Source organism: Monodelphis domestica, chromosome 1, assembly GCF_027887165.1.
Source record: "Monodelphis domestica isolate mMonDom1 chromosome 1, mMonDom1.pri, whole genome shotgun sequence".
NCBI lineage: Eukaryota > Metazoa > Chordata > Mammalia > Didelphimorphia > Didelphidae > Monodelphis > Monodelphis domestica.
In genome coordinates, this window is record NC_077227.1 from 329,492,957 (window position 1) to 329,637,135 (window position 144,179).

Genomic DNA, 144,179 nt, shown 5'->3' on the forward strand with positions numbered 1-144,179 from the left:
TGTGTACAGCTATTACAATCCCCAGTGCTTCCACAAGGACTTCTGGGCACACAATTGCTTCTGGTATTATTGCTTTGAAGGTCTTGTGGCATCTCCACATGCTTCCCATAGTGTTATCAGGGCACATAGCCTGAGCTGAGTTATTATTACAGAGGCTGCTGAGAATGTAGTCTCTGCTTTATGTTAGCCCCTGATGCTGGTTTTGGACTCAGCTCTTCAAGGCCAGTTGCAGACCATTTCAGCTATTGTCTATAAAGTATTTTGACTAGAACATTTCTCTAAAAAGGGTAGGTTTATAGATCTTTCATCATTCCTAAGAGGACCACTAGGTAGCAGAGTGGATAGAGCATTCAAATCTGAAGTGAAGAGGATCTGGGCTCAAATATGGCCTTAGACACTTCCTAGCTTTTTGACTCTGGACATGCCACTTAAACCTGATTGCCTAGTCCTTGGCCTTCTGTTTTAGAATTGTTACTAAGATTCAAAGTAAGGGTTTGAAAAAATCCTAAGACACCCAACTAATAAAAGCCAGGAACAGTTTTCCATTCCCTCCAAGATTGATTATTTTTCCTCCTTGTTCTATCTCTGGATAGGGATCAAAGCTCTCTGTTATATATAATTTATTATTAGATATTTTCAAGAGACATCTCAAGCTTAGCATGCAAAACAATTTGAACCAGAACAAAAGACAATAATTATTATTGTCCTCCTAGATAGTCTACAGTCTTGCCTCTATTAGATGTATCCATCCATAGGAAGCTGGATTGCTTTGGCTATTGAAACACCTTGGTTTCCTGTCATTTAAAATAAAGGGGTCAGATTAGGTAATGGCAAAGTCTCTTCTATGTATACTGATCATCTCAAGGTTGTTATAAAGAAAATACTTTATAGCTCCTAGGGTACTGCAGATAAAATGTTAGTTATAATTATCATATAAAAGTAATAAACAGGAATGTATTCAGTCTAATCAAACATACATTGAGCATCTACTATGTACAAAGTCCTGGGGATACAAGGACAAAGGAAATAAAAATAAATAAATATGTGTTAATTAAGAGGTCTAACACATTCAAGCACTAGTACCATTGAGGGAATCAGGACAGGCATCTCAAGTCAACTAGTATGTTTTAAATTTTGTTTTAAATTTATTTTTTTTAATTTTAATAACTAATTTCCTTGTGAGTTTTTTAAGTCCAAATAGCATTTTTTAAACACTCACTATGTGCCAGCATTGAAGATTCAAAAAAGGCAAAACTAGCTGCTGTTCTCAAGAATCTTAGAGTCTAATGGGGGAGATAATATAGTTGTATATACAGACAAGATACAAGATAAATTAGAAATCATCAAAAAGACATTAAGATTAAGGAAACTTGGGGAAAGCTTCTTATAGAAGGCTATATATAAACTGGAAGTGGAAAGCCAAGTAATACAAGAGGTGATGAGAAGGAAGAGAGTTCTTGGAACTGGAGACTTCCAATGAAAATGGCCACCATTAGGAAATGGAGTGCCAAGTTCAAGGAAGAGCAGACTCCAAGGGTCACTTTATTGCAAAGTATGAAGCTAGGTCTGAAAATGTAGGAAGAGGCCAGGTCAGGAAGGACTTTAAGATTAAACCTAAAATTTTATATTTGATCCTGGGTACAATATAGAGCCACTGCAGTTGAATGAATTGGAGTAGGTTGGTGAAATATCCAGATATGTGGATTAGGAGGATTATTTTGATGACCACATGGAAGATGGATCAGAGTGGGAAGAGATTAGAATTATAGTGATCAATAATTAGGCTTTTTTAATTGCCCATACATAGGTGATTTGGTCCTATAAATATGGGTTGTGTCAGTATCAGATGAAGTAAGGGGCATGTATGAGAAAAATTGTGAAAGGAGAATTGAAAGAACTTGATAATTGATTAGATATGGAGAGTGAGACATTGAAAATGACATCAAAGTTGAAAAGATGGTGATATTCTCTATAGTAAAAGATAAGTTAGGAAGGAATGGGGGATATGAGGAGTAATGTAATAAATTCAGTTTGAGACATGTTGAGTTTAGGATGGCTATAGGACATACAATTTGAGATAGATGTTCATAGACAGTTGGAAATGTGAGAGCAGAGAGGTCAGGAATTGACAAATGAATCTGCAAATCATCTGCAAAGAGATAATAGTTGAATCCAAAAGAGTTGAGTTTATTAAGTAAAATGGCACATAGGGAAAAAAAGAAAAGGGCTCAGGACAGAGCCCTGGGGGACATCCCAGGTTAGCATATATGACCTGTATAATAGGAAAGGAACAAATAACTCAAAGATAGAAGATTCTGTAGTTTCATTCTTCAATTATAAGATTAGAATAGCAAAGGGAAGAAAGGCCAAAACAGGAGAGATAGACCACGGAAGTAAGGAAGGATGAAAGTGCTGAAGATCATGGGGTAAATAGAAAAAATATTAAAAATATTGAAGCATTCAGATGGAAAGATATAATCAGTAAGAAGAATTTCAAAATTTAGAATTATGGAGGTATTCTACTTAAGAATGAAGATGAGGTGTACAAGGTGACTATCCCATCAGCTGTAACTGGTAAATATTGAAGATGCAGATATTATGGGAGCTAAGAAAAGTAATGGGCTGGGAAATCAAGTTCAAGAATACATTAATATGCCAAGAAAAGATCAACATGGATACATGATCCAAAAATAAAAAATGAAACCATAAACAAATTATGGGAATGTAGAATAGAATAAATGTCAGATCTATGGATAAAGGAAGAACTTAGGAGAAAACAAGAGATAGATAACATTATAAAATGTGAAATGGATACTTTGATTATTTATACAACCAAAACAAGTGCAAACAAGATTAGAAGAAAAACAAAAAGGTGAAGAAAAATTGTGCAAGTATCTCTGATTAAGGACTAACTTCTCAAATACATGGAGAACTAAGTCAAATATATAAAATAAAAATCATTCCCCAATTGATAAATGGTCAGAGGATAGAAACAGGCAGTTTTTAAATGAATCAAAGCCATTCATAGTCATATAAAATGCTCCAAATCACTCTTGATTACAGAAATGTAAGTTAAAACAACTCTGAGGTACCACCTCACACCTATCAGATTGGCTAATATGGCAGAAAAGCAAAATGGCAAATGTTGGTGGGAATGTGGGAACATTGGGACACATACACATATGTGGAATTGAAAGTGAATCCTGCCATTCTGGAAAGCAAGTTGGAACTATACCCAAAGGACTCTAAAACTGCACATGCCCTTCCATCCATCAATATTATTACTAGATCTGAATCCCAAAGAGATTATTTTTAAAAGGAAAAGGATCCATTTGTATAAAAATATTCATGGTAACTTTTTTTTTAGCAAAGAATTGGAAATTAATGGGTGTTCATCAATTGGGGAATGGCTGAACAAGTCATGGACAAGCAGAATGATTTCAGAAAAATCCGGAAAGACATATCAACTCATACAAAGTGAGGTAAGCAGAAGCAGAAGCAGAAGGACGTCATACATGGCAAAAACACTATTTCTTTATGAACAACTGAGATTAGCCTACTTATTTTCAGCAGGGTTGTGATTCTAGATATCCACGATGAAAAATGTTATCTGCCTTGTGAGAAAGAACTGAGGGGGCCTAAATGCAGACTTGAAAATTCTTTTTTTTCTTCTTTCTTTTATTTGTGATCTCTTCTGCAAAATTCTTAATGAGGGAAAATGTTTTACATGATTACACATGTAAAATCTATATCATATTATTTACAGTCTCAGTGAGAGAGGACGACATGGAAGGAGTAAGGGATGGAGGGTCAGAAGGGAGACAATTTGGAATGCAAAACTTAAAAAAGAAAGTTAAAATTGTTTTTAACATGTAATAGGAGGAAATTAAAATGTTATTTTAAAAGAGTACATGTATGGCCATTTAGAAGCCCTTGAATATTAGGGCATAAATTGAAATAGAGAGGAAGATTGTAAGTCACATATTGAGCTCCTTAAGAATGGAAAGGCAATGAAGAGATTGTGACAAGAATCCAGATATGATATCCTCAGGTAATGGTATGGGAGTGTCTTTGAGGAGCAAGAAGTATATTTATTAATTCACCTGGTTTAGTGTAATAGCAAGGCATGAGAGAAAGACTGCCCAATATTGGCTAGGATGGTTAGAGTTATAGTGTCTTCTGGATAGAGACAGGTTTCAGTGAGTTAAAAAGTTTAAAAGTGTTTGATAAAGAGATATAGCATGAGAGAAAGTTTTGTTTGTTTTGTTTTTTTGTTTGTTTGCTTGTTTTTACCAATAGTGCATGAATTCTAGAGAGCACAATAAAACTAATAGGAAGAGAGAAGGATATGAACTCTACAGGTAGGGCTGAGGTGGATTGAGATAAGGGTATGAGAAGTTGCAGGGCAAATAGATGTTTGCCTTAGAATTAAGAACATTATAAAGAAATCAATACCTCGAGTAACTAAATAAATAACAAAGTATCAGAGAAAATTGGACCTGGAAGACATATTGAAGTTCAACTAGTTTAATATCTTTATTTATATAAGCATAGGTCCAGAGATAGGAAACACCTTACCAATGGTCATCTAGGCAATAACTACCAAAGAAAACTCATGACTTTGGTCTCCAAATCCAACTATATTCTCACTATGTTTGATTCAAAAGTCTGGGGTTAGCTTTTCAGGCAAAGGATCCCAGGGTACATTGGTGCCAATCCTGATTTACAAGGCTACAACTTGGGACTCACCACACAAACTGGTCTTTGTGAACAGAGCCTTGAGGCCATATTACTCCTCAGAAGGAAAATGTTTCATAAATGCATGGCACTGATGGCACTATTATTGCCCCTGCCAACACCCAGTGCTTGTCTTCCAACAATGTAGAGCTTTGACAGCATATCCTCAGGTAACCCTCAGTCTGATAGATGGGTGAGAAAGCCTGTTGAAATCAGAGAGCAGGTCACATTTTATATGAGAACATGGGGACCTCTATTTCCAGGGCTACATAGCAATGAAAGCTAAGGCCAGATAAGAAATGACAGTAATTCTGTAAAGGAATGAGTATATTTGGGGAAAAAAAAGGAAGTGAAACATTTGTAATCATAGAATGTCAGAATGGGTATAGACTTTACAGTATTTTATGTAATAAGAGATTAAGATAGTCAGGAAAAGTTAACTTTCTCAAGTTACTATAGTTAATTGGTGGCAAAGCCAGGATTAAACCTAAGATTACAGTAGAAAAGCTAAGATTAGAATAAAAATTTTGGTATTCCCAATCCATTGAGCCTCATAATTCACAGACAAACAGATGCAGACCCACAAATAGGCACATACACTCTATTTACACATATACATACATATTCATATAGATACACATAAGCACATAACATATCAGAATATAAATGTGAATATCCATATGCACACATATAATACATACATATATATGTGATTTATTTAAAATTAAATGGAAAGGTAGGAGTCTAATATAGTAATGGCCTATTTTGTAAAGAAATTTGTCTTCATATCAAGTAAATTTTAAATTCATATCCTCTTCCAGGCCACTGCCACATGCCTGGTGGGTAAGTGGGTAAATGTTGCTAGGGGCTTAGAAAAGTTTGGTCTTTTGTTGCTGAGATTCCTAATGAAGTTGAGATTGCTACAGGGTTATATACTGAAGAACCCTAGTCTTTCTTTTGTCTCTAACACTGAGCTTAAACTTACTATCACTATTCTCATTATCAGGTCCCAAGGAAAGTCACCAGAGAACAGAAATTTGCAGCATGGAGAAATGGGAAATATCAAAATCCTTGTTGCAAAAAATTTCAGTCAAAGACCTATGTTTGAATTTCCTTTCTTACATATTCCATCAAGATAACTCTTCTAAACTCCCTTGATCAATCTGAGTTATAGTTTTCTTGTCTTTAAATAAGGGTTAATTAAATTTTGTCTTTAAAGACCTCTCCAGCTAAGCTGTGATCCAATGATTCATCTTTAAAGTGGAACCGACCCCCAAAATATCCTTGGGTCTTATTGTAATAAAATCATTTTTGCTGTGTGTAACTGAACACAACTACAGGTATAAAATTACCATGTCAAGTTAATGAGGTTCTGTAGACTCTCTGAACTAAAATGGAGATAGTTCATTCTTCTCTCTTCTATATGTGTCTTCTCCTTTCTCATCTGTTCTATTATCTCCCTCAAAAATACAAAGACTATCATCTAGACATTTCTATTCACTTCAGTATGTGTCCTAAAATCACAAAGGATAAAGAGCCATGACATATTTTAGGAACCAATTCCAAAACTCCCATCATTACATCAACATGGCAAATTAGACAGCACCTTTTGGGCTTGGACCAAAAATAAATTGGCCCAGAGACTGAAACATATCTGTAAAGGCTGATGATATCTGATTAAAGAGAAGAGTAGAAGGCAAGGTGGAGGAAGAGGGAGATAGGGTGTAACTCTCCACTAAGCTTTTTGCATAAGGATTCTCCCAAACTCCTGGCCATGGAGACAAGGCTTGAAGACTGATCACTCAATTGGAAAATTAATTTAACACCCTATCTTCTTCAGACATAGAACCACATAGACAGGTCTGAGAAAATCCTTAGAATCAAAGAATATAGGATGTCAGGAATGAGCTTTATAATCATAGAACCACAAAAAGAAAGCTGAGCTTGAAAAGAAAGTAAGAGCTTATTTAGTTCAATTCTCTCATTTTGCAGATGAGAAAACTAAAATTCAGAGAAGCCCAGGATCAACTACTTACTGGAAGACAGAGGCAAGTAAAGGATGTTTGCATAGTACTTTAAGATTTGCAAAATACTTTATATATATTATCTCCCTTGTTCTTTGTGAAATGAATATTAATAATTGTATTAATCTCTTTTTTTGATAAATGAAGAGTCTTAGAGAAATTCATTGACTTGCTCATATTCACACAGCATAGAAGGCCCATAAGACCATGGGAAATTGCTTCCTGACCTAATAATGAAATTGGGAACAACTTGTGTCAAGTGGAGCCCCATGGCTAAATAACAGAGGCAAGAGTTACACTGCTCTGATGGTGTTGGGACAAGCCACAACAAACCTGGTGGGTAGGCCCAGCCTGCCAGGACCATGAGATCATAAGTCTTAATAAAGGCAGGTGTACCTGAAAACACTTTTCATCTATAGACTCATGGTATTTTTGGATTTAGAAGGAGCCTCACAGGTCATCCAGGTTAGCTTCTCTTAAACTCACTCAAAGTTTTTAATTTCACCTCTGTTTGTGAGAATATCAAATGAGATTATCATTTGTAAAGCACTTAGCTTTACAAGGACTGGAACATATTAGATGCTTTATCAATGCTTCCTCCCTTTCTACCTCTCTCTTACCTTTTTTCCCTTTCCTTCCTTCCTTCCTTCCTTCCTTCCTTCCTTCCTTCCTTCCTTCCTTCCTTCCTTCCTTCCTTCCTTCCTTCCTTCCTTCCTTCCTTCCTTCCTTCCTTCCTTCCCTTCTTTACTACCCAGAGTTAACTGATGCCCAATTCACTGCTACCATCTTTACACAGGAGGAAATGGGAGTCCAGAGAAGGGAAATGAGTTGTTCCTAAGTAAGACTGTATGTTGGGATTTGAACCCCCATCTCTTCACTCCAAATCCAGTTCTCTATCCACCAAAGCATACTTCCTGACCCTGACAGATGGTCATTCAGCCTTTGTTCAAACAATTATAGCACCAGCAGATGCTTTAGCAATAGCTGTAGCTACCAAGCACTGCAATTATACTTTAACTATGTGACACTTGGGATATGCTGCATTTTGCAAAGCAATTGTGTTTCTTGACCTCCTGGGGCAGGGGAGTGGGAGGGAGGTGTCCAACCCTAAATGGATCTACCTTTTCATTTTCCCAAGATCTTATGACTACCATGCCACATCTTCACTAATAACCTTCTTAGCTCACTGGTCTCCCACTAGGTAACCCCAAACACATCCTGCCCAGAGATATCATTCCCCTCTTATCTCCATTCTTTCTGTCTTTCTTGTGTTCACTGCTTTTGTTAATTGTTATCACAACTTAATTTAGGATCCTTGACACATGACAGTGTGGTTTCAAAAGTTTTCTCTCTTTCTACAATTGTTACCCAATAGTTGAGTCATTGTTGAACATAAAGACAAGCCAGGAATGGTTTTAGCTGGTAAGTAGATGTTGTCTCATTGGTCACATTACTGTTGATTGCCCACTAGTGATATCTGTGGGAAAGGGATTGGCCTTTTCTTACATAGCTAAGGATAAACAGACAAATCTTCTTTCCACTTGTCCAGAAAAAGGTTTTAGGCTTCTCCTGGGGCTACAAAATAAGTGTAGTTTCTGAAAATGAGCAAGAGAACAAAAACCATTTCCCCCCTTTTCTGTTTCCTTCACCATGTAGTAAGCAGCCCAAAGTCCCTGAGGACTTTCCTAGGTATGTGTGTGTGGGGTGGGGGTTGCATGGCAGGGGAGGGATACTCCATAGCTAGAACCTTAGTTAATGTTTTTGTGATTCAAACAATATAGTTAAATTTTACCAGGAATGTTTTAGGGGAGAATATATTAACTCAATAGAGAATACTACAATGCAAAAGTGCTTCACAGCAGTTAGGAGCTTTGGATTCAAATCCCAACGCTACAAAATATGAGCTCTGTGACCATGGGTAAGTCATAGCCATTCAGTGTCTTAGATAATTTTCAAAACCTATAAATTATAGAAGATTTTTCAAGTGATATTCATGAAAGAAGTTGCCACAGTAGGAATTCTCCAGTGAACTCCTATCCTTGGCATGAGCAATATGAGGCCAGTCTAGATAAAGAAGGCACACTTATCAATTGTTATCTTTGATAAGACAGGCATCATTCCAATAAAGCATAATGGCTGCTTATATAACACATTTCTCTAGCACTGTAAGTTTTACAAAGTGCTTTTTTTCAAAACTACCATGTATATTCTGGGATTTCATTTTCCCTGATACTGAGAATTCACTAATAAAATCACTAGTATGAAATATATGTATATATAGATACACATACATACACACATGTGTAGATACATATACACACAAAGACACATATGCACACACAAACACATGTAGATATATTATACATGCACATATATGCATATATGTTTACATACATAGATATAGGATTGCTATACTTTCTATACATAGGTAAGAATAGTAGAAAGGAGCATGTTGGTAAATATTTTTCAACTCTGGGGTGTTTGGGATATTAACATGTAGCATTATTATATACATATATACATACATAATTAATAGGTTCTCCATCATTCTCTTACATCTAGGCAATCAACAAACTAATAAATCAAATCCTGATTTCTTAGGTGGAAATGATTACCCTGGAAATTTGCCAACAGGTTCTCAAAAACTGGTATGAACTGAATCCAGCATTCATTTGGACATACATTTGAAAGGAGCTTCAGAGATGATCTAGTCCAATCACTTTGTTTTTGAGATGAGGAAACTGAGTCCTAAGAAGGTTAAGTGATTTGTCCAGGGAATCATCAGAGATAGGATATATCCTTCTTTCTCTACACAGTACCATGCTTCCCCATTGATCTTAGCCAAACTGTTATGCAAAAAAATGCTTCAACCTGTGACCAATCTATGATCAATCTGGAGGTTAGTGTTTCCAACATTATCTGGAATTCTTTTGATACTTTAATATTTTAGACTATTGTGGCCAAAATTTTGTGATTTTAGGACTAGCATACAATCCATTTAAACATCCCAGATTTATTTTCAGGTAAAGAAAGAACATTAAGATAGTAATTGGTAAAGGACTATAAGAAAATTGATTAGGTTACCTCTAAAGTCCCTCCTAGTTTTAAATTCTATCATGCTGCTTTTTTAAAGTTGTGGGGAAACAACAGAAAACAAAAAAAAAACCTCTCACAAAATTCAAATTTCTAACATAAAGGTGAGTATCAGTCATATAATCTGCTATTATAAATTGTTGAAATCTTGAACTTCTTGTCTGCATTACAGCAGATATCAGCTGGGCAGTTTGCTTTCCTCATACTCCCCAGACCACAGGGTTTAGGTTTCACAAGTCAAAAAGGGACATACTTGTGGGATATCATAGTTGTGGGAAAACAGTCAATTGCCTCTTCTCCTAACAGATCTATGCCCTGGGAACCAGGTGGGAAAGCTGTGGTGGGAACACCTGTCCACTAGCATCTGGTCCACCTTCCAAACAGGCCACTTAACTGCCTAAAACTGTCCTTTAGGTGAAAGCTTACATCTTCAATTAATAGTCCCTGGACACAACCCAAACACTGTAGTTTACTTTGAAAGCCATGGGAAATCTCAAATCTTTTGATTAGTCCACAGAGAACATGTCTCGTCTCATATTCATAATTCACATTATGTAGGACAGAATAGGAAGCAGTGACCTCCCTCCTACAAAGATACCTGTTCTCTTCTTATAGACTAAAGTCACTTCTCTTTAAGAATTATTTTTGAGGGCAAGTGTCATCCTTTTTTATAAACCCTCATGGTCTGTCTTAGAATCAATACTAAGTATCGATTCAAAGGCAGAAGAGTGGTAAGGACTAAGCAATTGAGATTAAGTGACTTGACCAGAGTGGCAAAACTAGGAAGCGTCCACTCAGTTGCTCCATAACCTCCTGTTTTGAGAAGTGGTTTTCTACCCACTGATCCATCTACCTGCCCTAGCAGGTGCCATTCTAATTGTCATAAAGAGCTAGCTAGTCTCCTGGTCTAGTCATGTAAACAGTAAAGGAGTTGGAAATTCTGTCTTTTAATCTAAATTCTATTTGCAACCAAAGAGCTGAGTAACTTTGGGCAAATTCCTAAATGTCGGTGGGACTCAGTTTTCTTCTCTGTAAAATAAAAAAATTTGAATTAAGTTACCTCTAAGCTATAATTCTAATGTGACCTTGTTAAGCAATGCAGTAGTAATTTCTGTAGAGCAAATGGAAATGAGGGTTTCTACAAGAGCAATGGTAGTACAAATGGAAAGGCAAATTGGCTAAAATGCTGACCCTCTGTGGGCCTCAATTTCCACATCTGTAAAACAAGAGATTTGGATTATCTCAGGAATAAGAATAGGGGAAAGTGACGAGTTGTCCCATTACAGGTGAAAATTCGCTAAGTGGCAGCATTATATTTATTTTATTATTTTTATTATTTTTTTATTTAGAATATTTCTCCATGGTTACAAGATTCATGATTTCCCCCTGCCCCTTCCCTCTCCCCTCCCAGAGCTGACAAGCAATTCCACTGGGTTATACATATGTCATTGTACAAAACCTATTTCCATGTTTTTCAAATTTGCAATAGAGTGATCTTTTAAGATCAAACCCTAATCATATTCCCATCGACCTATGTGATAGATCATATGGTTTTCTTCTGTGTCTCCTCCCGCAGTTCTTTCTCTAGATGTGCATAGCATTCTTTCTCATAAATTCTTTTGGATTGTCCTGAATCATTCTATTCCTGTCTATTACATTTGATTGAGCCATAATGTATCAGTCTGTGTGTACAATGTTCTCCTGGTTCTGCTCCTTTCACTCCTCATCAATTCCTGGAGGTCTTTCAAAGTTCACATGGAATTCCTCCAGTTCATTATTCCTTTCTGCACAATAATGTTCCATCACCAACAGATACCACACTTTGTTCAGCCATTTCCCAATCAATGGACACCCCTTCATTTTCTAATTTTTTGCCACCACAAAGAGCATGACTATAAATATTTTTGTACAAGTATTGTTTCCTTATTATTGCTTTGCAATACAAACCCAGTGGTGGTATGGCTCGGGCAAAGGGTAGGTATTCTTTTAAAACCTTTTGGGAATAGTTCCAAATTGCCCTCCAGAATGGTTGGACCAATTCATAACTCCACCAGTTGTGTATTAGTGTCCCAATTTTGCCACATCCCCTCCAACATTTATCACTTTCCTTTGCTGCCATATTGGCCTGTCTTCCAGGTATAAGGTGGTACCTCAGTGTTGTTTTAATTTGAATTCCTCTAATCCAGAGGGGCATAGAACACATTTTGATGTGCTTATTGATAGTTTTGATTTTATCATGTGAAAACTTCCCATTCATGTCCCTTGACAATTTGTCAATTGGGGAATGTCTTGATTTTTTGGTAAATTTGACTTAGTTCCTTACATATTTGGGAAATTAAACTTTTGTCAGAAAGTTTTGTTATAAAATGTCTTCCTAGTTTAGTGCTTTCCTTCAAACTTTGGTTGCATTAGTTTTGTTTGTACAATACCTATTTAATTTGATATAATTAAAGTCATGCATTTTACTATTTTATTATTTATATATATTTTGAGGCTTTATAAACCCTTCCCATTCTCCTATAAACATTATAAACCCTTCCCATTCTCCTATAAACATTTTCCACACTCTTATTAACCTTTTCCACACTCTTATAAACATTTTATATGCTCTTAAACACCTTCTGAATGTTTGGGCACAGTGTGGGAGAGCAAACAGACAGATATTACAGTCACTGAGCCAATCAGCACCCAGGATACAGAACACAGCACTGTGGCAGCCAATAGTGTGCCATGTACAATCTCACTCTGACACACTTGTGCAAGAAGTAGTGGCATATTGTATTTCCATTGTGTACAGTAAGGTATTCATCCATAAAATCACGTAATGTAGCAAAAACTCTATGATACAGACTTATATATATATATGTATATATTTTTTTTAAACCCACAATACAGTGAAGCCACAATAAGCAAATCATCAAATAGTGAGTGACAACTGAATATGTAGCTTCTGGGGACTTTTTTTCCTCTGAGAGGCAGTGGGGTACAGTGGGAGGACCTATGTTCAAGTCCTAGTTCTGCCACTTATTCTCTATGTGATTTTAGGTAACATTTAATTTCTCTGTCCTCAGTTTCCTTATGTATGAAAAGAGGGAGTAAAACTAATGGTGTATAAGATTCATTCCATTTCTGAAAGCTATCATATTATTCTATGAAACTGATTCCAAAAATGAATTTTAAATATCATTTCTTTTGAGAAAAATATACTTATTGATATATGTTTGCTGAAATATATGTCTTCTTTCTGTAACTAAACTGTATTTTGATTAAATTCAGTCCCAAGGTATTGGTATGAAAATAAGGCAGCTGGTCATCCAAATTGGAAAGAATTTTTAATCTCAACTATTTGTATCTAATTTGGGGTTGGGGGAGCCAATGTGTCAGGATTAGCAACCTGTTACCCCTTTGAGGTCAGCACCTAATGGAGCTGCCAGGAATGGATGAATTATAATTTGTACTGCTAGAGGCACTTTGATGGGACCACCGATTTAGCAATATATTAAAATAATGCTGCCAGATAAGCAATTTTTCCCCTACTGAATCAGTTGGGGTTTTTTTGTTGTTGTTATATCTGATTTTGCTACCCCATTTGGTAATTTTATTGGCAAAGATACTGGAGTAGTTTACCATTTTTTTCTCCGGTTCATTTTATAGATGAGGAAACAGAGTCAAACAGTGTTAAGTGATTTGCCTGGGGAGTCAGATTTGAACTCAGGAAGATGAGTCTTCCCAATTCTATGCCCACATTCTATCCACTGTGCCACCTAACTGTCTTTTGATTTCTTATCTATCTCTTAAAAGACCAACTCAAACTTCCCTTTGTCTGCCTTGTCTCTGATCCCCTTAGTTGGTATTAACCTCTCCCTCATCAAACTTCACATAGCACTTTCCAACATATGGCACATAATATATCTTTGATTATTTTTACTGCCTCCCATTAGATTGTGAGTTACATGAGGATAGGGATCATGTCTGTCTTAAATGTTATATCTCCACCAGTACTTAGCACAGTATATCATTCATTGTAACTATTTAATAAAGGTTTGCTGAATTTAATGGAAACGTAGCATAGTTGTAGAAAGAAGACATGTTTCAGCAAACATATTGCATTGAGTCAAGTACTAAATAAAACATATTTAGACAATAACTATTATTTCATTGATTAGAATAAGTAAGAGCAGTTAAGTGGTTCAATGGATAGAGAACCTGGTCTAGAAATGAGATGTTCTGGGTTCAGATATGACCCTCAGACACTAGCTATGTGACCCTAAGCAAGGCATGTAGCCCTAGTTGCCTAGTCCTTACCACTCTTCTGTCTTGGAACCTATATTGGAATTAATATTGATTCTAAGAAGAAAGATAAGGGTTAGTAAAAGAGAATAAATTTAAGTGACTTTCTAATTATTTCTGTGGTAATGCCTGAAGTTTGGAGAGTGGATAGATTATTTAGGTATACCTTTTATGAACTGAAATTGATTTATTCAACATTTATACTAGTTAGAATTTAGCGGGCTCCATTTGTTTTAATGATAAAGAAAATGAGATCCAGAAAAGCCATATAAACTGCCTGAGGTTACATATTAGGCAAATGTCAAAAGCATAGAATAGAAGCCCAGTCTCCTATCTTCCTTGATTTCTGGACCCTAGAATTAAGGAAGGTCACACTAAGGTCGCAAGATTTGAAAAGTATAAGGGAAAAGTTCCTTTCTGTCTAACTTCCAGGATAATGAGAATGAACTTCTGTTTAATGTTGAAATGGCAAATGGGACTGTGGGTTGTTGTTTTGTTTTGTTCTTTGCTTAAATAAATTTTTAAACTATAAATTACACAAAAATAATTTTTAACAGTCATTATTTATAATTTTTTTTGCTCTTGCAGATTTTTAGCAAAAATAACACTGAGAAAAGAAAAATAGCAAATGGTAAAACCTTACAAACGATTCCCAGCAATATCAAGCCCCTTCTTTTCTCCCCTAACCTCCATAGGAGATGTTCCCTCCACTCCCAGCAAACTATAAAATTGTGAGATTAATGGCAATAAAAAATTCAGTCTTTTTCTTTTTTTCCCTGGGACTTGACCCAAACAGAGGAATTATCTCTAGAGGGACTTATTGGGCTTTGGGGAAGAATTCCTTTTGGGACTGAGGAGGGGGAATCTGTATGTGTTTTTCTTGCCTGCAGTTTAATTGTCTAGTAGGTCCCTAGGGTCCCATCTAGGGACCCTTTTGGTACATAGAGAAAGTAAGTAAATACTTATGTAAAAAACTAGTAAATAAATACATAAGTAGTCATTATCTCCCCTCCCCCTAATATAAATGTATATTTATTCATAATGTTATATCTTTCCAACACCTGTCTTGAACATCTTCCTCTCATTGCATGTGCTTATATGGTAACCAACATGCCCAGCTGTCATATACAGTCCCAGGGCATTAGTATGAAAATAAGGCAGCCAGTCATCCAAATTGGAGAGAATTTTTGATCTCAACTATTTGTGTCTAATTTGGGGTGGGGGAAGCTAACCTGTCAGGCTTAGCAACCTGCTACCCCTTTGAGGTCAGCACCTAATGGTGCTGCCAGGACACTGACATTTCTCCATTTATTACCCCCACTACCACTACTACTGATATTATTATTGTTTGAAAGCAGAAGAAATAAAAATGCCAGGACTGCTATTTTAGTCACATTTGAGAATCCTTTTTTTAGTACATGAATTTAATTATACATATTTTCATCATTTCTTATATTCTGACATATTAATTAAGGATGCGCTAATTCAGTCTCACTGGCACTATTGGCCTACCCTGTAAAAACATTTTTCTGTTTTTGTACAAATAAAAAAAATGTAGAGGTAAAGGCAGCACCTCTGTTGGCTGCCTACATACTCTCTCTCCTTGTCAGAGAATTTTCATGCTAATTATTTTATAAATAAAGTGATAAATCCCTCACCTCTCCCCACCCCCAAACATTTACAAATGCATCTCACTTTAGATGAGGAATGCATAAAGAAATTTGTTATGGAACAATAGCTGTCTTGTTAAGGAAGCTTTCTGTCCATCCAGTTGGGAGAGAGAAGGATAAGAAGGCAGCTCTCAGGCTGAAAGTACCATAGTACCATAGTGAAAGACAACAGCATATCTAGTGACTAATGGTCAAAGTCCCAATTCTTTATCCTGGCATTTGAGACATTGTGTTATGGTAGAAGAAATACTGAACTTCAGCCAGTCAACCTGCATTCAAATTTTTATTGTTTCACTTAAAATCTTAAGAGGTAGCTAGATGTCAGGGTGAACAGATGGCTGGAGTAAGAATCAGGAAAACCTAAATTTAAATCTGGCTTCATACTTATTGATGTGTGACTGTGTGCAAATTACTTAACTGCTGTCTGCCTTAGTTTACTCAACTGTAAAATGTAATGTGGGTAATAACAGTACCTATTCTCCCACGCTTTTTATGAGAATCAAATCAGACATTTTTAAAGATCTTTGCAAACCTTAAAGCACTATGTAAATGTCAATTCTCATCATCATCATCATGACTAACTCAAAGATGATAGACTAGTCAGTTTAACCTCTCTGAGCATCAGTTACCTCAGTTGTATAATAGGAATGTTACTAAGTACAAAGCCTATCTTATAAGAATGCTGTGAGGAAAGTGATTTGTGGACATTAAAATGCTATAGAATCCTGTGTTGCTTTCATTAAGATTCATCATCCTTCCCATCTGAAGAACCCAACTTATTTCCCAATATTGTCTAATAAAATTTTTGGCTCTAGAACTTACTACCTGTATAACCTAGGTCAAGTCATATTGGAATTCTCTCTCCTCCTCTGTAAAACAAGTACAGCCTAGGTTATTTTTGCAATTCCTTTCAGCTCTAAGTCCTTTAAGTCTTTCACTCTTGACAGACTAGTCTTTTTATTGCCTTTGATCATGCTGTTCCCCTAAACCTTAATGTCCTCCCTCTTATTCCCTTCTTAGTTCAACTCTTCTACCCAATCTTGAATGACTTGTTCGGTTCCTATCTGTTCTTTTCTCCCCTGCCCCCTCATTGAAACAAACCTTCAGTAATCATCCTAGCCCATTGTCATCTTCTCCCTCTTCTGGCCTTCCTATCTGTGTTACTCACGTGGCACTTACTACACACAGCCTTTGAGATGGATAGACTGTAACACAGCACAGGAATTCATAGAATATGTGAAGTCATGACTTTTCCTTGGATGGAAATGTTGCCCCTTGGATTTTTATCTGCTCAAATTGAACACTGCCCAAACCAACTAATCCCTCTGTATAATCTTTCAAGTTCCCTCCAGGTAGAAGTGATCTCCTGCATTTCTGAATTTCATATTTAATTCTGTACAAGTTATCGCCTTTACTAACCTACAAGTTTCTTAAAGACAAATTCTGTTTTTATAATTTTTTCTATTTCTGCTTTTAAAAAACACCTTTACTTTCTATCTTAGAATCAACACTATGTATCAGTTCTAAAGCAGAAGAATAGTAAGGGTGAAGCAATTGGGGTTAAATGTCCTGTCCAGGGTCATACAACTAGGAAGTGTCTGAGGTCAAATTTGAACCCAGGACCTTCCATCTCTAAGTCTGACATTCTAACCATTGAACCATCTCTCTGCCCTTCAACTTCTGCTTTGAATAGAGATATTGATTCCCAATTAGGGGATGCTGTTAGGAGTCAAATACTCATGCCAACTTTTTCCACAGGTTTCTTGATCCAAGACATCACTAAAGATATTGATATAAACATGATACATAATCTGATTTTTAGTAAAAAATAGAATAGTCTTCATATTCCCTCATTCATTCCTCTCTGGGCTCTGCTTCTGATTCTCTGGACTTCTTTCTCCACAATGAATCAGCAGCCTTCTTATCCCAGAACATCTTTGTACCTTTCTAGTCATTTCTTCTGACTGACCAGTTCTTCTATGAGCCTCGTTGTAAAGAAAAGTGCCCAGACCAGTCATGTTCATTCCCTTCCTCTCTATGATTCTGATTCTCTGGACTTCTTTCTCCAACATACCTCTGTGCAGGTATATTCTTTCTTTCTTCCGCTCTGTCCCCTACTCATTTTCCTTTATACATGTTGTCTTGCACCATTAGGATATAACAGAGAATATAAGGTACTTGAGGGGAGAGGCTATTTTTCTTATATATATATATATTCCTATTGTTTAGCACAGTGATGGTGCCTACAACACAGTAAATGCTCCTTCTCAGTTTTCTTTGCCTGATCCTCATCCAGTTCAAGTCCTGTAACCAGAAGTGTCCCACAGGACTCTGTCTTTGTTCCTCTTCCCTTCTCCCTCTCTATTTTTCTTGGTAACCTCCTCAGCTCCCATGGATTTAATTATCTCCATGCTGATGATTTTCAAATCTGCCTATCTTTTCCTAACCTGCTGCTCTTCAGGCTTCAAACTGAGTATCCAATAGCTTTCTTAAACTCAACATATCCAAAATGAAAGTATTCTCTCCCACACCCCTCTGTTCTCTAAACTTCCCTATTATTGTCAAGGGCATGACTATACTTCCACTTTTCTGTGCTTATAATTTAGGTGTTATTCCACTGTTTCCTCACCCTGCCACATACCATGTAACCAAAGCAACATCTCTAAAATACAAACCCTTTTCTCCTTTGCTATTGGCAGTGCTCTATTTACTTGCCTCAAATCTCTCCCCAATTCAATCCAATTTCCCATTCAGTCACCAAACTGATATTTCTAAGGCACAGATATACCTATTTCACTGTTTTACCCAATAAACTTTGGGGGTCCCCTATTATCTCTAGGAACCGAATTAATTGGGGGGGGGAGGATTCAGAACCCTTAATAATCTAGCCCACTTCCACTTTTCTCATATATTTGCATTTTGTTTTTGACTAGCACTATTTGATCCAGTCACTGGCACTTTTATGTTCTTTAAACAAAACATTGCATCTCTTAACCTTGGATATTTTGGGGAGGCTATCCCACACACCTATAATACTCTCCCTCCTTATAACCATATCCACTGCTTTCTGGTTTCTTTCAAGTCCTAACTAAAATCCCATCTTCTATAGGAAGCCATTCTTAATCCCTCTTAATTCTTGTACCTTCCCTCAACTATTTCCCATTTACTCAGTTGATAACTTTTTTTTGCTCATATTTGATTGTTTGTTGTTTCTACTACTGGATTGTGAGTTCCTTGATGGAAAAGAATATCTTTTTTTGTATATTTAGTATTTAGCACAGGTACATGGTTTGTGCTTTATAAATAAATACTTCTTGACTAATTAACCAATAAATCCTCTTATAATAGTATCCTTGATTTAAAAAAAATATTGAGAGATGTAGATTAGATTAGGTACATACATCTGGAACTGATTGAATGATTGTATTAAAAAACCATTACAATGGCCTGCTACTGAGTTTACTTGCCTCAAATCTCTCCCCAATCCAACCGACTTTCCATTCTACTTTTGAGGGTAATTTCTAGTTGAATGCCCCAGAAATCATTCCTTATTCTGTGCTGATCAATAATATTTTATTCATTAACCTAAATATTTTGGTATTAGACTTATCAAATATGCATATGTCATGAACCATATGATAATATAGTCCAAAAATACCTCATCCTATTAAATGAATGGACTAAATATAAAAAAGTAGAAACCTAATAAGGATAAATGCCCTTGTTCTAAACAACTGCTACTTAATCATTTATGTTAAATACATTGGTTTCAGTGAAGTAGAACAATATGAAGTAAAACTATAATGTGGCCATCATAAAAGGCAATAAAAACTTTTACTGCCCTTTCAGAAGTGTGTATCCTAAAGGTAAGAAAAGCATGCCATTTGGTTAGAACTTCTCTATAGTATTCTGCTGAGTTCTCGGTTCCATATTTTAGGAGAGAAATAGAAAAGCTGGAATGTATCCAAAAGAGACTAACCAAGGTGATGAAGGTAGTAGACACTGTGCTTTATAAAAATTAAATGAAGGAATTAGGGACATCTAGTCTGTGGGAAAGAAACTTCAGTCTCCTTCAAAATCTTTGATATGGTTGATTTTTTTTTCTTCAGTCAAGGGGTTAAAAAGCAGGGAAAATGAATAGAAAACATAAAGGAAGATATAAGTTTTTTTTTTTTTTATTAAGGAAAGAATCATTAACAAGAACAAATACCTTAAAGTTTAAGGGATAGCTTTGGAAAATGATAGGCAGAATTTCATTATAAGTCTTTGAATAACATTTACATATAGAGTTATTTGTTTCAGATATTGTAAAAGGGATTGTTTCTTTTTTAGGTAGAATTTGGAAGTCCCTGCCAATATTGAGATGCTGAGATTTTAAGTGGGTGCAGAAGAGTAAAAGAGAAGGAAGTTTGTCAATTTCAAGATTCATTTGTTAAGTGGAGAATTTAGATTGAAGAATTATAGAATTGCATGTTTTAGAGTTCTGAGGAATGTTAGAGATGATCACACTCTACTCATTTTTCATAGAACAAAGCTGATGTTGGGTCCCTGTGACTTGCACAGATGGATAAAAATGGGTTGGGCTATCTAGGAAGATATCATACATGGGAAATAGGATTGTATATAGATAGGATTTTGGAATATGGCAACAAAAAGAAGAAATTTAGACATTTAGGAAGCAGTTTTAGGGCAGTCCAAAACTAAACAGCTGGAAGGATTGGCTTAACAGACAAGACACAACTTCAAAAAGAAATAATAATCATTCATTCTTCCATTATTTTATGGTTTATAAGGCATTTCCTCCTTATAAACCAGTAAACATCACAGATATTTTGCCACACTTTTGTTATAAGGGTTTCCTAACCCTTATAGATTATTGGTATTGTATGTTATTTCTAATAATTGTGTCCTGTGTGGACAAGCTGTTGGTTTGATGGCTTCTCGGAGCAGTCTAAAGGTCTCAGGTTAGTGTATAAAAATACATTTTTATTGTGGGTAAAAAAAAAAACGAAAGCAAGGGACAGTAAAAGGAAACAGATAGAAAGGAAATCCTTATAATATATAGGTCCCTAAACTAATAAATCTTACTAACCACCCAACCAAATATAATCCGCAAGGATCAGCTTCTCCCTCAACCAGAGTTGAGGTTATTTTCTCTTCCTAATTTATCTAAATCTTAAAATGCTTATCTAAATATCCTATCCTAAATTATAAACTTATAAATGAGAGGAATAAGTTAGGTTTCTCTTCCTTGCTGTCTAGATGAAAAACACAGCTTAGAATCTCCACAGCCCTTCTCTACTCGCACAGCAATCCTGCTGGGGCTTGCACTGTTATTGTACCCAATAATCTCCTTCACTTGTTTGGCCTGATAGATGAATTTTAGATGTGAAAAACTGAGAATCTTCGAATCTTGCCCAGCAGCTCTTAGTTCCTTTCAGAACAGGGTTAGCCCAAAGAGTGAAGTCCATTGTTAACTGACTCTCAAGCACCTTGGGAAAATTATCTTTTACCTATAATCCATCTCTGAGATTCCATTCAGATTTAAAGAAACCCAATTTATAAATCTCTCTCTTATATCTACCAATACTACTTAACTCCATTTCTTAATGAATCCTTACTTAATTAACAAATAATTCTCCACACTTTCCAAATAGCACAACTGTTTATTAGATATATTAAAAAGAGCTTTTTATCTAGTATTCTTTTAATAAGTATTAGAGATGGTATATAAACCCCTGTTTTCTTTTTTTTTTATTGTATTTAATTAGATGTTTTAGAATATTTTTCCATGGTTATAAGACTTATGTTCTTTCCCTCCCTTCCCTCTACCCCTTCCGTTATCTGATCCATAATTCCACTGGGATAAACCCAGTTTTCTGATATAATTCTGGTGTTCTCTCAACTGTTTATCATATCTCTTATTTTTGATTCTTTAGAAGCAGAAATAAAAGTTTTGCCCCATGAAAGGAAATAAGTGTAAGATCAAAAGTAGAAGAGGGGGAATTGCATATGTATGGTATCAGAACTGTAGTTAACTATTATGAATTCAAATGTCATCTTTGCTACTAACTGGCTGTGTGACATTGGCTATATCATGTAACCTCTCTGAACAATAGGGAAAATGAGGCATTATATTAGCCAGACATTTGAAGTGTTTTTCACTCTAAGTGTAACATTTTTGCCTTATTTTTGTTCATGGTCCATTCCTCCCTTACCTCATCAATGGTTATATAATAATAAAACAATCAGATACTAAGTCAATTTAGAGTCTAAAAGAAAAGAAAACGACTGCAAAAATGGATTTAACTTGGTAATCCAAAAAAAAAATCATATTAACAATCCTCTGAAATCATTAATTTCCTAATGGCCAACTCTAGGTTCATGAGTGTTGTGAGAGAAATATTTCTCTAAATCATTCCAAGTTTTAGAAACATAATCAAGTTACATGCTACCCTCTCAACATCCCATTGTTCTATGTGATTCAGTGAAATTCAACAAGCATCTATATAGTTTTTTTCTATGCAAATCCCCATGCCAGACAATAAGAAAATAAAGATAACACAATCGCTTCCTTCACAGAATTTCATAGTCTAAAATGAAAGGGAAGGCATATATGTATAAATAACACATGCAATTTGGAATGTAACATGGACAAAGGAAAGATCTGGACAAAGCACATTAGAAACAATTGAAGAAGAGATCACTTTCAAAACAGGCAGGAGGTTTCTGCTAAAATTATTAGCCATAACTAATAGCAATGCCCTTTACTCTTTGATTTCCATCACAGACCTATCACACATATCCATATTGAATTTTTGACTGAGACTAAGAACCTGAGAAGAAAAAAAGTCAGATTAGGAAAGTGATTAGCAAGTTAAGGTGATGATATCTGAAAATGATTTTAGATTTCTGGATTGTGCCACAAATAAAGAAATGAGAGATTATTGGCTATGGATTGAAGATTCCTTTTAAGTACAGATACTATGTATTTGTTTACAATTTGTTAATTTAATTAGATGAGATATAAAGTAAAAAAAGAAAGTAGACAAATGGAGAGGGAAATAAATGTCTACTTATATAAACAAATCTAGATAACAGAAAGGAGCTAAAGCACAGTAAAAAAGAATAGTAGAAGAAATGCTTAGCAATTCACAGGAGCCAAAATACAAGAAATGAAGCTGACATAATATCCATGGACTGATATGTACATACACAAATGCATCAAGTATAAGTCATGAGCAAGATGAATCAGTGATCTTAACAGAGAAGCCAAATTGATCTTACAGATATCACTGAAACAGTGGAATGGTACTTATGGCTGAATATAACTCTAGAAGAATATCACTTGTTCCAAAGGAATATGATTAGCAAGAGGAAGGGGTTTAAAACAAGTAATTCTATGTTTAAGGAGAGGACACAATCTCTTAACGTAATGATAATTTTATCCTTTACGAAAGTTAAAGCAGTAACAAGGAGAAATGCTGTTTTTGACTTGCTTCTGATCAAAAATGAAGCATAAGTAGAAATAATGGAAATGATGGGAATTTGTGGATAAATTAGGTAATACTTCATCTTAGAATTTGTAATAAAGAAGGAAAGGAAAGGAAAGGAAAGGAAAGAATAATTTGAAATTCACATAAGTTGTTGGTAGCACAGATTTTAAAAAGTTTAGTTAGTATTTCTTGGTCTAAATTTCTATAGAACACATCTTTACAGAACAGATGGAATATCCTCACTATAAAATGTTTGAAGACATAAAGAAAACAAATTCTTTAAAAATTATTGTTTAAATTGGCTAATAAGGATATTTGGAATTCTTATAGGTTCCAGAGGATGGATTTTATGTGTCATTTTTTCATCTATAAAGCTAAAAAGCCTTAGAGCTAAAGGAACAGAAAGGATATGACATAACCCTTTAGTATCAGAAATGCCAAATGTAGTTCTTGTGGTTTGAGACAGCTAGAGGAAAGAGGTACTAAGTAGACAAGATAGAAGACCCTTTGAAGAAAGTTTTTGCTTGGTCAACCCTTGCCTACTTCTACTCAAACAAACAAACAAAAGCAATTAATTAACTGCAGCAAGAAGTAGTCAAAATTCCCTAGATATTTTAACACATTTGAAAACAGGAAAAACACTAGCCCTCAGTTCCAATTTGTAGTTTCTGAACTCGTATCTTGATCTGGGATAGTTCCCAGGTCCAGAGTTTCAAAAACTTCACCTAATGATTAACTCTGCTAAATGTTTTATATCCATTTATATCCATCTTTGTACAGTCGTTATTTCTTTGCTCATTCACTGGCCTAATGACCACGGATATTAGGTGAAGAGATGCTTACAAACTGTCTAAGGATTTCTTTGATATTAGCAAAGATTTGGTGATTCAGACTAACATTGTGAATAAATGAATTAAAAAGTGGTTATTCAACACATCATTTGCCAGACATTGTGCTAAGTGCTGAGAATGCAATGATGATAAAACAAGCCAGTCCCTACTCTCAGGGAGTTTACATTAAAATAGAAGAAGGCTACCCATATATGAAAGGAGTAGTCAGGAAGTGGTGCTTTGGTGTGGAGTATCACAGAGGTAGTATTTGGAGTGATAGGTCAACAGATAGACATGTCCTTTCTGGAAATTGTAATGTTAATTTAACAATTGAATTCAGAGTTAGGAGTAGAAATTGAGAAATTAGGTGGTAGAGAAAAAAATCCACTCAATGGTATAGAATGAAGAGATCCATAAATCAGTATTCTAGGGTCCAAAGGTAGATAATGGGAACTCTCATTGATAAGAAGCCCAAGAACCTAGGATAGAAACTGGATTGTTGAAACTGGTTCAGGATTGGAATAACAGGTAGAATGTGGCAAGATGGTATGGCATGATGTGTTCAGAGTTCAGGTTACTGTGGATAATAAGTTCAAGGGGAGGAATTGTTATGTCAGGATCCCTAGTTTCCGGGTGAGAATAAAGTACTGGTTCTAGGTCCAGATTTAAGGGCAGAACAGAGGTTGGAAAAATGTGATTTGTTTTATCATTTATTATTTTTATGTGTTATGTGATTTTTATTGCTTTCATACCAAGAGCAAAGCATTGTAATGTGTGGTGTACTCAGGCATATCTGTTAGTAATTGTGGGACCATGATTCCATTATGTCATGGTTGCATGACTAGGAATCACTAAAAATATTAGTTGAGAGGAGACTTAAATTTTGTTCAAGGTAGAAACTTTAAAACTTCTTTTATTTTTGTTATTTTTTTTAGCAAATTCACATGTATTCATGTCTTCTAAATTACATTAGTGCTTCCCCACAGAAAGGAGAAATTTCTGGAATAAGATATTGTATACTCTCTAAGAAGCATGAAAAGTTTTAGATGTTCTTCAGCACTTTTTCCCAACAGAGTAGATTTTTCCACTAACATCTATGAAACTAGTGACAGAAGAGGGGTATTATTCTGAGCACCAGAGCCCTCTAGCTGAACAAAAATTGTATTAGGATAGTGGCAAGTGAAACCTGTTGAAGGATAAATGAGGAAAAATGAATTTCAGAGAGAGATGAAACTGGAAGAGAATGCTAACTGGATGATAGTTTTGACACTTCTCCCTCCCATCTTTATGTATTTATTTGCTTTAGCATTGCTATTGCTAGCATTTATAGAACTATATCAAATAAAAACAGAGTAAGAAGGACATCCTTGTTTTATTCCTGAATTTATTGGTAAGACTTTTAGTGTTTCCATATTTCAGATAATGCTTGGTTTAGGCTTTAGATAGATATTTTTATCATGTAAAAAAGAACTTTATTCCTATAGTTCCCAGTATTTTTTGTGGGATGTGTCCTATTTTGTCAAGGACTTTTTCCTATATATAATGATATGATTGTGTGTTTGTTTTGAATATGATCAATTATGTTAATTTTTCTGCATTATCCTTAAGGCCCAGGATATTAAATTTATTCAAAAGGAATTTTATTGAATAAAAAAATACAATTTTGCCTAGATTTTGTTTGAAATTGCTGAATTGAATTTATTAATTATTCTCTTTGGGTTATCCTTCCCCATTTTTTTTTTATTTGAGCATTTCCAAACATTATTCACTGGAGACAAAGATCATTTTCTTTTCCTCCCCTCCTACCACCTCTCCCATAGCTGACGCGTGATTCCACTAGGTATCACATGTGCTCTTGATTTGAATCCATTTCCATGTTGTTGGTATTTGCATTGGAATGTTCATTTAGAGACTCTCCTCAGACATGTCCCCTCAACCCCTGTAGTCAAGCAGTTGCTTTTCCTTGGTGTTTTTATTCCCACAGTTTGTCCTCTACTTGTGGATAGTGTCTTTCTCCTAGATCCCTGCAGATTGTTCAGGATCACTGCATTGCCACTAATGGAGAAGTCCATTACGTTCAATTATACCACAGTGTATCAGTCTCTGTGTACAATGTTTTCCTGCTTCTGCTCCTCTCGCTCTGCATCACTTCCTGGAGGTTGTTCCAGTCTCCATGGAATTCCTCCTCTTTATTATTCCTTTTACTACAATAGTATTCCATCACCAACATATACCACAGTTTGTTCAGCCATTCCCCAATTGATGGGCATCCCCTCATTTTCCAATTTTTGGCCACCACAAAGAGCACAGCTATGAATATTCTTGTACAAGTCTTTTTCCTTATTATCTCTTTGGGGTACAAACCCAGCAGTGCTATGGCTGGATCAAAGGGCAGACAGTCTTTTATCGCCCTTTGGGCATAGTTCCAAATTGCCCTCCAGAATCCTTCCCCATTTTTTAATTAGGACTATATTTGTCTCTCAAATTTATTGAACTATAAGAAATAAAGTAAGTTTGATCATTCTATTTATTTTTTCTTGATTTCATCTACTCCATTTAAAATATTTTGTTGAATTGATTCTCCTTTTAAATCAATTTGGAAAAGGTTTATTAATTTTGTTGACCTTTTAAAAAAAGTTTCATTTTCCTTGAGTTGTTTTATCATTGTTTTTGGCTTCCCATGTTCTTTGTTAAAGCATATTTTGGGAGATTATTTTTCCCTCTGAATATTGTTTTGGCCATATTCCATAAAATTTTCTATATTTTGTCTATATTTTTTTCATGGTTACTGATTAATGTTAGTTAATAGAGAAATAATTAACAAGGGAAAATATTTTTATTAAATTTCTCTACTTATGGTCCTATAAATAAAACAACAATTGTGTAGCATTTTTATGTATTTGTCATTGTGCTATGTCCCTTATGATTATTATTTAATTTGGTTCTCACACTTCTTAAAGATAGACAGACAGATAGAGAGAATTGATACAAATATATAAGAAAAAGTCCATTCCTCTCTAGGTAAATTAGCTAAGAATATGAACAGGAAGTTATCAAAAGAAGAAACAAATTTTTATTAAAAAGATGACTTAACTTCTTCCCAAAATAATATTGTAGCCATAGAGAAAGGAACTTTGTGAAATTCAGCTGCATTCCTTTGAAGAAAGGCTTAAAAAGTGTCCTGTTAAAGCCAGTTTGTTAGATGCTAGTTCGTTAGAGTCGGTTCCTTCCTTTCCCAGCTTATTCTCTGGCAATTCAAACTGTGTCTCGTTGTCCTTTCTCAACAATTATCTCACACTTTGGACTTGAGTCCATTTTCTAGAATTATGATTCTATTCTTTTTTTTTTTTTGTGGAGCTAATATCCTAGAGATGGTCCTACAGAATTCAGGGAGTCCATGGTGTATGTGGAACAGAAATCTTATTTGAAGTCAGAAGACTCCTTTTCCCATTCCCACTAAATGCAGATATTTTCTGACTGCTTCCTGTCAGCTAGGATGGCTAAGGGCTTCCTTCTGCGAGGTGACAAACAACAAAACAAAAACAAGCAAACAAAAAACTCAATTGGTCGCCAAGCTAGAATTCCTTGGATATGCTAAAAGGTAGAGTCTACCTTTAATGAATCTCCTTGAAATGTACAGATTATTTTCTATGATCTCTGGAGGGGCAAAACCCAACGGACATTTTCCTCTTTCGAGGCATTAAATAGAAAGGTAAATCCTTTCAAAGTAATTGTGCAGGAAATGATGAGAGAAAGAGACAGAGAGAGACAGAGAGAGGAAACTGAGGCAAGAGAGACATCCAGAAACAGAAGCACTAAGAGAACTTTTAGAATTGAATGGGCTCTGAAATGCAAAATGTTTGATTAAAAGACCTCATAAAAATTAATTTTGTAGCTAGTATTTTAACCCTTGGCTCCTGACTTCCAGTTCACAGATCTCTCTACTATATACCACAATGTACTCTGTACCCACTGGCAAAAGTCTATACTAGTCATAAATTCTTCCCAGAAGAAAATTTTACTATTTTAGAATTTCTTAAAATACTTTGATTTAAAGCCTAAATGAGGTTTAAGCTACTGATAGCATGTTTTGAGCCAGTTTTGAAAATAAATGCGATGTACTGATGCCCAAATGTTGGTAAAAGGGATTAAGAAGTCTCGGCTGTGTTCCACCTCAGTGGCTTTGCCTTACTATTAAGAGGGATGGATTAATATCAGATTTCTGGTATCTGGTTCCTTGCTGATACTGCTTAATTATCCAGATAAGTGATCAGAGCCTTAGTATGAGTGACAGGATAACTATAAAGAGCCTCACCTTTTAAAAATGAAAGAAAGAAAAATAAGTATTTATTCTTTTGAGAATCACTGAGATACATTTTTCAAGTGTTCATTAAAGTTTACACTCAAAGTCAGTTTCGGTCACCTCTGAAGCGAAATGTTTTGGTTTATTCATTCAGACAGGAGACTTGGGCAACAGGTTTCTAGTGTCTGTGGTAATGCATGAAGGTCCTAAGCTTCGGGTATTATTTTCCCATCTCTCATCTAACATCCCCTTCTGTCCTCAGACCCTGCTCCCTCCCTTCCAATTATTTTAGAGGAGTCCTTTTCATTATGTTTAAATGTCTATCTCCGACAGTTGCTCTCAACTGCAGAGGGTGGGCCTCTGACTTTCCCAAGACTTACATCAGAGACTAAAAGCCTCACATCTAATTCAAGAGGAAACGAAAAGTGGGGGTCGGGGGGACCCAAAGATTCTTGGACTTTGGACCCAAATTCTTTGCCTGGATGCTTTCTATGTGTGCTGGTAATTTTATCTAGCAAGTACTATCTGCTATCCCCTCTCCTCCCTTCTCATCTCCCTCCCCCCAACTTTCTTTTAATTATATTTATGTCACTTAATTTTATGGGCGTGGGGATGAATTCAATGCGATGATCCATCTGAGGCTATGATTAAAGATACAAAATCAAAGGCTAACGCTAATGGGGGTTGGGGTTTCTTCCTCTCAGTCCCCTGTATTTTCCCACTTGTGTCCTCCAAATAGGTTTACTTGGTCCATGACACCATCTGCTGATGAAATGTGCATGAACATAAGGTTTGGAAACCAACTAAAAGCAGAGTCCAACTGCTTTTCTTTTGGCAAAAGCAGAATGTAACATCCGTAAAGATCTACCTTTGTATTCCTAGGACCTGCACAGTGTCTGGAGTATTAGAAGTTCTTAAGAAATCTTTTTTTTTTTCATTCACTTTAATGGCTAGATAAACTAAACTGGCTAAGAGAAAATGTTTGTTTTTCCCTCATCAGTACGGAGTTATGGAGATAAGAGGCTCCTCCATACATAGCATACTTGGAATGCTAGATCTCAAAATGGGGAGATCAATAGTATTTATTAAATAAAACATTAATATCCTTCCCTGGCATTCAAGACTTTCTACTTTGTCCAAAAAGAACCACTCTAGCTATACTTTTTAATATTTTTATTTTTCTTCCTATATTCCAGGTAAGTCAGAATACCTTTAGTCCAATGTACATGCCAAGTATTTTCCTTTCTGTGCCTTTTGTTCATATCATTCCTTTTCCCTATAAAGCTTTTCCCTTAATTTCAACTTCTTCAGAAGTGTGCCATACTTCAAAGTCCAATTCAAAAAACACAGTCTTCACAAAGTTTTATCCAGATGTCCCCCAAGCCAGAAGAAACTTTCCCTTCCTCTCCAATAGCAGTTCTTGGCTATGTCAAATATCCTTAGTAATATACAGGCATAACGTAAATAATGAACTATTTGGTTTACAAGCATCAACCCTTTGAAGTAGCTAGTAGATACAGTATTATTCCCCTTGGCTCAGCAAAGTTGAGGAACTTATATTATTATATTATATTTGGCAGGGAAAAAGGTTTCTAACCTTTATTAACACTTTTGACTCAGTCAAATATTCTTTAGAGTATTCTATGCAGCTAGTGAGTCTTGGCTAAGTCATTTAATACATACATGACAAAACCAACAATAAGTTCAAGGCAATGTGCCCTTGGCATATCATTTCCCCTCTCTGACCCTCAGTTTCCTCATCTGTAAAATGAAGAGGGGATAGGATAAACAACATTACTCATGAATTATTTTCCATATAACTTCGCTAATCTAATAATGTCAAAAATGCACCAAATTTATAATAACTAAAGCTGAATTCAAAAGATAAGAAAACAACAATTATCAGCATAAGATAAAAAGCCTCATAAAGTAACATTAGAGAACTTTAATGTATAAAGATTTTACTGACCCTTCACACCCAGAGCCTAGCCTTTGTCTGATGTAGCTAACATAAACAAACTCAAGGCTTATATTTCAGGGACCAGTTTAGATGCACCCACATGCCACTTCCATGGTAGAGATTCATTGTGAAATCCTATACAGACAAAAAAGGAGGGAAATACTAATTTTTATAACCACATTAAGAAATAAGAATACTACATGAGTAAATCAGACATGTTTTATAACAAAGCCACCAATATGAAAAATTAATTTTATAGTAAAAGGGCAGGAAGCTTGATGGGTTACTTTTCCCCCTTCAGAGTTTCTGGCCACTAAGCCAGCTAAACCTATAACTTTATAACAAGAAAGGAGGAGGCAGAGAGTTCCAAGGCTTTAAGATGTGGATGCCTGAAGAGTTGAAGAGAGAGAAGTTACTATAAATACCAGAAAAAGACAGAAACACCAAACAATAACAAAAATTAAAGAAAGAAAATCTAGCTCTTATGTATATAAATTGATAGTGGGATTCAAAAAGACAAAAAAAAAGAATAAGTAAAAGTAAAATGTCATTTTGAGTGTAAAAAAGAAACTTGTAAAGAAAAAAAAAACCTGAAGATTCTCCAGAAATTATAAAAAAAAGTAAGAAATTCCATTCCACTTCAAAAAAGGAATTAAATTAATTTTTTTAAATAGGATAGAAATTAGATTGGACATAAGAAGTCTCAGAAAAAAAATACTGGAGTAAAAGAAACACGATATATAGATATGATCTTACAAAATTTTTTCAAATTCTAAAAACAGATTGATAGATTTGAAAAGTAAAAATATAGAAAATGAATAAAATTTGGTAGAAGAGAAATAAAAATTAGAAAGTTTGAAATGAACTATTCATGCTTACTTGTCCTATAAGACACAATTTAAGAGATGAATGTATACATCATGGGATTTTCATTAAAATGCAATAAATTAAATAAAAGCACCAAAAATGCCATATTGAAATTGAATTCATACATGTATTAAATGTGCATAATTCATTATTTATAATACTAGATTCTGGGAATAAAAAGAAAGTTAACAAAAGTCCATATTAAAAAAAAACACATTATAATTGAGGGAGACAGCATGCTAGCATTCAGCTATAAATAAGATATACTAAAAGAAATGGAACAAGAAAACTTCCCAGAAATTTTTGAAAAATAATGATGTCTGAATTAATAGATTTAAAAAAATGTTTGAAATTCCAATTTTAGAATTAACAGTCAGGAAAAGTAGATTTAATTTAAAAAAAATCAATCAATCCCAGGAGTCTAGGATTACTCTAAAATCAAGAGAAAATAAAGGAAATAATGTAATAGGAGTTTCTTTAAAAAGAGAGAGGCCAAGATTGATTCCCAAATATCGTATATTGGAAAAAATAAATCTGATCATCAATAAAAAGGTACATTTGAGAAAATAGAGTAATATGTAGCATCATATTTTTAAAAGCATAAATGAATAGGTAAACAATAAGCATTTATGAAGGCGCTAGTACTTACCTGGTGCTATGTTAAGCACAAAAACCTGGTAGCTTGCAAATATTCAAAAAAAAAAAAAGAAAAGAAACAGAAGAAAGGCAAAAAGTATCATGATCTTCAAAATATATGACAAATAAATCATTTTATGTTTTTAACTATTTTAAAAATTGCATCTACGCATAAATGAGTATGAATTTTTGAAGGCAGATCTTACTTTGATCCTTTATACCTATGTCTTAGGGCAAGTTATTAAACTTATCTAAGTGTAATTTTCTCCATCTATAAAAGGAGGTCAGTCCAAAGAAGAAGTCAATACAATCCTCCTAACAAACTCAAAAATAAAAGTTGTCAGTATTAGTGGATTTAGAATACAGAAACTATATTATACTTAAATATAGCATTGATAATGAAATAATATCTTAATCAAACACATATTCAAAATAACATAGCTTCAAATATCATAATGGAAAAAGTTAACTGAATTTCAGGAAAGGCACAGAAAGTAATATAATATGAATAATAGGAAACCTTACTATACTCCATGTTAGATAAGGCTAACAGAAAAAGAAAAAAGAAAAAAATCGATGTACTTTTAGAAAAGTTATATTGGAAAGAATCATTATAGCTTTAGAATGACAATACTAATGAATATACAAATTTATAAGAATCATACTTTAAGATACTTATAAAGGACATATTTGTTGTCTGCATTTTCAACACATTCTTTACATAGCATTATACAATAAAAAATTATACAACAAAGAGAATATAAGCAAAAGCAACAAACATAAAGGAATACTTAATAATGGCATCCTAAATAATGAGTGGTAAAAAGAACAAATCATGGAAACAATTATAGCCATGTAAAGGAGAATAGTGACATTGGTATGGCATACACAAATTTTGGAGAAGTAGTTTCTCTTGAAAAATATCTATCTGAAAATTTGAATTAATAAACAAGAAAAAAGAGAAAGGATTAATTTCCTGAACATAACATTTAAAGAAAAACAGAATAAAAAAATAAACTCATATACAGCCCAAATAAGAAATCTTGACAACTAGTAGAAATATATGAGAGCAAAGAAAATAGAGTACTGGTCCAAGAGGCAGGAATATTTAGCATTGATTCCTATCTTCATATGTACCAGCTGTATGATCATGAAAAAATACTTAACCTCTCTAAGCTTCTGAAGAAGATTTTACAAGATGGTCTCTAAGGTTCCATTGAGTTCTAATTCCTTGTTCTTACAAATACAGATGAAATGAACATCAGAATTTAATAGACGTGTTAAAGGTTTTAGGATCCTCTAAAATCCTGCTTTTATTTATAAAGAATAATTTTGACATTGCTTCCTACAAATAGCCACCTTCTTAAATCAAATGTTTTCTTTGCTGACTTATCAAAAGAAGCATTCCGAAAAGCTGCTGCTCCTTTCCACAGATGGATTCAATAATCTTAAAGTCATATTGATTTCTTTTTTTTTTTACTTGCTAGTCTTAGAGTCACCAGAAAATAAAATGCATGCCATATTAGGGTAAGCAGTCTGCGAGCTGGGTCCTTGTTGGACTCCCCATACAGGAACATATCCCCTCATCCACCTGCCCCGCCCCCAATATAGCCACATGCTTAGTCCTGAGAGATTGAATTGCCCTGTGCTACACATGTGGAGTTTCTATTTCCCTTTCCCTCCAGAAAAGAATTGAAATTGCATAATTAAGTTGGAAAATATCCAATTTTGCCAGCTTTTGTCTAAGAACCAATTTGAAATTTTCTTTTCCCTTTTGAGCAACTTCCTTTCAAGGAATGATAGGTCATTTCACAGCTGTGCAGTGATTTTACCTGCACATTAATTGGGAGCATTATGAAATACATATCTGTCAATTTATGGAATCATTTTGGGCAGAAGAAAAAAAGGAATTGGAATTTTGAAAGAAAATTTCTGTGAAACCCTCCTTCTTTTCTTTAGGATATGGGCAGCAACCAGATCATTGTGTCAGTTGATGGACTGTGACACATGGTGATCATGGTATTTTAGAGCTGGAAAGGAATTAATAAGTAAGTTAATATTCCTTTGGATTTCAAGTTGGAAGGGATTTTAGATGTCATAGAGAAGAATCCCATAGAAATTAGTGTCATATAGCTAAGTGATAGAGATAAAGATTAAATATTATAAAAGACTCTCCCATTCCATTAAATTATTATTCCAATTGAAGTTTCCTTTTGCTATGAGTTATTGTCAAGTAACAAATTATGGGATCACTGAATATGCACATGAACATGTATGCATATGTATGTATATGAATTTCACAATGATATAATTTTGCAGGTTATATATTTTGCAATCATATTCCTATTTTCTAATACAAGTAACAACCAAAGCAACAATTCAATAGTAACATTGATGATTTTTACAATCATTGACTCAATTCTGTACTCATGACTATTCTATATAAAACAATTTTATACACATGTAACTTTGCTCAAGATTTTTATATCACAGAGAATTCAGATAAACAAAACAGATGGAATACAAACAAAAAATACCAATTATTACATGGAACAACAAAACACAAAGATATAAATAGAAATCTAACAATGAAAACCTAAATAATCAATGAATTGAAAAATGTAGAAATTATTAATACATATTTAAAGATGATAACTATGCAATGTGCCAAAACTTCTGAATATATTTAATGATGACAGTTAAACCAGTCCTCTGAGGAAGAAAAGATTTAAGAATACTACTGAACTGATGTGCATTTCAAAAAAGAAAAATCAAGCAATCATGTAAATAAAACCAATATAGGTACAGAAGAGAAAAATCTTCAAAATGATAGGGAAATAGTAAATTAGTAATAAAATAATAAATTGTAGTAAATAAAAAGACAGAAAATGAATAATTTAAAAGTTATAGAACTAAAAACAAAACTAAAGTCTGGTTCTTTAAAAAGACTAAAATAACTGAAAAATCTTTAGGCAATCAGATTGATGAAATAAAGTTTAAAAAAATGAACACAAATCCACTATAAGCCATAAGAAATCATCAAAACCTATTATACACATTCATATGCCAACATAGCTGAGGAAACAATAGAACACTATCTTCAGACATAAAATATAAACATTTACTGAATATCAATAGAGATTTTAAAGCATTCAGTTTCAGAAAATTAAATTGATCTATGAAGGAACCAACAAAGTTGGTGGGAGAAGAGGAAATAATTCTTCATATAGTGAATTTATAGGAAAATGCTATTAAATTTTTCAAAACAAAGAATAGCTATGTTATACAAATTATTCTCAAAAATCAAGAAAATAAATACTATGAAAAAAGTTATTTTATTAGTTAAATAAAATCCTCACATATAAACTATGAAACAAGGGAAGTGAACTATATACTAATATAATTAATAAACATGTATTCCCAAATTCTAAATTTAAAAAAGCTGGCAAAAGAGGTTGTAGCAGTTCATTCACTAAAAATAACTCACACTAAACAAATTTGGCTTTATATGAGGTATTTGTGAATCAATAAATATTAAGAAAACAATTAACATAAACACATATTTACAAACCATGTGATAATCTCAATAGATGTCTTTACAAAAGTATGGTGCTCATCTTACTTCCATAGGATATATTATAAAGCTCTTATTTTTTTAAATAAAATTGCTACAATGTACACATAGAAGAATTTGTCAAATATATGAAAATATTATCTAAATCTAAAAGCAGGCATTATATGTAATGGGAAATCTCTACCAATATTTCTGCTAATATAGGGATGAGACTGTTTCCCCTCTATTATTTGATATAATTTTAGCTATAACAATTACTGTCAACACCAATGAAACATTGAATGCATTGGTTACAAGTAGAGTTAAAGAATATTCTTGTTTGCTAATAAAGATGCTTTGCTTAAAAAACAATTAATACAATAAATAGTTTCTATAAGTTTGTAGGTTACAAAATCAACTCACAAAACTATTAGCATTTCAATATATCTTAAAAATTAGTATATAATAATAAAAAAGAAATCCCATTCAAAATAAACTAAAATGCATAAAACATTTGATAATTAATTTTTCATAGCACAATAATCTATCTCTCCATGTTTGTTACTTCTCTCATCTCTCATTAAATAAATTCCCATGTATTTAGTAATTTAAATATTCAAATAATTTTCACTGTGTGACTCCTGGCCAGTTCTCAAACTCTCTAGAACTCAGTATTTTAAATACAACTTCAAATAGAAACTCACTGCTGCTAGGCAATGCTATTACTGTATACACTTCTCTTATCAACTCAGTATCCCACTATCCACAGTATTTCTTACAAACCTTTCTATCACTTTTCAAACATCTCATGTTTTTCCCTCTCTCATCCCTTCAGGTGAAAACCTTTCCTCATATGTTATGGAAAAAATTGAAGTTATTTGCCATTAGCTCTCTTCTCTTCTCTTCCTCATCTATCATTCACATGCTTTTTGCTTCCATTGCCTCCTTCACCCTGTCTCATATGATGAAGCATATTTTCACCCTACCAAGACCAAACCCTCTAGTCATTCAAGCAATTCAATTCTGTACTGTCTGCTTCAAGAGACTGTACTGTCTGTCAATTCTTATTGCCATTAATTGTCAATATTTCCTTGTCTATTGGTCACTACTGTCTGTGAACATGTCCATATCTCCCCCATATTGGAAAAAAAAAGCCCTCACTCTATCCCTTCTAATTATTATTCCATATCTCTCCTGCCTTATGTAGCTAATGTCTTTGGACACCGCTGTCTACCAAGGTGCCTTCATTTTCTCTTATCTCATTCACTTCTGAACTCCTTGTTCTCTTCAAAGTCACTAATGATCTCTTAGTTGTCAAATCTATTGATCTTTTCCCTGTCATCATTCTTCTTGATCTCACTACAACCTTTGACAATGTTGACCATTCTTTTTTCCTTGATATTCTCTCCTCTCTAGTTTTCTAAGACATAACTGTTTCCTGCTTCTCATCTTTTCTGACCACTTCTTTCTCTTTTGCTGGACCCTCTTTCATATCACACTTTCTAAATGTAGGTGTTTCACAGGGATCTGTCCTGATTTTCCTTCTCCTTCTGTACTACTAGGTGATGTCATTAGCTCCCAATTATTTAATTACCATCTATGCTGCTGATTCTCATATCTCCATTTCCTGACTAAAACTCTGTGCTGATCTCCAATAGTGTATCTCCAATTATATTTTATTATCTTAAACTCAACACAAATGTCCTAAACAGATTTCATTATTTTCCCCTAAACCACCCCCCTCCAAACTTCTCTATTACTGTCAAGGATATAATCAACCTTTATGCCCTCCATGCTCATTATCTCAGTCATTCTGGACCCCTTACTTTTTCATATAAATATACCTATATCCAATTTGTTGCAAAGCTTATCAATTTCACCTTTGCAATATCTCTCAAATACCTGGCCCTCCTCCTCTCTTCTGACATGGCCACCAATTTACTGTAGGCTTTTAGTCACCTCAGCCCAGACTATCATAATAGCTGGTGACTGATTTTTGCTTTTCTCAAGTCCTTCATCACTCAAATATATCCTATATTATACCACAGAGATTTTTCCTAAAACCCAAGTCTGATCATGTCATACCCTCTCACCCTGAGTCAATAAACTCCAGTGGTTCCCTATTGTCCCCAAATACTCCATTTGGCTTTTCAAAGTCTTTCATAACACAGGTGGCCTACCTTTCCAATCTTCTTACATCTCATATTCTGACATGTACTCTTCCATCTAGTGATACTTACCTCCTGCCTGTTCCCCAAAGCAAGGCACTCCAACTCTCAGCTCTGAGCATTTTCTCTGACTGTACCTCATGTTAGGAATGTTCTCTTTCCAGTGGACTGACTACTGACTTCCCCGGATTCCTTTAACTCCCCCATAAAATCCCACATTTTATTATAAGCCTTCCCTAATCCCTCTTAATTCTATGATTTTCCCTCTATTATTTTATATTCATCTTCTAAAGAACTTACTTTGTAAATATCTATTTGTATGTAACCTTTCCCATTAGATTGCACAATCTTTGAAGGCCTTTTTTTTAAATATTTCTCACATTTCTCACAGAACTTGGACCCTAGTAGGTACTTAATTAATGTTTGTTGATTAATTGGTTCAAAATATCAATATTCTAATACTAAATATAAACCTTTTATAACTTTTAGGTAAATAATTTTAAGTCCACTGGATATGACTTTGAAGTCAAAGAGAAATTCATTCAAAAAATAATATTAGTGACAATGTACCTTGAGACTCGATGACATCAAGTTGGAAAGATCCACTTAAAAGCATATTAAATAGCTATTTATATCATAGAAACTTTTTGAATGATAGAAAAAATGTCATTTGGAATTGCTAAGAGTAAAAATGTAAATATGAGTCAAGGGGTAATAGAAACTAAAGAAGCTGAGCTTAAGTATAGAGCTCAAAATAAACCAGTGGATAAAATCAATACCTACAAATGTGTTGTTTGATCTTATGTAAGACTAATTGAAGACATGGTTATCAAAGACAAAGCTGAGGCTGAAAACACAACTGGCATTCGTCAAATCTTAACTGAATGAACACATGTAAAATAATTCAAATTTATATAATACTAGAATTTATGAATCATTATGGTAAAATGGATAAAATGATCTAGAAAATATATGAAGAGAAACTTATACAAAATTAATAAAAAATTAATTAACATTTCTTTACCAAAAATTAAAATATTAGGAACTGTGCAATCTATCAGCCTGAACAAATTTAGCACTTAATGAATACCTGGTAAGGCAGGATCTTTCATGAACTGATGGAAGACAAATGCATGGAGGTAATTCAATAAAAGGCTTAAAATTTCCTGGAGAACTCAATTAATAAACTACTGGAATAAGACCACCATCTAAACCTAAAATTTGTCGATGCTTTTCCAGATAAAAAGCATTGATAAAATTTACATAATTTAAATAGATTTCATTATATCAAATACAATCTTCAAATTACATGAAACTAAAATCTTTCAAAATAAAGAAAGATGCCAGAATAAATAAAAATCATATGGGAACTGGGATTCCCTTCCCCTACATCATCCTGTTTGTTCCTTATTTTGTACTGATAATTCAATAATGGGGCTACAGAAAACAGTCACACTCTTATACTTCAATTCAATGACAAAAAAATTGGCTAAAGAATTGACCTGTGCAACAGTCTACGATGGGAAGGATGATAGAAATGCACTCTATATAACAAGATGAGAATTTTTCTATGATAATAGATCTGAGAATCTGTCCAAGGAATGGTTCTATATTTCTGATTCTAATAATTGTTGACATATTTTGGAAATAATTTCAGATTTCAAATAGTTGCACTACTTATCTAATTTTTAACCATCATAATAAATCTCTGAGATTTGTATTACATGCATTATATTCTTTTATCATTTTTCAAAATAGGAAAATGAAACAGTGGTGAAATGACTTTCTCACAGTAGCAAAGTTATTAAATGACTCAAACAGGTCTGAAATTCTAGGATTTTTCTCTATGTTTGATATTTTTTAGTGTGAATTTGTTTCATATTCATAGAAAATAGAATAAAACTATTAATTTTTTTGATAACAGAAGACTAGTTCAAGACTTCGTTCAAAGGAATGAGAAGGTTGAAAGAAATATTTCATTGAAAAGACAACTGACCTGGAAAACAGATGCAGGAGAGGCAATTTGAGAATTATTGGACTACCTGAAAGCCTAGAACAGGATCAAGACTGCATATTGGTTTTAAGGCAGAAGAGTGATGAGGGCTAGGCAATGGGGGTTAATTGACTTGTCCAAGGTCACACAGATTGGAAATGTCTGAGGCCAGATTTAAACACAGGACCTTGCATCTTTGGTCCTGGCTCTCAATCCACTGAGCCACATAGATACCCCCTATTTTTGACTTATTATGAGAACTTTTTCTTTCTCCCACTAAAGCCCAAATATGAGTAATGATCTTGCCATTCAAGTAAACCTGAGTTCTTAAAAGCTATACTACTGAAGCAAAATTTCCAAGTCCTATTAAACTATAAAAAAACTTTAAGCAAGGAGAGAATGAAAAATGTGGAAGAGGCATGCATGCAAAGGACAGAAACTGGAGATTGATCATCTGTCAATCAAAGGAAAATTCCATTTGTAATATGACCAGGAAAAGCAGTTTGGAGCCAATCCAACAGTGACTGGTTTTGAGGTTTTTTGGTTGATGGTGGTGACTGAAGGAAGAAGCTGGGTTTATCACTGGGACTTGGGATCATCAAGTTGGAGGTGACCTGGCTGAATTGAAGGCAGAAAAAGAAGGACACTAGTCCATATATCTCTCTCTTACTGGCTCTCTTTCATTCTAGTGACTGAATTGCCATTTCTCTCAATATGCTCCAACCTAACATTCATTGTAGACAATAGGGAAACCCCACCCATCTTATCTTATCTGCCATCTTTCCTGTTTTCCCCAATAAAGCCTTACATTGTGGATTTTAAAACTATTCCACCTTACTCAGACGGTACTTTAGAAGATCTGATTTAGCTATTTCCTGATTAGTAACAATGGAGATACTTGGCCTAACAGAATCAAGTCTTGGGAACTCTACATTTCTCCACCCTATTTAGTTTAACAAGGTCAGGAATGTCTGCACCATACTCAAGGATTAAGTATCTGAGAAAATGGCCTTCAACAGACATTTGCAGAAACAGTGGACAGACCCTTGGGCTGTCCTAAGTCATAAGCTGTCATTGGTACAGATGAGATTCAGGAAAGTGATGTAAAACCATTTATATAAGGCCCATGACTTTCTCTCTTCTCCCTCTTTTCCCAGAGAGGCGTCTCTGGCTGGCAGCGTGCTAAATGTTCTGACATCTTGGTGTGGTGGCAGCTATTTGTCTGGGTTTTGGCAATGAGTTTTCCCTTGAGCTAATTCAGGTTCAGGCATCTTGGCTGAGCCCTCTTGGAATTAGGCTGATTTCTTCCACTTTTACTCTCCATAACCTTACCTTCTAGAGCTTCTAATATTTCCACCTGGCACAAGTCAGGTGGGAGAAATCCTACACCCTTTTCCTTCTCCCTTCTTCTTAAATTTCTTTCCACTATTTTAATTAAATCACCATAAATTTCCAGAATGACTTGGGTAAATTTTTTTTGGTTATTTGGGATATCCATGGCGACCAATAATTAATATAGTTTAGGTCACAACGCTAAAATTTTCCTTTACATAAGGAATATAATATGCATTGATCACAGATTTTTAAAAATACCAAGTTTTAAAAAAAGAGAGAGATACAGAGAGAAAGCAGTGACTGGAACTGAAGAAGGTTCCATAGAGGAGGTGGTACCTGAGCTTCATTCTGAAGGAAGCTGAGATTTGGGACATAAGGAGGGAGTATATTTCAGTCCTGAAGGTTGCACATAATGAGTATGAGTGCAATGGTATGGAGGCAAGAGATGGAACCACTATTTTATGAAAAAGTGTCCAGTGAAGCTGGTATATGGAATATGTAAAGCAAGACTGGGAAGGTAAATTGGAACCTTTAATCTTGGCTGACTAGTTTGTCTTTTTTTTTATTTCTTATAGACAAAGGGAGTTAGTGAAGGTTTTTGAGTGAAGTACTAACATTGCCCAGCCTGCTCTTTGGAATCATGAAAATGGCAACTATTTATAAGGTGTATTAATTTGGAAGTTATAATAGGAATATAGAACCTTAATAATAACTGCCCACAGCTTCCCTTTATAGGTACTGAAACTGAAATGCAGAGAAGAGTGATTTTTCCTGGGTCAGACAAGCACAATTGATTAAGGACTCAGGTCTTATGTGTTGTAGCCAATATCTTCTCTTCTACATGTTTCTGGAACCTAGTAGATAAAGAAATTCTTTGAAAATTTAAGGTTTTTCTCCCTTAATCCAAAAGTATAAAGATATTGTCAGCATATGCATGTGTGTATTTGTTAAATAAAAGAAACATTTAACTAAACCACTATCAATTTTCCAAAATCCTTACAAATTGTTCACAGTACTTTGACAAAATGGAAACAATACTTTCTATTAAATTTGCTCCTAATTGAGTAAGGAAAGAAAGACTAAAGGATAGAGACTTCTGAATAGAATGAACTAGTATTATACAAGTTATTAATTAAGTTAACATTAATAAAAATTATAGCTACTACTATTTTTAAATAGTTATGATTTAAAATATAGCCTAACTTTAATCAAAGGTGTTTTTCATTCCTGAAATGTGTGGGAAATTGTAGTAAGTAACCTCTAAGGTCCTTTACACCCCTGAAAAAAATTCTTTAATATTCTAAATCTAAATTTTTGTTATTCTGGATTCCAGGATTCTATATTTTAAGGGTTATGTATTAAAAAAGAAATTCTTTGGGGCAGCTCGGTGGCTCAGTAGAGTGAAATTCAGGCCTAGAGATGGGAGGTCCTAGATTCAAATATGAGCTCAGACACTTCCTAGTTGTATGACTCTGGGCAAGTCACTTAGCTCCTTTACTGCTCTTCTGACTTAGATCCAATAAGAGTTAAAATAAAAAAGAAAAGGAAATTCTTGCATTAAGTTCATAGTAGACAGTTCAAATTCTATTCTATTCTATTCGTTTTGAATGGCACTGGAGAGGAAGAAAGAAAATGAATATTTGATTTGCCAATGAAACATTCCAAGAGCTGTAAAAATAAAAGAAAAAATATTTTGCATACAAATAAATGTCATCAATACTCTTATTCTCTTGGGAACCTTCCAGTGTTAACTGTAGACATTACTTTTCATAAGACTGTTAATTCCCTTTCTATCATTTGAGGCTCAGCTTAAATGCCTCTTTCACCCCACAAAAAAAGATCTCACAATATATTGCAAGTACTTTTCTTATACGTTCATTATATTATAATTGTCCTTCCAGCTCTCTATTCCCTTCCTTTCCCATTCTCACCCTTCCAACTTTTTTGTTATTGTTGTTGTTCAATTGGGTCTGATTCTTTGTGACTTTATTTAGGGATTTCTTGGAAAAGACTGTGGAATTGTTTGCCATTTCCTTCTACATCTCATTTTACAGATGAGAAAACTGAGGCAAACAAGGATAAATGAGTCAGTAATAGCTAGTCAGTATTTGAGACTGGATTTGCACTCATCTTCTTGACTCTAGGCCTGATTATCTAATTAATATACCACTTAGCTATAGTAGGGACTATCAAAGAAGGGACTATCTTATTTATCTTATGTATATTTCTCAGCATCAGCACTGGACTCTATCACAAATCTGGCCCTTAAAAACTTTTTTTTAATCTAATAAATGTATGAAATTTGGTTTGTTAGCCAATTTCATCCAATATTTCGATGCATTGTAGTCATCAACTATTTAAAATTTTCCATTTGTATCAGGGTCAGTGAATTATAGTTTTACAGAAGAAATCAACTCAGGGCCATCTATTTCAACCTCTTCATTTTATAGATGAGGGACCTAAAGCTTAAAGAGGTTAAGTAATGGCCAAGGTCATACAGGTAGTAATAGGTGGAATCTAAACTTTAAATCCTCTTATTCCAGACATAATGTTTTTTTTGTTTGTTTTATTGTTTTATCCTATCTTGCATCTCCTGAGTGCAAAAGGGAGAGAGATTTGATTTTAGAAAAAACTTTTATTAAATGTTTGGAATACAAATACATGTAAAAATTAAAGTCCCTGCTCCCAATGAATTTATATATATATTTATAAATATGCATATATTTATAAATATATATACATATACATATATATATATAATTTTAACAACTTACCTTCCATCTTTGAATCAATACTGTGTACTGGTTCCAAGGCAGAAGAGTGGTAAGGGCTAGGCAATGGGGATTAAGTGACTTGCCCAGGGTCACAACAGATGGGAAGTATCTGAGGCCAGATTTGAACCTAAGACCTCCTGTCTCTAGGCCTGCCTCTCACTCCACTGAGCCACCCATCTGCACCCAATGAATTTATATTCTTATGAAGGAAAACAATCTATAAAGTGGAGTTGGAAAGAAGGGAGCAAATGTGAAAAAAAAATTGTAAGGTAGTTCTAGCAGTGGAAGAGTTGCCAGAGTAAGGGGACAGCTGGCCAGAAAAAGGAAGCCCAGAGAGTCAGGGACCAAGCTGATATATTGGTTTAGAAATGAGAGAGCCTGACGGAAACAAAGAGGGAAAAAAAGCAACACAGAATGCAGAGAAAGAAAAACAGAGACCAAGAAACAAAAGGACAGAAAGACAGAAAAAAGAAACAGAAAGACAGACATGGAGAAACAGAGAAACTGATACAGAGAAATACAAAGTAAAAGATACACAGAAAGATATATTAAAAGACAAACAGAGAAAAGAAGAGCTAGGCACAGGGTTCTTAACTGCTTCAAAAATATTCTGTTGAATGTGTAGAAATTAGTCATTCTCACTTTTCTAGGTATTTATCCAAATCTAACGTTTTCTACTCACATGTATCAGGATGATGGGGATAACAGATTCATAGCAGAAAGGTACCCAAGGGTTGATTTGTTTAAACACCCTCATTTCACAAATAAGAAAACTGAAATCTAAGGAGTTTAAGTGATTTCTTCAAAGTCATAGGGCTAGTAAGTGATGGTTAGTATATGACTCCAGGACCTCAGATGCCACATTCAGTGATTTTTCTACTGTAGCAGGCTATCTTCAGAAAGAGACAGAGACAAAGAGAGAAAACACACACATATACAGACAGGGGCAAAAAGATAGATGATAGACAGACAGACTAAGAGAGACAGACAGACACAGACACACTAACAGACACAGGACAATGAGACAGACAGAGAAAGAAAAAGGAAGGGGGGAAAAAACCTGTTACTAAACTCACTAAATAAAACTCTAGAGACCTATTCTTTGTATGTATCTAATTTGGTAGATGCCAAAAAGTGTCTCTCTCAGTCTATTCTGATGGTAATTAATTGGTCTAAATTTGAGTTGTAGTGATTTTGCATCCCCTTCACCCAGACACACTTCAAAAGCAGCTCTAGTGTATTAGCCTTCTTACCATTCTGTGCATGGAGGTCAAGGACAGAATAGATCATAGAAACTGAACTGCTGTCACTCAGGTCAAGGTTCAGGGGGAGGGAGGGTTACTATGAAGTTCACAAAAGCCCATCTGTCCTGAAGATTAATAGAAGCTGTTGCTCTCCCAAAATGTTGAACTGCTATCCTTTAAGAGTACTGCATTCCATCAGAAAAGACAATCATTTCTTCACATCTACTGATAAATAGATGCTATTCTATAATTACTAATGCCATTTAAAAGAAAGAACTATCTGTGGCAGAGAAATTTCTCCCAAAGCAGTTATATCAACATTCATGTTTATTACATAAAAGGTAACAAAATGTAGCCATAGGGAAATCATGAATACTATCTAAGAAGTAAAACTTTGGTTCACTGTTACCACTGTATTTCATATCTGTGAAGTGCATCTCAGAAACATTATAACAATAATAAAAAACAACATAGGCAATTGGCAATTAATCCTATGTTAACTTTTTGAACATATTTAATATATTAACTGAATTGAGCCTTAAAATAAACTCTGTGCTTATCCTCATTCTAATGTATTGGGAAGCTGAGACTAAACAAAATATGTGACTTTCCTATGATCATACAACTTTTCTCCAAAGAAATAAAAGCCTTTCCAGCGACAATATTCTTATTCCCAGAGTCCAGGACAATGGCTGTGTGCAGATAATGGATGAGAACTATCAGGATAAATGCAGTGGCTGAAACTCCACTGGACTGCACACCCAAAGTAGTGGTTTCTTCATTCCCCTCTCCTCGCTTTCCCTTTTCTTTTTTCCTGAGAATATGTGCCTATTTTCAAAAATTTATCTTTATTGCTCAAAAAGTTTATTTTATTCCTGTTTTTACTTTTTTTGTTCAAACTGGTAATTGTGGTAAAAATATTTAACTATTATATTGTTAATCTATATTTATCATTACTTATACAATGGAGATATAAGGATACAGAACTGAAAGAAAAAGAATAACTGGTTAATTTTCATAATTTCCCATGTGAAGTCAATTTGAGTCTACTGCCCTCTTACATAAAATATACATTTGATGTAACAACATTATGGGATAAGAACTTCAAAAAACATATGTTTTTTTTTATTTGTCTTTCATTTTTTTAGGTTACAGTTATTCATTCACTTACCATAATTAAACTGAGAATGTCAGTGGGGCAGAAGAAAAACAGCATATCCTTTTGAGTTATTAGTAAAGTTTAACTTATATTGTTCCTTAATGTTTTTTGTTTTTGTTTTTGTTTTTGTTTTTGTATGCAATTTGGAGAATGTGATAATGCAATGGAAAAATATATTGATTGCCATTCATACAATATTACAAAAAATGTTATTTAAATGTTAAATTCACAAGATTTAGAATTTGAAGAGAACTTAAGAGATCATTTAGTCATAGAATCCGGTGGTATTATTCCCAGTATTACGTTAGTTTAATATTATAATGAAGTATCAAGGGGACTGTTTAGTATAGGGGAAAGAAATCAAGAATTTAAAGTTGAGCTAGAACACGATTTAATAGCTATTACAATACTTGCTTACAATGTGGAACAGACAAAACTCAATCTCAGTCTTAATCTAATTTTCCTTTCCTATATAGTATTATAATTTGCAGCATTATTTTGTATCATTAATATATAACATATAACACAACTACCTGAGTATCAATTTGATCCTTTGGGGAAAAAAAAAGACATAGTGATGCATATGCTACTTGCCTTACAGGGCTGTCTTAAGGTAATTACTCACTAAATCAAAATTATTAACCTACAGAAATAGGAATAATATTTGTAAACCTATAGAAATCCTTACTGAGAATAAAGAAGTCCAAGTCAAAAAAAAGTAATACTAATTTTACATAGTACCTTTTATCTTATGAAGCACTTTCAGAAACCAATTGTATTATATAGAGAGGGCTGAAATGATCAGTTCCATTTCACAGAAGAGAAAATTGAGAATTAAAGCTTTACAGTTAACAAAGATCAGAATGCTAAGTTGCACAGCCAAGACTAGAAATCATGTCTTTTATTTCAGTGTTGGGTTTTTTTCCAGCAAATTACAGAACCTCCTTATTCAGATCAGTAGATACCAATAAGCATATTAAAAGACCACATTAAAAATATATGGTAGGGGCAGCTGGGTGGCTCAGTGGATTGAGAGTCAGGCCCAGAGATGGGAGGTCCTGAGTTCAAATCTGACCTCAGACACTTCCTAGCTGTGTGACCCTGGGAAAGTCATTTAACCCCCATTGCCTAGCCCTTACCATTCTTCTGCCTTAGAACCAATACCCAGGATTGATTCTAAGATGGAAGGTAAAGGTTTTTTTTAAAAAGTACATGGTAATATATGAGTAAAACAAATTTTATATCTTCTGGATTTGGGAAAGAGAATGGGAACATAGGCCCTGGAACTGAATAATTATCTTGGAAGAAAGTAATTAAATCTTTTCAGGGAGAATAATCCATATTAGAAGAATATAACATAACAGTTTATTGTATTTTTTTAAATGATCCAAGCTCTAGCAAAATGAAAAGTAGAACTACCTTCCCAGGATCTTATAGCCAGAGGGGAAAAACAATTGTGTTTTGAAGAAATAGATGTTTCAATACCATCTGGTCTTTGATACCAGAAAAGCAAAATGCTATGGTTGCATTAATGCGGATCTAGAACCAAGCATTAGATTACACCAAAAACAATAAAAATAGCATTTGTATAGTGTTTCAAGGTTTTTAAATGCTTTATACATATTGTCTCATTTAACCTTCATAACCCAGAGAGGTAAGTTTTATAGAAAAGCAAACTGAGATACAGTGAATTTATGTGACCTGCCCATGGTCATATTCCTAGTAAGTTTCTGAAGCAGAATTCAAAATTAGGACCAGCCATTTAGGATAAAGAGGTTGGAGATAGGAAATATTCAACTTGTACATGCATTGAAATTGACCCAAAGAGGGAAGAACAATCTAATCCATTGGGGCAGAGAATTGATTTGTGCTATATAGGAAAGTAGAAGGGTAACAAATGGACTGGTGGGGAAGGAAGCAGTACAAGGAAGGGAGAGGGTAGAGGAGTAGTTTAAAAGGACTGTAAAGAAAATAAGAGGGGAATAAGAAGGGAGGCATAGAAAGGGAAGTAAAATAAGGGTGGGGATGAGGGGAACTGATTAAAAAACAAAACATTGATGTGGAAGGAAATAGTGAAAGAAGAAAAGGCAGGACTAAGAGTAGAAATCAAAATGCTTGGAAATACACAGCTAATAATCATAACTCTGAATATGAATGGAATTAACTCACTCATAAAACACAAGTGAATAGCAGAGTGGATTAGAATCCAAAACCCTACCATATGCTATCTACAAGAAACACACATGAGGAAGGTGGATACACATAGGGTCAAAGTAAAAGGATGAAGCCAAATCTATTGGGCACCAATTGATAAAAAGAAGGCAGGAGTTTCAATCATGATATCTGACAAAGCCAAAGTAAAAATAGATCTGATTAAAAGAGATAGGGAAGTTAATTACACCTTGATAAAAGGCAGTATAGACAATAAGAAAATATCAGTACTCAACATGTATGCACCAAATGGCATAGCATCCAAATTTCTAAAGGAGAAACTAGTGGAGCTCAAGGATGAAATAGATAGAAAAACTATAATAGTGCAATACCTGAACCTTCCTCTATCAGAACAAGATAAATCAAACCGAAAAATAAATAAGAAAGATGTAAGAGAAGTGAATGAAATCTTAGAAAAATTAGAGTTAGTAGATATGTGAAGAAAAATAAATAAGGACAAAAGGAATATACCTTCTTTTCAGTAGCACATGGAACATTCACAAAAATTGACCATATATTGGGGCATAAAAACATTGCAAACAAGTGCAAAATAGCAGAAATAATAAATGCAACCTTCTCAGATCACAATGCAATGAAAATAATAATTAGTAAGGGTACATGGAGAGGCAAATCAAAAATAAACTGGAAATTAAACAATGTGATTCACAAAAATTGGTTAAAGAACAAATCATAGAAACAATTAATAACTTCATTAAAAAAATGATGAGACATCCTTTCAAAATCTATGGGATACAGTCAAAGCAGTGCCCAGGGGAAAAATTCATATCCTTGAGTTCATATATTAACAAATTAGAGAGGGCAGAGGTCATGGGCATGCAAATTAAAAAAAAAAACTAGAAAGTGAACAAATTAAAAATCCTCAGATGAAGATTAAATTAGAGATCCAAAAAAATCAAAGGAAAAATTAATAACATTGAAAGTATAAGAACTATTGATTTAATAAATAAGACTAAAAGCTGGTACTTTGAAAAAAACAAATAAAATAGACTTAGTATTGGTCAATATAATCAAAAAAAGGAAAGAAGAAAACCAAATTGATAGTATCCAAGATGAAAAGGGAGACCTCATCTCTAATAAAGAGGAAATTAAAGTAATCATTATTATGCCCAATTATATGGCAATAAATATGGCAGTCTAGGTGATATGGATGAATATTTATAAAGAATATAAATTGCCTAGACTAACAAAGGAAGAAATAGACTACTTAAATAACCCCATATCAGAAAAAAGAAATTGTAACAAGCCATCAAAGAACTCCCTAAGAAAAAATCCCCAGGTCCAGATGGAGTCACAAATGAATTCTATCAAACATTCAAAGAATAACTAGTCCTAATATTATACAAACTATTTGACAGAATAAGGAAAGGAGTTTGACCAAATTCCTTTTATGACACAAATATGGTAGAGATAGTAAAGAGGGAAATGTAGGAAGGAGATAGAAAATCTTGCCTAGATAAATACCCTATAATTGCCAATCTGAAGAAACCAACCCAGCTCAACTCCAACAAAGGTTCCCTCAGGTTCCAATCTCCACAGGATTCATGGAAGTCTCTTCAGCAAGAGTCTTACCAGCCCTGAATCAATCTCTAATGCAGAGAAGTCCAAGGCAGAAGAATCCATCCAACACAGAAGAGTCTCCAATGTAGAGACACTAAGCAGAAGTCCTCCCTCAGCAAGATCCACCAAGGCAGCAGAAAGTGAATCAGAATGCTCTCAGCTGGGTTTTATAAACAGTTTTCTCCATGTCACTTCCTGTCTCTCTGGTTTCTCCTTCCTTTCAGTTTGGGCTGGTCTATCACATCTCAGGAACCAATCAAAGTCTTTAAGTTTGCCTAGCACTACCTGAAGGGAGGATTAGTATTTGTGATCTTTTAGAACTAAGGGTTACTGACTAAGTAAGTGTGAACTCTCTTGGTTAGTCACTTACTATGTGATAAGTAGTGGTACTTCAAGTTCCTGACTGATTAGCTTAAAATAGACAAAGGGAATAAAAAAATTCCCATTCATGCTTTTTTTTTTTAATTTCCCTCTGGTAAGATAGATTTTTATATCCAACTGAGTGTGTATTATTCCCACTTTAAGACAAATCTGATGAAAGTAAGGTTCAAACATTGTCTGCCACCCTTCCTATTAACCCTTCCATTACAATTCTTTCTTACCTCTTTTATTTGAGATAATTCACCTCTTTTCACAGTCCAGTCCTCTTTTTTGTTCCTTAATTTTTTATTAATATCCACCGTGGTTAACTCACACCCATGCTGTCTCTTTATGTATATTACTTCTAACTCTCCTAATATTGATAAAATTCTATGAATTACAAGTATTATCTTCCTATGTAAGATTATAAACAGTTTAATCAATTTTACCCTCTGATTCTGGGATATCAGCTCAATTTTTCCTGGACAATTTCTGGAAATACAATATCCAGGTTTCTTCGTTTTTTGTTTTTTTTTTGACGGGTTTTAGGAAGTCCAACATTTCTTGCTATCTCTCTTTGGTCTATTTTCCAGGTCAGTTTTTTCCCCCAGTGAGAAATTTTATATTTTCTTATTTTTTTCATTCTTGAGATTTTATTTGTTGCTTTATGTATCATGGAGTCATTATCTTCCATTTAAGCAGTTCTAATGTTTAAAGAATTATTTTCTTCAATAAGTGCTTTGGTCTCCGGGACCCTCCCTATCCATGGCTTAGGGAGTCCTTGACTAGGTGTGATGGTGAAGGCATAAATGAGTGATGGGAAGACAGTTGAGAGTGTCAGTCTCGGGCCAGGTGTCAGAAGGAACTCTTCCATCTGGCCCAGAGTTGTGTTTACTTTTATATCCCTCAATGGCTATATATTTTCTTGGCACACAGCTACATTATTCAACATACATGTTCAGTGAAGATAATTGGATAATTGAATAAGTTATACATTAACTTTTAACAAATCATTTGATTAATATTCTATGATTATTCTACATATTATGTTGCTATTGATTCTGACAAAACATACACAGCATTTGCAAATGATAAATTACTTCTCATCACAGGGAAGACAGCTAGAGGTCAGGATACCTTTGAAGTGCTTGGAGTTGCAGACAATCAAAGAAAATTATTTGTTACTTTTAATAAAATAGATAATCAATCAGGAGTTCTTAGAAAACAACCAACAAACACTGTAGCCAAGTTGAGGGATCAAATGGTAATCAGAAACACAATTCAGTTTCAGATATTCTTTTTTTTTTAAACCCTTACCTTCCATCTCAGAATCAATACTGGGTATTGGTTCCAAGGCAGAAGAGTGGTAAGAGCTAGGCAATGGGGGTCAAGTGACTTTCCCAGGGTCACACAGCTGGGAAGAGTCTGAGGCCAGATTTGAGCTTAGGACCTCCCATCTCTAGGCCTGGTTCCCAATCTACTTAGCTACACAGCTGCCCTCTCAGATATTCTTTAATATTAGGCTAATCATTTTTCTAGTCTTTCATGGGGGGTTCCCAAGACAGATTACTTATGTTTTAGTTGGTAAAACAAGTCACCGAGGCATGGTGTACCAGTCTCTCCCTTGGGTGATTAATATACTGGCTTAGGAGAACTTGTTCCTGGCATGTACATGGGGGTGGAGAATTTTGAGAGCAACTTTATTAGAAGTTAAACCATGATAGTCTTTAGATTTGATTTTGTAAGTATGATCTTTTAGTGATGTTCTGGGGGCGGGGATAATGTGGAACATCAGTATTAATCTTGCAAGTATTTTGGTCTCAGATTATTTTTCCTGAAGCTAGGGAGAGAATAATAATCATAGCAATTCCAATAGTAAGGGATGTTAATGAGGGAAGTCACACAGAGGGGGGCTGAGTGGGTGTCTCCATGCTTCCTAGGGGCCTTCGGTTCCCATGAGTGACAGTGTCAAACATCATGGCTTGATGACCCCCTGCAAACAAGCTTCTGTACTTCCTTTTCCATCTGACCAGTTCTAGTTTTGAAAGAGTTATTTTCGTTGGTGAATCTTTATATATCTTTCATCCATTTTTTGTGCTTCCTTTACCAAGTGGATGTTTTATGATTTTATTCTATAACTCTCATTTCTTTTTCAATTTTTTCTTTTTATTCTCTTATTTGATTTTTAAAGTACTTTTTAATTTCTTTCAGAAGTTCTTTATGGACCTGATTTTAATTTACATTTTTCTTTGAGATTTTACTTGTTGCCTTTTTGACATTGTTCTCTTATAGATTTGTGTCATGCCCCTCCCTTTCATCATAATTTTATATAGTTAAATTCCTTTTTTTCCTTTTTTGCTATTTTTTTCAGTTTTTTTTAATTTAACTTTTTACTGTATGTTAAAGTTCTATCCCTGGGTTGGAATAGTCACTGCCTCAAGCTTTTTTCGTGAGGCTTAGGGTTTTGCTTCTGGCTTGTGGTAATCTTAAGGTCTAGCTTCTGGTTTAAACTGATCGAAGACATCACTGCAGATTTATACCAGTAAATAGTATAAGACCAATGTATGTGTGTGTGTGTGGGGGGGGTGTCATCTTCATAGTTTGCCCATTGTGGAAGCTTCACTGTGTGCTTGCATAGTTGTGGGCCTCACTTCTGGCTTGTACAAGTTGGGAATCCTGGCTGCTGGCTTTTTTATGAGGATGGGGCCTCACAACTGGTCTGCCCTATGGGATGATCCTCACTGCTGTTCTTCCCTAGAGGAGGAGCCTCACTGCTGGTTAGCTCTGCAACTGGGGCCTCACTGCTGGTCTGCCCTGAGAGTGGGACCCTGCCATAGGCCAATGTTCAGAATTCAGTGAAAGGCTTTATTTTAAAGTGTTTAAGGAGAGGAATTTAGGTCAGACACATTCCTTTCTACACAATGAACAGAAGAAAGAAAAGGACATTTGGTTTGGCAATTAAGAAATTCATCAGATATGTCATATTTCCAGAGTTCTGTAAGGTTTCAAGGTACTTTTCTAATAAAAACCTACAATGGAGGAACTGAAGCTTAGTGAAAATACTTAGCTTGACTATAATAACATAGCCAGTACTCATTCATAGACAGACTTTAGTCATGGGTCCCAGCAACAGAGATAGGTTAAATGCCCCTTTATCCAAGTTATTCTTACCAAACTGAATTTGACACTCCAGCAAAGACCAGTAGAGCTGCACTCAATTTTACTAGCTGAATGTTTGCATTTAATAGAAAAGGCCTATTTTCTTTTTTACTTTTTGATTCAATCTTTCTAAATAACAAACTTATATAGCTAAGTTCTAATTAGTGCTGAATTCTCTGAAATGGACAAATTACTCAAATTCAGGCTGTTTTTTTTTTTCCATAGGGTGGAATCAATTACATTACATAATCAACTTCAAATAGTGGGAATCTAAATATGTGTGACCACTTTTCAGGGGATTCATTAAAAACATTAATTGAAACCTACCAATATTTGTGATTAGCATGATCCTAGCCTATGACACTTGGCAGCAGTTGTCATGATCTATTTAGATTAAGAGTGGGATCAGATCATAATAAGAGAAGAGATAGCAGAGGTGAAGGATGTAAGGATGTGACACTTTCATTGACTGACCTGATATTAATGCCTCTCATTTTTTGGCACAAGAATTTTGGACTCAATGGTATGGTTTATAACAATGGAATTAGGCAAGCAGCAATAGACCCTAAAGGATTAAGGACCTGGGTGTGATGGGAAAGGAATTTCAAGGGTTAAAATATTATCCATTTGCCAGTCCCTAGCTTTTGATAATTACTGCTGAAACACTTGCCATTGATTAGCAAAAATGAAATTGAATACTCAGATTGGTGATAACACAAAAAGGAAGAAGGCCAGTTGATGGGCTTTGTGATAGTCGTGGGAAAGAACTACATTATCCCAGTCAGGACTGAGTGGCATTAAGTAATTAGTTAATTACCATAAATTAATCTTGTTGCTAATGGAAATTCTACTTCTTAGAGATTTATGGTTTGGAAAAAGGAAATTCCCTCCTTGGCCCCAGGCCTGGTTTCCAGAGATATTGACCAAGAAGGTATATACAAACACCCATCTTCTCCATCCACTCAAGTTATGGTAATGGATAGTTAATTTGGAGAGAACAAGAATTAATGAGGGAAGTATAATATATTTAGAAGGTAAAGATTGCTAGAAGAGAAGAGACTTTAGAGCCTTGGTTGCTTCACTTATAAATAATGAAATTAGGTATTGACATATTTATTTTAATTTAAGTTAATTTATTTAGGCAATTTAGAACATGATTCCTTGATTACAAGAATTATATTATTTCCCTCGTTCCCTCCCCCCACCTTCCCACAGACAATGTACAATTTCATTGGGTATTACATGTGTCCTTGATCAAAACCTATTTCCATGTAGTTGGTGTTTGCATTAGGCTGTTCATTTACAGTCTACCTCCCCAGACATATCCCCTTAACCCATGTAATCAAGCAGTTGTTTTTCTTTGGTGTTTTTACTCCCACAATTTTTCCTCTGAATGTGGATAGTGTTTTTTCTCATAGATCACTCCAAGTTTTTTCAGATCACTGAATTGCCACTACTGGATAAGTCCATTACACTCAATTGTCCCACAGTGTATCAGTCTCTGTGTACAATGTTTTCCTGCTTCTGCTCCTTTCTATCTGCATCAATTCCTGGAGGTTGTTCCAGTTCCCATGAAATTCCTCCACTTTATTATTCCTTTTAGCACAATAGTATTCCATCACCAACATATAACACAATTTATTCAGCCATTCCCCAAGTGAAGGGCATCCCCTCATTTTCCAATTTTTTGCCACCACAAAGAGCTCAGCTATGAATATTCTTATACAGGTCTTTTTCCTTAATATCTCTTTGGGGTACAAACCCAGCAGTGCTATGGCTGGATCAAAGGGTAGGCAGTCTTTTAACGCCCTTTGGGCATAGTTCCAAATTGCCCTCCAGAATGGTTGGATCAATTCACAACTCCACTAAAATGCATGACATTGTGACATCCCCTCCAACATTCATTACTTTCCTTTGTGGTCATGTTAGTCAATTTGCTAGGTGTGAGGTGATAGCTCAGAGTTCTTTTGATTTGCATTTCTCTGATTATAAGAGATTTAGAACAATTTTTCATGTGCTTATTAATAGTTTTGATTTATTTAATTGAAAATTGCCTATTCATGTCCCTTGCCCATTTATCAATAGGTGAAAGGCTTGATTTTTTTATACAATTCATTTAGCTCTTTATAAATTTGAGTAATTAGACCTCTGTCAGAAGTTTGTGTTATGAAGACTGTTTCCAAAATTGTTGCTGCCTTTCTAATTTTGGTTGCATTGGCTTTATTTGTACAAAACCTTTTTAATTTGATGTAATCAAAATTATTTATTTTACATTTTGTGATTTTTTTTTCTAGCTCTTGCTTGATTTTAAAGTTTTTTCTTTCCCAAATATCTGACATGTATACTCTTCTGTGTTCCCCTAATTTGCTTATAGTTTCCTTCTTAATATTCAGGTCATTCACCCATTCTGAGTTTATTTTTGGTGTAGGGTGTGAGATGTTGATCCAAACCTAATCTCTTCCATAGTGTCTTCCAATTTTCCCAGCAGTTTTTTTAAATTTATTTTATTTTATTTTTTTTTATCAAATATCAAATGGATTTTGGTCTGAAAAGCTGGGATCTTTGGGCTTATCATACACTGTCTTGCTGAGGTCACTTAACCCAAGTCTATTCCACTGGTCCTCTTCTAGGTGTGAGGTGTCTCTTAGCCAATATCAAATTGTTTTGATGACCACTAATTTAAGGCATAGTTTGAGATCTGGGATTGCATCCTCCTTCCTTTGCATTTTTTTCCCATGATTTCCCTGGATATCCTTGATCTTTTCTTCTTCCAAATGAATTTGTTTTATTTTTTTTTCTAATTCAGTTAAGAAGTTTTTTGGTAGTTCATTGGGTTTGGCACTGAATAAGTAAATTAATTTGGGTAGGATTGTCATTTTTATTATGTTAGCTAATCCTATCCATTAGCAATCAATGTTTTTCCAATTGTTTAGATCTACTTTTAATTGTGTGGAGAGTGTTTTGTAGTTGTGTTCATATAGTGCCAGTGTTTGTCTCAGCAGATAGATTCCTAAATATTTTATATTGTCTAGAGTGATTTTAAATGGAATTTCTCTTTCTAATTCTTGCTGTTGAGATGTGTTGGAGATATACAGAAATGCTGATGATTTCTGTGGGTTTTATTTTGAATCCTGCAACTTTGCTAAAGTTGTTGATGATTTCAACTAGCTTTTTGGTTGATTCTCTAGGACTTTTTAAAAAGATCATCATATCATCTGCAAAGAGTGATAGCTTGGTCTCTTCATTGCCTATTTTAATACCTTCAATTTATTTTTCTTCTCTAAATGAAACTGCTAGTGTTTCTAGTACAATGTTAAATAATAGAGGTGATGATGGTCATCCTTGTTTCACTCCTAATCTTATTGGGAAGGCTCCTAGTTTATCTCCATTGCAGATGATGTGTGCTGATGGTTTTAGATATATACTGTTTATTATTTTTAGGAAAGTCCCTTCTATTCCTATGCTTTCTAGTGTTTTCAATAAGAATGAGTGTTGTATTTTGTCAAAGGATTTTTCTGCATTTATTGAGATAATCATATGATTTTTGTCAGTTTGCTTGTTAATATGGTCAATTATGTGGATGGTTTTTCTAATATTGAACCATCCTTGCATTCCTCGTATGAATCATACCTTATCATAGTGAATAACCTTCATGATCACTTGCTGGAATCTTTTTACTAGCATCCTATTTAAAATTTTTGCATCTATATTCATTAAGGTGATTGGTCTATAGTTTTCTTTCTCTGTTTTTGAGCTGCCTGGACTTGGAATCAGTACCATATTTATGTCATAAAAGGAATTTGGTAGAACTCCTTCTTTGCTTTTTCTGTCAAATAGCTTATATAATATTGGGATTAGTTGTTCTTTGAATGTTTGATAGAATTCAATTTTGAATCCATCTGGTCCTGAGAATTTTTTCTTAGGGAGTTCTTAGATGGCTTGTTCAAATTCTTTTTCTGAGATGGGGTTATTTAGGTATTCTATTTATTCCTCTGTTAGTCTAGGCAATTTATATTTTTGTAAATATTCATCCATGTCACCTAGATTACCATATTTGTTGCCATATAATTGGGCATAAAAGTTTTTAATGATTGCCTTAATTTCCTCTTCATTAGAGGTGTGGTGTCACTTTTCATCTTGGATACTGTCAATTTGGTTTTCTTCTTTCCTTTCTTTATAAGATTGACCAGTACTTTGTCTATTTTATTTGTTTTTTCAAAGTACCAGCTCTTAGTTTTATTTATTAAATCAATAGTTCTTTGACTTTCAATTTTATTAATTTCTCCTTTGATTTTTAGGATCTCTAATTTAGTCTTCATCTGAGGATTTTTAATTTTTCACTTTCTGGTTTTTTAATTTGCATGCCCAATTCATTGACCTCTGCCCTCTCTAGTTTGTTAATATATGAACTCAAGGATATAAAATTCCCCCTGAAATACTGCTTTGGCTTCATCCCATAGATTTTGAAAGTATGTCTCATTATTATAATTTTCTTCAATGAAGTTATTAATTTTGTTAATTGTTTCTATGATTTATTCTTTAACTAATTGATTTTAGAGAAATGTATTATTTAATTTCTAATTAATTTTTTATTTGACTCTCCATGTACCCTTTCTAATTATTATTTGCATTGCATTGTGATCTGCCCTTTTATACATGTTTGCAATGATTTTATGCCCTAATATATGGTCAATTTTTGTGAATGTACTATATGCAGCTGAAAAGAAAGTGTCCCTTTTTGTCCCTTGTTTATTTTTCTCCACATATCTACTAATTCTAATTTTTCTAAGATTTCATTCACTTCTCTTACCTCTTTCTTATTTATTTTTATATTAGTAAAAAAAAAATGAAAGAGGAGATTAATGAATTGGGCACATAACTAAAAAAACTAGAAAAAAGAACAAATTAAAAACCCTCAGATTAGTACCAAATTGGAAATCTTAAGAATCAAAGGAGAAATTAATAAAAATAAAAGAACTATTGAACTAATAAATAAGACAAAAAGCAAGAATTTTGAAAAATAGCTAAAGTATTTTTAATCTAATTAAGAAAAACAAAGAAGAGAAACAAATAGTATCATGAATAAAAGGGTGATCTCTAATGAAGAAGAAATTAAGGTAATAATTAAGAACTCTTTTGTCCAATTATATGGCAATAAATATGGCAATATAGGTGAAATGGATGAATATTTACAAAAATATAAATTGCTGAGACTAACAGAAGAGGAAATTGAACACTTAACTAATCCCTCATCAGAATAAGAAATTGAACAAGCCATCAAAGAACTCCCTCAGAAAAAATAACCAGGGCCAGATGGATTCACAAGTGAATTATATCAAACATTTAAACATCAATTAATCCCAATATTCTACAAACTATTTTACAAAATAGGCAAAGAAGGAGTCTTACCAAATTCTTTTTATGATACAAATCCATGGTACTGACTCCCAAGCCAAGAAGACCAAAAAACCGAGGAAAACTGTAGACCTATATCCTTAATGAATATAGATGAAAAAAATATTAAATAAAATACTAGCTAAAAGGCTACAACAAATTATCACAAGGATCATTCACTATGGTCAGGTGAGATTTGTACCAGGAAAGCAATGATAGTTTAATATTAGGAAACTGTATCAACAGCCAAACTAATAGAAAACATATGATTATCTCAATAGATGCAGAAAAGGTCTTTGAAAAAATACAATAGCTATTCCTATTGAAAACACTAGAAAGTATAGGAATAGAAGGACCTTTTCTCAAAATTATAAACAGTATTTATTTTAAACCATCAGCAAGTATCATTTGCGATGGGGATAATTTAAATGCCTTCCCAGTAAGATCAGGAGTGAAGCAGGGATGAACATTATCAGCACTAATATTTAATGTTGTACTAGAAATGCTAGCAGTAGCAATTAGAGAAGAAAAAGAAATTGAAGGGATCAAAGGAGGCAATGAGGAAATTAAACTATTCTTCTTAGCAGATGACATGATGGTATACCTAGAGAATGCAAGAAAATCAACTGAAAAAACTACTAGAAACAATCAGTAACTTTATAAAAGTGGTATGGTACAAGATAAACCCACATACATCATCAGCATTTCTTTGTTTCCAACAAAACCCAGCAGTAAAAATTGAGAGACTCCATTTAAAATTACTCTAGACAAGATAGTATACATTGGATTCTACTTGCCAAGACAAATTCAGGAATTATATTAACATAACTCCAAAACACTCTTCACAGAAGTAAAACTAGATCTAAATAATTGGGAAAACATCAATTGTTCATGGGTAGAATGAGCTAATATTAAAAAAATGATAATCCTACCTAAATTAATTTACTTATTAGGTGTCATACCTATCAAACTACCAAGACACTTTTTTGTAGATTTAGAAAAAAATATATATTATAATGTTCATCTGGAAGAACAAATGATCAAGAATATCAAGAGAAATAAAAAAAATGTGAAGTATGAAGGCCTAGCTTTACCAGATCTCAAACCATACTATAAAGCAATGATCATTAAAACTATATGGTACTGGTTTAGAAATTGAAGGGTGGATCAATGTGTTAAATTAGAAAAACCACAGAACTATTAAATAATCAGAAAAACTCTCTTTAATCAAGAGAAGGATAATGTTCAATATGTAAGCCTCCATACAGAGTCACACATCCAAAACCACACAAACGTGAAAGCTCTGGCATTCTGGCACAATATTTCTGGGAATACCACCACTCACAATGATAGCTGTGACAAATCATAAAAATTGGGGAACTTATATACTTCTTGGGGAAATGGGGACAGGGGAATATGGTTGATTGGCTTTACAATGGCTACAAAGAAATGAGAAATTCAAGATAGGATTATCAGGAAGAGGCTGATACCTTAAGATGGATACAAAAGGGAAAGATTCAGATAAGGGCCTGGACTACTTGGGAAAGGACATTGATACAATGTGAGAAACAACCAAGACAAAATAGTACTTAACATCTGATTGAGTCTGCTAGAACCACCTAAGTGGGACCACCAAGTCCATTAAGGTCTATTGTTAGTCTGAAACTAGTGACTCTGGGATCTCCTTGCAAGAGAAACTTCTCCTGTGACAAGGTCAAACAAGGTCTTCAGATCTCATGATGGTACAAACTTGGGGTTTCTAGATTCGAAGTTGGCAAATAGAATAGACTTGGAGTAAATGACAGTAGCAATATAATTTTCAATTAGGCCAAAGTCCCCAGATTTGGAGACAAGGACCCAGTATTTGACAAAAACTGCTGGGAGAATAGGAAAACAGTATGGGAAAAATTAGGCTTAGATCAACATCTTACACCCTATACCAAGATTAACACAGAGTGGGTAAATGACTTAAATATAAAGAGGGAAACCATAAACAAATTAAGTGAACATAGACTAGTATAGGTGTCAGATCTATGGGAAAGGAAAGAATTTATGACCAAGCAGGAGATAGAGAGCATGAATCATTTTGATTGTATTAAATTTAAAAGTTTCTGTACAAAAAAAAATTAGAAGGGAAGCAACAAATTGGGGAAATAATTTATAACAAAAACCTCTGACAAAGGTATCATCTTTCAAATTTATGAGGAGCTAAAGCAATTGTAAAATAAAATGAAGCCATTCCCCAATTGAAAAATGGTTAAAGGACATGAATAAACAGTTTTCAGATAAAGAAATCAAAAGTATCAATAAGCAAATGAAAAACTGTAGTTAATCCTTCATAATTAGAGAAATGCAAATCAAAAAAATGCTAAGGTACCACCTCACACCTAGAAGAATGGCCAATATGACAGTAGAGGAAAATAATAAATGTTAGAGGGGATGTGGCAAAATCAGTACAGTAATACAATGCTGGTTGAGCTGTGAATTAATCTGGCCATTCTGGAAGGAAATTTTGAATTATGCCCAAAGGGCTTTAAAGAATGCCTGCCTTTTGATCCAGCAATATCACTGCTGGGTTTGTACCCAAAAGAGACAATAGGGAAAAATGCTTATACAAAAATATTCATAGCCAAACTTTTTGGGGTGGCAGTAATTTGGAAAATAAGGGGATATGCCTCGATTGGGTAATGGCTGAACAATTTGTGGTATATTATGGTGATGGAGTACTGTTGTGTTATAAAGATTGGTAATCTGGAGGCTTTCCATATGAACTGGGAAAACCTCAATGAACTAATGCAGAGTGAAACGAACAGAAACAGAAGAATTTTATATATAGAAAGTAAAACATTTTGGAAAAATCCAATGTAATAGACTTTGCTAATAGTAGCTATGCAACAAGACAAGACACTTCAGGAGGAATTATGTAAAAGAATGCTATCCACATTGAGAGAAAGAACTATGGAGTAAAAATGCAAAAGCAAAACTTATGATATTACTTTTCATATTGTGATTTGGGGTTTAGGCATTAAAAATTACTCCATAGCAAAAATGAATAATATAGAAATGGGTATCAAGTGACAACATTTGTATGACCCAGTGGAATTGCTTGTCAGCTCTGGGAGGGGGGAGCAAAAAGGGGAGAAGAAAAAAATGTATCATGTAACCATGGAAAAATATTTTAAAATAAATAAATATTTTTAAAAATAAAGATTAAAAAACAACAAAAGAAGACATCAAAATAGCCTTGAAGAAGACTTCCTTGGCTAATTTCTAAATTTAACAATGCCAGGAGTCAGAGTCAAGAAAGTGGCATAGAGGCAGCAAACCTTCAGGCCTCTGAAAATCCTTCCTTACCACTTACAAGCTAAATGCTCCTAGAGGCCTGAAAATCAAACCTAAAAGCAAGACAGAACCAAGGAACTCCTGCTGGACTCGATTTAAAAGGTAAGCCCCCCAAAAGTCAAAATTCGAGAACACTCAGCTTTAAGGGGAAGGGAGAAGGAAAGTCCCAGGACCTCTCCCCCTCCCCCCTGCCCCACTAAAGTGCTAAACCTCCAGCGGCAGCTGGAAACTGTGGGCAGGCAAAGCCTCTGGTCTGGAGGGAGTACCTTGCAGGCAAAGCTGTGACAGGCTCAGAGCATGGAACACAGGAGGGGGTGGGGGGAAGGAGTTAGAGAAGGAGCGCAGAGTGAGGAACCTAGTTGCAGAAACTGAGACCTTCCAAATTGCTTCCCCATTTCCATGAGGTTTTGACCTCAGGAAACATCCAGCCCAACACAGCTGGACTTAATCCAATCAATAATCTTCAGAGGGCAGGGAGGCTCAAGCTCCAACAACCCTCCCCCATAGACTGCTGGACTTTAATCTAATCAAAGCCTCCAGAGGGCAGGTAAGCAAACTCTCCAATACCCCTCTGCCACAGACTGCACTGAGTGACAAAAAGACAAAACTCCATGAGGGAAGATTGACAGAAAAGCCCAAAACAAAAAATAAATGTGAGGAGCAAGAGCACAGATAAGAACAGGGAGTAAAGAAGGGGTAAATCTAAGCAAAAAACAGAAAAAAAGAAAATACAATCAACAGCTTCTATACAGCAATGAACAAAGAAGAAATGGAACACAGGAGGAGGGAACACCAAGCAAAAGAACAGAAAACCCAGCGAATTGGACAGAGGCTTGGGAAGAACTCAAATTACAATTCAAAATACAATTAAGAGAGGCTGAAGACAATTGGGAAAAGAACCTAAAAACTAAGATAAGTCATCTGGAAACAGAGGCACTTTAACTAAAACAAGAAAATAGTGTCTTGAATGCCAAAATCAACCAGCTTGAAAATGAGGCAAAGGAGATGAAAGATGAGGCAAAGAAGATGAAAGATGAGACAAAGGAGATGAAAGATGAGATAAAGAGAATGAAAGATGACCTCCAAAGAAAATTAGACCAGGAGGAGAAGGATGACCAAAAATCCAGGGATGAAATCCAGTATTAAAGAACCAGAATACAACAACTAGAATCAAGTGACTTCACAAGACAGCAGAACACTATAAAACAAAATCTAAAGAATGAAAAAAATTGAGGAAAATTTGAAGCATCTCATTCACAAAATGAATGAGATTTTAGAAATTTTTAGTTTAGTTTAGAAAGTCATTCCAGGAGAGACAATTTAAGAATCATTGGTCTACCAAAAGACCATGAAAAGGAAAAATCCTGGACATCATACTACTGAAAATTTTCCAAGAAATTGCCCTGATATTCTAGAATGAGAGGTAAAAGTGGAGTTTAAAAGAATCCACAGATCACCTCCTGTACTTAATCCCCAACTGACAACACCCAGGGATGCTATAGCCAAATTCAAGAACTATCAGACCAAGGAAAAAAATATTACAAGGTGCTAAGAAGAAGTCATTCAGATACCATGGAACCACAGTGAGGATAACACAGGATCTGGCTGCATTTACAATGAAGGACAGAAAAGGCATGGAATATGATATTCTGGAAAGCAAGGGAACTAGGTCAACAACCAAGAATCAACTACCCAGCAAAACTGAATATATTCTTTCAGTGTAAAGTATGGTCATTTAACAAAATAAAAGAATTCCAAGCATTTGTAAAGAAAAGACCAGACCTGAACAGAAAATTTGATGCCCAAGCACAGAATTCAAGAGAATCAACAAAAGGTAATTTTTAAAAGAGTGAAAAAAGAAAAACAAAACCAAAACAACAAAACACCCCCCCCTATTTTTTTAAGAGACCAAATAAGTTCAAATGATATGTATCCCTATAAGAAAAGAGGTCATTGGTAACTCTTAAAATTGTTATTATCACCTGGGCAGCTAGAAGAAGTACACTTAGAGGGAACAGTGACAAATTGTAAAGGATGAAATGACAAGACATACATATGTATATAGATATATGTATGCATATACATATATATGTATGTATGAATATATGTATATATGTGACATATTCAACTAGAGCTAAAAAAGAGGTTAATACTAAAAGAAATGGAAAAAGAAAATGAAAGGGGTAAATTTGTGTCACAAGGAAGCACATGGATGGAGGGGAGAAAACATCAATACACTGGAAGGGTAAATAGGTTAAAGATAGGAAATACTCAACTTGTACATGCATTGAAATTGACCCAAAGAGGGAAGAATAATCCAATCCATTGGGGCAGAGAATTGATTTGTTCCCTATAGAGAAGTAGAAGGGTACAAATGGACTGGTGGGGCAGGAAGCACTACAAGGGAGGGAGAGGGTAAGGGGGCAGTTTAAAAGGACTGTAAAGAAAATAAGGGGGGAATAAGAAGGGAGGGGGTAGAAAGGGAAGTAAACTAATGGTGGGATATAAGTTTACCCCTGGGTACTGCTTTTGCAGCATCCCAAAATTTTTGTTATGTTTTTCCTTCACTGTCCTTCTCTTCAATGAAATCATTCATTGTTTTTATGATTTTTTTCTTTAACCAACCAGTTTTGGAGAATCAGATTATTTAATTTTTAATTAATTTTTGTTATGCTTCTCCATGTACCCTTACTAATTATAATTTTTGTTGCATTATGATTTGAAAAAGTTGCATTTATCATTTCTGTTTTTCTATATTTGTTTGCAATGTTTTTATCCCCTAGTACATGGTCAGTAATTTTGAATGTACCATGTGCTGTTGAACAGAAGGCATATTCCTTTTTTATCCCTATTTATTATTCTCCATATATCTATTAACTCTAATTTTTCTAAGATTTCATTCACATCTCTTACTTCTTTCTTATATATTTTTGTTTTGATTTATCTAAATCTGAAGGAGGAAGGTTGAGGTCTCCTACTAGTATAGTTTCACTATCTATTTCCTTCAATTCCATTAGTTTCTCCTTTAGTAATTTGGATGTTATACCATTTGATGCATACATATTAAGTACTGATATTTCTTCATTGTCTATATTGACTTTTATCTGGATTTAATCACCTTCCTTATCTCTTTATTCATATCTATTTTTATTTTGGCTTTTTCAGATATTATGATTTTAACTCCTGCCTTTTTTTTTTGTCAGTCTATGACCAATAAATTCTGCTCCAGCCTCTTCCCTTTTGATGTCTTCGACAACTGGATATTGAGAAATGTATTCCTATTTTGGTGGGTTCTGATAAGCTTGACTTTCTAAAGGCAGTTTTTGTTTTTCTTTCTCTTATGGATCTGGAGGCTGCTTATGAAGGGACAAGTTATAAACAACAAAAAAAATTATAAGCTCATTAACTTTCACCTTTTGCAGTAATTTTGTTGCAGAAATGTCTTTTGAGTTCATCTGGTTTTCTGCTTCTGGTCATTGTTGACCTGATGCTTTCAGTTTCATTGTGACTTTTTGATTAGAGTAAATCACCTTCAAAAATGCCTGAATCAAATGAACAGCAAATAGCAATATTAAATATTTGAATCTGAGAAAAGGATACCAGTAAAGGATACCAGAGTAAAAGAATATAAAAAGACAAAAACTTTTAATGGATTCACAGGAGAATTTTATCATAATTTAAAGAATTATTAATGTTATTACACAGAATATTCTCCAAAACTGAGATAACAATCTACCAAACGTCTTTCATGAGATAAATACATACTTAAATCAGGGGAGGATAAATAAAAGGAGAATGATGGACCAATATTATTAGTGAATATATGTTTTCCCCTTATAGAGGACTAGACTTTGTGGAGTTTCTATAAGTTGTAACTGTCTGATTCATCCTCTACTTCTTTCATAATCCTTCAAAACTTATCATAAATGTTCATCAGTTTTACACACACACACACACATACACGATTAGGAAAAAATTTTTTGCTAGATAAGATGTTATCATCATACCTTAAATTCTGTATGGCAATAGTTAAACTTTTTGGTGTAATAGACCCTTTGTCTGTCTAATGAAGTCTATGGACCTCTTCTCATAATAATGCTTGTAAATGCATATTATCATTAAATCTTTGATAAATAATAAAAATTTATGAATGGGCAATTCTAAGATGAAGAAAAAATATTTTTAGTAATATGAAAAATATTTTAAACATTATTAATTGGAGAAATGTCAATTAAACAACTCTGAGGTACTATCTCATACCTATCAAGTTAAAAATAATAACAAAAAGTATAATGATAAATATTGGGGAAGATGTAGAAAAATTGAGAAAATAATACATAATTGATAGAGTTATAAATTGTTGCAACAATTCTGGAGAGCAATTTAGAACCATGTTCAAAGGGCCATAAAATTGCACATATCATTTTTTTTAAACCCTTACCTTCTGTCTTGGAGTCAATACTGTGTATTGGCTCCAAGGCAGAAGAGTGGTAAGGGCTAGGCAATGGGGGTCAAGTGACTTGCCCAGGGTCACACTGCTGGGAAGTGTTTGAGGCCAGATTTCAACCTAGGACCTCCCGTCTCTAGGCCTAGTTCTCAATCCACTGATTTCAATCCACTAGATCTCAATCCGCAGATACCCAGCTGCCCCCTGCACGTATCTTTTAATCCAACAATACTGCTCCTAATCTTGTGACTCAAAGAGATGAAAAATACAATATAAGGATCTGCATGTAAAGAAATATTAGTAGCAGTTCTTTTTGTGATGCCAAGAACTAGAGTCTGAAAGGATGCCCATTAATTGTGAAATTGCTGAATATGTTATGTTCCACCAGAGCTTGAGACCAAGGGCTATGGACTTACTGGTCTTCATTGTAGGCTGGTGCCACAACCTTGGACTTCAAGGGATGGATCTGAGTTTCTTTTTTGTTGGTATAGTAGATGTCCTGAGATCCTGAAGTTATCTTATACCAGGTTGTGGAACATTGTGCTTGGGGGGGTTGGGGGAGAGGGTTAGCTAGTACTCAGGGTGCCGTTTTGCTTCCAATTCCCCCTTATCCTGTGAAAATTAACTCTCTCTCTGCCTACCTTTTAAGTTGTGTTTAGCAGAAAAGACATCTCTCAATATCTTGCTGTTTGTTTTTGACTCTTGTCAATTTGAGGAGCTTTTTAAAGATTGGTTTGGAAGAATTGTCAGAGTACTTTCAGATTTCACTGCTACTAATCCACTGTTTTGGCTCCATCTCCCTCTGATATTCTTGGCTTTTGTTCTTCAAATTAATTTTATTATTTTTTCAAACTTTATAAAATAATTATTTGATATTTTATTGATATATAACTTAATAAGTATATTAACTGGTAAAATTGTCATAAAAATCCTGGCTCTATCCACCTATAAGTAATTAATATTTTTCAAATCATTTAGATGTCTTTATGTTAAAAATGTATTGTATTTCTGTTCATGTAATCTCTGGATATGTCTTAGCAGTTTGAATCCCAAGTATTCATTTTAATTGTCTATAACTATTTTCAATAGGGTTTTTCTTTCTATCATTTCCTTCTGAGTTTTATTTTATTTATTATATAGACTGCAACTTTTCTAAAGTTGCTCATTGTTTCAAATAGCATTTTAGTTGTTAGTTGGTTCTCTAGCATTCTTTAAGTATCTCATCATAACATATCCAAAGTGTGATGGTTTTATTTTTATTCCTTTCATTACTTTGTTCTTTTCTACATTGCTATACTCAGTATTTTTGTTACAATATTAAATAATAGTGGTGATAATGGAAAATTTTCTTTCATTCCTAATTATTGAAGCTACATATTTTCTCACTGTTTTGGATAATAATTGCTACTGGTCTTAGCTAGATTTCTACTTATTGTTTTAAGAAAGAATCCATTGATTCTGATTTTTTCTAGTTTTTAATGGGAATTGGTATTGTGTTTTGTTAAAGTATTTTTCTACCTCTGTTAATCATATGATTTTTGTTTGTTTTGTTATTAATATGGTCAATTATATTGATGGTTTTCATGATATTAAATATTCATGATATTGCATTTCTGGTATAAATCCTGTCTGGTATAGAATATAATCTTGGTGATATGTTGCTGAAATGTCCTTGTTAGTATGTTATTGTTATTTTTTTCATTGATATCCATTATGGAAATTGATCTATAGTTTTCTTTTTCTATTTTTATTCTCCCTGTTTCAGGAATGAAAACCATATTCATACCATGAATGGAATTTGTTAATACTCCTCCTTGATCTATTTTATTAAAATAGTTTATATTTTATTTAGATTAATTTTTCCTTAAAAGTTTGATAAAATGAACATGTAAATCTATCTGGTTCTGGAGATTTCTTCTTAGGCAGCTCACTGATAAATGGTTCAACTTTGTTTTCAAAGATAGGGTTATTCTATTTTCTCAACTGTTAAACCGGGTATTCATCCATTTGACTTAGAGTGTAAGTTTGTGGCACATAATTGGGCAAAATAACTTCAAGTAATTATTTTGTTTCCCTCTTCTTTTACATTTTTTATATTGGTAAATTTGGACTTCTTTTTATTTTTTAATTAAATTAACCAAATTTATATGGTTTTTAATTAAAACTGGTTTATTATTTTATTTTTAAATCAATGATTTTCTAGTTTTTTACTTGTATGCCCAATTCATTGATCTACTTGTTCTCTATTTTATTGATGTAATTATTGTGAATTTTATTAATCTCTCCTTTGATCTTCAGAATTTTCATTTTGCTATTAAATTGGTTACTTAAATTGTTCTAGTTTTAGTTTTTTTGTTGCATACCCAATTCATTATTGTTTCAATTATTGATATATATATCTAAATATATACATTTTCTCCTAAGAAGTACATTGGCTGCATCCTACATTATTTAATCTCATTGTTGTCATTCTCTTTAATGAAAATACTAATTGTTTCTATGATTTGTTGTTTGACCTATCCATTCTTTAGCATTAGACTATTTTTGACTAATTTTTAATCTATAATTCCATAGTCCTTTTTTGAGTTTATTATTTTTTAATTGTGTTCTGAAAAGGGTGCATTCTGCATTTCTATTTTTCTACATCTGATTGTGAGGTTTTTATATTCAATTACATGGTCAGTTTTTGAAGGTGCTATGTGCAAGTGAGAGAAACATATACTCTTTTCTATTCCCATTCATTTTTCTAAAAAAAATTAATCATAACTAACTTTTCTAATGTTCTCTCATCCTCCCAAATTCTTTTTCATTCATTTTATTATTATGTTTATCTAGGTCTGTGAGGGAAAAGTTGAGATCATACACTGGTATAGTTTTAGTCTCTATTTCATCCAATAATTCATTTAACTGTTCATTTAAGAATCTGGATGCTATGTCATTTGGAGTACTAATTTGTTGTATTTTTTTTATTACTTTACTCTCTATGGTGCTTTTTATCAAGATAGAGTTTCCTTGCTTATTCCTTTTAATTAGATCTTCATTGATTTGCTTTGTCTGAGATCTTGATTGCTACTATTGTTTTATATCAGCTGGAAAATAGTAGATATTCTTAAATTACCTTATTTTAACTCTATATATGTCCCCCTCTTTCAAGTACAGTTCTTGTCAATGCAGTGATCCCTCACCTATCTTGGGAATTACATGCCGGAGACCTCCACAATAGGCAAAAATTTGCAAAGTAGTGGTGTCATGTTTATTTTACTATTTATCTATATTTTAAGGCTTTGTAAACCTTTCCCACTCTCCTGTAAACCTTTTCAACACTCTTATTAACCTATAGTCACTAAGCCAATGAGCACCCAGGATATAGAACACAGCATTGTGGTTGGTTGCCTTTCATTCCATCAGCCAGTAGTGGGCTGCAATAAGTGTAACTCCACAATATAGAATTATATATATGTGTATATACATATTTTTAAAATTCCTATTCGGCCTCTCCTTTCTCCTTTGTCCTAGGGTATCTATCTTTCTTACCTATCCATTTAAAAAATTATTCCAACATAATCAACTCACTTTCATCCCCTCTTTCTATATAGAATCTTTCTAACTGCACTAATAAATGAAAAGTAAATTGTTTGAAATTATGTTTCATCTTCCCATATAGAAAGGTAAACAGTATTAACTTTATTGATTTTTCTTTCATTTTTACTATTTTATGCTTCCCTTGATTCTTGTATTTGAAAGTCAAATTTTCTATTCAGTTTTGGTCTTAATACAAAAGGTTGAAAATTTTCGATTTCATTAAATACATGTTTCCCTTGAAGGATTATAGTGTTTTAGTCCTGAGGTTGTTCTTGGTTGTTATCTCTGTTCTTTTGCCTTCCAGAATATGATATTCAAAGCCCTTTACAACATTAGTGGGATAGCTGCTAAATCTTTATGATCATGATTGTAGCTCCATGGTACTTGAATGCTTTCTATCTGGGCTCTTGAAGCATCTTTTCTTTGACATGAAATGTGGTTATAATATTTCTTGAAGTTTTCATTTTGGAATCACTTTCAGGGAGTGATGGGTCTCTTTGTATTCCATTTTATTCTCTTGTTCTAGTGTTTCAAAGCAGTTTTTCCATTATAATTTCTTATAATAGATATCTAGGTTTTCTTTTTTTAAATCCTGACATTCAAATAGTCCTAAAATTCTTAACTATTGAACTTGAACTGTTTTGAAAGTCACTTGTTTTGATGCTATATTTTATGTTTTATTTTTCATTCTTTTTACTTTGGTTTACTATTTTCTTGATGTCTCATAGTTATTACCTTCCATTTGCTTAGGTATAATCACTAAAGAATTATTTCTTCAGAAATCTTTTGTACCATTTGTATTATTGGCCAATTCTGCTTTTTAAGAAATTATTTTCATCAATGAATTTTTGTATCTCTATTGTTTTCATTTGTCCAATTCTATTTTTAAAGTTTACTTTCAAGATGATTGGGAAAAGATAAGGGAGTAGGGTGTAAATCTACCTTGCTCTTCAAATTCCCCTATAAACAATAAAAAATAAGGTCTGAGGGTCAATTCTATAGATGACATAAACAGATAAGAGTTAAGAATGAATCAGAGCTTCCAAGGAGAACTTGGGAAGAAGGTCTCTGATCTCCCTGTTCATAGACTCACCTGATTGAAAACTAAAACACAGATAACCCTGAGAATAAAAGCTCATATTTAACAAGTAGCAAGCCTTAGGGGATAGCTATGCAAGCGGGCTACCTCACCTTGTTAGGTTAATGTGGAAACCTGCACCACAGTGGCAGAACTTTTGTAAGAATTAGTTCTTTGCTACAGATATAAACAGAGTCAACAAAGAGCATGCCTTGGTGTGCAACTATGTGGGCTGTATCCTCAGTTTCAGAGAATCTTTCTCATTTATACCTCAGAGGTTGGCATATGACCAGGGAAGGACTTCAGGCTCCCAGGCATTCTAATCTTACTCTGCTTTGTCCTGGACTACAGCTTCAGGAGAGGAGGAATGAAGAAGGGATAAACACTTGTATGTATAGTAGCTAGAATGAGGCCCCTGTTTACTGTGATGAATCCTAGGAGAATAGAATTCCTTTCTACTGTTCTAGGTGGGAAGGCAATCTGGTGCTTACAGAAAGTTAGAGACTACAGGGAGTAGAGCTATTTGCTTAGGGACCATGATTGGAATATCTGGGGTCAATCATAAACTGGAATCTGAATCAGGGAGAGGAGGGAACACATCTAACCCTGGATTATAGAAATTAGAAGAACTAAGTAAGGCTCAGAAAATAACAACACTAAAAACCTGAAATTTAGACATCATCCTCTATATCCTGGAAATAGAGTTCAATTCTAGCACAAAGTTAAAAAGTAAGCCTATTGACAGCAATTTTTTTAATGAGTAAGGAAAAGAAAAAGAACCTACCATAGATAGTTACTATGGGGGCAGAGAAGACCAGGGTTCAAATTCAGAGAAGAAAAATGTTTAAATATTTACTTCTAAAATATTAAAGGGAAATGTAACATGGTCAGAATCCCCAAAGAAGTTTTTAGAAGAACTTAAAAAGACTTCAAAAACCAAATAAGAAATATTGCAGAAAAAAAAGAAGAGCAATGCAAGAAAATCAAGAAAACTATGAAAGAAAAGCCACCCAACTTGAATAATGTAAACCTTAAAATTTCTTAGACTTATGAATGTTGGAAATTTCCCCATTTCCAACATTAGGTAGGGAGGGTCCTTCTCCTCCCTACCTGAGATTACTTTAGGACAGAAACCTTTTGCTGAACAATGGAAAGGGCTTGGACCTATGCTTAAGCATAGAACAGGAAGTTCTTTGAGTCATGATTGATTTTAGAATTGATACAATAGAGATACTTGGAATGACAGAACCAGGTCTTGGAAATTACAATCTACACCCGACTCAGTCCTAACAGGATTTAGGAAGGGCTGCAGCATAGATCAAAATTTAATTATTCCAATCTCCACCCTACTCAGGGTAACAGGATTTAGGAAGGGCTGTATTTAATTTATTTGATTTATTTTTTTAATTTAATTTTTTAATTATTTGAGAATATGACCTTCAACAGACATGTGCAAAGCCACAGACCTCTGGGTGGTCCTGGGTTAAGCTAGAGTCACCATTGGCACAGGGAAGACATGGACAGTGATTGGTAGATGTGAGAACTGAGGGGAGGGAACTTGGATGGTTTCCTTAAAGATAGAGGGGTCTGAGGACTGAGGGGTTGGTTGGAGAGGTTTTTGGTCTGAGAGGTGGTGCTTTGAGAGTTGGCTCTGAAGGAAGCTGGAGGTGGAGGCCCCTGAGACTGTTTCTCCATTTTGGTCACGTGAGTAATAGGGACTGATCTCCTTTCTTTGCCTCAGCTATCTAAGGGCTTAGGCCTTTTGGCCCAGCCTAAACAGAAGGGGTATTTAAGCCCTATTCCCTTCTCTCCCCTTTCTCTCTCCCTCTCTCTCTCTCTATCTCTAATTCCTTTCTTCCTCCTGTTTGTAATTAAACTCCATAAAAGGTTGACTGCTGACTTGAGTTTTCATTTAGGAATTACATAGCTGAATTCCTTGGCGACCTTAAATTAATATATATATATATCAGTCTTTTAAAGTGATTTCCTTGTCACAATAATAGAACTAAAAACTCACTGAAGAAAATAACTTATGGAAAATCAGAATTGGAGAAGAGTAAGCTAATGATTTCCTAAGACAACAAAAATAATAAAGAAATATCAAAGTAGAAATAATATGAATATGAAATATCTTATTTTTAAAATGACTATAAAACAGATTGAGGAGAAGCAATATAAAAAAATGTCAGACTACCAGAAAGTTTTTATTATTTAAAAATAATATAGACATCATAATCCAAGAAATTATTAAGGAAAATTAACTGGACATATTAACGGGGGGTGGTGGTAAATAGTAATTGAAAGAATCTATCCATCACAACTAGAAATAGACTACAAGTTGAAAATTTGCAGAAATATTATTGCTAAGTTCCATAGCTCCCAGGTTAAGGAGAAAATGCTACACACAATAAGAAAAAAAATCAATTTAAATACTATGAAGCTACAGTCAGAATACTATAAAAATAAGACTTAGTAGCTTCGATATTAAAAAAAAAACAAAGGGCATGGAACACAATATTGAGTTTATTACCAAGAATATAATACTCAGCATAGCTGAGTAGAATTATGCAAGAAAAAATAGATATTTAGTGAATTAAAGGAATTTCAGGTGTTCTTGGGGCAAAGACCAGAACTGAGTAGAAAATTTGATCAATAGACATCAAAAGAAGGTAAACAAGAAAAATATATTATAAGGGATTCAATAAGATCAAATTGTTTAATTCTTATATGGGAAAACGTTATCTATGAACCTTAAGAATGACATCACTACTTGGGTAGTATGGAGGAACAAATACAGATAAAAATGAGCTCCAGTTGAATATAATGTCCCAAGTAAAATAAATATATAATAAAATAGGTAGGCAGAAGTAAAATGGAACAATCATGGCAGAGGTCCTTGAACTCCCCCGGCACATGCCAGGGGGAAGAAATCCTATATCTACTTTCTCTTTCCTTCCCTCTATATTAATTAAAATCACCATAAATTTCCAAACTGACTTTGGTATTTTATTTGGGGTTTTCTCTGGTGACCAAATTAATTTAAATTAGGTCACAAGCCTAAAATTATCCTTACACAGGATATCTTATTGGAATACTGGGTCAGGTTAGGTCCTTAGGTAAAAGACTTCTCAATAAGATCAACAATGAAACGAGGATATCAATTTTCACCAATAGTATTTAATATGATATTAGAAATGCTAGCAATAACTGTAAGAGAAGAAAAAGATATTGAAGGAATCAGAACAGGAAAAGAAAAAGAAAAAAGCATCTCTTTGTCAGATGATATGTAGGTATATGTGGACAATCCTAGAGATTCAATTAAAAAGTTATTTAAGACTATCAACAATTTTACTCTCCCATAAGAAACTATGAACAGGCTAATTAAAAAAAAGTTGAATAGAACAACTTGGGATAAGGAATAATGAAATCAGTAGAACCATGACAGTATTCACAGCTCCAGATTTAATACTTGAAGAATAATTTGTGAATTTCAACTCCAGAGAATAAACTGAAAAAAGGAAAAATGAAAGTCATAATTTATATATACATATCTGTTTCCTAGATGATTCTTTCTATGTTCTTGGGAAGGTAGGGAGTGGCAGAAATCATTGTAAATAAATTAATTGGAAAAAATTATCAGTATTTTTAGCCAAGTCACAGGACATAAAAATAAACCCATATAAATCATCACCATCTTTATGTATCACTAAGAAAGACCTGTGAGAAGAGATAGAAATAGCCCATTTAAAATAACCACAGATAAAATAAAATATCTGGGAGTATTCCTGCCAAAACAAGCCCAATGATTACATAGACATAATTATAAAACACTTACAACATCAATAAAAACAATTTTAAATAATTGGAGAACTATTAATTGTTTATGGATGTTTAGAGTCAATATAATTAAAATGACAATCCTACCTGAACTAATTTACTTATCCAATGTCATCCCAATTAAATGACCGAAAAAAAAAAAAACATTTTATTAAGCTATCAAAAATGATATAAAATTCATTTGGAAGAATTAAAGATAAAAACCATAAAAGGAATTAATGAAAATAATTATAAAGAAAGGAGATCTATCAGTACCATATTTAAACAGTTTTATACAACAGTAATCATCAGAACTATATGACGCTGGCTAAAAAATAGAAAGGTAGATAAGAAAAATAACAAATATCTAACAAACAGTATTAAAAATTATATTAACATTGTATTTGAAAAATTATAGACATAAGCTTTAGGGATAACTCACTCTCGTAAAAAAAAAACATAGGACAGTTGGAAATATTTTGGCAGAAACTAGGTATATAACAGTATCTTACACCATTCACTATAATATCAAAATATACACGTGACATAACATCAAAGAAGGTATAAGCAAACTAGAAAAACAGAAAACATTATATTAGATTTATAGATAGAAGAGAAATTCATAAGTATACAAGAGTTTGGGAGCATTGTGAGATACAAAATAAAGTTTTTGTACAAATAAAACTAGTGTAGCCAAGATTAGAAGGAGAGCAGAAAGTGTGTGTGGTGGTGGTGGGGGGGAATTATAAAGTCTCAAATAGAGGTCTCATATCAAATATATATAGAGAGAAGTTTGTTAAATTTTTAAGAATGACAGCCATTTCTCACTTGGTAAATAGTAAAAATAATATGAATAGATAGCTTTTTGATAAATAAATAAAAGCCATATAGGTATAGAAAAAAAATGGCCTAACTCACTTCTGATGAGAGAAATGCTAATTAAAGCAAATTTAAGATATCATCTCAAACCTATCAGATTGGCTATAAATTACAAAAAAGCAAAATGACAAATGTTGGAGGAAATATGGAGTAAAAATGGGGACACTAATATAGTATGTCCAAAAGTGATTGTTCTCCTCTGGATTTCTTCTTTTTCTTTACTAAATGTGTTCCTCTCTGCCCTTGAATTATGAACCATAAATGGGTATTACAATGAATTTTCCAAATAATATCTGGTCCTGTATTCAACAAGGGTCCCCTGTAATCTCTTCATGAGCAGTTGACAAGTCCTATTAATGTCGCTGGCTTGAGAACTCCTGAAGATATTCCTGCTTCTTAAACCACCTCCTAGGCCCACCATTGTTGTATCATCCACATGGAATTGGAGCTAGCCTCTATTACCAAGTCATAGATTTCTCTTTCTTATCTCCCAAGTTGCCTTTGATTGCATGAGAGTTTCACTCTAACCTATTATTGACTCTATTACTCCTGGATTTGATTTGAGGTGGTATTCTAAGGTCCTTTGGAGGAGAAAGATGGGAAAGGTCACTAAATATCTTTTGTTTTTCTCTAAATCTACCATCTTTAATAGTGTCCCCAAAAACCTCTCAAGTTCAAGTAAGTCAATTTTGCTGAAATAGGAAAGAGCAAAGTGCATAAATCAGAGTAACATGTAGATAAGTCTACATCTATGGAATTCATAAAGATTTTGAAGGGATTTTAATTCATAGTGAAGTTTGTAAATTTTGTATTTTACCCTGATGCAATAAGTAATCATTAAAGTTTCTTGAGAGAGGTAATAGAATGATCAATCTTGTATTGTGAGGAAAGGTTATAGCAATTGTTTATATCTGTTGTGTTATATGACTGATTTTAAAGTTAGGCACTACATTTGGTCCTCCTTTTCTTTCCCTTTTCTTCAGTTTTATATTTACATTTGTTATATATAATATATAATATTTATATTTATTTATATAATATTTATTGTTTTATAAATTATATATTATGATATATTTATGTTTTATATATATTATATTTATATTTGGACTACAGACTTAGAAATTAAAGGGTCATGAAAATGTGAACCTTTCTTTTTCCTTATTATATTTTATCCTTATTATAGAATTTTTAAAATTAATTTATTTAGTCAATTTAGAACATTATTCCTTGGTTACAAGAATCATATTATTTCCCTCCCTCACCTTACCCTACCCTGCCTGTAGCCAACGTGCAATTTCATGGGGTATTACATGTGTCCTTGATCAAAACCTATTTCCATTTTATTGGTGTTTGCACTAGTATGTTCATTTAGAGTCTACCTCCCCAGCCATATCCCCTCAACCCATGTAATCAAGCAGTTGTTTTCTCTTCTGTGTTTCTACTCCCACATTTTTTCCTCTGAATGTGGATAGTGTTTTTTCTCTTAAATCACTCCAAATTATTTGGATCATTGCATAGCCACCAATGGAGAAGTCCATTACATTCCATTGTACCACAGTGTATTAGTCTCTGTGTACAATGTTCTCCTGTTTCTACTCCTTTCTCTCTGCATCAGTTCCTGGAGGTCATGCCCGTTCCCATGGAATTCCTCCAGTTCATTATTCCTTTGAGCACAATAGTATTCCATCACCAACATATAACACAATTTATTCAGCCATTCTCCAAGTGAAGTGCATCCCCTCATTTTCCAATTTTTTGTCACCACAAAGAGCTCAGCTATGAATATTCTTGTACAGGTCTTTTCCCTTATTATCTCTTTGGGGTACAAACCCAGCAGTGCTATGGCTGGATCAAAAGACAAACAGTCTTTTAGCGCCCTTTGGGCATAGTTCCAAATTGCCCTCCAGAATGGTTGGATCAATTCACAACTCCACCAGCAATGCATTAATGTCCTGACTTTAGTTAGAAGTACTTTTAAAAAATACCCTTTCTTTTTATTCCTTCTATCCTTTCTCCCTTGTATATTTCCTTCCTAGGTGGGTTTAAAAAGGGGGGTGGGAGATCATAGAATTAATTAATTTCAATGGCATTTATTTTTTCTTATATAATAGCCATGTATCACAAACTCAAAACAATTGGACTAATTTTCAAAAATAGGAAGGCTCATAGTCCCAGTTACCAGGCTTTCCTTAAAAACAATTTTTAGCAATCAATAAATCCTGTAGTATTGTTTGATTTCATTAAATATATATTTGTCAGAAAGCATCTGGGCACTCAAGCAGTTGTTTTAAAGAGATTTTTCCTGCTTTATATAATGTTATACATTATTTTATTTGTACATCTTTCTGTCACAAATGACTACATGACCAATGACCATGTCAAAATGATTGGTCTTCTGAACACTGCTATGCTGACAAGAGTGAATAAGGAGGCTATCATTTTCTCCCCACAAATCTTTTCTTGGCAATAGGCCCTCAGACTCAAGAAAATGTTCAGAATCCCTAGGATTAAAAACTGGAAGGGACCTAAGAGATTAAGTTCTAATCCTTCACTTTGCAGATGACAAAGAAATAGGCAAAATAGTGGAAACTGTCTGACTAAGGACACAAAGGCGTAATAAACAGAGAGGGAACTCAAATGTGGATATTAGATGACAGAACCAATACTTTATCCAGTGTATTTCACAAGTTCTATGAAGTTCTTGAGAATTACAACTGTTACTCTAACAAAGAGGGCAATTCCTTTAGTTTGCAATCTTCTCATCACTGAAATTCATCAATTTGGGATTGAATATCTACCAGTCATGGATACTGTAGAAAAAAATTAGTTAACAGAAGTATAATAATGCCTTTAATGTTTTTATCTAATTTTATGATTCTATGTCCATAATAAAGTACTTTTGCTTAGTGCTCTACAGAGTAAGTTGTAGTTCATATTGTTTAGATCATATTTATTAATTTCTACTTTTTATATTTAAGAGGAAAAGGATTAATGAGGTTTTTCTTTCTGTAAGAGACCTCCTGCTATGCAGGTTGTCAGTTAGAGACCCCTTGCTGAGCTGCTTGGCAGTTGATGAGTGTGGTTGTAAGCTGAAGACTGTTGGAAAGGGCTTTTTGTATCTGGGTCCCCTGGAGAGAGGAGTGTGTGTGGCTTGCTTTCTCTAGGACTGTGAAGAGACTGAGAAATGGATTTAAGGCCTTAATAGCCTTATTAATTATTAATAATTTGGTATATAGGTAGATAAAAATTATTAGATAGAAAGAGTAGGAAAGTAGGTGAGGGCTTTGATCTAACAGAATATACTGCCCTTTGAGGCAGATAAATGGAGGGTTTTGTTGAGAAATTTAGTTAGAATTGGGATCTGGGGTAATAGATACAAACTATTATAAGATTATTTTCACTTTCTTGCTTCCTATTTCCTATCCATATTTCCTAATAATAAACTAAGTGTTTTGTGTTTAATAAACTGCACACTGGGGAGTTGCTGGATGGCTCAGTGGATTTAGAGCCAGGCCCAGAGATGGGAGGTCCTGGGTTCAAATCTGGCCTCAGACCCTTCCTAGCTGTGTGACCCTGGGCAAGTCACTTAACCCTCATTGCCTAGTCCTTACCATGCTAAGACAGAAGGTAAAGGTTTAAAATAAATAAATAAACTGTATACTGGCTTTTGATTAAACTCCTGCCCCCCAAAATTTAACCCTTCCACAATACATTGGTTATTGGAGGTAAGTTAGTGATAAGTAACCTTGGTTATTTTGATTAGTGGTTTGATATACAGACAAAAAATAAATTGCCTTCATCTGATTATAATTTAACATTCATACCAACTATATCAAGAATCAGAAGACTTGTATTCCAGCTATTATAGTCATTTTGTAAATTGCAACATGAAGCTTCTCATTTCTGATTCAGCTTCTTCATCTGTAGAATTAGAGGACTCAGACAAGATGATCTCTAAAGTATATTCTCCCTGTAATAATCTATGGATTTTTTGTTTTCTTTTTGCCTTCAGTAGCTGAATACAGTTATAGGGACATAGTAACAACTTAAGAAATAAATGCTTTTTTATTTGATTCATTGATTGATTAGTATCAACTTATGACAATTGGGGAAACTTTAATGTATTACTTATATTTCTCTAACTAACATTTGCAGCCAGATTAAGTAAAATACATTATTTATACATGTTTAAGGCAAATAATATCTCTTGTTTCAGAGGGAACAAGGCTCACAACATATCTAAATTACTAATATATAGCAATAAAAGAATTATATTGACAAAACCATTGAAGTAATACAAGTTGCATATAGTGTGTTTTTAAAGAACATGGTTTATTGGAGATTACAGAACCTATAATATTTGATTCTGTATAAAGCCATGTTTTCTCGACATTTACAATCTATGACAAAATGAAGAAGTTAATGAATTTTTTTTACTAGAAGTCCCCTTGCACACTCAGTAGAAATCATAACAAAACATTTAGTTCAGAGAATTATAAGTTAGTCTTATCACTTAATTCTTTCTTTCTTATTGTCTCCACCCACACTATGTTTTCACAGGTGATGTGATTATTTTGTACTACTTGATAAAGAACCATGAAATGTCAGGGCTGGGATGGATCTTAGAGGTCATCAATCTAACCCTTCAATATTACAAATAAACTGAGGCTTCCTTTGGGAAGTACCTTATGCAAATACACCAAATTACAATTAAATCTTAAACTTGAACCCTGGTCTCCTTATTTCTAATCCAACTATCTTTTTTCTATATTAGACCTTCTATTTACTAGTAAGGCTTTGATTTCCTGACAGAAATAGTAACAGGATTTATCTTTCTGTTGTTCCTCTTAAACTTTTCTTAAAAGACAATATTGTTTTTTTGTTTTAGAAATCTCTTTTTTTTAAAGTACTGGTTTCAGTCTTACACTGTCCTTTCACTTTAGACCATATCAGTCATGCTAGCCAATGTAATGTACTGTGACTGAAAGAAACATGTGACTTGTCACTGCAGGATGTCACTGTAGAATACAACACACGAAAACTTTGGAAACCATGAATAACGAAGAATACTACATATTCATTTGGGGAAGGAGACATCAGCTTTCATCCTTTGTAAAGGGAATCTTCACATGTTGAACGTAAAACAACACTTAATTTATTGGGGTGAATTTAAAGCTTTGGGAAAAGATGGGTGGATTTTTTTTTGTACCAAAGAAAAAATGTTTCTTTTCTTAGGAGAAATTCACAGAAATATGGTTTCAGTGCAGTACCACCATCTAATCCCTAGGTTCAAACGCAAGACATGAAAATCTCTCAAAACAGGAGAATTTAACCACTAAACCAATATAGTTATAAAATGTCGATTCCAGAAGGTATTTTTAGAGGGAAATCATCATTATCATCATCACATTTTTTACTTAATGCCTTACAAATTCTGAAGTGATTTTGTCAAAATAGCCTTATGATATATTATGATACTCAATTAATAGATGAGGAAACTAAGGTTCATAAACATTAAGTGAAATTTGAGTTTTTGATAGATTTTACTACAAATAAGATATATACTGACATGTTCATTTAGTCCAGGATAGGATGTAGGGAAATTGAAGAAATAGAAGCAAAGAATAGGCACATGTTTTAGTTCATTAAAAAGAAAATCTCACTATTGATTAGCTACAGGTGGAATGAGCTCCCTCAGGAAATAATAAATTCCTAATTACTTCAGGTGTTCAATTAGAACACGGAAATCACTTGTTAGGAATTCTATGGAAGAGATTTCATTTCTGCTGCATGTGGTATTAGAAGTCTTCTTTCTAAGATAGGAATAACATGTATTTCACATATTAGAGTAAATATTCTTGTGTTTTAATTTAATTAAATTTTAATTTAATGACAAAATATTTCCTTCCTCCTATTCATCCATCAGGAAGGAAAAATGGAAGGAAGAAAGGAAGTATACTTACTAGTATTAATTTATATTTTTGCATCAATATTAGGAAAATTGGTCTTTAGCTTCCTTTTTCTCTGTTTTTGATTTGATATTTGTGTCATAAAAGGAATTTAATAGAATTCCATTATTTTTCAAATACTTCATGTAGTATGGGAATTAATTGTTCCTTAAATGTTTGGTAGAATTACTTCTAAATATATATTGTTCTGGAGATTATATTCTTAGGGTGTTATTTAATAGCTTGCTACATTTGCAGGTTATTTAAGTATTCCATTTCCATTTCAGATATCCTCAGCAAGTTATATTTTTGTACAAATTCATTCAATTTTGTTATATTTTACTACTTTTACTGCCATTTAATTGGGCAAAGTAACTCCTAATAATTACTTTAATTTCATCTTCATTCATATATTCACTGTTTTCATTTTTCATACTAGTAAATTTTTTCTTCCTTGTTTTTAAAAAAGGATTGGTTATCTATTTTATTTTTTCATAAAACCAACTGAGTTTTATTTATGAATTTCAATTTTTATTTTTGGTTTTTTTATTTCTCTTTTCATTTTTAAGATTTCAATTTTTGTGTTTAATTAAAGATTTTCAGAATTCAAATTTTTTTTCAATTGCACCCCCAGTTCATTAATTTTCTCTTTCCTTCTGTTATTGGAGTATTTGGAGATAAAAATTTTCCCTTAAGTTCTGCTTTGGATACATATCACAAATTTTGACGTATTGTCTCACTGTTTTCATTCTCTTTGGTAAAATTATTGATTGTTTCTATGATTTGTTCTTTGACTTACTCATTCTTTTTGTTTATACTATTTAGTTTCCAATTAATTTTTAATATCTATTTCTATACTCACTTTCTGAATGTAATTTTTTGGATAAAGGTTTGAAAAGGATGCGTTTATTATTTCTGAAATAGGTTCTGAGTGTTTTATGTCTTATTGGGTAGTTAATTTTGTGTAAAGAAACCATGAACAGTTGAGAAAATGGTATATTCTTTTCCATTACCATTTAATTTCCTACATAAATCTCTCATACCTAATTTAATTAATATTCTCTTTATCTCCTTAATTTTCTTATTAATTTAATGTTTAGTTTTTTCTAGCTTTGCGAGGGAAATGTTGAAACTTCAAAGAGAAATGAGAATTGATCCAAAATCCCAACATATGTTACTGATAAAAAACACAATTGAAGCAGGAAGACACACACAGAGTAAAAATAAGAGGCTGGAGCAGAATCTATTGAGCTTCAAAAGAGACAAAGAAGGCAGGAATAAGCCTTCATAATCTCAGACAAAGATAAATCAAAAATAGATCTGATTAAAAGAAATAAGAAAAGTAATTATATCTTGATTAAAGATTGTCTAGATAATGAAAAAACATCAATCCTTAACATATATGCACCAAATGGTATAGCTTCCATATTTTAAAGGAGAAACTAAAGGAGTTGAAGAAGGAAATAGCCAGTAAAACTACACTAGTAGGAGACCTCAACTTTTCACTATCAAAACTAGATAAATATAAACAAAAAAATAAATCAGAAGTAAAGGAAGACAATAATTTTTTTTAAAAAATTTAGATTCAACAGATATCTGGAGAAAATTAAATAGGGATGAAGAAAATATATCTTCCTTTCATCAGCACATGGTACATATACACAAAAATTGGCTATGTAAGAGGGCATAAATATTTCAAAACCAAATACAAAAAAGGAGAAAAAATAAATACAACTTTTTTTTCAGAACATAATACAATATAATTTTTAATCAAGAGGGATTTATGGAAAGGAAAATTAAAAATTAATAGGAAACTCAAAAATCTAATTCTTCAAAGCAGGTGGGTCAAAGAACAAATCATAGAAACAACCATTCATTTAATTGAAGAGAATGACAGTGAGGTGACAACATATCAAAATTTATGAGATACAGCTAAAGCAGTATTCAGCATTAAATTTCTATCCCTGAATACTTTTATCAATAAAATAGAGAACACATAGATCAATGTATTGGGCATGCAACTAGAAAACTAGAAAAAGAATAAATTTAAAACCCCCATTAAAGACTAAGTAGGAAATCCTAAAAATCAAAGGAGAAATTAATAAAATTGAAAGTAAAAGAGTTATTGAACTAATAAATAAGACTAGGAACTTGCTATATGAAAAAAATGAGTGTTGGTTAATTTCATTTAAAAATGAAAGAAAAAAATTGAATTATAGATATCAAAAGGAAAAGGGTACATTTACCTCCATGAAGAGGAAATTAAAGCAATTATTAGAAGCTATTTCACCCAATTATATGACAATAAAACTGATAATCTAGGTGAAACGAATGAATTTTACAGATATATAAATTGCCTAAGAAAAGAGGAAATGGAGTACTTAAATAATTCCATCGCAGAGAAAGAAATCAAATAAGTCATCAATAAGCTCCTCAAGAAAAAATCCCAAGGGTCAAATGGATTCATTAGTAAATTCTATCAAACATTAAATGAACAATGAATCCCAATGCTTTACAAGCTTTTTGGCTAAATAAGCAAAGAAGGAGTCTTACCTAATTCTTTTCATGATACAACCATGGTGCTGATAACTAAGCCAGGGAGACCAAAGAACAGAGAAAGGAAATTACAGATCAGTTTCTTAAATGAACATTGACGCAAAAATCTTAAATAAAATACTAGTAACTAGATTATAGCAATATATCACAAGAATTATTCACTATGAGCAGAATGGGATTTATACCAGGAAGACAAGGCTGGTTTAATATTAGGAAAACCATCAGCCTAACTGACCATATCAATAATCAAGCTAATAAAAATCACATGATTATCTCAATAGATGCAAAAAAAAGCCTCTGACAAAATGCAAGATCCATTATTATTGAAGACTACAAAACCTACAAATAAAAGACCATTTCCTTTAAAGTTGTCTAAAACCAGGAGAAAGAATCATCTGCAATGGATATATTAGAAACCTTCCTACTAAGATCAGAAGTGAAGTAAGGATGCCCATTGTGTGGAGTGGAATTCTAGGGAAGCTCATTCTTCTATGAATAACTTTAATGAGTAGACAAGAGAATTGATAAGATGCTGGCAGAGAAAAGTGGCTTTATTCAAAGAAAATAGTGGACAGCAAAGAAGGGGGGAAGGGAACTGAAGGAAAAGGATTTCTGCTCACACAAGCAGCTTGCTCTGAGCAAAAAAAAAAAAGTGCTCTCTTCTTCTAGGTACAGTCACAGTCTTTAATAATAATAGTGATGCAAGATTCTCCTCCTTCCCTCTATTCAATGAATGCTAGCCTGGAGCACATGATTTTCAATATATATAGTCCTAAAGACCCCCATGATCAAAAATATACTCTGAGACAAATACTACTCTGAGAATTACATACCAAATTTCATCCCACACACCCATTATCATCACTATTAATTAATATTGCACTAGAAATACTAGCTTTCATAATTAGAGAAGAAAAGAAATTGAAGGAATTAAAGTAGGCAATAAGGAAACTAAACTATCACTCTTTGCAGAAGATATGCTGATAGAGAATCAACTAAAAACTCGGTGAAATAAATGAATAACTTTAGTAAAATTGCTGAATACAAACAAATCCACACCAATCATCAGCATTTCTATATATTTCAAACAAAATTCAACAGCAAGAATTAGAAGGAGAAACTTCCATTTAAAAATCACTCTAGACAATATAAAATACTGGGGAATCTATTTTCCAGGAATTATATGTACACCATTACAAAACACTTTTCATACAAATAAAATTAGATCTAAACAATTGGAAAAACATTAATTGCTCATGTGTAGACTGAGTTAATATAATAAAAATGACAATCTTGCCTGAATTAATCCTTCTCTTCAATTCCAAACCAACCAAACTAACAAAAAACGATTTTATAGAATTAGGAAAAATAATAACATTTATTTAGAAGACCAAAAGGTCAAAAATTTCAAGAGTATTAATGAAAAAAATGTGAAGGATGTTGGCCTAAACTACTACAAAGCAGTAATCATCAAAATAATTTGGTACTTACTAAGAAATAGTAAAGTAGATCAATGGAATAGACTAGAGGAAAATTACCTCAGCAATATAGTGTTTGATAAACCCAAAGATCTCAGATTTTGACATAAGAACTCACTATTTGACAGAAACTACTGGGAAAATTATAAAATAGTACAGCAAAAATTAGACTTAGATCAATATCTCATACCTTATACCAAGATAAGGTCAAAATGGGTACATGATTTAAACATAAAGAATGCTATTATAATTAGTTAGGGGAATGTAGAATAGTTTTCCTGTCAGATCTATGGGAAAAGGAAGAATTTATGACCAAACAAGATAGCGATCATTATAAAATGTAAAATAAATAATTTTGATTATATTAAATAAAAAAATTTTTTTTACAAACAAAACTAATGCAACCAAGATTAGAAGGGAAGCAACAAATCAGGAAAAAAATTATAACAAATTCTCTGATAAAGGTCTCATTTATCAAATATTTAAATAGGTCAAATTTATAAGAATCCAAGGTATTCTCCAATTGATAAATGGTCAAAGGATATGAACAGACAGTTTTCAGATGAAGAAAACAAGGCTAAATATAATCACTTGAAAAACGATCTAAATTGCTCTTGATTGAGAAATGCAAATTTAAACAACTCTGAGGTACCATCTCACACCTCTCAAGTTGGCCAATATGTCAGTAAAGGAAAATTATAAATGTTGGAGGGAATGTGGCAAAATTGGAACACTAATTCATTGTTCGAAGAGTTGTGAACTGATCCAACTATTCTGGAGGGCAATTTGTAATTATAAGGGTTATAAAAGAATGCTTACCCTTTGATCCAGTAATACCACTACTAGCTTTGTATCCCAAAGAGAAAAAAATGGGAAAGGATCTATTTGTACAAAATATTTATAGCTGCTTTTTATGTGGTGGCAAAGAATTGAAATTTAAAAGGATGTCTCTCAAATGGGGAGTGGCTGAACAAACTGTGGTATATGATGGTGATGGAGTATTACTGTGGCATAAGGAAAGATGAACTGGATGATTTCAGAAAAAGCTGGAAAGACCTGCATGAACTGATGGAGAGTGAAATAAGCAGGTCCAGGAGATCATTATTCACAGTAACTGCAATATTGTGCAATGAACAAATGTGATAGACTTTGCTATGAAACAGAATAGAAATAGGGGTATATTGAGGTGTATGGATGATACCTTGGTTTCCTTTTTTAGTGCAGTAAAGCAGTTCTTGCCTTACTACACTGGGCCAGATGCAACTAAGTCTTCCCCAAGCAGCTGTTAAAAACTAACAGATTTATTTTTAAATAAAAGATAGGGAGGGAGGATTTAGGGTTTAGGATCCCTTAATCACTAATGCTCTCTCTTCCCTCTTGTTCTCTGCAAGGAGAAATCTTTTGCTTGAGGCTCCCTACAAACCCTTCCTGTTTCTGGCTAATAACCCAAAAACCTCTCTCTATTCTACCTGACACTACAAATCCTATGTTATTTTGGTAGGTTTCAGGATAAAAGGATGAACTCTAGATGTTGGTGCTCAAACCTGAGCTGGGCCAGGTCTGAAATTTGACCCTTAGCCCTCAAAACAACAACTGCCTATGGACCACAATGTTTTAGTCAGACTTTGAGAGTCTGTAGGATCTTCTTCAGGATGGTTCTTCTGGTGAGGAAAGGTACTCCCAGAGGAATCAAAAGGCTTCTCTTTGACATTAATGCACTGCTGGTGGAGTTGTGAATTGACCCAACCATTCCGGAAGGCAATTCGGAACCATGCCCAAAGGGCAATAAAAGACTGTCTGCCTTTTGATCCAGCAGTATAGCACTGCTGGGTTTGTACCTCAAAGAGATAATAAGGAAAAAGACCTGTACAAGAATATTTATAGCTGAGCTCTTCATGGTGGCAAAAAATTGGAAAATGAGGGGATGTCCTTCAATTGGGGAATGACTGAACAAATTGTGGTATATGTTGGTGATGGAATACTATTGTGCTCAAAGAAACAATGAACTGGAGGAATTCCATGGGAACTGGAATGACCTCCAGGAATTGATGCAGAGTGAAAGGAGAATAACCAGGAGAACATTATACACAGAGACTGATACACTGTGGCACAATCGAATGTAATGGACTTCTCTACTAGCAGTAATGCAATGATCGAGGACAATTCTGAAGCATTTATGAGAAAGAACGCTATCTGCATTCAGAGGAAAATCTGTGGGAGGAGAAACACAAAAGAAAAACAACTGCTTGATCCCACAGTTCAAAGGGGATGTGATTGGGGATATAGACTCTAAATGATCACCCTAGTGCAAAAATCAATAATATGGAAATAGGTCTTGACCAATGACACATGGAAAACCCAGTGGAATTGTGTGTCTGCTATGGGAGGGAGTTGGGGGGAGGGGAGGGAAAAAACATGTTTTTTGTAATCCTGGAAAAATACTCTAAATTAATCAATTAAATAAAATAATAAAAAAAAGGTTTCCTTTCTCTCATTCACAGGTTGGTAGAAAACAGGATCAACAGAGATATGCTCCTTCCTCTCTGAGCTCCAAGACAGGAAGATTCCAGTTGATAGTTGCTCCTTCAAAATCTTTCCTCCAACATTCCATAATCTCTCTCTTAGAGTTCCTAGCATGTGTTCATGTTAGCCTCTGCAAACCATTCTTACCTATACTTAATTCATCTATATTTCTATAATTTCTACCATAACAGCTAATAAAAACAATATAATTATCCAGGACAAATCTGAGAACTTATGAAAAAGAATGCTATCTACCTTCAGAGAAAGAACTTTTGGAGTATAAATGCAGATGAAAACATTTGATTTATCTTTTGTTTATTTGTGTAAATGATTTAGAGTTTTGGTCCTATAAGATTATTTGTTTATAAAAATGAATCATATGAAAATATATTTTGCATGATAATACATGTAAAAACCAGATTGAATTTTTTGTCAGCTCTGGGAAGGGAGTAGGCAAAAGGGAGGGAGATCATATGGATCATATGACTTTGGAAAACTTATGTGGGAATTTGTTACTAAATTAAATAAAAGAATTTGAATGTTATGCCTTTCAGTGGATATATGTTTAGTGGTGATATTATTTCACTATTTATGATGCCTTTCTTATATTTTAAAAATCATTTTATTTTGTTTTGCTTTGTTTAATGTCATGATTACTCCCCCTAACTTTTTTTTTACTTTAGATGAACAGTATTAGATTCCCCTTATCTTACCTCTGTGTGACTCTTTTTCAAGTGTGTTTCTCATGAACAACATATATTTTTTATTCTGGTTTCTAACCCATTCTGCTACTGTTTTTGTTTTATATATAAATTCATCCAATTCACAATCACAGTTATTATTACTAACTGCATTTCCATCCATCCTATTTTCTTCTAAATAACCCCATCTCTCTGTCTCTGTATGTATGTTTGTGCACTGAAAAATATATAACTGATCTTTGCTGGCTCTGTCACTCCAGAATTATATTTGAGACATAATTTTAAAGTTGTTATGAAGAGAATATTAAGAAAATTCAGTTATTTACTCCACTTTGACATGTTATCTACACCTTGGAAGTCCCCAATCTCTGCATTATTATTATAAAAAATTCAGTTTTTACTATTCACTTCATTTTATAGCTCTTCAAACACATTTTCTGTAGGTTTCATCCCTTTCACCTTTTCTCATGGCATAATAGTTTTCCTTCCTTTTGCCATACCATAATTTCTTTTTTTCAAACCTTTGCCTTCTGTCTTAGAATTAATACTAGGTATCTGCTCCAAGTAAGGGCTAAGTAATTGGGATTAAGTGTCTCACTCAGGGTGAAGTGTCTAAGGCCAGATTTGAATGAACTCAATGCCTAGCTCTCTCTCCACTGATCCACCCTATACCATAATTTTTTAAGCCATTTCTCAATTGACGGGTACCTTTTTAGTTTTGAAATATTTAAAACAAACAAAAAAGGCTACTACAGATATTTGTGTACATGTGAGTCCTTTCTCTTACCCTGTTATGGATGAGTACAAACATATGAAGGGATGAATGACTTTTAAGTCAAAATTTAAATTGACTTTCTAGAATGATTGGACCAAATCACTGTTTCTAATTAGTTTTTGTGTTTTTCCACAGTCCCTATAACATCTCTCACTTTATTTTTTCTCAAATTGTCAATCTATTAGGTATGACGTAGAACCCTAGGATTGTTTTAATATGATTTTCTCTAACAATTGATGATTTGGGAAAAAATTCTTATGGATATATGGTATTTCTACTTATATTCAAAAGTTCCTGTGTGTATGTTTCTTGGTAGATTGACTCCTAATGATTTACATAACATTTAGTATTTTATAAATTCTGTAGTATTTTTAAGAGGAAATTCACTTTCTATCTCTTTCTGTTGGGTTTTATTTTATTTCACATATATGTATATGTAATGTACATGCATTTATGTGTGTAAAACATGAACCAACAATATAAAATGCACCTATATATTTATATACACAAACATTTTTGTATATGTGTGTATTATCAGTTTAAAGAGAAATTGAAGACATTCTTTTTCTAGTGTAAATTGTATTGCATGATCTTTAAGATTTTTTCAACTCTAAGATTCTGTGGTTCTTTAATTCTATTTTAAATTTTATTCTCATTAAAATGATATGGATTCAGTAATTACTACAATGGTTTGGCCATCCCAAATATTTTGCTGGCACTATCTTTTACCCTATTCAAAATAGAAAAAAAAAGTCAGCTTTTTTTTCCAATCATTTTTACTTGCAGAGAAATGACATTATTGGTCATAGTTATTAGAATGAAGATATGTATCAGAGATTACCTCAAGTTCAGTTTTCTTATTTTTCTACAATCTGAGGTTCTCGAAGCTTAGAATTTACTATACTGAGTAACCTTTTCTCTCCCTTTTATATCATTTCATCTGAAATCTTAAGCCCCTCTCTCTTCTGAGATACTAGAGGAAATACACTATATGGATTACCAGAGGTGAATAGCAACTCTAAAATCACAGACTTAGAGGGATTTTGAAGGTCATCTTATTTAGCCGCCACATGTGATTCACTATTTTTAATAAGATACACAGACACACACACACACACACACACATGTGTTTATATATATATATATATATATATATATATATATAATATTTAATGGTTACCCAGTACTATAAGATAAAAATAGGGATAGGAAGTAAAATTGTGATTTCATTGACAAATGGAACTCCTTGATGAATTGATTCCCTTTACCAATACCAATTAATCCTTCAATAAATTTGAATAAACAGCTAATGTGCAATATATAATCTTAGTGAATTTCCCAGAGCATGGAGAGGTTAGCAATTTAACCAGAGTCACACAGACAATATTTGTCAGGGTGGACTTGATCTAAGAATTTCCTAGTTTTCTAGCTAGATCTCTAGCCACTTCAATAGGTTACCTTTCATAGGACAAAATACAAACTTCTTACTTAATATGGTATTTAGGGTTCTGCATGAACTCGCTTCTGCCATACCTTAGGTTGTTTTAATTACTTTCATAAAATCAAAACCTTAACATTATATATCTCACATTTCAATTCAATTCCAAAACTATATCAATTGCCTACTATGCGCAAGGCAATATGCCATATATTGTTTCTGCAACATGTAGATTCCATTCAACATGAAATCTGCAAGAACTACAAAGACAAAATGAACAAAAGTCTATATTCTACATGTAGAATGCAATATGTACATTAGGCAAGATAGTTAACATGTTGGAGTCAGAATTCCATAGGTTAGAATGTTGGGACAAGCATAAGATGAAATGTAATGGGGGTAATATCTTATACTTAGATTCAACTCTGCACGAATAAGTTGGGAAAAGGAACAGATAAATAATTCATATTAAAAACAAGCAAACAAACACCTGGAATTTGCATTAGACTATAAGTTCAGTACATCAAGGAAGTAATATTTTAGAGAGAGAGAGAAGCACACTCACACGTACACAGACACACAGAAGTTAATGTGATCTTAGTGGAAGAAGCATAGAAGTATAGCATTAGTTATGTAATAGTCTTGCTTAATATCTTTTAACTTTGTCAGATCATACCTGAAATATTGTATCCAGTTCTGGGCACATTTTAGGAAGGAAAGTTTTAATCAAGAAAATCTTCAAGGATGCTCAGGAAAGGTATATGATCATAGGATCATAAATTTAGAGCTGAAAATACTTTATTTTTACAGATTAAGAAAATTATTTCAGGGAGTGTGACTTATCAAAATGGTTTCACAGCTAGTTAGTATCAGAGTTGTTACTTGAACTCCCCCCCCCTCCAACCTCTCTGTCCTTTGGGCTTCATAACTCCAAGTCTAGTACTATATTCATTACACAATACTACTTCTCATTCTGGTAAAGTATCTAAAGATCATACCATTGGAGGAAGAGTTAAAGGCATTGGGATATTTAGTCTGGAGAGAAGCAAACTTGGGATTGTTGGCTTCAAGAATCTGAGATGCTATCATGGTAGATGACAGATTTGTCTCATTTAGCTTATCTCCAAAGGCTAGAAATAGAGAGCAATGTGGAGAAGTTAGAGGTGGTGATATTTAGCTATTTAGCTATGTCTCCTATGGATAAGGAAAAACATTCTAGCAATAAGAATTGTCACTAAGTGTAGTAAACTGCCTAGAGTTATAAAGGCTGCTCATTTATTAGAAGTAGATGGTTTCTTGGGAATGTTGTAGAAAGGACTGTTGTCTACATTTGAGTTGGAATCAGGTGGATTTTGAGATCTTTTCCAACTGAAAACATTTTGTAATTCTGACATATTGAAAGTGAGAGAAATTTCTAAGGAATAAATTGTTTGAGTAACATATTGTAGTTAAGGAATAGAGAAGGCAAGTAAATATTTCATCTTAGTTTTATCTTGACATATTTACTGATTGAGATATTTTTATATCTTAATTGCAATATATTAATTATCTGTCTCACATACTTTAGTATGTTTGGTATACTTCCAGTAGAATATAATATTTTTGATGGCAATGATTGTTTTATTTTTGTCCTCTTATATAAGATTTCTTGCCTCAAAATATTAGAAAACAGCAATATTATTGATATACTAGGCTTTTGACTGAGAATTTAGATAAAGCTTTCACAGAGATGTTTTTAGAAATTTTATAAACAAGAAATTTTCATGAAAGAAGGTGGATCTTTGCAAATATTTTCAGACACTTCCCTAGAGCTTAAGTATCAGAGAATGAATGTCAGAAATGCAGGATGTATTAGAGATCCTCTAGCTCACTTACCTCATTTTATAGATAAAGAAAGTGAAGCTCAGAGAAATTAAATAACTTGATTAAAGTCACAGAATCAATACAGAGCCTGAAACTCAGTTCCTCTAACTGCTAGTCTTTCTTCTAATTTCTGGTAAATAATTAGCTGAGGCAAATTGCTTGAATATTAATTGTTTTATCTTTTTTTTCCTGAAAGTAAAAAATGTGCCATTCTATTTGATGACTAGTACACTGATATATAATCTATGAAAATGTTTATTTTTATAAAAAATTATTATTTATAATTTCTTCCTTTATAAATGCTTTAGGAACTTTTATTCAGAGGGGAGCAAAGGGAGGGAGAAGCATTTATATATTGACCACTATGTACCAAACACTGTGCTAAGCATTTTGGAACTATCTCATTTGGCTAAGAAGTATATGTTTAGGTGAGCAAAAATTCATATTTAGAGTACAATTCTCATTTGAAAATGTATTATTATTTCAGACAATGTTAAAGAGATTACCATAAGCACAGAAAGCATATTTAACCTGTTCCCTATTGGTTGCCATATCACACAATATACAAATTACCACATTCTTAGAAGTATGCAGAGCACATGGAATAATCATTCTTTTGAGAGGAAAAATAAAGAGATAAAAGATAACTTGAAAAGGTGAAGGAAATGAATAAAAATGACTTCAGTTTGTTGTCATTCAAACTTTTCAAGTATAGAGATAGAAGGAAGGCATCTTAGCAAGAGAGTCACTAACAGAAACTATGCTGGGGTGGGAATGAGAAGTGAAAAGGGAGAAAATTTAAGGAAAATATGTGAGAGGCACTGACAGAATCAAAATTAAACCATGGTACTCTTCACAACTCTCTTTTTAATCACATGAATTACTTCTACTTTGGGCTAGTCCTTTGGATATATAGTAACTTTGCATTAGTACTTTGCATTAAAACCCCCACAGGGTAGATATAGATGGATATAGATATAGATAGATATAGGCATATATGTATATATATGTGTGTGTGTATCTGTGTTTATGTATGCATACACAGTGTCCCAAAAATTTTATTTCAATTTTGAGTTATTAATCTGAGAGAGATCTGAGAGAGAGATATATAGATATTTACATACCTATTTTTATAATAGATTTAGATACAGATACAGGACAGGTAGGCAACTGACTCATCTTCCTGAGACCAGATCTTGTCTTAGACATTTACTGTGTGACTTTGAGCAAGGCATTTAACCCTGTTTTCCACAGTTATCTCATCTCTACAACAAACTGGAGAAGAAAATGGCAAACCACTCAAGTGTCTTGCCAAGAAAGTCCCAAATGGGGTCTCAAATAGTTGAATATGACTGAAAAATTATTAGAAAACACAGATATAGATGAAGACATATGCACAGTTAGAAAGATTCTCACTTGCCAGGTCTGATGATGCTGGTTTTGCTACTATAATTCTTTCTCACACAAATTACAAGCCTGAAAAGCATAGCAATAATGAATTCTAGATGCAGTTGTGAATTGATTAACTATTCTAGAAAACAATTTGAAATTATGCAAATAATTTTTTAAAGTGTTGATACCAATTGACCCAAAGATTCCACTATTAAGGTCAAGTTTGAAAAGTAAAACCCCCACATACACCAAAATAAATATAGCAGTATTTTTATGGTAAAAAAGAACTGAAAACACAATAAATGTCTATCAGTTGGAGAATGTCTAAAACAATTGAATTAAATGTAATAGAATATTATAATATTTTGAGAAATAATGAATACTGAGAAACATGGAGATCATTGAAATAAACATAACTAAGAAAACTGAACATAGCGTTAAACAAAATGAACCAAAAAATGTTCAATCTTACTAAATTGAATTTTGTGAAATTATAATGGAGAGATAAAGGAAGATACCTTTCCCTGCTTTTTTTGTAGCAGGGTGTGCATGAGTGTGGATCATTGCATATGACTTCATACATTTCCAAGTATTGACTGGTCTTCTTGAACTTTTTTCTTTTATACTCCTTTTAATTTTATAATATAAGAGATGACTCTTCGGAAGAGTATAAAAAGAGATACTGGGATAAATGAAGTATATTTAAAAACAAATATATTAATGAAAAACCATTTAAAAATAAAACCAGCAGCACAGAATCCAGGGACCTCAGAATCCAACCCACTACTACAGCACTAATATTACAGACTAAAAATGTCAGAAAGCACCAGTACTTTAATACCAAATTTACAATCTCTCATCCCCTTGGGTATTTATCTCTATGGCTTGTATTTCCTTTACAAGTCCTATAAATGGGTTAAGGGGTTGATGATAACACAAATACTCTTCTCTTGCAAAGGGAAATCAGTTACCTTCTTTTCCCTACCTTGCTTTTTCTGAAGGGGACTGGTATTTGCTCTCTCTCTAAGGGCAAATCTTTTTATCTTGAAGTATTGCATCATGCCAGAAAATATAAGATAATATCATGTGTAGATTTTGGTGACCTCTGGTTTTTATGTCAGACAAATTAAAAAAAAAAACATAAGAATTAAAAACTGCCCAGGATGGGCCATAGGTTTGTATTTGTCTCTACTCATGCCCTCACCATGGAGAAAGCAAACAGGAAATAATCTTTCATGGTTCATCTGGAGATAGTAGCTTTGAGTTTAGCTCATTTTAGCATGAAAAGGAAAAAAAAAAACCAGAGTCAAGCATCGTAATTCAATTTCAAACATCGGCTTCTAGTATCCTCTGTATAATTTCCTTAACTCCTGCCCTCATCCCAATAACAATCTGAACAGGTGCCCAAGTTATGGATGGGTAAACATCCAAGTCATTTTAGATACATCATTCTGACTTCATTATATAACCTCATTTGTCCATGGTGCTTGGCTAAATTGTATTCCCTTCTTCTTCTCCCTTAGTTCTAAGTTTAACAGTAGAGATTCTGTAATGTCTGGATAGAAGTGAAGATAGTTGTAGGAACAGTGTATGAGTTCTGGTATCCTGAGTGCCTTTTGAATCATTCCTTAAGTTAGAAATCCAGGGCTATATATGCAAATCTCATCAATCTTCTATGGATGTAGTTACTTCCACTAAAACAATAAGAATTGTTCCATGCATTATACCTGGACTTGCACTCTAGAAAATTGCATATGGATTTCTCCTAGGAGAGCACATAAATTATTTGATTATGCATGGAACACATTTACATTCCATTTTCCTCCACTTACCCATGAGGACTGTGATTGAAGCCAACTAAGTTATATGTGTTATGGTATGGTGTGTTGAATTTTTGAGGAAGGGGGGGAGACAGAGACACAGAGACAGAGACAGAGAGACAGAAGGAGGGAGGGAGAGGGAGAGTTGGAAGGAAGGATGGAGGGAGGAAGGGAGAGAGAAGATTTAAAGTCAAAGTTGCTTGAAGTTTTGCCATTCCTAATTTACTCATCTTAATCTATAGAATATTCATCAAAGATTGTGGCTGAGGCAATTTGATACAGTAAACTTGGATGGTTAGGTTACTTACTTAAAAGGCATAGCCAGAACAGTGCTTTAAAATATGTTCCCCAAACCATATGCAGTGTACCCTATAAACTGTACCACCTTGTTCTTCTAAGAGAATGGATAGCAGCTCCCTTGCTTGGCTGTGGATTCAGCCAACCACTGGATAGGGTTTCTGGTCATTCCATGAGGCTATGTTGCCATGTACTCCTGTTTTTGAAACCTCTCATAGTTCTCCTATCCTGATCTTTTTTAATGATCACAAAGTTGCATCTTATTTTATTTAATGTTTATATTTCTCTGTATCTATCAACCAAACTCCATGTAAAATAGTTTTATATAGAGTAATATAAAATATGTTACATGTTATCATATTGCATCTCATACACACATATATGTGAGTATGTGTGTATTCACCCAAGGCAGGAAAGAATAGATAAGACAAGGATAGAAGCAATAGCAGCGGCATGTGTATGTTTGTGGCCATGGGGATGGGGCTGGGAGAGTGGAGATAGTCTACTGACTCCACTTCATTCAACAACATCAAGGATATGTGTTAGAGGATTCATTTTGGTTCAAGACGAAAAAGGGGCTGTGACTGTTTCCACACCCAGGGATCCACAGCAAATTGTCTTCTTCACTAGGCACCAGAGAATTAAAAATGACCAAGTTGCCCTTCTTGGAGTCTTTCATATTCATTCCAATCAAAGGACCATTTCCTCATTATATGATAAACAGATTGAATATATCTGTTTGTGTATGTATGTTTTAAAAGAGAGAGCAGGGCAACTACACTGTTCTTCATAATGCACTTCTGGAAACAGGCTCAGCAAGCATCTTCATGCACTTTGCCTGTAGGCATGTTCAGAAGACAAGGTGTCCATTGACCAGTCATCTGTTAGACTTGACTAAGTCACTCGACCACTCTGGGCTTCAGTGTTCTTATCTGAGGGGTAAAAATCATTGTTCTCATTGTATACTTATGAGGGCCACACTTAATCAATCTTGAAGTGCTAAAGAATTAAGAGCATGCTTTCAAAGTGTTCAAATATGAGTAGGCATTTAGAGGAAGAAAAAACTATAAATGATAACAAAACTTTTCCCTTGACTCCTGAGAGTAGAATTTAGTCCTTTACATCTAAAACTTTAAATAAGGGTCCCAATTTTGAGGTGATACCCACAAATACTGATAAGATTGTTGTTTTTTAAAGCAAAATCTGGCCACAGGTACTTCCTGTCAGAATCATTCAGAGAAGAGGGTGATATTTTCTGGCAAGTTGTTCTCATGTATTAGAAAGAAATTTTGGGAATTTCAAAAACTTTTATCATATTCTGAAGGATTTTAGTCCACATTCTTGGAAGTTCCAGGAAGCTTCCCAGTAGAAAATTCTTTCTTTTTTCTTCTTAAAGCAATTACCATCACCTAATGTGTTTGGTCTCTGGTATGGTAAGATATGGTCTATCTAAATTTATTTGTTTGCCTTAGGAATCTCTAGCATAAACAATGTGATGTGGTATAAAGGGCACCTGTTTTAATGGTACAACAGTCTGCCTTTGAATAGCTGCTTGGGCAATTACTAACTTCATGACCTAACTAACATGAGACCTTAAGCAATGGGATGGAAAGGCATCCAAGTTGTTAAATAAGGGCAAAGGGTTTGATCAAAAAGCTTTTTTTGGACTCCAGCATCCCATGGTTCTATTAGCTTGAGCAATCCTAAGAGTTAGAGGATATTTCTAAAAATTAAACTCAGAAAATAGTCAATTCCTGATGGTCACTCTCCTCTCAGCAATTGACCTTGTTTTTCCAGGATGACTTTAATCTATTCTTATCATCTCTGACCCAGTCAGAGAAAGGAACCTATCCAGAATCTGGTTTACTATAAGAAAAAACATTACCTCAACTTTAACCACCTCCCTCCTTCGTGATGAGAAATCATTCTATGTAGCTTGGCATAGTAAACCTCTATCACAAAGGAGAAACCTTAAATGGGAAGGATATCCAAAGCAGAAGCTCTAATATAGAAGAACTCATCACTTCTTCCCTGGGCATTGATCATTATCCCCAAAAGTAGAACAAACTGCTCTCACTCTTATTATGTGGTACTTAAACACAATGACATAATAAGTGTAGCAGGTAATAGCTGCCCTTCCAGTTTCTGAAATCCAGTAACCATAAAAAATCAGCAGCCCTTTGTAAAAAATAGATTTGAATACAGGACTACAATCCCCACAAGCCTTTATTCCACTTCCCCAAAATACTTTGTAATCTCATGGGAATTCTGAGGTGGGCCGAGATCGAGGAAGGATTTAAGCTGGTGGCAAAGGTTTTGGGGTCTCTTTTTGGACTTCCGTTTTGGAGCAGATGCATCTCTTCCATGATGTGAGGTTATTTTGTCTAGGCCTCTGGCCTAGGCACATGTTTCTTATTTGTATATTCTTTAATCCTTAACCCTTAATAAACCTCTAAAAAAATATAATACTCCTTGCAGAGAGAAACTAATTTCTACCTGCCATAGTCTCTCCCCATGTCCCTAAATTTTAATCTTTATACCTACCTACCTGCAACTAAAACAGATATAATAAAAGTTAGAGGAAAATGCAAAGTGTATAATACCCTTGAAATATGATAAAAAGAAATAGGGGGAGCTGGATAGTTTAGTGGATTGAGAGCCAGGCCTAGAGATGGGAGGTCCTGGGTTCAAATATGACCTCAGCCACTTCCCAGCTGTGTGACCCTGGGCAAGTCACTTAACCCCCATTGCCTAGCCCTTACCACTCTTCTGCCTTGGAGCCAATACACAGTACTGACTACAAGACAGAAAGTAAGGGTTTAAAAACAAACAAATAAAATAAACAAACAAACAGATAAATAAACAAACAAATAAATGAATAAATGAATGAATGAATAAATAAATGAATGAATGAATAAATTTTAAATAAATAAAAAAATAAATGAAAATAAATAGGTTTAGTTAGTGGTTTAGTGTAGCTACCATGATAGCCCTTCTTCTGGTCCCTGTATACTTACAGGATTGTGGGATATAGAACTGGATGTTTTCAACTTGTCGAAGTCCTTTATCTTACTTTACATATTATTTTTAACCTAAGCATTATTGAAGTTTTGATTTTTTTCTTTATACCACCATCTTTTCCCCATCACCTCTTCAATTTGAACCTTACCTTGTATAATGAAAATTCACTAAACAAAATATTCATTACAGAGAGTACATATGAAAAATGTACAATACTCCTGATAATCTTCTACTTCTATGATATGAAAAAGGAGATATATTTCATTATGCCCTTTCCTGGAATATTTCTGGGTTCTCTAATATAAAGAATTCAATCTTCCTTAGTCAGTTTCATTTCTATTGATATAGCCATCTTGTATAATATACATTTTGGTTGTATTTATTTCACTTTGCATTTGTTCATATAAAATTTTCAAAATTTTTCTACATTTTCCATATCCATAATTTATTAGTATATAATAATATTCCATTATATTCATGTTCAAAAGACTTTTAGGCAATAGAGTACTTACTTTATTTCCAGTTCTTTGCTACCATACATAGTACTGATATGACATTTTTTATATTTGACATTGATTTCTGTCTTTGATTTCTCTGAGTAAATGCAAATAGTGGAATCACTTGGTCAAGTTATGAAGAGGTTAAATAATTTTCTTGTACAATTCTTAGTTGAAATTTAGAATAGTTGGGTCACTCTGTACTTTTACCAATAAGTTATGAGTGGACTATGTTCACAAAACAAATTCTACACTCACTTTTTCTATCATATTTTTATTTGTATTTCCTAATATTAGATTACAGTTAAATTATAAAAGTAATTTTTATTGTATGTGCCTTTTTATATTTCTTTAAGATTTTTTATGTCCCAGCACATGATTTCATTTTCTAAATGTTTTATAAATATTGAAATATACCTCTCTTCCTTAATAATATGCCTATTCATAAGTTGCCATGTCAATAAAATATAGTTTATCCGATAGTTTGCTCAGATCAGCGTTTCTCTTCTGATGTATCTTTCTGTTGCATATAGTTTTATCTGAGAGAAGAATATTGAAACTGATGTTATTATATAACTTTTTATGTCTGTTTACAATCCACCTATTTTTTTAGAACTTAGCTGCAATGATGTTCAGTTCATGTAGTATGGAATTATGATTTTTCTCTTTGTCTGTGGTGCCATTAGTAACAAATTACCTTCTCTTATTTGACTCTTCATTAAATTATTAAATTAAAATTGTGATTGCAACTCTGTACTTCCAAGATACTCTAAACCTGAAATTTAATAGAATTTATTATATCCTCTCTTGTCATTTGGGATGTATAAATTTGTTTTAAATGTTTTCTTTGTTTGCAGTAAATTGTTGGTGTGTATGTATTCATGTGGTTAATTGACCTACTATTTTTTTCCTTTTGGGGGGAATTTATCCATTCATATTTACATTTAAAATGTGATCTTTTCTTCCATCAAATAAATAAATGTATGTATATTCATATGATTCATCTCCTTTTCTGTCAATATTTCATTTGTGTTGTTTATTTTTCTTATATTAAATTGAATAACCCTTCTTGTGTCTCTTTCACTCCTTCTCCCTACCTCCTTCTTGCCTAAACCTAAAATCTTTGAATTTATCTTTTTTGCCCTGGGATGAATTAAAATCTCATCTTCTAAATAACTAAAGCTTTTTAGAATCTGGCTACATCCTACTTTTCTATCCTTCTTATAGAATATTCCTCTTCATATATAATAAAACTTAGTCAAAATGGCTTATCTGCTGATATTTACCCCATTTATCCATCTTCCAATTTCATGACACTCACTGTTTATTCCTTCTAATTTCTGTCTATGATGCATTCTCCTCACTTCTCAGAATCCCTGTTTAACGGAAAGTCTTTGCTATAGCTTCTCCTTCTGTATGAGGTCTTCCTTACTCCTCCTTCTTCCAGTTGCTAGTACCCTCTTCAAATTTACCTTGAATTTGTCTGCTATATGTTATGTATGCACTTATGTATATGTACATACAAAAAGATATATTTATTTATATATGTATTGTACATGGCAAAAATTGAACTAAAATCCCAGGATTTCAAATTTTAAAATCCACTTAGAGTTACCTAATCATTTTATTTTTAAAAAGTGATTTTTTTCAACTGACATTCATTTCTCTCCCTTACACCTACCCTTCCCCATAGTTAAAGAAAACCACAACCTGTGGGGCAGAAATAGATAGTTGAATAAAACTGATCCACCAAGAGGGATGGTAAGCTAAATAACTGCTTAAGGTAACACAAGCGGGGAGTGGCCAAATTGAGATATTCATTTGGTCCTTAGGTTCCAATTTTGGTTCTCTTTCTAATCTGCCATACTGGAAAGATTTGGAAAGTGAGAGAGTTTGGTGAATTGTCGAAGGCAGGGGTTCCCAAACTTTTTACACAGGGGGCCAGTTAACTGTCCTTCAGATGCTGGAGGGCCGGATTATACAAATATAAAAACAAAACTATGAACAAGTCTGTATACCACTGCCTGGGATATTGGAGGCTGCAGCACTGGCTGTGATGGGTCTGTCACACCTTGCACAGGCCCATCACTGCCACCACTATACCAGGCAGCAGTACACACAGTGCGGAATCCCCTCCCCCAGATCACTGCTCACCATGCTGACGTCTTCCATTGTGCAGCCACATAATCCTTTGTGAGGCTCCTCGTTCTCATTCAGTTACTCTCAGAACAAGGCGCCAAGCAAAGGATTATGTCACCAGAAGTAGTACTGTATGTGAGTGATGCTGTGCTTTGCTGTACCACCATATACAGTACTCCAGGAGCACAGGATGTGGAGCTCCTCTCACTCACCACCAATGAAAGAGGTGCCCCTTCTGGAAGTGCAGTGGGGGCCAAATAAATGGCCTCAGGGGGCCTCATGTGACCCGCAGGCCATAGTTTGGAGATCCCTGGTCTAAGGTTTCCCAGATCCTTATGGGAAGGAATCAAATGCAGTCTTTCTAACCCCACATGCATGGCTATTTCCCCTGCACAATGAAGTCTCCTTGATTGACTGCTGATGTTATATTTGTTTTGAACAAATTTTTATCCCAAGAAAAAATGATTGATTTATCACTCATGTTTTTATATTGATCAATTCTAAATTCTGGCACCTGATATTAAATATATGTATTATCCAGGGGTTCTCATGAGAAAGGTACCATTAATCACTTGGTAATTAAAAGCTAAATACTTAGAGAACCTAAAGAAGACATACTTTGACTAATTTCACCCTAATTAGAAAGGTACAGTTCAAATACAAAGGAAAATAGACATATGGCTATTAACAGGGTTATATTCTTTTTATTTTAAATCCTTATCTTCTGTCTTTGGATCAATACTGTGTACTGTTTCTAAGGCTAGGCAATAAGGGTTAAGTGACTTGCCCAGGGTCACATGGTTAGGAAATGTCTGAGGCCAAATTTGAACCAGGACCTCTTGTCCCTAAGCTGAGCTCTCAATCCACTAATACAGGCTCATCCTCTTGACTAATAATAATTTAAATGTGGTTTCATTTTCATCAACACTAAGCCAAACAAATTCAGCCACTTTTTGCCGCTAACTTTTGGAAGTAGATTTCTACTTCCTATCTAGGAGGCCTTGGACAGGTCATTGTGGGTTTAAGTTTCATGATTTATAGAATGAAGAAATTTGACTAAACGGTCCTTGAGATTTCTTCCAAATCTAGATTTATAATATGATCCCATGTTCCTTTTAAGATGGTAAGTTCCTAATCGCCAAAAAATAAAGACTAAATAACAACTTGTCTGTCATATTATAAAATGTGGGAGTAGGGAGTCAGATAAGAACTTCTAAGGTTCCTCTATGATTCTGAGATAAGTAAACTTTTCTGATTCTGATTATAGACATTAGGGGTTGACCCAGAATTTAGGAACTTTGGAGAATTATATATGCTTATCCTTCTACCTAAGAGGTTAAGGAAGAAAAATACATTACGTCTCAGGGTAAAGAAGGACAGTTAAATTCTAGGAAACTAAAACACAAACTTCCCTTTTAAAATGAGTTCAATATTGAAATGAAACATGAACTTCCAGGGAATGTTGCCATGTGCACATGCACATACATGCATGTACACACATGCACAAACTCACACACACAGAAATTCACATCTAGTTTTCTGTCCAGAAAAATTCCCAATTCAAATATTTTGTTTAGTTAGGGGGAAAATATACATATATATGAAAAACTTCCCTCACTTATGTATATATTGATTTTAAAAAACCATATCTTCTGTTTTAGTATCAGTTCTAAAACAGAAGAATGGCAAGGGCTAGGCAATCAGGGTTATGTTTAGGGTCATACATCTAGGAAGTATCTGTGGCCAGCCTTGGACCTAAGTCCTCCTGACTCCAGACCTGGTCCTCTATACATTGTGCTACTTTGTTGCCCACTTTGCATGCATTTCAGGACTTGAAAATGTACAATTTGAATATCCCTGAAGAAAAAAGTAATGTTTGAATTAAATACTAATGAGTATATTATGCAGAAAGAGGTATTAAAAAGATGATTTGCCAAAGGTTACATTATTGTTACCACATTGAGTTTGGCTTGGGAAATAGAGTGGAGACTGTATACCTCAGTAAAATTGATTTGACAGTCTGTATATTATCTTGTTAACTTTATTGTCTATTGTTAATTGATATTATAATTATTCAAATGCATATATAGATATGGATATTTTATGAAATATGAAAAAAATTATCTTGCAGTATCATGGATTTGCCTGTATATATGATACATTTGAGGAAGACATTTGAAAAAGTTAAATTTCTATTTTTTAATTTTAATTTCAAACTGGATTATGAAATTTTAGTGTCAAGAATTAGATATTATTCAGCTTCATATCCTCCAAATGATTGTTGAACTGGCTATACAGAGTAGGGGTCCGAAATCTTAGTGGAATGAATCTGTAAATGGCCATTGGCTAAGCTTATTTCCTACCTGCTTTATCACTAATTTACCTTAGTTACATTCATCTGTTAAATAAGTGGCTACCAAATGTCCTTGTTTGAACACGTGTATCTATGTGTGCCCTCCCTCAAAAAAAAATGGAAAGAACAAAAAGTATAAATTCATGTAAGGAATTGGTTTTAATATAACATTAAAAACTACTGACCTTTTAAAATGTGTCTATGATCTTGCAAACTGTGATTGACCATATCTATTTGTGGAATAGTAAAACATAAAAGCATATATAGCACCACCATGAGCCTTCTTTCTGCCTTTCTTATATATGTGTATATATTTCCTTTCCTTCCCTCCCTTCTCTCTCTCTCTCAATCTATGGGTAGGTCTGTGTCAAAGCTCCTGAAAGCAGAGGGTTGATTGCACAGTCCTGAGCCAAGTGCAGTATGGGCAGGCACTGCAGAAATCCCAGTTACTGCCAATGACTCTGGAACCACCATCCAAGAGCCTTTCGGTTCCAGGCCTGGGCGCCACTTCTATGGCATGCCAAACTATGTGGTGGTTTGGGCATGTGGATAAAATGAAACATGGGATGACAGCAACCAGATTAGATTTCCTTCATATGAAAGAGAGGGGAGAGAAAGAAAGGAAAAGAGGGAGAGAGGGACAGACAGAGAGAGAGAGATAGAGATAAGAGACAGAAATAGAGACAGAGGACAGAAGATTTTGAAGTTTTCTAGACAACTTTTTAAAATAAAAGTTTTGATTTTAAATAAAAATAAGGATGTCATTTCACCTTCTGCTACTGGAATCTGTTTCTTATTATTAACAGAAGCTTAATGCAAGTCAAAGGCAGTTCTCTTTCTGCTCTTATGTTAACAATGACTCCTTTATTTGAGGTGGAAAAGTGGAATCTGGCAGCTGAGCAGGCTGCCCTGTATATGGGCATGAGGTCAGGCCCACATCAAAAAGAATTCCTCCTCTGAGGCCATGGCTCTACATGGTCCCAGTTTGGAAAGAGCTTCCCAAATTGTGGAAAACCACAGGAGCCTTTACAGGAGGCTGGAGCAAGATCTTGGTTCTTGGGTTGGACTTGGCTATAACACATTTTAAACAAATGCAGTGACTTGAACTAATATGTTGTGGAGAATACAACCCTTTATAAATTTGACCAGCTAGTTTTATAGGTGACCCCAAATATAGAAACAGAGAAAGAGAAATGTCACAGAATTTCAGTAGACTTAAAGACAAGTAGAAACAAATAAAGATAAAATAATGTGGAAATCATTAGGCATGATTTTTTTTTAGTCATGGCTTTGCCCCTAACTAGCTGTGTGACCATTAGAAAATCATCTCACCTTTCTGATTCTCAGTTTTCTCATTAGCACAATGAGAATTTGAGCAAGATCTTCTCTTAGAAAGAGTAAGCTTCTACTCTGGATTATAATTTTTTAAACATTTACAACTAAGGCCTTTCAGAATAGTTGTCTAAAATATCATGTTTAAACACCAGACTAGGAGGATGATTGCGGTCTTGACCTCTAAGACCATCATGATTGATACTGATAAATAGCCTTTCAGGACAGATAGTCTCCTGGACTCATTGTTCTTTATTTAATAAGGAAGCTCATGCTTCATTTTTTCTTTCCTAAATAAATCATGATGAATTGTTAGATAACACAGTTCTCTTTCATCCATGTTAAAAAAAACAAAAACAAAATAAGATTAAATTGTTTTAACCTGTTTTATCAGAAGACCATCTCCAATTAGCTGAAATTGATTAGAAAGGAAGTTTGTCATTGGGCCACCTTTTTAGCAGGCTAGATTTAACTATGCCTCATACTTTTTAGCAATAGAAGAATTAAATGTTAGAACTTAACTCATTATTCAGAAGTATAAAACATAAAATGTCAAAACTAGATGGGACCTTAAAGATGATTTATCATTAGAACTTCTTCTTTCACAATGGGGAGTCTAACAGTTCTACTTTTAAAGTGGCTGCAGATATAACCTTGCCTCCAAAAAAGGATGGCTCCAGGCCTTTGTTAGAAAATGTAGTCTTCTACTAGAGTCATGGAATAGGGGGGTATATGAAAAGAACTCCAAAACTAACATTATAATAAAGTAGAAGTTTGGAAAGGTGGTAGATAAAATAACTCTTCATGATATAAAATGCTTTGTAAATTTTTAAGCACTACAGACATTCATTACAAAATTATTATCATTATTACTAATGAAATGGGAAGGAAGAAAAGAATGAAAGAATTATTAATTAGAGAAATACAAATTAACATAACTGCAGTTATCAGAGTGATTATTATGACAAAAAGGAAAATAATTAATGTTGAAAGGAATGTGAAAAATAATGAGACACTGATAAAGTGTTGATAGAGTTGTGAATTAATACAACTTTGGAGAGCAATTTAGAACCATATACAAAGGGCTATAAAACTATGTATATTCTTTGACCCAGAAATACCAATATTAGATCTGTATCCCAAAGAGATCAAAGATATGGGGAAAGGATCTACTTATACAAAAATATTTAGCAATTTTTTGTGGTGGCCAAGAACTGGAAACTGAAGGGATAGCCATCAGTTTCATTCTGGTCATTCAACTATCAGAAAAAATGATAGATAAAGACTTATATGAAGTGACAAAAAGTGAAGTGAATAGAACCAGGAGAATGATGTACACAATACAATAGTGTACAATGATCAAGTATAAATGATTTAACTACTATCCACAAATGCAAAGATCCAGGAAAACAACTATCCACCATCATAGAAAGAACTGATGGAGTCAGGATGACAATGGAAGCATACCATTCTTCATTTTATTTCCTCCATTAATTTTTCATATAATTTAGGCAATATGTGTCTTGTTTCACAACATAATGAACATGGAAATTTATATTCTTTGATAACATGTGTACAACCTTTATAATATTGCCCGCCATTTTGGGGAGGTGGTATGTGTAGAATGAAGAGAAAATTGATAGCATAATTTCATAACAAATTCATTAAAAATTATACTGACAGGAAAAAATTTTTTTAAAAAGAAAGGAACAAAGGAAGGGAGGAAAAGAAGGAAGGAAGTGAGGGAAAGAGGGAGAAAAATACAGTGATGACTCGAAATAAGAAATGAGAATATCATTATTTCATTAAAGTATCATTATAATATCATCATTATACTAATATACCAATTTCCCCACCTTTATCTATATTATTGCATCCAGAGTAGCAATTATCTAGCAGGTATAATGAATTTTGCAATTATAAAGCCAAAAATTTAATATTTAATTAATCCTATGCAATTAATGGTTTCTAGGAATATCTGTTTGTGTATAAATATACATTTTTGTTTTCTCTCTCTCCATATATATGCATATATATATATATATTTATACACACACACACTGTAAGGGTTAAAAGTAGGAGTTTGACAAAGTGAGGAAAGCAGTTGAATAAAAACACTTAGTTTAATTTTGAAAGATGTACAGATAGAAAATAGAAAAGAGGAAAGAGGGATTTTATTCTCTATAACTATACCTAAAATTCCTAATACTATCTAAAATTTCTAATAAATATCTCTGTCTTCTGAGTTCAGTTTCTTCTTGCCTGGCAAACACCATGCCTACTCTATTCTACTCTATCTATAAATGATTCACTAACTCCCTAAATAATCAACAACCAACAAACACTCACTCCTTCAATCAGGTTCTATCACTCAACTGTCAGTAGCCAACTGCCAGTTGGCTTGCCTCAGAGACATATCTCCTACTCTCTCAAGATCCAGAGTCAAAAGCCCCTAACTGTCCATGCTGCTTCCTTTTCTCTGTCCTAGTTTCCCTGGTAATGGAATCTTCAGCTCTGGCTCACTAACTACTGTCAGTTCTGATCTACTTAGAAACCCTGCTCTCTTGCCTCTTAAGGAGACAGAGGGAGAGATTAAGAAAATCCCTTTAACAACTCATAATTATATTGCTGCCTAAATTTAAATCTATATATTTATATCTTTCTATTTAGCTATACTCATCTATTAATTTATCTCTATTTATACATACATATATAAATATTTTATCTATCAATCATCCTTCATTTATCTTTCACCTATCATCTCTCTGTCTTTTTATCTCTTTATACATATACCCCTGAAATTGACATGAATCTAGAGTAGCAACAATAACTATGGTAAAGAGTCAAGTAGCAAGGTGAACCATAATACATAAGTAAAGTTCTTTACTTAGACAAGATTCAAAAGACACCTGATATAAATCTACATGGTAAACTTGCAAAGACCAGAGGCAAATTTTAATAATTGTTTGATACCACAGAAAGCATATGATGTCTCCATTAAGACTTCTATGTCATACAGAAGAGAGCAATATCTCATTTCTCAAATAGACAATTGAGTCAAATTTATAAAAATATAAATCATTCTACAATTGATAAACGGTCAAAGATTGAGAAGACAATTTTCAGATGAATGAATCAAAGCAATCTATAGTCACATGAAACAACACTCTAAATCACTTTTGATTAGAGAAATGCACATTAACACAACTCCGAGATACCATCTCACACATATCATTTGGATTTTCATATCAGAAAAGGAAGTATGACAGAAATGGAAAATGTCAAATGTTGGAGGGAATATGGGACATTGAGATATTAATGCACTGTTGGTAGAGTTTTGAATTGATCTAACTATAATCAAGAGCAATTTGGAACTATGTTCCAAAGGCTATGAAGCTGTGCATATCATTTGAGCAATAGCACTAAGTCTATAGCTCAAATCAATTTTTAAAAAGGGAAACCATCCACATGTTGAAAATATTTTGAGCATATTTTTATGTGATTGCAAAGAATTGGAAATTGAGGGGATACCCATCAGTTGAGGAATGGCTGAACAGGTTATATCTGATTGTGATGAAATATTATTATACTCTTGGAAATGACAAGTAGGATGCTTTCAATAAAACCTGGAAAGACTTGCTTGAACTGATGCAAAATAATCAAAACCTGGAGAACAGTGTGCATGGTATCAGCAAAATTGTACAATGATCAACTGAGAATAACTTGGATATCTTTGGCAATATAATAATCTAAGACATCCCAAAGGACTCATGATGAAAAACATTACACATCTTCAAAGAAAGAATATATGGAGTGTGAATGCAGATAAAAACATGTTGTTTTTTTAACTCCCTTCATTTTACTAGGGTTTTTTTTGTCTGTATTTTCTTTCACAACATGAGTAATATGGAAATATGCTTTACATGATTACACATGTATAATGTATATAAAATTCTTTGCCTTCTGAATGAGGTGATAGGGGAAAGAAAGAAAGAGAAACAGGATTTGAAACTCAACATTTTAGAAAATGTTGTAGCAACAAATTGGGAAACAATCTTCATAAAAACCTCTGACAAAGGTTTAATTACACAAATTTACAAAGAGCTAAATCAATTGTACAAAAAATCAAGCCATTCTCCAATTGATAAATGGGCAAGAGACATGAACAGGCAGTTCTCAGCCAAAGAAATCAAAACTATTAATAAGCACATGAAAAAGTGCTCTACATCTCTTATAATCAGAGAAATGCAAATCAAAAGAACTCTGAGGTACCACCTCACACCTAGCAGATTGGCTAACATAACAGCTATGGAAAGTAATGAATGCTGAAGGGGATGTGGCAAAGTCGGGGCATTGCTTGTGGAGCTATAAATTGATCCAACCATTCTAGATGACAATTTGGAACTATGCCCAAAGGGCGATAAAAGACTGTCTGCCCTTTGATCCAGCCATAGCACTACTGGGCTTGTACCCCAAAGAGATAATAAGGAAAAAGACTTGTACAAGAATATTCATAGCTGCACTCTTTGTGGTGGCCAAAAATTGGAAAATGAGGGGATGCCCTTCAATTGGGGAATGGCTGAAAAAATTGTGTTATATGTTGGTGATAGAATACTATTGTGCTTAAAGGAATAATAAAGTGGAGGAATTCCATGGAGACTGCAACAACCTCCAGGAAGTGATGCAGAGCTAAAGGAGCAGAACCAGGAAAATATTGTATACAGAGACTGATACATTGTGGTACAATCGAAGGTAATGGACTTCTCCATTAGTGGCAATGCAGTGTCCCTGAACAATCTGCAGGGATCTAAAAAACACTATCCACAAGCAGAAGATAAACTGTGGGAGTAAAAATACCTATGAAAAGCAACTGCTTGACTACAGGGGTGGAGGGGATATGACTGAGGAGAGACTCTAAATGAACACTCTAATGCAAATGCCAACAACATGTAAATGGCTTTGAATCAAGAACACATGTGATACCCAGTGGAATTGTGCGTGGGCTATGGGAGAGGTGGTGGGAGGGAGGGAAGGGAAGAAAAGAAAATGATCTTTGTTTTCAATGAATAATGTTTGGAAATGACCAAATAAAAATTAAAAAAAAAAGAAAATGTTTAAAAGTTTTTATGTGTAATTAGAAAAATAAATACTTCAAAAATAACAAAAAACAGTAATGACAGTGTAAGCAGGTAAGGTTAGAGTAGAATGAATACATGCCAGCTTATTACACTACACAGAAGTGAAATAGCATTTAGATTACTTTAAGTAGCACCATCAAAAGATGGAAATATAAAAGCCTGAAGTGAAGTCCAGATCACTTTAAAAAAGCACAAGTGAAGATGAAAAAGCATGAATTTAAACAAGGATTCAAAAGAATAAAGAAATAAATAAGCTTTTCCACTTAATACAGATGTCCATTAGAAGATAGTAGAAGACTATAAAAATTATGGTCAGGTCAGAGACCTGCCAAGTGGGCCAAGAGCCAACCAAATTGGGACCAGTTGATGTTCATGCTAGTAGAGAAGGTATGTCAAGAACTTGACTTATAGGTCAGAGCTTAAACATGTAGGTATAGACAAGGTAAGTTCAACACAAAATACAGTTCCTCAAGTCAGTAAAATGTCCAGTAGGACAGTGCTGAAGCCAGTATAAGTTCTGATAAACAAGATCTGGACCAAGTGACAGATCTAACTCTTTATACATGAATGCACAAGTTGTTTGGGGGAGAGGGGCTAATGTCTTTGCCTATTTCATCAGGATCTTATCTAGTCTTTAATGAGAACTTCCTGATGCTATAGCATGAGAATAGACTCGAAACTAGAGGTTCAGAAATAGGTGATTACACATTTTCTTGTGTAGTATTGGAATAGAATTACGTAAAAGTAGAACAGAGCTCAGTGAAAGTGTAAGACTCTCAGGATACTAAGGTAGAACACAGGAAGTGAGTTGAAGACAGAAACTAGTCCAAAAACAGATATAGCTTCACTTCCCAGAGAAAATCTGGGTAAAAAGGGAGGGATTTATTTAGCATTCCCACCTAGAACTGTGCCAGGATAGCTGTAAAGGTATATAGCCTACATACAGAAAGGACAAGACTAGGCCTATTTACCCTATCCAAGAGTAAAAGAGGTGGGATCAAAGCCTGTACCTATCAGAAAGTCCTATTGCTAGAACTAAGGATAGATATGAGAACAAAGAGGAAAAAATGCTAATAAAATGAAATATTATATATTGAAAGAATTGAAGGACAAAATTCCAGAAGATGAAAATAAATCAAGTATATAATAAAAAAAAGTATATTTTTGTCATAAGTGTTCCAAAGTAAATTGAAGAAAAGAAGAGTAGAACCCAATATTTTATATAATTTCAAAGGAAAATATATAGAAGGCAGAAGAGGTTATTCATGTGATAGGTGCCCTATAAATAAAGAGAATTCAGTGATTAAATGAGAGAATAAGAAAAAATAAAGCAAAGTCAATATAATTAAAAATTAAAACTTATATTATCTTTCCTTCATAAGAAAACAAACTGCCTTGGAAAACAAGAAGAGGAAAGATAGTTTAAGAATAATGGACTCCCTGAAAAAAAAAAACCTGGATACTGTATGGCAAGGAATCAAAAAAGAAAAGTGCCCTGCTCTGTTAACATCAGGTAGTAGAATAAAAATATAGAGGATACATTGGCAATTTACTGAAGGAATCTCCAATATAAATACACCCAGAAATGCCATAGACAAAATACAAAGTTTTGTTCACTGGCATAGATATATTTAAAGACATCAGATGGTAGGAGTAATCCATTCCTGAGATATAATAAAGTTTGATTATTGGTTGACAAAGGAATAAAAGATTCTGCAGTACTTTACAGTATATATTTGAATTGATTCATTAAGTGGTGGATACTGGGAAGGGAAGAGAGTTTAACCAACGCAGTGGTAATCTACCTGGAAATTATCAAGGAGGAATTAGCAGTCCCACTGAGCAAAAAGAATACTTTTAGGGAAAATATGGCAAAGGAAAAGTAGAAATAGTCAGTAATTATTAATGAGTAAAAGATTTTTTAATTTTGTAGAGACAGAAATGTAATGTTTGTGAATAATAAGACCAAAGGCATATTTCTGTATAGCAGTGGGGTGAAGAGTAAGTCTTGAAAGCTGAGCATATTTAGAAAATAAGAAGTTAGGATTTTCAATGGTGTATCAACATATTTGTTAAGGTCCTCTAATAGAAAGGAAGTAAATAGGGGTAAAACAAACAAACAAACAAAAAAAGACATTGATATCATTGAGAAAAGATCATCCTAGCTATCGGTAGATAAAAACAATCAAAACTTGAACTGAGCGATTAATTTTGATTGCACGAAACTCACAGGAGGAAAGCATAGTCAGTAATGTCAGTACATGGAGATTCTGAAAGTATCACCATAAAACAAGGAATATTCTGACTCCTTACTAAAACTAGGGAGTGTTGGATGTGAGAGAAAATACTGTAAATCAGGGGATGGATGACCAATAATAAAATATAATGGAGTCAGTTCTCAGAGAAAACCCCAAAGTATAAGGAATAAGAGAAATGAAGTAAAGTGGTAAATTAATTATAGAATAGGAGTTTCAGAGGACATGATGGAAGGAACATGTAGAACTGGAGTAGAATATTGAGAAAAAAGGGTTGAAATGGATAGGAATGAGGGAATAGATAGCTATGACAGAAAAAGATTTATTTGCCATCTAAGAGGTCAGTATCACAGAGGAGAGTAAGAATTTTTAAGAGTAGGCTAAATATAAGAAAATGAGTTCAAGTAGTGAATTGGTAAGATCCACTGATAAAAGGAGGCAATTAAACAGTTCAAGATGATTCCTAACCCTCAGCTGACTGCTGCCATATTGTAGTATCCTGGGAGGTGTCTTAATGTTTACTCCAATGCAGAAATGATTAGAAATGTGTTCTTGGCCAATAAGTAGGAACAGTTATGTCCCAGCCCTAATATATAGAAGCCAGGAGCAAGATCTAGAAGCATTGTGATAAAAACAATTTTAAGTTACATTCATAATATTACTAAATAGTTCATGAATTTTGATCTATAAATATTCCCAAAAGTAATCAGACAGAAGGAAAGGAATGCTATTCACAGAAACTTTGTGGCAATATTTTTTTACAGTGTCAAAGATATAGATACTAGAGGTCCCCATTAAAAGGTAAATTGTTGAGTAATTGTATTATCTTATTTTAATGATGAGTATGTTTAACTCAGAGAAATCTGGGAAGATATTGTGAAAGGGAACTCTTTATTCTCTTTGTCTATTTTGAGTTAATACTTGATTAACACTAACTTAAGTAGCCTTACTTAGTACCTTACTAGACAATTTGAAAGTGATTCGCCCCTGTGAAGAGGGGAAGGGATGAGAAGTCACTATAAAAATCCTGAATTTCTGGGGCTAGAGGTCAGCTTTAACAGGTTGTAATCTTCAGCTCAAACTGTCTCTTGGAGGGAATTTGGGTGAGTGAATAGCTGGCTTTCCTTTCCTGACTTCTGGAGAGAGATTAACTCTGCTTGAGGGGTTAACAAGTAGTGTTGGGCTGCATTAAGTGCCAGAGCAATATTTAGTGTGATAGGCTAAATATCTTCTCTATCCTCTTTTTGTATTTCTCAACTTTTACTCTCTCCACCTATTTTGTAAATAAAAACTATTGAAAGTCATTTTAACTTGAGCTCTAATATTTTAAATTGGTGACCACCATATTATTTATAATTTTCATATATTTTAGTCAAACCTTTGTAATGATGGGTACAAAAGAGGAAATTGAAACTTTGCATGAGGGGTTTGAGTGGCAGAAGCATTGGTTGGAGAGCAAAGCATGCTTGAAAAGGAAAAGGGACCTGGAAAAGATCCAGATGGAATTCTTGGCTTTTGCGATGGGGCTTTGATCAAGCAGAAAATAAATTCCTTGCTGAGGATCTCACCAAGAGCCAGAAGGAGGTATATTCTGTTTCAACATTTAAGTTTCTTCTGCAAAGCTATCATCAGTCTGACACCTCAAACAACATCCCTACAGAGGATCAGATTCCTCAAACCCCAAAGGAGCTGTGGACTCACCAATAAGGAAAGCCCAGTTCATCTTCCCCTCCAATTCTCTTGCACCTGCCTTATTGTTTACTTAGGCTAGATAAATATTAGATAAATTGGGAAATTACCTGGGATTGGGGCAGTGAAACCCAGGCATGCTATATAGCAACCTGGGTGTAATAGGTGATATTTGACAGTATATTTGATGGTATACTAGATAACTAATAGATCAGGTAGTTATCTTCCTTTTGCCTACCCTCCTCTCTTTTATACTCCCCTTCCTCACCTATTCCAATCTCCCTTCCTACCCTCTTCTTCCCTTCTTTTTCCCCTTACCCCTTCTTCTTTAGCCTCCTTCTAAGTCACTCAGGGTGAACTATGATGTTTCAGAGGAAATATTCCTTTCTCTTCTTTATCTCAAGTTGTAAATTTAGCATCATGACCTAAACTATATTAATTATTGGTCACCATGGATATCCCAAATAACAAAAAAAAATTAACCCAAGTCAGTCTGGAAATTTATGGTGATTTAATTAATATAGTGGAAAGAAATTTAAGAAGAAGGGAGAAGGAAAAGGGTGTAGGATTTCTCCTGCCTGACTTGTGCCAGGTGGAAATATTAGAGGCTCTAGAAGGTATGGTATGGAGAGTAAAAGAGGAAGGAATCAGCCTGAACTCCAAGAGGGCTCAGCCAAGATACCTGAACCTGAATTAGGCCAAGGGCAAACTCACCGCCAAAATCCAGACAAATAGCTGCCACCACACCAAGATGTCAGAATGCTTAGCATGATGCCAGCCAGAGACTCCTCCCCAGAAAAAGAGGGCAAAGAGAGGAAGTAACGTGCCTTATATAGATGGTTTTATGTCACTTTCCTGTATCTCATCTGTACCAATGACAGCTTAGATTGACTTAGGACAGCCCAGGGTTCTGTCTGTTGTTTCTGCACATGTCTGTTGAAGGCCATTTTCTCAGATACTTAATCCTTGAGTATGGTGCAAACATTCCTGACCTTGTTAAACTAAATAGGGTGGAGAAATGTAGAGTTCCCAAGACTTGATTCTGTTAGGCCAAGTATCTCCATTGTTACTAATCAGGAAATAACTAAATCAGATCTTCTAAAGTAAGGTCTGAGTAGGGTGGAGTAGTTTTAAAATCCACAAAGTAAGGCTTTATTGGGGAAAACAGGAAAGATGGCAGATAAGATAAGATGGGTGGGGTTTCCCTATTGTCTACAATGAATGTTAGGTTGGAGCATATTGAAAGAAATGGCAATTCAGTCACTAGAATGAAACAGAGCCAGTCAGAGAGAGGTATATGGACTATTGTCCTTCTTTTTCTGCCTTCAATTCAGCCAGGTCACCTTCAACTTGATGATCCCAAGTCCCAGAGATAAACCACTGGGTTTATCTTCCTTCTTCCTTCAGTCACCACCATCAACCAAAAAACCTCAAAACCAGTCACTGTTGGATTGGCTCCAAACTGCTTTTCCTGGTCATATTACAAATGGAAATTTCCTTTGATTGACAGCTGATCAATCTCTAGTTTATGTCCTTTGCATGCATGCCTCTTCCACATGGGCCAAGGACTGTGATAGAAAATAATTAGATATAACGAGTCCCTCTTTCCATCTCCCAACCTGCCTTCAGTTGTATCATTAAACATCTAAACCGCAGTCAGATTCTGTCAAACACTTTGGTTTGAAAATTGGGAAGGTATCTGAATTCAGTTTCAACTGAGAGCCATCAGGACCCTCCCCAACTGAAGCAAAGCTTCCAATGAGGCTTTTCATCGAATCTTCTCTGTGCCCAGGAATCTGGGGTTACCCTGGGGTTTATTTTATAGAGGAGGCCTTTCTTTAACTCTCCATCATCCCCTTTTATTAGGGAACCCCTAATTACCTGCACAGCAGTTATCAACAACCTCATTCATGGGAGGTGAAAGGAGAGTAGGTGCTGTGAGGATTGGATTTAGCTATCTCCTGATTGTAACTATGAAGGTAATTAGATCTTCCTTTATTGGGAAGATTGAATTGTAATCCCCTGATTGTAACAATGAAGGTAATTAGATCTTCCTTTATTGGGAAGATTGAATTGTAATTCACATTCTATTTTTAGATTTTAATGCCCAAAAGGTGATAACTCAGTATTTAAGTAGATCTGCCCATTTTAACTTCAAAAAGGTGTTAAGCAACTACAAAAGGTGAACTAACCAAAAAAGGTGTTAAGTAATCCAAAAGGGTATAATCTAACCAAAGAAGGTGTGAATTAAATAGTGGGAAGTCCTGGAGAAAAACATCCGCTGTGATTGGTAGATGTGAAATTTAGGGGAGGTGACACAAGAGAAAAAGATGTTTAAAAAGAGGATCAGAGACCAGAAGAAGAGATATTTGATATTTGATTCGAGGAGATGGAATAACTCTGACTTAGAGGAGACACTTGAGGAGCAACCAGAAGACAGAAACCCAGACTTCTTTCCATTTAGATGGTCACCATTGGTGAGTGAAAGGCTGTCTTAGGAACCCTGCCTTTCTCGGAGGTGTAAAACCTCTGAGAAAGGCCTATCATCTTGAGACTCCTTTCCTTGATTAGGTCCTTAGTATTTCTACCTGGCTCAGAGGAAGCTGGAGTTTCCTCTCTCTCTCATTCCTTAATATCTTCCCTCTATTGTAAATAAACTACCATAAATTCCATTTACTTTAGTAATTCATTTTGGGATTTAGAAATTAAATCCCTGGAGACCACCTATATAAATATTCAGAGTACAACGACAATTAATTGTAACAGTGCCAATCCAACCAAATTTCTACTCTCCTCCAAATTCAGTTCCCTCTCTATAAACTACATGCAGACTCCATCAAAATATCATCAAATATAGGAGAAAGTGCCTTTTTTACAATCTTGAAAGTTACCATTATTCCACCCTTAATTTTAATTCCTTACAATATGTCTAATATAGAGTTAAGTCAACAGAAGTAAAACAGTTTACAAAATGACCATAATTATATAAAGGTAAACAGTTCTCAAAGTTTTCAAAACTCCCCAATTATTTAACATAACTTCACAATATTGATAATGAAGCAGGCCTCTTCCCTCTCAGACAAGAAATGATGGACTAGAAAGCAAAATTAAATACATTTTTTTAGACAGAGACAATGTTTGATTTATTCTGCTTTTTAACATTTATTTCATGAAAAGGGTTCTATCAGGAGACTATGGGAATTTGTAGATACCACCAACAACAAACATGCAAAGAAAAAGACCCTCAATGACATTAAAATAACTGACCAAGAGAAAGTGATTGAAGCATAGAAAGGAAACAAATAATCATGGACTTTTATAAATGTTTTGTTAAAATTGATTATATACTTTTTACAAACCTCAAAATCTTCATATCAGTGTATACTGAAGGGTGGGAATCTGGTGCAAGTGCAAACTACTCCTGGATTTTGAGCTGGATCTTGATGTGAGAATCTTGGTGAACCTGTTTTCTGCTTATGGGAGTATTGTGGTGACATGAAATGAGAGTGTTTTGGGGAGAGCAGGGACATTCTGTGGACAAGTGTCATAAACAGACCTTTAGAAACTTATTTCAGTTGTCTAATAACATGGTGAAAATAATGTTTTTAATTGGTTAAAGGGGTATTCAGAAAGACCTATTAACTTTAGAAACTACTCTTTGCCCCAAAATTCTTGTGGGACTCCATAAATACTTTCCTCAATATTACAGCTCAAGGGAGAACTTATGACTATAATTTCCAAAGGCCTGGGCTCCTCAATATCCTGGAAATCCAGCATTCAGTTTTGCAACTATTGTAGTATCAATGTGCTGAAACTAAAAAAAAATGGTTTTGGATATGAATTTTTGAGAAAACAATGCTATGTAGAAACATAGCTAAATTAAATACGGTCCATGGAATGGGTTGCTATAGAACAATGTATACCCTGAAGATATTTCAAAATATATTTTTACTTTGTCTTGCTATACCTTCAAAATTTTTATTTTTTGTGAAATATAATTTTTGTTAAATATTTAAATGAAACTGAGGCTCTGGCAACTAGAATCGAACATTAACAGGGTGAATATAGCAAGTGGGGACTTAAGGAAATTTTAGCCTGTAAAAGAGAACCCCAGAAGCTCTCAGAACACCCTAGAACTCTGAGGAGTGAATATAGCAGCAAATGAGTATGAGTCAACAGCTAGATATGGCAAGCAAAAAAATTCATGTGACCAAGGATGAATTAAGTGAGATATGGTGCCAAAGATTAGGAAGGTGATAGTTCCACTATCCCTGGTGTGAAAATAGGATTAATTTTCCCCTTGCCTATTTTTAGCTAATCAAACCACTAACTTAAAGTACCCCTACTTACCATTAATTACAAGAGTTCACAAGGCACTTACTAGAGTAAGCTCACACCTCCAAAAGCCACTGTCTTTCCCCTTGGGCAGAGCTAGGCAAATTGAAAGACTGCCACTGATTTATGTTAAGAAGGGGGAGTGACAGGAAGTAATGTGGAAAAGAGGAATATAAAAGAAGCTACCAGCATAGTCTAGGGATCATTCCTTCTTGACAGTTTGGAGAGAATGGCTAATATCCCTGCCTTGGCTTTGGAGAAGGCTGCATTGGTGGAACTCTGACTAAAGACACCACTAGAACTTCTGGCTGAGAATTACCAGGAAATCCACATGAAAACAAGGGACTTGAGGGAGCCCCTGCTGAGGCTGAGCCTGACTTCACCAGAGAAGAGCTGGCAAGCTTGTTAGAATCTATCTCTTTATCTACATTTTTCCACTTTCACTCTTTCTACCTCTTTTTAAACAAAGCAGCTAAAAGTTATTTTGACTTAAGCTATAATATTTTAAAATCAGCAACCACAATATTACTCTCATATTTAGTATAAAAATTTAAATTTAAACCTTAAACTGGGAAGAATGCATCATGACTACTTTTGCAGTTCTGAGTACCACATTTTAGAAAGGACATTAAGTAGGAGAATATTCAGAAAAGAGTGACAAAATGGTCAAGGACCTTGAGAATTTGTCATGAGGGATAATGTATATGAAGCACACTGCAAAACTTAGAGCACTATGTAAATGTCAATTATTATTGTTATTATCATACAAAGAAACTAAACATGTTTAGCTTGCAGAAGAGAAAATTTAGATAGAATGTAATATCTGTCTTCAGCAGTTATGTTTGAAGAGTTGTCATATGAAAAAGGGATTAGATTTGTTTAGGTTGGTCCAGAGGGCAGAAATGTATGGAAATTACAAAGAGGGAACTAGATACTAATCTTCAGCATTAAGTGAACTGCCCCTGGAGGTAGTTAAGACTCCTATCATTGAAGTTCCATGAACAGAATCCAGATGGATACTTATTGGAGAAGGTGGTTGAGTAATGAATTTTACTAGGGAGCACTAAAATTATCTTCCAAATATGACATTATATGTATGGCCTTTAGGACTGGACAAGAGAAGAAAAATTTTAAGATAATTTTATTTTCTAAACAAATATTTGTTGTGAAAATATTAACTCATTGTTTATTTCTATTTAATTATTATTGTTGATGGAGTTCATAAAGACTGCCTGGGAACATCCTCTATTCTGAAATATTGAATAGTTGTACCAAAATTTTAAAATGCCTTGAAGGTCCAAGGTTGTATAAGTATATGTGTAGCAATGAACTATGTATATGCATATATAGATATATGTCTTTTTATATTTTATAAATGTCTATAGATACATGTAAATGTCTATTTACATATAAATTCATAAGGAAAATAAAATAGAGATAGGATAAAATTTTATTTCAAATAAAAATCACAATAACATTTTTAAGTCATTTGGCATGCCTTTTCTTTTTTGGTGCTATTGTTTTGCAGACAATTATATAAGTAGATAAAATGACTTAAAAATGAATCAGTGTTTATATGTAAGTCATCTTCTATTTTCGCTGAAAGCATCTTTAGGATAGCTTTAGTAATGAATAGGATGACAGGGAAGATATGTAACTCATCTTAACAATTAGTTTGAATTTTTCTTTATATGGATGAATCAAAGAAAAATATTTATTAATCCCTTACTATTTGTTAAGTACTAGGGATATGAATTTAAATACAGTATTTCTTTCCATTAAGGAGTTTGTATTCTAATGGTAGAAGCAAATGCATAGAGAAGTAGTGGTCACATAGAGTCAGTTTGGCTAGAGAGTTAGGTGAGTGGTTAGTGAGGAGATGGGGGGAAAATTGATATATCTTATCCTGGAACAATGACAGATTTGATCATGATTGATGGATCAAGAACTGAAGTAGGGGAGGTGGAGCTAAGATGGTGGCATAGTAGCAGGAACTTTCTGAATCTCCTTTCAACTAATTATTACAAAGTTTCTCAAAAGGACAGAAATCAAAATTGGACAAATAAAGGGGACCTCTGACTGGACATAGTCTTAAAGATAGGCAGTATTTGAGGATTCCCACACTATAAGGGGGCAAAATTGCATTCATTAAAGTACAAACTTATCACCCCTCCCTTACACCACCTACCTCTCCAGAGTTAGAGTGAGGTCCAGGGCAATCTCTAAATTCTCAGGGGCTGGATGATGGCACCACTTACCCTTGAGGGTAGTGCAAGGCCTTGGCAGCAAAACTTGAGACCCAAGGCTAAGGAGCATGGAGCCTGGACAGCAGAGCATGGAGCTTGGGCAGAAGAGAGGCTGGCTCTAGCATTGGCAGCAGGGGTTGGAAAGATAGCCTCTGGGCAAAATGCTTTGCAGGTGAGACACAAAGAACATCACAGATTTGTCTGACTTCAATTAGGGGGAAGGGAAGATACTACCAAGGCAAAGCCCTGTGAGACAGAAACTAAGAAAATAATAAACATGCAGGTACCCCAATTCACTAGTATCAAAATGAATGTGGCAGCAAAAAAAAGTTTTTGACCCTGGATAATTCCTATGGAGAAAAAGAGCAAAATACAGAAGAAACAGCAGAGAGTGAAAACCAAGTAAATATATTCAATAATTCCCCCCTAAAAATGGAAATTGGTCATAAGCTCTCAAGAAACTAAAAAAAGGAGTTCAAGAAACACATCAGAAATAGAAGAAAAATGGGAAGAAAAGTGGAAAAAATAAATGAAAGTAATACAAAAAGGAAATACAAGCCTAAAAGACAAAATTTCCCATATGGAAAAAAGAGACATAGAAATCCAATGAAGTAAAATAAATGGGAGACTATAATTGACCTACCAGAAACCATGAAAAGCAGGATAGACCAAACCAAAAAGCAAAATAAAAAGATCATAGCTGAAAATCAGTATTTAAATACTAGAATTGGGTAAGTAGAAGCTAATTATCTCACAGGACAGTAAGAATTAATAAAGCAAAATCAAAACAATGGAAAAATACAAAGAAACATAAAATATCTCATTGAAAAGATAACTGATCTGGAAAACAGATGCAGGAGAGAGAATTTGAGAATTATTGGTCTACCTTAAAGCATGAAAAAATAAATAAAAGCATTGACATCATATTATAAGAAATTATCCAGGAAAACTCCCCTGATATTCTTAAACAAGAGTGTTAAATAGACATTGGAAGATTCCATCTATCACTCTCTACCTTAAATCCTCAAAAGATATCCCCTAGAAATGTAATAGCCAAATTCAAGAGCTTCCAGGCTTAGGAGAAAATATTTCAAGAAGTCAGAAAGAGACAATTCACATATCAAGGAGCCCCAGTGAGGATTACATAGGATCTGGCAGCCTCCATACTAAAGGACCTGAAGGCTTGGAATATAATATTCAAAAAGACAAGAGAATTGGGTCTACAACCAAGAATCACCTACCCATCAAAAATGACTCTATACTTTTAAATAAAAGTATGGGCATTTAACAAAATATAAGTTTTCCAAGCATTCCTATAGAAAAGACTAGAACTTAATGAGAAATTTGTTGTTCAAATACAAAATTCAAGAGAACTATAAAAAGGTAAACAAGAAAAAGGGAAAAATTTAAGGGTTTCATTTAAATCAATTGATTATATTCCTATATGGAAAATGATATATGTAACTCTTAAAAACTGTTTTCATTATCATAGGAGATAGAAATATTATTCATAGGCAGAGGTTGTGGTGTTAAGTTGTTTAAGATGCTATGTAAAAAAATTGGGGAGGGGCAAAAAAGAGGATGTTGCAAATAAAAATTCCAAGGAAGAAGCAAAATAGGATAAATTATACCACATAAAGAGGTGCATGAGATGGGGGTGGGGGAAGAATGCTAGTATAAGAAGGGCAGGAAGAGAATGCTAAAAGATAATATTTAAAACTTACTCTCAGTGGAACGAATTCTGAGAAGGAAGAAGAGCCAGATCTATTGGAGTATACAATTCTATCTTACTCTACAGGGAAGTTGAGAGGGAATAACCAATGGGGGGGAATAGTAAAAAGGAGGGAAATATTAGGGAGGTATGCTTAATGTACTTTAAAGAGGAGAATTAGAATTTAGGGAATGGGCAGGAAAGTAAAATAAGGATGGGGAAAGGGAGACTGATTAATATAAAAAAATGTAGAAGGAAATAGTGAATGAAGAAAGGGCAGGACTAAAAGAGGAAATCAAAATGATGGGGAATATACATGAGATAATCATAACTCTGAATGGAATGAACTCACCCATAAAATGGAAGGACTTAGCAGAGTGGATTAAAAACCCAAATTCTACTATATGCTGTCTACAAGAAACAAACATGAGGCAGGTAGACATACACAGGGTAAAGGTAAAAGGCTGGAGTAGAATTTATTGGGCATAAAATAAGAAAAAGAAGGTAGGAGTTGCAATCATAATATCTGAAAAAGTCCAAGTGAAAATATTCCTGATTAAAAGAAATTAGGGGTTGCAGCTGGGGAGCTCTGTGGATTGACAGCCAGGCCTAGAGACAGGAGATCCAAGGTTCAAATCTGGCCTTAGACACTTCCCAGCTGTGTGACCCTGGGCAAGTCATTTAACCCCCATTGCCTAGCCCTTACCACTCTTCTTCCTTGAAACCAATACACAGTATTGATTCCAAGATGGAATGTAAGGGTTTTTAAAAAAAGAGATAAAGAAGGTAATTACATCCAGATAAAAGGGAGTATAGACAATGAAGAAATATCAGTACTTAACATGTATGCACCAAATGTTATAGTATCCAGATTTTTAAAGGAGAAACTATTGGAGCTTAAGGAGGATATAGATAGTAAAACTATAATAGTGGGAGATCTCAACCTTCCTCTAGCTGATCTAGATAAATCAAACCAAAATATAAATAAGAAAGAAGAGATGTGAATGAAATCTTGGAAAAATTAGAGTCAATAGATATATGGAAAAAATAAATAAGGAAAAAAAGGAATATACCTTTTTTTTTAGGAGCATGTGGTACATTCACAAAGATTGACCATGTACTAGGGTATAAAAACACTGCAAACAAAAACAGAAAAGCAACAACTTTTTCAAATCATAATGCAATGAAATTTATAATTAGTAAAGGTACATGGAGAGGCAAATAAAAATTAATGTGAAATTAAATAATCTGATTCTCAAAAATTGGTTGGTTAAAGAACAAATCATAAAAACAATAAATGAGTTCATTGAAGAGAATGACAATGGTGAAACAACATATCACAATTTTGGGGATACTGCAAAAGCAGTACTCAGGAAAATTTATATCCTTGAGTGCCTATATTAACAAAAGAGAGAAAGAAAAGATAAATAAATTGAGCATGCAAGTAAAAAAAAAAGAAAAAGTAAAAGAAAAAATTAAAAACCCTCAGATAAAGATCAAATTGGAAATCCTATATATCAAAGGATAAATTTATAAAAATTCAAACTAAAAGAACTATTGAACTGACAAATAAGATTAAAAGCTGGAATTTTAAAAAAAACAAATAAAATAAGTGAAATATTAGTTAATCTAATTTAAAAAGAAAGAAAAGGCCCAAATTAATAGTATTATGAATGAAAAGGGTTATCTCACCTCTAATGAAGAAACAGAAACAATTATTAAGATCTATTTTGCCCAATAATATGATGTTAGATATGGCAATCTTGGTGAAATGGATGAATATTTACAAAAATTGAATAGATTAAGAGAAGAAGACATGTAATACTTAAATAATCTTATATCAGAAAAAGGAATTGAACAAGTCATCAAAGAACTCACTATGAAAAAACATCAGGGCCAGATGGATTCACAAGTGAATTCTATCAAACATTTAAAGATCACTTAATCCCAATACTTTTACAAACTACTTGACAAAATAGACAAAGGAGTCTTACCAAATTCTTCTTATGATACAAATATAGTACTGATTCCCAAGCCAGAAAGGCTAAAAACAGCAGAGGAAAACTATAAACCAATATCCTTAATGAACATAGATACAAAAAAAAAATACTAGCTAAAAGGCTAGAACAAGTTATCACAAGGATTATTCACTACAACCAGGTCAGATTTATACCATGAATGCATGGATGGTTTGATATTAGGGAAACCATCCACATAATTGACCATATCAACCACCAAACTAATAGAAATCACATTATTATCTCAATAGAAGCAGAAAAAGCCTTTGACAAAATACAACACCCAGTCCTATTGAAAACTTTAGAATATATCAGAATAGAAGAACTTTATCTCAAAATAATAAGCAGTATTAATTTAAAATCACCAGCAAGTATCATCTGCAATGGAGTTACATGCCTTCCCAATAAGATCAGGAGTGAAGCAGGGATGCCCATTATCACCACTATTATGTAATCCTGTTCTAGAAATGCTAGCAGTAGAAGTTAGAGAAGAAAAAGAAATTGAAGGGATCAAAATAGGCAATGAGTAAACTAAACTATCACTCTTAGCAGATGCCATAATGGCATACCTAAAGAATGCAAAAAAAATCAACTAAAAACTAGTAGAAACAATAAAAAACTTTAATGAATTTGTAGGGTATAAAATAAACCCAAACAAATCATCAGCATTTCTATGTTCCCAACAAAACTCAGCAGCAAGAGTTACAAAGAGAAACTCCATTTATTATTACTCTAGACAAGATAAAATACCTAGGAATCTACTTGCCAAGGCAAATTCAGGAATTATATGAACATAACAGGAAACACTCTTCACAGTAATAAAACTAGATCTAAACAATTAGAAAAATATCAATTGCTCATGATTAGAATGAGCTAATATAATAAAAATGATAATCCTACTTAAATTAATTTACTTACTAAGTGCTATATCTATCAAACCTCCAGAATACTTTTTAAAATAGATTTAGAGAAAAAAAATTATTACAATGTTCATCTGGAAGAACTAGAGATCTAGAATGTCAAGGGAAATAATTTAAAAAATTTGAAGGATGTAGGCCTAGGTTTACCAGATCTCACACTATACTATAAAAAAAGTGATCATCAAAACAACATGGTACTGTATAATTGAAAATCTGTTACCCTTAAAAAGGAACTACATTTCCTGAGAGTCCACTGACTTCCTGTCATTACGTACTTACTGTTGACAAAGGATAAAGTCAATGGGAGTTGAGGCTCTTGCTCTCTTCTTTTGGCATGCAGCCAGTGGTGATGGTGGTGAGTGGGGATTTTGAAAATGGCTAACCAGCCATGGGCACGCAGTTTTTATTTTGAATCCTCTTTATTCCTTGATTTCTAATGATCATTTAATATAAATTTAAATATACATTTTCATTATTGACATTAATTTTAAATTTTAAAGTACTGGCTCAGAGATAAAAGGATGGATCAATGGAATAGACGGAGTAAATGACAATAGCAAGATAGGTTTGGATTACCCCAAAGATCCCAGCCTTTAGCACAAGAACCCACTATTTGGCAAAAAAAAACAAAAAACTGCTGGGTGAATTAGAAAATAGTATGGAGAAATTAGACTTAGATCAGCATCTTATACTATATTAACTCCGAGTGGGTAAATGTCTTAAATATAAAGTAGGAAATCATAAACAAATTAGGTGAACATAGAATAGTATATCTGTCAGATCTATGGGAAAGGAATGAATTAAGACCAAGCAGTAGATAGAGAACAGTACAAAATGTAAAATGAATAATTTTGTTTATATTAAATTAAAGTGTCTGTACACTCTTCCTCCTCCTCTTCTTAGTTTTCACCATCACTATCACCACCATTTTCTTTCTCATCCTCCTTTTGCTCCTGCTCCTGCCACTGCTGGTTCTCCACCCATTCCCTTGGAGTGGTCCATCCTGGTGCCTTTTTGTGAAGAGGTGGCTAAAGAGACCCCTAAACTCACCAGGGTCAAAGAGCTGAAGGAAGGAGTAAAGACTGAAAACAATGACCATAATAATTTGAAGGTGGCAGGGCAAGATGGTTTGGTGTGCTATTTAAGATTAAAAGGCACACATCACTTAGTAAACTAATGAAAGCCTATTTTGAACAACAGGGTTTGTCAATGAGGCAGATCAGAATCTGATTTGTTGGGCAGCCCATCAATGAAACAGATACATCTACATAATTGGAAATGGAGAATGAAAATACAATTGATATATTCCAGGAGCAGACAGGATGCATTTACTAAAAAGAAAACTTGCAACTCTACTCCAGAACTGTGCTCCCAAGGAAAACAATACCTTTACAATTAGAAAACCAAGATCTGGTTTTCTTTCTTCTTTGATTCTCTTCCCCCATTCTGTTATTGTACATAAAGAAACTGTTGTATGACCACAGGAATAATGCATATTTTTTTTAAGTAAATGGCTGATGGCATGTTTTTATCAGCATCAGATAGAGATGGGGAGGGAGAAAATGGTTCTGTGAAAATATCCCTTTTCTCCATTAGTGGCATGCTCATTCAACTTTTATCTTCATATTCCATTAAGTTATTTTGCTCTCACTGTTTAACAATAACAACAAAATCCTTGCATATCTTGTTTTATTGGATAATTTTAAAGTTTCTCTTTCATCATTGTAAAACCAAGGATGATTTTATAACTTTTTTCATTATATCTGTTACATCTAGGACAATCTCTGTTTCTCAGTAGGGATGAATTACCATAAAGAAAATTATCCTAGATAGATTTCCTTTCAAGTTGAAAAATCTTGTTGTTTAAACAAACTTGTTTATTTTTTAAATTATGTACAAAAAAACCCAATGCAACCAAAATCAGAAGGGAAGCAACAAATTGGGGGGGGGTATAACAAAAATCTCCAAGATGTCTCATTTCTCAAATTCATAAGGAGTTAAGTCAATTGTGCAAAAATAATCAAGCCATTCCCCAAATGACAAATATTCAAGGGACATGAAGAGACAGTTTTCAGATAAATAAATCAAAGCTATAAATAAGCACATGAAAAAGTGTTCTAAATCTCTCATAATTAAGGAAATATGAATCAAAACAACTCTAAGGTATTACCTCATACCTAGCATATTGGTCAATATGACAGTAAAAGAAAATAATAAATGTCAAAGGGGGTGTGACAAAATTGGGACACTAATGCATTGCTGGTGGAGTTGTGAATTAATTCAGCCATTCAGGAAGGCAATTTGGAATTATGCCCAAAGGGCTTTAATGGACTGCCTGCCCTTTGCTACAGCAATACCAGTGCTAGATTTGTATCCCAAAGAGATAATTGGGAAATATGTGTACAAAAATATTCATAGCCACATTTTCTGTGGTGGTCAAATTTTGGAAAATGAGGGGGTATCTCTCGTTTGGATAATGGCTGAACAAATTGTGGTTTATGATGGTGATAAAATACTATTATACTGTAAGGATTGATAATCTGGAGGCTTTCCATATGAACTGGGAGCACCTCAATGAACTGATGCAGATTGAAATGAGCAGAACCAGAAGAATATTGTACATAGAAAGTAAAACACTGTGAAAAAAATAAAATTCAATGTAATGGACTTTACTACTAGTAGTGACATGGGTAGTGTACCCCCAGAAACTCAGGCAAACTATTATCAGTGAAATTCCTCTGCTCCCTTAGGCCCTCCTGATTCCCAACCCAAAACACCTGACCTTGGAGATTACCTCCTTTGATTGCCCCATTGAATTGAGATGGACAAAGAAACACACCTCATTCATTCATCCTCCAAATCATGAGAACCACCACCATGCCCTTGGGCTAACCCCCCCTCAACCCCTTGCTCCAGAGTTGTGTCCTCACTGCTGTAGAAGAATATAAAGGAGGCATTCTGGGAACAACCTCTCAGGTTGTTCCAGTCATGCTGTCTTGCTGACCAAAATATTTAACATAACTAATAAATCTCTCTCTTTACTTTTAAGCTAAATTTCAGAGTCTTGCATTCTTGTGAAAGGTATCCTTCCTGAACCCCAGGGGTACACATCCCACAAAAGTAGAAATGCAACAAGCCAGGAAAATCCAGAAGGAATTATGTAAAATAATGCTAGCCACATTGAGAGAAAGAATTATGGGAGTATAAATGAAAAAGCAAAACATATGACATCACTTATCAGATGGTTATGTGATTTGGGGTTTAAGCCTTTAAAAATGGCTATATAGTAAAAATGAATAATATGGAAATAGGTATAAAGTGACAACATTTGTACAACCCAGGGAAATTGTTTGTCAGCTCTGGGAGGGGGGTAGGGAAGAGGGGAGGCAAAGAAAATGAATCATGTAAACATGTAAAAATATTTTAAAATAAATAAATAAAAATTAAAAAAAGATCTAAGGAGCAAAGGGAAAGAATAGAACTGAAGAAGGTAAGGGAAAGGGCATGTGACAGTGAGGCAATTAATTATGGAGAGGAAAAAGTGAAGAAAAGGATTGTTGAGACTTTCCTGAAAGTGTTATGGGAGAGATCATTACCAAACAATATAAAACCACCCAGTTTGAAGTTAATATTAATAGACAATATCTCCATCAGATGGAGAGAGAATCTCTGATCTATATGGCATCTGAATGACATCAGTGGTAGAAGAAATAGAGTAAGTGAAAAAATTTTAAGGGACACAAAGGTTGACCATATAATTTAATTTTCCAGAATTATATACTTTAATAACATTAATAAGGCTTTCCAAGTATCTGTAGTAAACAAGGGTCAATCTACAAGGATTTAGCACTCTCTATATTTGACAAATGTTCCACCACCATGTGAATTAGTATATTTGTCTGACAAATTGTTTACATTGGTTTAATCTACCTATGAGAAGTTAAATTTTTTACTATTGTTTAGTTCTCTTTATTTGTATAAAAAGTGTTTTGTAATTGGGATCATATAGTTTGTATTTGCAAATATACACCAAAAATTTCTGCAGTTATTTAAATATAATTTCTCTTTCTAGCTCTTGTTGCTGGATTTTGTTGGTAGCAAATGTTGATAATTATATGGATTTATCTTATATCCTTCAAAACTAAAATTGTTCATTGGTAGACATGTATATATATGTATATTTTACTACCATATTATTGGGGAAAAAACTTTTAAAAGGTTTTTATTGGCGGTACATGAACTCTTCATTTTTTGATTATAGTAACTTGGTTTTCTTTTTTTTTTACCTTGGAAACAATAAAGCAAATTAGGTTTCACCCAGTCTCATAAGATTTCTGTATATATCTATTTCCTACTTGGATATAAAGGATTGTTGGACACAAGGGGTCAAGTTCACTCACACAAGGGGTATCTCAACGGATTCATCAGAATGTGCCAGTTTCTTTGGGGGAAGGGTGGAGGATAAATAAGTAATAAAAGGGCCTTTATAAACTTCGGAAGGTGGTACCATATGCATTATTTTATTATTTTCTATGCCATTTTGTTAATGGAAATACCTAGAAGTATCTGAGATATCCTCTGTAAGAAATATTTGGAAAAGGGTCTTCAGAGATGTGGAAGTTATTTACTCCCTTATAATGAGGGAAGGCATTTTCCTTCGTTTCAATCCCAAGAGCATCATGCCGGTCCTAGAATTAGCTCATCACCTAATATCACATTGTTACTCATATTTACTCATCTTTTGATACTCAAATCTTCTTACTATCCTTAGTGTCTCTCCTCTCTGATTGGAGGACTAGATTGCAGAAGAATATAAACTCTTCCTAAAGCCTTCTCTTATAGTAGGCTCAGGACTTACCAGGTAACTTATTTTCCATCAGTGCCTCTACTTGGATTCTAGTTATGTTTACCAACATTATTCTCCCACTCTGGAAATGGTCAAGTCCCTCCTCTCTTTTTCAGCTTCTTTTTGCATATTGGATTCCCCCATTAGAATATAAGTTGCTTGAGGGCAGGACTGCCTTTCTTTTTCTTATTTGTACCTTCAGTGTTTAGTTTATAACCTAGGACATACTAGGCTCTTAAAGATATTTTTGACTATAGATTACTAACTGGAATACTTCATTATACCAGTTCTACCCATAATAACTTTAGGTTTCTAGAGAAGAAATATAGACATGTATATATGTGTATGTGTGAATACATTTATACATGTGTACACATATGTACACATGTATATTAAAATTTTTTACTCTAGGCAACCTGAATTCACATTTCCATATTCTGGTTGGCAGAAACCTGAAAGAAGTCCCATGCTTTATGGACATAAAGACCCATAATTACACTTGTTACCTAATGTTGGCTAAATCAAGTAAATTCAAGGAAAGGAGAAAGAAAGAAGTATTTATTAAGCTTTTACTATGTTCTAGGAACTGTGCTTAGTCTGTGCTTTACACATATTACCTCTTTTGATCATAGAGAAGGGAGTAAGGTATAAGTAGACTAAAATGGAAAGTAAGGTTGAGATGATTAAAAGCTTTAAAAACAAAAAAAAAGAATTTATATTTAATTCTGTAGATAATCATAAGCCATTGAAGTTTTTTTGAATGGGATAAGGATAGTGATGATATGGTCATACCTATATGTTAGCATTACCTTGACACCTGAGTAGAGGATAAACTATGGTAGGATGAGACTTGAGGCTGCTAACACTAACCAGAAAGTTATTGCAATATTTCACACATGACTTTGGAGTTTGGAGGCAGAGCCAAGATGGCAAAATAGAAGCAGGGAAAACTCAAACCACTCTGAGAATCCTCTATAGCCAAGCTTAAAATAATGCTTCAAAGTGAAAAATGAATTCTAGACTAAAAGAGTGAACAAGGGGATGGAAGAAATCAGCTTTACATCAGAAAACAACTTGAAAAGCTTAGCACAAGATAGCTAGCAGGGCACCTAGCTGTTGCAAGCCAAAGTGGAGGCCCAGGGTCCTAGCCCAAACCTGCAATGAGAACCTAAAGCCTAGCAAATAGTAGTCCTCAGAGTTTTAAGACCAGACAAAGAACAGAGGCCCTGCCCAAGCCTAAGGCAAGTCTCCAAGACTCAGGCAAAGACCCACACCAAAGTGAGCATGGCTTGTGAAAGCTTAGAATGATGCCCAGAGCCTCCATCCAAAGCTAAGGCTATATCCTGAGTCCCAGCAAAGGTAGCTCAAAGTGTTCTGAGCTTTGCAAGACATCAGCAGTGCTGGGGGAGATTGAATGAGCTGTGGAATTTTCAGAGCTTCCAGCTGACAACCCATCATATTACCTTGGAAGAATTGAGACTTGCAAAAACCCAGAACAAGAGCTAAGAGAAACAAGGAAAAACTGAAGTTTAAGAGAGTGTTTTCTTTACCCTGAAAACAGAGCACACTTTTGTGAATCTTAAAAACTACTCAGACTGTACCTTAGAAGATTTTATTTAGCTATTCCCTTATTATAACAATGAAGACACTTGGTCTAACAAGAATCAGGAATGTATTGGGAACTTTTAAAATTATTCCACCCATACTTAGACATACCTTAGGGGAATATAAAATTGTAAACTCCTGATTGAACAATGAAGGTACTTAACTCATACCATATAGTGAAGCTAGAACCTTAGATAGGTCTATTTTTAGATCTAATACAAAAAGGTGTTAAGTATCTTTAAAGGTTAAATTAATCATGAAAAGGTCAAGTAACTTACAAAAGGCAAACTTAACAAAGAGGTGTGAAGTAGTCAAAAGATATAATCTAACCAGAGAAGGTGAGAACCAAGGAAGGTGAAAACTAAGAATGGGCAGTCCTGGAAACAAGCATCTACTGTGATTGGTAGATGTGAAAATTTAGGGGAGGTGATATAACAGAAAATTTCTTTAAAAGGAAGGGGTAAAAAGTCAGGAGCAATTGAGTTTGGAGTGGAATTGGATTCTGAACTCAGTTCAGGATATTCAGTGGAGGACTGGAGCTTGCTTGGAGATGGTCTTGTGGTGAGTGATAAGACTGGCTCTCTCTTCCTTAGGCTCAGGAAGGCCACTTTGTCTTAGGCCTTTAACTACTGCTTGACTCAGCCTGAGCCAGAGCAGTTTAAATTAATTCTCTCTCTCTCCTTCCCTTAATTCTTTCTCTCTTTATTAATTAAAATTTCTATAAATCCCCAGCTGACTTGGGTATTTTCACATTTGGGGATTTCCCATGGCGACCACTTATTTAGATTTTAAGTGAAAACAATAGAATTATCCTTACACTTTTAAGATGAAAGTAAAACTCAAGAAAAAGACTGGGAAAATAAGCTAATAGGAAAATAAAAACACCTACCCATAGAAAGTTGTCTATGGAGACAAACTGCTGAGTAAAGACTCAGAAGGGGACAGTGAGGTTAAAGCAGCTACACACAAAATTTCAAAGAAAAATACGAATTGGTGTCAGGCATTGGAAGAGCTCAAAAAAGATTTCAAAAATCAATTAAAAGAGGGAGGGGAAAATGTGGAAGGGAAATAAAAGCTATGCAAAACAAAATTGACCAAAAGGAATGAGATATAAAAATCCAATAAAGAAAAGTGTTTCTTTAAAAAGAGAGAGAGAGATGGCCAAATGTAAAGGGAGATTCAAAAATCCCCAGGGGAAATATTTTTTTAATTTTAAATTGGGCAAGTAGGAATTAATGATTTTATGAGATATCAGTAAACAATAAAACAAAATCAAAAGAATGGAAATAAAAGAAGAAAGCATGAAATACCTCATTTAAGAAACAAATTGACCTGGAAAATAGATCCAAGAGAGATAGTTTAAGAATTATTCCCCATCATTTGGGGAATGACTGAACACATCATGAAATTTATTGGTGAGAATACTATTAAGCTATCACAAATGATGAACAGGATGATTTCAGAAAAAGCTACAAAGATCTACATGAACTGATGTAGAATGAAATGAGCAGAACCTGGAAAATTTTGTTCATAGTAATATTAATATTATATGATGATCAACTATGAAAGACTTAGCAACTAAGCAATATAGTGATTATAGATAATTCTGAAAGATTTATGGCAAAGAATATTATCCATCTCCAGAAGTGCTATTAGAATTAGATATGATTAAAGTATAATATTTTTTTATTTTTTTAAATTAAATTAAATTAAAATTTTTATTATTTTTTTAATTTTAAACATTCTTTTATTTGGTCATTTCCAAACATTATTCACTGGAAACAAAAATCATTTTCTTTTCCTCCCCCCCCCCACCACCTTTCCCTCTCCCATAGCCGAGGCATAATTCCACTGGTTATCACATGTGTTCTTGACTCGAACCCATTTCCCTGTTGTTGGAATTTGCATTATAGTGTTCATTTAGAGTCTCTCCTCAGTCTTATCTCCTCCAACCCTGTAGTCAAGCAGTTGCTTTTCATCGGTGTTTTTACTCCCACAGTTTATCCTCTGCTTGTGGGTAGTATTTTTTTTAGATCCCTGCAGATTGTTCAGGGAAATTGCATTGATACTAATGGAGAAGTCCATCACCTTCGATTGTACCACAGTGTATCAGTCTCTGTGTACCATGTTTTCCTGGTTTTGCTCCTTTCGCTCTGCATCACTTCCTGGAGGTTGTTCCAGTCTCCATGGAATTCCTCCACTTTATTATTCCTTTTAGCACAATAGTATTCCATCACCAACATATACCACAATTTGTTCAGCCATTCTCCAATTGAAGGGCATCCCCTCATTTTCCAATTTTTGGCCACCACAAAGAGCGCAGCTATGAATATTTTTGTACAAGTTTTTTGCCCATTATCTCTTTGGGGTACAAGCCCAGCAGTGCTATGGGTGGATCAAAGGGCAGACATTCTTTTATTGCCCTTTGGGCATAGTTCCAAATTGCCCTCCAGAATGGTTGGATCAATTCACAACTCCACCAGCAATGAATTAGAGTCCCCACTTTGCCACATCCCCTCCAGCATTCATTACTTTCCATAGCTGTCATGTTAGCCAATCTGCTGGGTGTGAGATGATACCTCAGAGTTGTTTTGATTTGCATCTCTCTGATTATAAGAGATGTAGAGCACTTTTTCATGTGCTTATTAATAGTTTTGATTTCTTTGGCTGAGAACTGCCTGTTCATGTCCCTTGCCCATTTGTCAATTGGAGAATGGCTTGATTTTTTGTACAATTGATTTAGTTCTTTATAAATTTGAGTAATTAAACCTTTGTCAGAGGTTTTTATGAAGCTTGTTTCCCAATTTGTTGCTACCCTTCTGATTTTGGTTACATTGGTTTTGTTTGTACAAAAACTTTTTAATTTGATGTAATCCAGATTATTTATTTTGCATTTTGTAACTCTTTCTAATTCTTGCTTGGTTTTGAAGTATTTCCCTTCCCAAAGGTCTGACATGTATACTATTCTGTGTTCACCTAATTTTCTTATAGTTTCCTTCTTTATGTTCAAGTCATTCACCCATTTTGAATTTATCTTGGTGTAGGGTGTGAAGTGTTGACCTAAACCTAATCTTTCCCGCACTGTCCTCCAATTTTCCCAGTTTATGAAATAGTGGATTTTTGTCCCCAAAGCTGGGATCTTTGGGTTTGTCATATACTGTCTTGCTGAGATCATTTATCCCGAGTCTATTCCACTGATCCTCCTTTCTGTCTCTTAGCCAGTACCAAATTGTTTTGATGACCGCTGCTTTGTAATATAGTCTGAGATCTGGGACTGCAAGACCCCCTTCCTTTGTATTTTTTTTTTCATTATTTCCCTGGATATCCTTGATCTTTTGTTCTTCCAAATGAACTTTGTTATGGTTTTTTCTAAATCAGTAAAAAAAAAATTTTTGGAAGTTCCATGGGTATGGCACTTAATAGATAGATGAGTTTGGGTAGGATGGTCATTTTTATTATATTGGCTCGTCCTACCCATGAGCAGTTAATGTTCTTCCAATTGTTCAAGTCTAGTTTTAGTTGTGTGGAAAGTGTTTTGTAGTTGTGTTCATATAGATCCTGTGTTTGTCTCGGGAGATAGATTCCTAAGTATTTTATTTTGTCTAAGGTAATTTTGAATGGGATTTCTCTTTCTAGTTCTTGCTGCTGAGCTGTGTTGGAATTATATAGAAATGCTGATGACTTATGTGGGTTTATTTTGTATCCTTCCACTTTGCTAAAGTTGTTGATTATTTCGATTAGCTTTTTGGTTGAATCTCTAGGATTCATTAAGTAGACCATCATGTCATCTGCAAAGAGCGATAATTTGGTCTCCTCCTTGCCTATTTTAATGCCTTCAATTTCTTTTTCTTCTCTAATTGCTACTGCTAGTGTTTCTAATACAATGTCAAATAATAGAGGTGATAATGGGCATCCTTGTTTCACTCCTGATCTTAATGGGAATGGATTTAGTTTATCCCCATTGCAGATGATATTAGCTGATGGTTTTAGATATATACTGTTTATTATTTTTAGGAATGACCCTTCTATTCCTATGCTTTCTAGTGTTTTTAGTAGGAATGGATGTTGTATTTTATCAAAGGCTTTTTCTGCATCTATTGAAATAATCATGTGGTTCTTGTGGGTTTGCTTGTTGATGTGGACAATTATGTGGATAGTTTTCCTAATGTTGAACCAGCCCTGCATCCCTGGTATAAATCCTACTTGATCATGGTGGATGACCCTTCTGATCACTTGCTGGAGTCTTTTTGCTAGTATCCTATTTAAGATTTTTGCGTCTATATTCATTAGGGAGATTGGTCTATAATTTTCTTTCTCTGTTTTTGGCCTGCCTGGTTTTGGAATTAGTACCGTGTTTGTGTCATAAAAGGAGTTTGGTAGAACTCCCTCTTTGCTTATTATGTCAAATAGTTTGTATAGTATTGGAGTTAGCTGTTCTTTGAATGTTTGATAGAATTCACTGGTGAATTGTCAGACCCTGGGGATTTTTTCTTAGGAAGTTCTTTGATGGCCTGTTGGATTTCTTTTTCTGATATGGGATTATTTAAGAAATCTATTTCTTCTTCTGTTAGTCTAGGCAATTTGTATTTTTGTAAATATTCATCCATATCACCTAAGTTGGTATATTTATTGCCATATAGTTGGGCAAAGTAGTTTTTAATGATTGCCTTAATTTCCTCTTCATTGGAGGTGAGATCCCCCTTTTCATCCTTGATGCTGTTAATTTGCCTTTCTTCTTTCCTTTTTTTAATTAGATTAACCAGTACTTTGTCTATTTTGTCTGTTTTTTCAAAGTACCAGCTTCTAGTCTTATTTATTAGGTCAATAGTTCTGTCACTTTCGATTTTATTAATTTCTCCCTTAATTTTTAGGATCTCTAGTTTGGATTTCTTCTGGGGGTTTTTAATTTGTTTGTTCTCAAGTTTTTTAATTTGCATTTCCAATTCCTTGATCTCTGTCCTCCCTAATTTGTTAATATATGCACTCAGGGATATGAATTTTCCTCTAAGTACTGCCTTGGCTGCATCCCATAAGGTTTGAAAGGATGTCTCGCCATTGTCATTTTATTCAACAAAATTATTAATTGTTTCTATGATTTCTTCTCTAACGATCCGATTTTGGAGTATCATATTATTTAATTTCCAATTAATTTTTGATTTAGCTCTCCATTTACCTTTACAGATCAATATTTTTATTGCCTTGTGATCTGAAAAGGCTGCATTTATTATTTCTGCTTTTCTGCATTTGAGTGCCATGTTTCTGTGACCTAGTGTATGATCTATTTTTGTGAATGTGCCATATGGTGCTGAAAAGAAGGTGTATTCCTTTTTGTCCCTATTTATTTTTCTCCATATGTCTATTAACTCTAATTTTTCTAAAATTTGATTCAACTCTTTTACCTCTTTCTTGTTTAATTTTTGGTTTGATTTATCTAAATTTGATAGTGGTTGGTTCAAGTCTCCCACTAATATGGTTTTACTGTCTATTTCCTCCTTCAATTCTCCTAATTTCTCTATTAAAAATCTGGATGCTATACCATTTGGTGCATACATGTTGATTAGTGATATTTCCTCATTTTCTATACTCCCTTTTAACAGAATATATTTACCTTCCCTATCCCTTTTGGTCAGGTCTATTTGTGCTTTGGCTTTGTCAGATATCATGATTGCAACTCCTGCCTTCAGTTGAGCCCCAAAAGTTCTTACTCCAACCTCTAATTCTAACCTTGTAAGTGTTAACCCGCCTCATATGTGTTTCTTGAAGACAACAAATGGTAGGGTTTTGGGTTCTAATCCAATCTGCTATTTGTCTACGTTTTATGGGTGAGTTCATCCCATTCACGTTCAAAGTTATGAATGTCAATTGTGGATTCGCTGGCATTTTGATACCTTCCCCTAGTTCTGACGTTTCTTCTTTAGCTATCTCCTTTTGAACCAGTGATTTGCTTTAGGTCAGTCCCCCTAGTCCCTTCCCTTGAGATACTTCCCTTTCTAGCCCCTCCCTTTATTTGCTCCCTTCCCCTCCCCCCTCCTCTTCCCTCCCTTTTTATGCTCCCTCCCTCCCACCCCTTAATTTTCCTTTCTTTCTTGCCCTAATGGATAAGATAGAATTCAGGATCCCACTGGATCTAGATGTTCTTCCCTCTCAGATTTAATTTCACTGAGAGTAAGGTTTAAGTAATTCCACTTCATGCTCTCTTCCTCTCCTTCTCATATGAGAGTTCTTCCCCTCCCCTTCCCATGTGTATCTTTATATGGGAAAGATTATTCTATTAAGTCCCCCCCTATTTCTTGAAGTAAGTCTTAGTATTATCAACGGTTCCCCCCTCCCTTTTCCTTTCTTTGCCCCCACTTTCCCCAAATCTTCTTAATGCCCCAATCTTTCCCTATGCATGTTTCTTCTAACTACTCTTATGATGCTACAATTTTTGAGAGTTACACAAAACATTTTCACCACATATTAATATATATAATTTGATGTAAATGTAGTCCTTATAGAAGAGAGTTTGACTTAAAGAAAAAGATAAGATTTATCTCCTTTTCCCTTTCTTTCATATTTACCTTTTCATGTTTCTCTTGCTTTCTGTGCTTGGATATCGACCTTTCCACAGATCTCTGATCTTTTCTTAGCAAATGCTTGGAAATCTTCTATTTTGTTGAATGCCCATACTTTCCCCTGGAAGTATATAGTCAGTTTTGCTGGGTAGTTGATTCTTGGTTGGAGACCCAGCTCTCTTGCCTTTCTATATATCGTGTTCCATGCTTTGCAGTCTCTTAGTGTGTTAGTTGCTAAGACCTGTGTGATCCTTATGGGAGCCCCCTTATATCTGAAGCTCCTCTTCTTGGCTTCTTGTAGGATTTTCTCCTTTTCTTGGAAGCTCTTGAATTTGGCAATTACATTCCTAGGGGTTGTCTTTTGGGGACTTAGTATAGAAGGTGTTCTATGAACCCTTTCTATTTCTATTTTTCCCCCTTGCTCCAGAATGTGGGGGCAATTTTCTTTTATAATCTCCTGTAGAATAATATCGAGTTTATTGTTTATCTCTGGTTTTTCTGGGAGACCGATACTTCGGAGGTTGTCTCTTCTCCCTCTGTTTTCGAGATCTGTGACCTTCTCAGTGAAATATTTTATGTTTTCTTCTAATTCATTAATTTTTTTGGCTTTCTTTTATTGATTCTTGCTGTTTTATGATCTCACTTTCTTCTAGTTGCTTGATTCTGGTTGTTAGGGACTGGTTTTGCTTTCAGTTTTGTCTGCCCTTCTATTGGATGCTTCAAGCTCTTTTTTCCAATTGAGCAGTCTTATCTGTCAGACTGCTGATCTCTTTCTCCCATTTTTCTTTCCAGGTTTCCATCTTTTGGGTAAGCTCCCGTTTGAGATCTTCCAGAGCTTGTTGATAGTTTCCATTTTGGGAGGCATGTTCTGATTTTTTTTTTTTTTTGGATTTCTTCCTCATTCTCTTCTTTTCCTTGGGTACTTCCACCATAAAAGTTTTCAATAGTCACCTTTTCCCCTTTCCTCCTGGAGGCTTGATTTTGGGGCATGTGAGCCATCACTTTAGTGGTTTTATTCCCCTTTCCTTTTTGGTCTGGGGTCTGGGTGGTATGGGCGGGTTTTCTGTGAATTTAGGTTGCCTCAGACTAGTTCTTCCCTGTCTCCAGGTTTACTTAGAGTGCTGGGCCCCTGATCACAGCCACACTGCCCAGGTGTTCAGCTCCACCCAGATAATCAGTGCGTGGTCCACCCCTGGTGTTTAGCTCCGCCCAGATATTCAGCGCAACCTCCCCAAGTACAGCTCCGCTGACCCCTGTGCTCAGTGCCGGGTTCTCCCGTGAAACCACCCTGAGACGTTTTTTCCTGGCAGTCCCCAGATCCCAAGGACCCTGGAGTGCCCCCCCAGACAGAGACTTTCCCCACTCACTCGTTGTCCCAGTGAGGGCTCAGGTAGCTCACTCTGGTTTGGTGGGGGAGGGGGGGGAAGGGCGGCTCAGTTCACATTTCTGTGCAAGCTTTCCTCCTTCTTATTATAGTGTGGAAATGTTCAAACCCCATGTACCTTCGACTCTGTGGAGTACAGGGAAGTACTGGGGTGTCCTTCTGTTCCTCCAAAGGTGATTTTTATTCTCCTTTGATGTAGTCTATTTCGTTCGGTACCGGGGAGAGGAAGCGTGTGGCATCTAGATTGCAGCCATGATTACCCAGAAGTCAAAAGTATAATATTTTTTACATTAGTTTATGGTTTTATTTTGAAGTTTTGGTTTTATATGAGAATTCTCTTACAACATTGACCAATATGGAAGTATGTTTTGCATGATAATACATGTGTAACTCAGATAAAATTGTTTACCATGTATGAGGGAGGGGAATGGAGGGATGGAGACAATTTGGATCTTATTATTTTGGAAAATTTATCTTGAAAATTATTACATATAATTGGAAAATAAAATATTTTTGTATTTAAAAAATTCCATAATGGCTTGCACCAAGATAATAGCACATAAGATAGATGCTTTGGTAATAGAATTGGCAGAACTTGGCAAAACATTAGATATGGGGAGGGGTGTGAAAGAATTTCAAAGTTAAAGATGAGTCCTAATTTATAGGTCTGGTGACTAGGAGAATGGTAGTATCCTTAATAACAGTAGGAAAATAAAGAAAAACAGAGTATTTGGTAGCAAGGATAATGGTTTAGTTTCAATGTTGAGTTTACAATATTTAGTTACAACATTCAGTTTGAGATACCTTTTAGCAACTAATATGGGGAACTGGAGGTACTGAGGAAATGGATAAGTAGATCTGATAATCATCTACATAGAAATGATAATTAAATACTTAGAAGGTGATGAGATCACAAAAATCTTGTACAGAAGAGCTATCAAGTAAGAAGTTGATTGATAGTGACAAAGACTACAGAGAAGTCACAAAAGTGAGGACTATTAAAAGACTAGTGGAATTACCAATTGAGAATTCATTGTTAACTTTGGAGAAAATTTTCAGTTGAATGATAAGGTCATAAATCATATCTCTGCAAATTAAGAAGAGTAATAGGAATGGAATTGGAGGCACCAATTGTAAACAATCTCCTCAAGGAGTTTTGTCACAAAGGGAAGAGGAACATGCAAAAATAATTAACAGAAATGGAGGATCTTCCTTCTTTCCTTCTGTGCAGGAGGGGACCTTGAAAATTCAAAGTACACCTTTTTAACCACTATAATAACAATATTACCAGGCAAAATCATTACTTAAAAAGAGGAGAGAGAAAGATGAGGGGAGGGGGGCTGTCTCAAGCCATTGACATAAGACAAAATGTCCCCCAATTCACAGAAAAACCCCTTATTTATAGAAGAATCCTGATGCAACCAAGAATTCCTGAAGAGATTATAACATTTTACAATGGTTGGAGACAGAATATTAAATAGCTTTACAATGACTTTACAATGAACATGTTCATGCTAATTAACATTTTAAAGAAATGATCCTGAAGTTGGAGACAGATGCAAAGAGGAGGAGTTCAGGTCTGCATTGTCTGGGAGGGACTGATGTTATCATCCCATCCCTGGGGTTTGATACAAAGGGAGACTTCTAAGACAAAAGGATACTTAATATTGGTACTTGAAATTTGATCATGGGTACTTCAGGATCTAAGACCATCAGCCTGGGACTCCTGCCCTAGGCAAATTTCCAGACAAACTTATTTAAGGCTTTAAAGCCTTTGTAAGGATAGGTGTGTGGGACTAGATTTTAATAACTGTTTTGAGATATTAACATCCATTAATAACTTAAGAATAACATACTAATTTCTCACTTACATTTTTCTTCCTTCCTCATTCCTTTTTTTCTTTTTTCCTTTATTTTTCTTTCTTTTTTCTTTCTTTCACTTCCTGTAAAAAGCAACATATTCTGCCAGTCTTCCAATTTTGTAACCATGACATTCTCATAAGCCCCTCTCTTTCATCACTTATGTTTATAGTCATGAAATCTTTTTATTTCTATCCCTACAATAATTCTTGCAGTGACTCTCTTCTCTTTAGCTAAACTGTAGCAGTCCACCCCTAGCTATGGGCAAGGGAAACAGTTGGTATGTACAGATTGCCTTAGGAGAGAGCATGCTCAGTCTTGAGCATGCTCAGTATTGCACATGGCTGGGAAAGCCTCTGACCCTTGACTCCAGCTTCCCCCAGGTTAGGCGGGAACACAGGTTTCTTTGTGCTCACCTGGTTGAGAGAAACCACACCTATACCTTGTCATTAATGAATGATAATCATCCCTATGTACCGTGTATATTTGCATATCAAAGAGATTAAATATGCCTCAGCCAGCTCCGCCTTTCTTTCTTTTGCTCTTCCTCCCTTCCAGCTCGCACTGATGCCTGTCCTCGCTAGGCCAGGCTCCATCTCTAATCTTTCTCTATCATCTCTCCAACCTGTGTGGTATTAAATGTGGATCTCTGGACTGGTGTAAGCTTTCGGAATGGTCCTTTGATCAGAGCTTGGTTGTGGCTCATTGATAATTAATAAAGACTCACTCCTGCCACCTCATATCTCTAATTCGACTCTGTCATCCCCCTCGTGGTATCTAAAACTTCTATCCTTTCTCTATCTTCCTACCTTAAAGCTTCTCTCTCCCCTCTGAGGAAGCTTTATAAACAAACTCCACCATAGCTCAGTTCCTCATTACTTCATTAAAACTGAAATTATCACTATAGCCTACACATTAGTCTACTTGCTTCATGTTTCTCCTCCATTGCCTAGTCTATTCTTCACACTGTTTGCTATAAAAGTAATTTTCCTTAAGCATAGACCTGACCATTTTATTCTCCTGTTTAATAACTTTCAGATACTCCTCATGGCCTAAAGGACAAAATAATCTCTTTTTAGTTTTTAAGGTCCTTCACGAACTTGCCCTAACCTATTTTTTACATGACTTTTGTACTTTGTAGTCCATTCATGCAGATCTTCTCATTATTTCTCTCTTTCAATTTTATTATTTTTATGTATTTATAGTAGACATTTCTCAATGACTGAATTATGTACTTTTTCATTACATCTATATTACAAACTTTCAATTTTCCTTGAAGAAGCAGCTCAAAGCAACACCTTCAATATGAAACCTTCCTTCACCCCAAACTGTTATTGACTGCTCTCCTAAACTACCAGGCAATTAATGTCTACTACATTTATTTTTATCATTATGTTCAGTATACATGTATACATACATATTTGCATTTATTTGTTTTCTTCTCTGATAGAAAGTAAGATACTTGTGATTAAAGACTTCCATTCTTTTTATTTACATCAATTAGCAT